At 34.5% G+C, this 121896-nt stretch overlaps 4 protein-coding genes across 5 annotated transcripts; 2 read left to right on the plus strand and 2 right to left on the minus strand.

Moving 5' to 3' along the window:
- The first annotated feature begins 36466 nt into the window (after positions 1 to 36466).
- Positions 36467 to 58133, plus strand: LOC128983236 (translocator protein-like). Of its 2 annotated transcripts, none has more exons than XM_054402465.1 (5): positions 36467 to 36583; positions 50515 to 50632; positions 53689 to 53809; positions 54567 to 54661; positions 57052 to 58133. In XM_054402465.1, exons 2-5 carry the CDS (start codon positions 50522 to 50524, stop codon positions 57223 to 57225), a joined length of 501 nt encoding a protein of 166 aa, XP_054258440.1. In that variant the 5' UTR covers positions 36467 to 36583; positions 50515 to 50521; the 3' UTR covers positions 57226 to 58133. The 2 variants fall into 2 exon arrangements, with proteins under 2 accessions (XP_054258440.1, XP_054258439.1); XM_054402464.1 differs by lacking the exon at positions 36467 to 36583 and adding an exon at positions 36645 to 36783.
- Positions 58134 to 58531: 398 nt separating this feature from the next.
- Positions 58532 to 60893, minus strand: LOC128983238 (alpha-protein kinase 1-like). Its single transcript, XM_054402466.1, has 2 exons — positions 60750 to 60893; positions 58532 to 59857 (listed from the first exon to the last, which is right to left on the minus strand). The coding sequence occupies exons 1-2, from the start codon at positions 60867 to 60869 to the stop codon at positions 58865 to 58867; spliced, it is 1113 nt and encodes a 370-aa protein (XP_054258441.1). The 5' UTR covers positions 60870 to 60893; the 3' UTR covers positions 58532 to 58864.
- Positions 60894 to 63962: 3069 nt separating this feature from the next.
- LOC129002754 (uncharacterized) lies at positions 63963 to 69484 on the minus strand. The gene is made up of 3 exons (XM_054430794.1): positions 69443 to 69484; positions 64285 to 64791; positions 63963 to 64007 (listed from the first exon to the last, which is right to left on the minus strand). The coding sequence occupies exons 1-3, from the start codon at positions 69446 to 69448 to the stop codon at positions 63963 to 63965; spliced, it is 558 nt and encodes a 185-aa protein (XP_054286769.1). The 5' UTR covers positions 69449 to 69484.
- Positions 69485 to 105791: 36307 nt separating this feature from the next.
- On the plus strand, positions 105792 to 120703 carry LOC128990612 (EEF1A lysine methyltransferase 1). The gene is made up of 4 exons (XM_054413085.1): positions 105792 to 106141; positions 107628 to 107775; positions 111261 to 111470; positions 120543 to 120703. The coding sequence occupies exons 1-4, from the start codon at positions 105983 to 105985 to the stop codon at positions 120692 to 120694; spliced, it is 669 nt and encodes a 222-aa protein (XP_054269060.1). The 5' UTR covers positions 105792 to 105982; the 3' UTR covers positions 120695 to 120703.
- Positions 120704 to 121896: the final 1193 nt, after the last annotated feature.

The raw sequence follows: 121896 nt of genomic DNA on the forward strand, positions 1-121896 counted from the left end.
GACTTAAGCGTACAGTGACACTAACGTCTTGAAACAAACATAAAAAATCGTTTTACAATAGGATGAAAAGTCTATAAGCTAATCGGCACAATAAATTCGGACACCTAGACTAAAATCTAAAACTACAAATGAAATTATTTGATCCAGAGGAATCATGGATCAGAGTTTCGGTAAAACTTTACAGTATAATGGAACAAATTAGATATTATTCTAGTTAGTTGTTTTTATATCTTTATGTTTTCCAACATGTTTTGCTTACGTTTATAGTTTAAGGTTGTGTAAATAGATTATTTTCATACACGATATGTTTATAAAGTAAATAAAATAGCTTATTTAAATTTTTATCTTTTTGAAAAGGCAGTTTCATTTTGTTTCCCTTTCGTTAAGGTTACCTCTCCTCAGATTATACCTCAGATTTCTCCACAGATAATTGACTTGATTACCTCAATCATATTCATAAATATTATATACTACGATTTATTTTACAATTGGAATAGCTCAAAGTTGTTGTGATGTGCATAGAAAAAATATAATGCATTCTTATTTGTTGCAAGTTCCTATCAACCAAATACATTTTGCCATATAACTTGGTAATTTAGGGGACTGCCTCAATCACACTCATACTGATTATTCTACACATTGTATATTAACATTAGAATACCTCAAAGTTGATGTGATGGACTTAGGAAAAAGATTGTGCACTTTTCCCGATGCGAGTTCCTATCAACTATATACATTTTGCCATATAACTTCGTAATTTACAGGACTGCCGCAATCATACTCATACTGATTATTCTACACATTGTATATTACCATTATAATACCTCAAAGTTAATGTGATGGGCTCAGGAAAAAGATTGTGCACTTTTCCTGATGCGAGTTCCTATCAACCATATACATTTTGCCATATAACTTGGTAATTAAGGGGACTGCCTCAATCATATTTATACTGACTATTCTACACATTGTATATTACCATTAGATTACCACAAAATTGATGCGATAGGCTTAGGAAAAATATTGTGCACTTTTCCTGACGCAAATTCCTATCAACCATATACATTTTGCCATACAACTTGGTAATTTAGAGGACTGCCTCAATCATACTTATACAGATTATTCTACACATTGTATATTACCATTAGAATACCTCAAAGTTGATGTGATGGACTTAGGAAAAAGATTGTGCACTTTTTCCTGATGCGAGTTCCTATCAACCATATACATTTTGCCATATAACTTGGTAATTAAGGGGACTGCCTCAATCATATTTATACTGACTATTCTACACATTGTATATTACAATTAGATTACCACAAAATTGATGTGATAGGCTTAGGAAAAATATTGTGCACTTTTCCTGACGAAAATTCCTATAAACCATATAGATTTTGCCTTATAGCTTCGTAATTCACAGGACTGCCGCAATTATACTCATACTGATTATTCTATACATTGTATATTAGTATTAGAATACCTCAAAGTTGATGTGATGGGCTTAAGAAAAAGATTGTGCACTTTTCCTGACGCAAATTCCTATCAACCATATACATTTTGCCATATAACTTCGTAATTCACTGGACTGCCGCAATCATACTCATACTGATTATTCTAAACATTGTATATTACCATTAGAATACCTCAAAGTTGATGTGATGGGCTTAGGAAAAAGATTGTGCACTTTTCCTGACGCAAATTCCTATCAACCATATAGATTTTGCCTTATAGCTTCGTAATTCACAGGACTGCCGCAATCATACTCATACTGATTATCATAAACATTGTATATTACCATTAGAATACCTCAAAGTTGATGTGATGGGCTTAGGAAAAAGATTGTGCACTTTTCCTGACGCAAATTCCTATAAACCATACAGATTTTGCCTTATAGCTTCGTAATTCACAGGACTGCCGCAATTATACTCAAACTGATTATTCTATACATTGTATATTAGCATTAGAATACCTCAAAGTTGATGTGATGGGCTTAGGAAAAAGATTGTGCACTTTTCCTGACGCAAATTCCTATAAACCATATAGATTTTGCCTTATAGCTTCGTAATTCACAGGACTGCCGCAATTATACTCATACTGATTATTCTATACATTGTATATTAGCATTAGAATACCTCAAAGTTAATGTGATTGGTTTAGGAAAAAGATTGTGCACTTTTCCTGATGCGAGTTCCTATCAACCATATACATTTTGCCATATAACTTGGTAATTAAGGGGACTGCCTCAATCATATTTATACTGACTATTCTACACATTGTATATTACAATTAGATTACCACAAAATTGATGTGATAGGCTTAGGAAAAATATTGTGCACTTTTCCTGACGAAAATTCCTATAAACCATATAGATTTTGCCTTATAGCTTCGTAATTCACAGGACTGCCGCAATTATACTCATACTGATTATTCTATACATTGTATATTAGTATTAGAATACCTCAAAGTTGATGTGATGGGCTTAAGAAAAAGATTGTGCACTTTTCCTGACGCAAATTCCTATCAACTATATACATTTTGCCATATAACTTCGTAATTCACTGGACTGCCGCAATCATACTCATACTGATTATTCTAAACATTGTATATTACCATTAGAATACCTCAAAGTTGATGTGATGGGCTTAGGAAAAAGATTGTGCACTTTTCCTGACGCAAATTCCTATCAACCATATAGATTTTGCCTTATAGCTTCGTAATTCACTGGACTGCCGCAATCATACTCATACTGATTATTCTATACATTGTATATTAGCATTAGAATACCTCAAAGTTGATGTGATGGGCTTGGGAAAAAGATTGTGCACTTTTCCTGATGCGAGTTCCTATCAACCATATAGATTTTGCCATATAACTTCGTAATTCACTGGACTGCCGCAATCATACTCATACTGATTATTCTAAACATTGTATATTACCATTAGAATACCTCAAAGTTGATGTGATGGGCTTAGGAAAAAGATTGTGCACTTTTCCTGACGCAAATTCTTATCAACCATATAGATTTTGCCTTATAGCTTCGTAATTCACTGGAGTGCCTCAATCATATTTATACTGAGTATTCTACATATTGTATATTACCAATAGAATACATCAAAGTTGATGTGATGGGCTTAGGAAAATGATTGTGCACTTTTCCTGATGCGAGTTCCTATCAACCATATACATTTTGCCATATAGCTTCGTAATTCACTGGACTGCCTCAATCATATGTATACTGAGTATTCTACACATTGTATATTACCATTAGAATACATCAAAGTTGATGTGATGGGCTTAGGAAAAAGATTGTGCACTTTTTCCTTATGCGAGTTCCTATCAACCATATAGATTTTGCCTTATAGCTTCGTATTTCACTGGACTGCCTCAATCATATTTATACTGAGTATTCTACACATTGTGTATTACCATTAGAATAGCTCAAAGTTGATGTGATGGGCTTGGGAAAAAAGATTATGCACTTTTTATGTTCGGAGTTTTAATTGTTCGCGTTATGTTAAGCCTTAGCTACGTATAATGTACAGTACGGTCTCAAATATGCCTTTTAAAATACGTCAATTAATTAGTTTTAACTTGTATACACGTTTTATCAATGTATTATTGACATTATATAAATATAAAAACATCATTTCGCATCGTATTGTCATTGATTTGTGTTTCCGACATCCCTGCAAAACACGTTTGTGGCGTCCGCAGGCGTACCAACCCACATCTATTACAAACCGAAAAAGCGCCGATGAAAAGAGCCGCTAACTTCACGACGGTGGCTTACCGTTTAGACCAGGAAGCCTCGATGTACACCGAGTTGTGGTTGCTTTTTGCTTCCAATTCATCCTGCAATTAAGGTTATTTTTGTTAGTTTACAAAGATTTTTTATTAAACATAAATGTGCACAGTCAATGTTTCATGTTGATATTGTTCTAGTTTGTGTTAATGTACCTAATTATGTATTAAAGATAGGATAATCTAAAGGTTCAAGGGATTCTTTAGGATGGCAGAGATAGGTGATCTTCTTTGCCAGGGGCCCATCAGGCACACCTTCAACTACCCAGAATAGGGGAGGAGGGCCACGGATTAAGAAACCCAAGACTGGACAACATAAATGTGATTCTAATTGTGTTTGTTTCTTTGTTCTTCTAAATTTGTTTTCCTATTTCCTTCAAATAATTGTTTATTTCCTTGTTAATATGATCATTTCCAGATTTCAGGGCTTCTTGTAGGTTGTTTCTATACTTTCTATACCTATGTTTCTTTTCCTTTAAGATGTTTTTCTCTGAAATAATTATAATTTGGGCAGTACCAAAATAGATGCTGCAATGATTCATCTTCTCCTTGAGTGCATTTCAAGCAAAGTGGGGTAAAGATAAAGAACATGTTCTTATAGAATGGAGATGACTTATTCATTCTGGCATGGCCTAATCTAAGTTTGCATTTATTCGTTATTTCCATCCTGTTGAGTTTGTAATTACATCATTGTAGAATTCTCTATTTGTTGTAGTCTGAGAAGGGGATGTGTACAGTATGTCTACAACTTCTCCATCACTAATATAGCTTCTCTTGCTAATCTGTCAGCTATTTCATTGATAGCAATGTCTGAATAATGTCCTGGAACCCAATGAAGTGCATAGAACTTCGAGCTTTTGTCTAATTCAGATAATATTTTGTCGACAACTTCATTTGAATGCTTAAACTTTGACAGATTTTATTGCAGATTGTGAATTTGAAAAAATAACAATGATTTCTTTATTTTTGAGAGAATTTTCACAAAATGTGATGCCTTTGTATATAGTGTATATATATATGTTTGTGTGGTATATGTTTATAGTTCTGCGCTATATGCTTAGTCATACTCTGTCAACTTATTTTATGGGAATAGCACCAGTTCCATGGGTAGTTTTTGAGCCATCTGTAAAAATTTGGATGTACTGTAGTTCTTATAGGCAATTGTTTTAAATGTTGGTGTTTCGACATATTAATGTTGATGTTTTTCGTTTGCTCTTCAATTTCTCCATTTTCAATGTAGCATAACTAATGGCTTGCTTAGGCTATTGATGTCTATATGTTATCAGAGATATAGAAGAGGTTGGGTATCATATGTTTATTATTAAGTCAGTAGTTTATACATATTATAGTGTTTTTTGCGCACCAAACATCGTAGATTAACAACCATAGTGTGCAAATACATAATGTGCTGAAACGCTAGATGGTCGTATAACCAGTCAGTATTTTGTATGTTAATCTTTCTGTTATCATTTTCCTTCTAATGCTTGGAGGAATTGATGCGGTATCAGAGTTAAGGGCTAAGAGGGCTATGATTGGAGTACAGTAGTTTCGTATGCTTTAATTGCGATCCTCAGTAGTGATTGGTTTTGGATTAAGTCAAGCTTATTTAATGTATTTGTAGCTACATGTGTCCAAATAGAAAGTTTGCATATTCAAGCTGAGGTCTAAGACCTTCATATATTTGTAAAATAAGGGATGGGTGAGCTCCTTTATACCCACGGGACAATTTTTTCAATATATTTAAGTACTTGAAACACTGTGCTATACATTAGTTTTGTGTCAAGTAATTCCCGATGTGATTCGCTCTTCAAGAGGGATAGCATGGCCTTGAAGAAAAAGGGTGATTTCATCCCACCCTAGTAGCAAAAAAATATTTACACTATTTTGAAACAATTTTGTCCAATATTGAAACAATTCTGTCCAATATTTACAACAATGTTGATTTCTTCAATATTAAAACAATATTGTTTAAATATGTTTCCAATATTGTTCAATATTGTAAAACAAAATTGTTAAGGTAATATTCAAACAATATTGTTTTAATTCCTTTCCAATATTGAACAATATCTATAGAAAAATGTTGTTATCAACTTTAGTTTAAATATTGATGAAATATTCAATAAATATCGGCAACACAATATCATGTTAGTAGTTAACAAACTAATTTTGCACCATTGGCATAAACAAACCTACTATTGTAACATTTTACTGTGCACTTTAGGAGATTTTTTATCAGCTATCATCATTGTAGAAATTGTTGTCATATGCCACTGTCAATTGTTACAATACAGGGTGTCGGGTGTCTGGGGTGTAAAGTCCGTCACTAAACTTCATAATGGTTTATTGGGTTAAAATAAGCAAAACGGTTCCTCTAGGGGTATGTACTTAAATGCATACTCAAGTAGCACACATTGTTGGCCAAACTTAGGGAAATGGTCGGCACGGTTGGGAAATGGTTGCACGGCTGGGAAACGGTTGGAGGAAATTTTAACTCCTTGCCAACGTTGGCCCAACGGAAACTTGTATTTGTTGGTCCTACAAAGGAAATAATCGTTGGGCCTTTGTTTGATTTGTTTGCCATTTTTTTGCTATAGCCTTTGGCTTTATTTCTTACTTAATCAAACCAAAAATCTGAAACCCCTGATCAAAACTCTCTATGTTGTATGTTGTTTTTCTGAATCACTGAGATATAATATATATGAGGTTACATTACCTTAATCGCCAAGTGATCCATGTAGTCCAAATCTAGGATTACGTACGTTTCGACGTCAATGCGGGGACAGCTCACTTACTCTACAGATCATAGACTATACGAGCTTTTTAAATAATATTGAAGGTTCACTTGCACTACAGGCTCGTATACTATACGAGCCTATCGAAAATAAAAAGTAAATGAAGAGGGTTCACTTACTCTACAAATCATTGTGCCTATGAGCCTCGTGTATTATATTTAAAAATACAGTAGGAAGGTTCGCTTACTCTACAGATCATAGTGACTATGAGCCAAGCTTACGAATTATTTGATAATTCAGGAATCGGCTCGTATAGTATACGAGCCAAAATAATGAATAATATAAATTATAGGAATAGGCTCGTATACTATACGAGCCTGCAGAAAAATATTAGATGGCTCACTTACACTACAGATCATTGGCACAATGATCCGTAGAGTAAGTGAACCCTCTTCAAAATATTAGATGGCTCACTTACTCTACGGCTCATTTAGCTACTCGTTGCGCGGTTTGCGTTCGTGAAACTCTAGGCGCTATGCCCGGCTTCGACTGCTGCGACTGCCTACATAAGTGTATTGCATCACCTCAATTATTTATTAAAACGAAATAAATATGTATGCACAAGTAAATTTATTACATTTTTGGATTGAATACTTTAAAAATGGAGGGAGCATGACTTTTATGTTTAATTAAATTAAACGTTATAGAATAAAACATATTTTGACTAATATCAGGTTATGTAATACACACTTGTATGATCCAGATACAGAGCTACAGACAAAACCTGTGGTCCGATTTAGATTAAATTTTGTATCTGGATTTATCCACGAGTCACTAATTTTTTAAGCACGGGTTGAGAAATAATGGCAAAAATTTATAAAAACAGTTCACCAGTTTAGAATATTTCTCAGTTACTGTGAGTTGCAAAAAAAGTGTATACAGAAGCATTTGTGTACACAGAAAATATAGAGGACTAGATGTATACAGAAGATATATTAAAGTACAATACGCACACAACTATCAACGTTTACATATGTAAAATTAATGAATTTGTTGTATTGAGTATTTTTAACATTATGACGAAGCCTTAAAAAAACATATTTTTTTAAGGAGTTCTAGGGTGTTAAACTATATTGTATTTATCTTTTGTGGAAGATTCTGTCCACGATTTATGATTGCTAACAATTTAATACAAAGATTTAAGTCTCTGTACGTGAAGACTAAAAACACGAAACAAACTTTAAAGTGATAGAAAAGATTTGATCAGGAGCTGGCGTTTGATACCTTTTGGGAATAAATATAGCCTCTACTTCAAAGGTAAGGTATACATGGTGAGGTAGCCTCTGGATCACTAAATTTAAGCTAAATGGTTTAAGTTACCTGGCTTCGTCAAGTGATCCTTCTTCAGTATTACACTACTATAGTTTCGGACTTGAAAATAAGTCCATCTTCAGGTTAACAAAAACGTCAATAGGTCATCTAACCAATTTGACGTTTTCTGAAGATGGACTTATTTTCAAGTCCGAAACTATAGTAGTGTAATACTGAAGAAGGATCACTTGACGAAGCCAGGTAACTTAAACCATTTAGCTTAAAGGTATACAAGTTGGTTTCACATCAACATTTCATGCACATATGAAATCTATGTAATTAATACGCGAACACGAAGTTTGTCGGTTGAATCCTCCACCATTTCTTAACCGATTTTATCCACTGACGTCTCATTGGAAAGAGCGTGTTGCGTAGATTTGCAAACTGGCCTAAAATTTTTGAAAAAGTCCCTTGGCCTCTGCCACAGTGGCTTTTTAAGTTCACATGTTATCCTTACGAAGAACATAATATTGTTTAAATCAGCTGTTTAATTTAATTGTGTTCTTTGTTTTTCAATTCAACGAAACGCATTGGTTACATTAACTGATTTTGTGGAAATTAAATCTCTATCTATATATTAATTACGAAAGCCGGTTCTTTTCGTCAAAATTGTGGGCGACTGGGTAGTCGTAGAACGACGGGAGATGGTTCAAATTAAAGGTCTCGATCCCGTGACGGCGGGAAAAATAGTGAAATTCCCCAAATTTTAACACAAAATTAGATATAACCTTTGACTTAGTCAATAATATAACGTAAAATGTTCTCCACTAGTGTACATGTTGCTCGAATTCGAGCAATTCTAAAGCATTACAGGAGTTATTTCAAAAAGAATAACAGTCATATTTACAATGAGTTTAAAAGAATCAACTCAAAGATCACCGGTGTGTGACTCAAACTATGTTTATCTTCGTTATTGATAAACCTAAAGCATTCCGGCCGGTTTTCTCCTTCTCAAAATGCCTCGCTGTACAGGCAACACAGGTCATTGATAGAGGGCCAATTGAGAACGAAAAGTCGTTTTGGGGTAGTATTAGGGCCGGCGCATTTTTAACCTAATAGTTGAGATTGTCCAGGGTCAGGTGCTGACTTTAAGCCTATTACGCGCCACCGTTCTGTAGCTGCGGTCGTTATCACGATTGCGCCTCCTGTCTATGTTTCGTTGTCGTCACGTCGGAGGCATTTAAAAGAAAAAAAAAACAACAAATAAACAAATTATAGCTACACAAAACAACGATAAATGGACAAATTTAAGTAACAATCATGCTAACACGATCCGTCATAGCGATACAAAACAACGATAAATACACAAATATATGATACAACCATACTAACACGATCCGTCTTGGGGGTTATGTTTATACAAACTCAAATAGTAAATAAATGTACTCAATGCGTTTCATAGGATTGAAAAATAAATAACAGCAATTAAATTATACAGCTGATCAAAATGTAAACAATTATGTTCTTCATAAGGATAACATGGGAACTTTAACAGCCACTGGGGCAAAGCCCAAGGGACTTTTTCAAAAAAGTAAGGCCAGTTTGCAAATCTACGCGACACGCTCTTTCCAATGAGACGTCAATGGATAAAATCGGTTAAGAAATGGCGGAGGAGTTCAACCGACAAAGTTTCATGTAGCGTATTAATTATATAGATAAGAATAGCATTAGAAGCCATTTGTCTGTTGATTTTTGTTTACCTCAATACAGCTGATCGTGATTTATCATTAAGCCAGTAAGCATTATTACATTTGGATTTAACTCATTTGCCAGTAAATTCTGCAATTTACTGTATACTATATAAAACCAGGGATGACGTTATACCTACAATTGAGACTTTTTTCGTTATGTCTTAGAATGTTGAAATTAATTTTACTGTGCAATTTGCAAATTTGTGTATTTGTATGTAAATTAGCCAAGCGCATGAAATTTAGTAGAATCGTGGGAGATGGTTAAAATCAAAGTAAATGGAAGTAGAATGGCTGAAACATTTAAGCTTTGTTTTTTTTTTAACATGTTCACGAAGTTTACAAAATTATTTTACTTTGATTACATTTCTTCACATTTGTAGGTTATTGTTGTGCTGAAGGAATGTTTAACATGAAATAGCCCCATTGACTAAATAATCAACGATGCAAGATTAGTTAGAAAACTTCTGTTTTGTTTTTATTTAAAAACATATGTTGAAAATTTATTCAAAACTTTTGTTTTAAATTTCATAACATTTAATTCGACACGTAATTGTAGTGTTTCTGCTTTTTATCATCAAATCAGGATCCTATTCTGGCATCATCAAACCTTCAGGCTGCATTAGACGATTTGTCTCAGTGGCTACAGAATTGAAAAATTAAAGTAAATGAAACAAAATCCGTTCAAGTTACATTTACTATGTCTACAAGAACTTGTCCCCCAGTAACATTGAATAATGTCATGCTTCCACAATCCAACGAAGTTAAGTACCTTGGTATATACGCCTTGCCTTGGTATGCATCTCGACAGACGGCTTACATGGCATTCACACATTTGGAACAAACGACTTCATTTAAATTTAAAAACAAACAAACTAAATTGGCTCATTGATCGAAATTCAAAATTATCTGTTGAAAATAAATTACTTTTATACAAAATTATATTGAAACCTATTTGGACATACGGTATCCAACTCTGGGGAACCACTTCCAATTCAAACATAGAAATAGTTCAAAGGTTTCAATCGAAAACACTGAGAAAAATTTTACAAGCACCTTGGTTTGTCACAAATAAAGTAATTCATCAAGATACAAAATTACCCTATGTTAAAGAAGAAATAAAGAAACGAAGTGAAAAATACCAAAGAAAATTAGAAACCCATCCAAATTTCCTGGCTGTTAACCTCCTCGACAATAGTGAAGCTACATATAGGCTCAAAAGAGTTAATCCAATAGACCTTCCAAATCTTTTTTAGTTAAACTTTTTAAAGTTTTTGTATGTTAGTGCACTTGATGGAGTGTAACTAACCCATGTTAAAATGGTTATTAAATTTACTTATTATTCTAGTATAGAATAGATTGTAAATAAATACTTGTTAAAAAAAAAATTGTAGTGTGTTGTTGTGTGTGAAAAAAATCTATACTTTGTATCGAGTGGAATAACCTTAACAGTTACTCTAGAGAATAACCTGGGAATAAAATTTGAAATAGGTTTGTACAGGCAATACATATATTCCTTTCATTAATTACTATAACAAATTCCAATGGGTGGAAAAATAAAATTGTTTGGAGTAGATTTTAACCAGGTATCTACTGTCTGTTGCTCCAAGGAAAAAAGGTTAAAATAATATAGCCCAACATGCATTGTATATATATATATATACAATCTATATCTATATATAAAGCCAAAAGTACCCATGAACTTTTGAGAAAACTACAAGTCACACCCCCATAAACCATATACTTAAAATGTTCGTCATGACGAGAAACCTTGCGCAAAATTATCCATTATTTCATAAACTGCCCTTAAAGGTCGTAATTGCTTTCCAAGGAAACATAGGAAAGTCATAGAACGCCACCAAGTAGCAGAAATCGAGATTTTTTAAAAATATTATCGTTATCATCCTATATAAAAGAAGAACACCTACAATATGAAGATTCCCACAAACAATGAACAAGGATGTTATCGGAAGTGCTACTAATTTGTAGGAAACACGGACTTAACTTTATGATGATTTGCAAAGGAAACCCCTCTAAGGCCGAATTAAACTGGTACGGCAAGGACATTATATATGTTTTCATAAAAGTCAAGTGAATTTAAAATAATATGACTACATCCAAGAAACCTTAATAAAACTTGCATTGAAGGATTCGCATTATTCACATTCAAGGGAAACAAAAACCCATCTGAACAACATTAGGCCTTACAATTCTGCATATGTTCAGGTAAATATAACTTACGTTATGACAGTAACTAGCCAAATTAATGCCAATTGAGGCAAATAAAATTGTGACAGAGAGGTTATGCAGAAAATCAGGCAGTTCTTAAGTACCTATTGTAAACAAAATTGTATCTCTATAAAAAAATTACTGAAATTTGTAAACGTACTGGTGACAATGGGTAGTACTATGCTGACTACGTTATCATTGACGAAGATCAACATGGACTACCTAATGTGGCTATAAGTGGGAAATATTTATAGAATACACTAGAAACCAGATCAGCTTTTGAAAAATGGTAAAATATTTACAAGAAATGTTTAGGCTATTATATGGAAATGTTAGGTACGTTCCATCTATGAGTTTAGTCTTTTAAACTCATCGGAAATTATTACTTTTATTAGTTTTTAAATAAGTTAATAATTGTTTTTAAATAACTACTTTACTTGTTTGCAATTGCTCGATTTAGAGCAACATGTACACTAGTCGTTAATTATACTAGCACATTTTTGACGTGAGATAATAGCACGTTTGAAAAACAATGCTAATGACGTCAATACACACAGTAGGAATTTATTCGATAAGAAAACTCCTTAAACGATCTATTTTTAGCCTTTAAATACTATCCTGTGTACGCCACTATCTGCCCTGTATTTTGATCATTTTCTTTAAGCTGCCCCTACCCTAATCACTAATTCAACTGAACAAAGTAAAAATATGGGTGTTATAACATTTTGGATCTATGGTATTGCGTTTTAAGCCATAATAAAAGCTAAAATACAATTTAAGAGTGTTACTGAGAGAAAGTCACGCGACCCTGTAATTTTTCTACCTTTTTTCTATCCCACCAACACATCTTACGCTAGTTCTAGCCCGTAACAGTTGAACACAATATTTCAGGCAAGTCCTAGATCGTACTAAGAAATAATGTACAGACAAAACTCTAATTTTATTTATATAGAAGATGTCTCGTGTTCACATAATCTCTCAGTGAACTGATAATTTGTTACTTAGTAATGCTATCATACTTCATTTAAATATTGATATCAGTAAACCAAACTATGAACATCGGTTTTTATATGTAATTGTTTTGGCAGAGCTTTGCTAATGCTAAAAAAAAGAAGTTTCCCTACTTCTATTTATTTCAAACTAATTAATAAAACAAATAATAAATAAACATGCCTTTATTTATCAAGCCGTTCTCTCAAATTAGTTGAGACAAAGTTTGACATTAAACATTTCGAATCCTCCATGTTAAACTTGGTGTGTAATAATATCAAATGTTAACAAAAATATCTTATGGTACTCCTTATATATAATACGTGAAGGTGATTTCTACGAAACACTACTCCTCCGTTAGTAATGGATGGATTTTTAACTAGGTGGCGTTCGCAGAGGCATCCACAAAATTGAGCGCAGTCATCAAGGGTTTATATTATACAAGCTGTGCCCGCGGGCTTTGCCCCGTTTTACTTCTAAGTGAGCTCGTTCGCATGGCTCAATCACGTCCTGGTTGATGTTCGTTCGCTACGCTAACTCGCCTCCAGGTTGAAGTTCGTTCGCTACGCTCACTCAGCTGTACCCGCGGGCTTTGCCCCGTTTTACTTCAAAAGCGAGCTCGTTCGCATGGCTCAATCACGTCCTGGTTGAAGTTCGTTCGCTACGCACACTCACATTTAGGTTGGAGCTCGTTCGCTGCGCTCACTTGCCTTCAGGTTAGCTCGTTCGCTTCGCTAACTCGCCTCCAGGTTGATGTTCATTCGCTACGCTCACTCACCTAAATGATAGGATAGTGCTGCACCCTGTTGGTAATCGTTGTGTAAGTTTGTAATGCTTTTGCATATCATAGAACCAAATTTTTAGTTGAAACAGCTGACTAATTTCTTTAACTCCCTTTTAATATGAATACTCATAAGGTTAACATGGGGAACCATAGAGCCACTGGGGCGGAGCCCGAAAGGATTTTTGAGATAAGAATATGCCTATATGTTAATCGGAAATGTGAGCTATCATCAAGCCAAATTTCAGCATAATCCGTCCAGTGGTTAATGCGTTCACTTGTCACAAACATACATCCATACATCCAAACTTTCTCATTTATAATATTAGTAGGATTGTTTTGGTCATACTGCAGTAATACCAGTCGTTTTAATGCATGTGTTGCGGGTCTAAAGTAGCATTTTTACTCTTTAGGAAGTAAAAATAGTTTTTATCCTCTATGGAGTAAAAATCAGCTGTTGTCAACTCAGTTGTAAAATAGAAAAATACTATTATAAACGATTGCATGTATCGAAATATGTATCGATTCGTGCTTCGTAATCATTTTAACCTACAGTCTACAGTCTCTTCCCATAGTGTTTTAGCATTGCATTAATCCATTCCCACACTCAACACGCTCACCTTTACTACTTCCTTCATCACCCCCTACGTCGTGGACCTATTTCCCTCTCTTCCCATTGCATTTTAGGATTGCAGATACTGAGATACATTAATGTAATTGCCAAAGACAGTTCCCACACTCTGCACTGCAAGCCTTACTACTTCCTTCACCATTTCCTACGTCATAGACTTGTTTCCTTCCTTTCTCATAGCATTTTTGGATTAAAGATACATCAATCTAACAGCCATAGACTCCCTCATTTTTGGACCGATTTTGATGATTAAAGTGTAAAAAAAATTTTTGTCCTGATCTGTAGTTTTGCAAAGTGTTTTTAAATTTTTGAAATCTTTATTAGTTTGGGCAGGATTATCCATCAAAGTTAGGTTTTCTCCCATAAGATTAACATGGGGGAATCTAAATATTTAATTGGAAACTTTGTGTCCACTAATTCGAGAGAACGGCTGGGCGTAGAAACTTGGTAGAGGTGTCCAAATAAAGGTCTTGGTCTGTAGACGAGTTATCAAAAGAAAAACTAAGTAAATTCCCTTAGGGCTCTGCCCCAGAAGCCTTTAAAGATCCCTCCACAGATTTGTTTACATTTTGGTCATGTAGATAATACTTTTTAATGAAACAGCTGTTAATTTTTAAATTGTATTTTAAACAACACACATTTATTAGGAGTTACTGAACTGTCCAAAAGAAGTATTTGCAATGTTATTTTCTGTTTTAATAGCTATTTCTATTTACTTTACAAGTGTAGTAAGAGCGTTTTTACATCACGCAGGTAAAGGTTGTGCAACGAGCGGAAGCGAGTTGCATAATTTACCTAAGTGATGTATAAACACGCTCTTGCGTAACGTGTAACGTACAAGATTTTACCTGACCCGACAATATACGAACAATACAACAATAGGTTACGAACAATATTAATCATTATCCATTTCACTCATCTTCTAACAGTAACGTTCATTTACAAACAAAAGCTAGGTTAGGAAAATTCTTCAAAACATAACAATAAAATTCAAGAGCACAGCTGATTTCTAGCGTTGAACGTCGTTGGCTCCATAGAGGTATATTTTTTAAGTTAATCACTCAATGTTATTTAAATGGGTTTCATTACATCAACGAGTGAGTTTTTGATACTTTACATCACTCGAGAAGTAAGGAAGTTGTATACATCTCGCTTGGGATAGGGAAGTTTGACATGGCGGGTTAGGTAAAATTAATTTTCTTCTGTATCATGTCATGTTTTTCAATGTAACGTTTCATTACGAAATCAGTTAAAAACTAGTGGAACCCCGTCGAAATCGACGGTTAATCTTGAAGTTTTATGTAAATTCAGCTAACTGCGATAGATAGAGTGAAGTAATTAAAATCTTAGTTAAATGAAGAGAGGATAAGCGTAATAATAAGTATGACGATTGTGTACCCTAATCACTAATATTAATGGTACAGTTTAAGCACATAACATTATAATCACATACTAAACATAATGAACACACTTAATTACAAATGCAAATTGTTAACAACAACATTTAATCAAATAAAAATTAATCTATACTTATTTTATACGCAAGCAGGTTTTTTGTGACAATTACTCCTCCGAAACTACTGTACCGATTGACATGTTTATGGTGTCATTGGAAAGAGCGTAACGTGAAGTTGTACAGGAAACTTTCTTTTTAGGGAAATAATTAGAGAGTGAGGTCCTGGGGCCCTTTAAAGTTTCGTATTTCTCCATAAGGATAACATGGGAGATAATTTTTATTTACAGAAACATGTGTTTGTTACTTGAAAATAGTCAAAGTCTACTACATAATAATTGCTGTGTATTATGACTGTTAATGTATACTACATTTCAATCAATGATTAAGTACCTTAAAGTTTACTCATAATGGATCTGACTACTTTATTTTTAATGCTGGGAATAGTAAAATTCAGTTGAGACTAAGTTACCATGATTTAGAAAACTTTACTATAATAATTTATGTATGTAAAATCACAAATCTTTGACATTCTTAATTCATTAGAAACGAAACAGCTTATCGAGAAATCAAACAAATCATCTACTTCATGTGAATAATGTTTTTACACAAACATTGTTTTTTACCAATAACTTGATTCTATTTTACTTGTGGGTGTATTTTGAGTTTGCAGTTATGAAAGCGCCAAGCCAAGTAACTTTTATCTAATTTTTATTTATAAACTAATAGTGGTAATGAATTACTACATGAACTTGACAAGTCAGGTAATTAATTGTCAGTATACCAAGGGGAAGAAGAGCGGGTCCTCGAAAACAGTCGAAGGCGGAGACACCCATCTAAAAAATCGAACTGAGTTTTTAAATATAGAGGTCAGTGGATTGCCAAGACACAGATTATACTAATAAAAGGGGGCAGTGGTTTTATTGATATTAAAACATCAAAAAGGGCCTCATTAATGGCACAAGGCTTCATGTGATCAGAACGGTTAACAACAATGTTAAGTAGAATGTAAAGTCCTAACTGGAACAAATGGGTAGGGACATATTTTGATCTCGAGGATACAAATTTGCCCGTCTGAAACAAACTTACCTTTTAAAATGGATAGATGCAAATTTCTGTTATCTTTGGCATTTGCAGCACAAGCACTTTAATTAAAGAGCAGCACTCTTCTTAGCCAGACCAATTTCAGTCATGAACAACTGTTGTTTTAAGTAAGGCTACATCTTTTAATAGAATACGCATATTCATTACGGAAAATTCTGACCAGGGTAATATTCCTGAAGGTAGCTTTAAGACTAAAATCGTAGTATTCATGGAAATGCTTTGTGATAAAGATATATTGTTTAGTGTTTATTTTTAAAAGAGTTTTCTTCAAGCAGCATTTTATGACCCTCAAAATATGCTACATAGGCCTATTGGTTTGATATGATCAAATGTTTTGTTAAATGTGTTTTTTATCTAAAAAAATTACTACCCTATAACATACTTGAACACTTATTAATTTACTAAATATAATATGCATAACGCTAGAAAATGGCTGGACTGCTTCCCTTCTAAGGTTTTATTATTACTGTATTTAATTTTCGACGTCGAGTCAATGCATATCAAGATAATTGTTATATAAATTTATATGTTTTTGCGGGGCATTGAGCCGCACAGGTTCACTAGTTAGATAACAATAAGCTGTTGAATTATTAACACATGTTTCGTATGATTAGATTATACATACTGGTAAACCAATTATTACCATCTATAAAAATAATTGGTTTTTCTTTTCCGAGTCGGGTTAGCTCTTCTACCCGACCGATTTTCATAATTTTGGCCAACTAAGGACGTACCGCAGATTTATTTGAGCTATTGTTTATTGAGATCGGACTACCTAAAGCACACTGCTGAATCACGAATCAACGATAATTACCTATCTGCAATCAATGATACGTAACTCTATTTTTATTTAAGTTATTTTATATGTCTTGGTCTTAAAATACTTCAAAAGCTTTCACTTGAGATATTGATAGTTTTAATCAGTTAAGTTCAAGATACTGTATCGCTCAATCATAAAGTAAATTGTATTATATCTTGGATATGGATTTTTGGTTTAAATATATTTACTTAATTCTAACTACGTTATTCTAATTGTTTTGACCTAAGAACCTTCATTGAAATACCACTCCCATTTCATTAAAGCACACAGCTAAATCACGACCAACACAAATTGTCAAAAAATTGAGTTCTTTATCATCGATTTATATCCAAACGATCTTGCTTGCAACCTCAACAGTACTTTCATAATTATTTGCAAATACAGTGTATTCACAAATTAGGCTATCCAATGACCTATTAATTAATAAAATCGGTTCAGTAGAACTGTAGATTTAATTGTACAAAGCTTAAGAACAACATCTTTAATTCAGTATTTTCTCACTACTATACATTTGGAGGTTGCTTAACGTTTTTGCAAATAACTTTGAAATGGCGAGGAAATCGACCAAAGTGGAGCGTGATATTCTGAAAGAGAATAAAATTTCCTACAAATTACCATTATGTATTTCTTGAAATTACAAGAAATACATACTGTTTCATTAAAAAGTAGTGTAAAACTATATATATTGTCATATTTGATAGATAGATTGGCATTAATTTGGCTAGTTACGTATACAGACAAATTAATATTTACGTAACAGACAATTTACAGTATTTATTTTGCTTTTTGGAAATGCCACATTGCTATTTTATTTGCATCATTTGTTGCAAAAGAAGCCACATGACCATATAAACGAGTAAGCCCCTAACATTACGTAGAGAGATTAATTGACAACTTTATGTAGCCTATGTATAAGGCTGAAACAACTGACATCTCCCATGTCAATGAATTTTAGCTTTAACAGTAACCCACAACCAATTTCTCAAAACTATGATAGAGGGTTATTCATTGGCACAGAAGTACATATGTACGATATGAACTGACGCGACAAGACGAAGGAAAAATCAAAAACTGATATACATCCCTTTGAAGTTAGAACGTGCCTTCTCAACAAACAGATATTTTTTCTTATATAAAATCATAGATTAATCTGCTTTACACTGGTAAAATAGCGGACATATAGAAATCACTACTAAAAAATTATAAAAATTTAGCATTTTTTTAAAACCAGAGCAGGTAAAGTGTTTAACTGCAAACGATCCACCAATACGATTTCAATAAACCCTGCTATAGCAGTGTGCTGCTCCTAGTATATCGAGCTCTAAATATTTGCGTTACCAACGGAAGCGCAAACAATGGCATTGTTTCCTATTGTACAAGCCTTCGAGTGCCCGGTTGGCGGTTTTTTGCTGTGTCTACTCACTGCTTGATTTCATCGGGCACATCCGACTTGCGCATATTCCCGGGTCACCAGCAGGGGGTCGACAAATTACAACCCACCCCAACGTCCGACTTGCGCATCGTCCAGTCAGGCAGACTAATTGGGTAATCAAGCGTTATTAACAGGGGTTGTATAAATGGTTACCTAGGCTGCAGGTCTGTTGCACGGGAGGTTTTGACAATATGAGAATCAAGAAACCATCAAAACACTTGTGTTTGACAAATATCCCTGCTCCTCACACGACATTCTTCAATTGGGAGTTTGGTTTTTAACAGAGTTGGCTTTAATTCTTACTAATATTATTGAAATTGTACATTAAAAACCTTTTAAAGGCTGTAAGATTTTATTTTAAAAACAGTAGTTAGTTATAAAGATTATAGCCCACTTAAAGAAAAAATTGAAAATCTTACGTATGTCCAGTAATAAAATATAACGTATTCACATATATGCATACATATTCATTTTATCGAACTGTGTTTTTAGCCTATGGGGACTTTGAAACGAAAAGTTATAATGGCCATACGCCATCATGGTAACGACGTTATCCTTATAGGAAATCTGTTTAAACCCTGGTCAAATTGATAAATCTCTTATTAAAATTCTGAATATTTGTGTGCCATTACAAATAAATATGAGTAATTTGCTGTAAGTTCCATTATTGTAAATAAATTTGTGTTTTTGTATTTTCTAATTTAACCCAGTAATCAATATTTTGTGTGTGTATGTGTATTTAAAAGAGCCTTAAACTGCTAATACTCTTTAGTACATTATTATAGCGATAGTCAGAATTAGGAATTTTCCATAGTCCCTTCCAAAGAGGTCTTCTCGCTGCTTGCTGTTCGTAAGAGACTATGTGAACAGTGGCCCTAGTCGTCTTCTGGAAGTTCACTATGTGCCTTGCAAATGTTTGAGGATGAACAAGATCCCTGACACAGCCAAAGTAGCGAAAAGTATATTTCTGCCTAATTATTGTTGATTTTTTTTAGGGATTTCTTTAACTAAATTTCGTTTGTACTTTGTTCTTTAAACATTTGTTTGTATATATTTTGTGTATGTATTGTGATTAATATTACCGATATTATTTTCGAAAAAAAAAGTCGGGACCATGAAAGTTTGCAGTTGGCGGCAGCCAATCACAAGACAAGGCTAGTGCGATGTTGCCATATCGCCCGTTGACGACATTAATTAAAATAATAAATAATATTTTCAAATCAGCTGGTATTATTATATTTTGCAACACCGCACTATCCTCATTGGCCTCTTCAAAGTCACATGGTAAATAGGCTCCTCCCTCAACTGCAAACTTACGTGGTCCCGACTTTAGGTTGGTGCAGTACTTTTTGCAATTATTTCCTATTTAAAAAAAATGTTTATTTAGGCCTACTTTAAGTGAAAATGTATCTTTTTCAAGGGGAATTTTAACTATTTTTTTATATATGTGTGTGTGTACTGATTTATATTTGATTAATACTTTTTGATTTAGTTTAGGCTAAGTTTTTATTTTACATGAAGTAGGCCTTCCTAAAACAAAAATATATTAAAATTTGCTTTGACTAATGTTTGTTTTATTTGTTCTAAAACCATTGCTAACATAATAGTCCATATAATATTAGGTAAAAGGGAATTAGTTGTTATTTAATTGTATTACACACCACATCATATTACGTGCCAAACTGTGATAAACTGTGTTTATCAATTTTCACTATACTAGCAATAGCGTGTTATGTATCATTTTCTTTAACGCTTCACTGATTTTGTCGATGAATAGCCAGCGCAAGTCGGATGTGCCCCTAGAGGGCCGATATAAGTGCCAGCGCAAGTCGGATGTGCCCCTAGAGGGCCGATATAAGTGCCAGCGCAAGTCGGATGTGCCCCTAGAGGGCCGATATAAGTGCCAGCGCAAGTCGGATGTTTAAAAAGGCCGTGGCAGGTAGTTCTGCGCAAGTCGGATACTCCCATTTCATCGGGAAACGGACTTTCGGCCTGCGCTGCCCCTGACTCGGCCTGGGCTGCCCCTATTATGTGGTGTAAAGGGTAGGTTTCTCGGGAGTAGGTACCTGACCTGAGCTTGCGCTTTACCCACTAAATCCCTGGAATCTCCTGGAAATACCTGTGGGGTGGTGGACAGGGTCGTCGACACAGGAAACTGGGCAAATAGCATTGGAGCCAACCTTCTAGGAAATACATTACTATTGTATTAGGATACTGCTGTAATCTTTGGCATTAACGACTCAGGAAGTGATGGTGTCTACGGGTGGTGGATATCCGCCCCAAATAAACCTATTTTTGTTTCAAAATGTTAGATTAAAAAATACGCAAATTCTTACTACATATAATAAATTTTTTATGCTTCTTTTAATACTGTATATGATAGTGGTTTTTAGTACTGTATTATGACAAATTTAAATGTAAAATACTTGCAGTTATTTGAGCTTGAATTCATTATTTCTTAGGCCGCGAACGCTAAATATGTAACTGATGTTCGTGTACAGTAGTTAAACAATAAATAGTGCATTTCATCACTAGAGGGTACCTATTTAACAGTACTGTATTACGAAACATTTATATGTAAAATACTTGTAGTAATTTGAACTTGAATTCTTTATTTCGTTGGCCGCGAACACTAAATATAAAAGTAACAGATGTTTGTGTAAGGTAGTAAAACAATACAAAATAGTGCATTTCATCACTAGAAGGTGTCTATTTAACTTTACTGTATTACGAAACCTTTAAATGCAAAATACTTGTAGTAATTTTAACTTGAATTCTTTATTTCGTTGGCTGCGTACGCTAAATTTTGGCCGTAAAAGTTTAATTTTGATACTTACTTGTTCTGTGTTATTTCACCTAATAAAAACAGTACATTTAATTCCATCCAACATAATTTTTGTTGGAAATGCACAATGTTGAATTGTGTGTTCCAATTATTAAATTGCAAATTACATTAATTAATTGTTGAATGAAATGCATAGGGGCATTTAATTCCATCCAACTGAATTTTCTGATTTTGTATATAACAAACTGTAAATTTCTTTTATTGATTGTAAATATCTACATCACTAGAAGCCTTTTTGTAGTAATTGATCATTTAAACACTGCAGTTACAAGTTTAATTTTAATATTTTGTTGTACCAATACACCAGACTGTTAATTAATATTTAGGATTATATTTTAAACGCATTTTTATACTGTAACATACTTGTCTCTTGTTACATTGGTTTAGTTTTTAATTTCGTATTTTATACTTAGTGTTTATCTGATTTTTACATAACAAATTGTTATTTACTTTCACTTTGTATTTGCTTGTAAATAGGACACTACCAGAAGTTTTTTTAGGTAAACATTATTACTGCAGTTTTTTGTTTACCTTACACCAGCCTGTAATTTAATTAAAGTAAGCCTATCATTATTTTTATACTACGTCTCTTGTTTAAATTATCTGAATGAATGTACTACGAATGTACATTCAGCTGTTAAACTACAATTCACACTTTAAACTGAAACAAGAGGTTCTACCCGCGAATTCACGGGTGAACAGAAACCACCATTAAATTAATTTAATCAACTTTGACTTTATGTTACATTTAAAGGGCCCAAGTTCGAGAAATTTTCATGTGAAAGGATGTTAAAGGCAGTGGAACCTTCATACCTTACGTCCTAAGATTGGCCGAGGTTGTACCTGAACACGCAGCTCTCTTTCACGACATCTTTAATGCTTTAATACTGTTCGAACACCTTTAGTTACTCACTTGTAACAAACAGCTATAAATAGCTTCACTGTCCATTCACCGCGACTCTTTTAAGAACGTAAAAGTAAATAATAAAATAATAACATATGCATCTCCTATCTAGGGATTAGCTATATCAAAAAACAAACTCTTCAAAATTCAAGTAATTCAAAACAAAATTCTAAGAATAGCGGTAAATGCTCCCTGGTTTGTTAGAAACAGGCATATACATGAAGAACTAGGAGTGCAGTCTATCTCGGCCTTTATTGAAAAAACCACCTCAAAATTTCTAAAATCTTTAAACGATGTTCCTGGTGCATTAACTTTTCATCTTGGTGAAGCAACTGAGAACAGGAGGCTACGTCGAAGGCTCCCTCAAGATCTATTGGATGAATGAAGCCTAAAGACGATTAAATTATTCTCTAAATTAATTATGTTACAGGGTGTACCAGGTTTGGGCGAACCCACGATGTTATTATAGTTAATTTCTTTTTAATTTTGTTAACACTTCTGTGTATAATGTCTACATTGAACTAGAAATAAATGCTGTAAAAAAAAAGTAAACAAAAATGTAAACAAACAAACTATATTGTCGATTGCATTGGCCAGCTGTTGTTCACTAAATTAATCAAATAATAACTTCCAAAACATGCAAGGCGTAGCCTTTTGAAAATCAGCCTGTGGGGCAGAGCTCTTAGGGAGTTCGTCCATATCAATACTTTTCGGCAAAATCTACACACTCTAAGCTTCATTTTGATATGCCATATGCCTATATTTTTATTTGGTAAATGGCCTTAACCGTTTACATAAAATTTGATTGTATCACTGTAATAATATAATATACTGCTGTATGGATAATATTTTTGTACTATTGAGTGGATGGATTCTTGTAAACAAGCCTTGAAATCATATTAAGTGAGACTAATTCGTCAACGTTTGTGATTTATGAAAGCTATAGTGACAATAGGCGGATGGTGGCCCCACCTTCTGCAGTAGCCTATCTATAAAAGCTATAATGTATATACAAAACTATAATATCTATAACTAATATTATGATGGTCAATTTATACATATCCACTGTTTTTGTATCTTGAACTGAGGTTACACATATGTCGTCAAATCGTCGTTAAAATTGGTTAAAACTGTTTAAATATACAACTTTTAGCACGGTGTTTGTAACTAAACTAGCCCAAACGTAGATTTAAATCCATCTAATACCTGCTCTTGCTCTGGAGTGCTCTGGGGCTCAGGTCCTTCTTGGAAGTACCGTACCTAATCCTATTCATAGTTTTTGGCCAGCTTGCTGTGTCAAACACCCCATATCACCCCTTCCCTACTTCCCTCTTACCCACAAAATCTTTTCAATTTACCTATAGGGAATCTTTTGGGGACAGCAGACTCAGAGCTACCCACGTTCCCTATTGTTTGTTGCGGAGGGTAAGTTTCTCATAATCAACCCAGGCCGAAAGTCCTACACTCCATTTCATCGCAGAGGCGTAGTGTGCGTGTTGTTAAGCGTCACAAAAATGCAAATACCCCATTTATATTATTGAGCGAAGCACTTATAATTTTGTGCTTATTTTTGAGCCTATATGTATTTTAATTTATAACTATATGCATTTTAATTTATAAAGGCATTCTGCACATCCACAGGAAACTATCTTTCTAACAGTATGCGTAGATTTTCCCTGCGATGCACATAAGCTGAGAAAAAAGGTTTTAAAGCATACTAGCTGTTACCCACGGGCTTCACCCCGTTTTAACCCATAAGTAAGAAAATTATTGATTGGTTAAGTTAAACTTGAATAAACAAAACAGAATACAGAAATACAAACAAATAATTACACCTGATTTTAATAAGGAAATACATTGAAAGAATAACATACAAATAAGGACAGCTGAGGTTTTTTTAAACATTATGTATAAGGAAAGTTCCCTTTGGAAAGCAATTACGACCTTAAAGGGTGATTTATGAAATAATGGATAGTTTTGCGCAAGGTTTTTCTCGTCATGACGAACATTTTAAGTTTATGGTTTATAGGGGTATGACTTGTAGTTTTCTCAAAAGTTCATGGGTACTTTTGGCTTTATATATAGATTTCTGCTTGCCTATTAATATATACTAGGTGAAACCCGTCGAAATCGACGATTACTTCCAAGGCTTACGCTAATTCATCTAACTGCGATAAATTGAGTGAACAGCATTGTTTAAAGAGTAATAAATGTAAAAACAATAATGATATTAATTGATTTAGTTACAAAAATGGTTGATCATTCAATAATTAAAATATTTCCCTTGCCGTACGTCATCGGAGTTATTATTAGTATGTTAACTGGTATCTCTTCTTTTGGAAGAACCTTTAAATAGTATTAAAATCATATTGGTGGATCTTTTGTAGTTAAACACTTCCGCGATTTCATCAGTGTAATGCAGATTAATCTATGATTTTATTTGAGAAAAATATCTGCTTGTTGAGAAGACACGTTCTAACTTCAAAGGGAGTTTTCCTTCGTCACAACGCGTCAGTTCTTATCGTACTTCTGTTAAACAAATAACCCTCCAGCATAGTTTTGAAAAATTGGTTGTGGGGTTACTGTTAAAGCTGGAATTGCGTGACATGGGGGATGGCAGTTAGCTGTCTCAGCCTTATCATTTTCATAAAGTTGTCAATATAATCTCTCGACGGAATGTTAGGTGTAGTGGAATGTACTTGAAGTGAAGTTGGCTTTTATTCTAGAACTTTTAGGGACCTCCTTGTTTAAATGGTCGCGCAGCTTCATTGGCAACAAATAATGCAAATAACATAGCAATTTAACATTTCCAAAAATAAAAATAAATACTGTAAATTGGCTGTTACTTCAATATCGACGTTTACATGCATTGTTAATCAACGTATCTTATAAAGGATGATGTGATCTAAATTAAAAGGAATATGACCTTTACGTCACGACAGTAGCTGCTTAAATAGTACTTACTCTTTATGCTATTGTTTACAGCCAAAATGTCGTGTTATTTTCAATTTTGTTACCAACCCAGTGGGCCACGGTCCGTAATATAGGCCACTGCAAATAATTCAAGATAGGTATACCATTTTAGGCAAGGTTTCTGTGTTGAATGAATACATCAAAGTAACCTCTCTGAAAAGTCTGCAGTAAATTGAAGTTTTCCAGCTTAATGACTTTCTAAATCATACACATATTTCTACATAAATATTGTAAAATGTTTTATCCAGTTGCTCTAAACTATTATTAATTTGACAAAATATGGACACGGCTCATATGGGCAACGTGTCCTTTTGCACTTGTATTATTGTGTATTATATTACACAATCGAAGATTTTTCCAACGTTTGAAAACATGTATGACAATAATTTCATGAACCTATGATGATCTGTCTAGAATAATATCATTGATAGTCAAAGATAATATGATAAAATATAGACAAAAGTGGTGAAAAAGGCAGACAGCCACCCCAACAGCAGTCCCATGCCATGTTATTCTTATGGAGGAAAACGAGGTTTTTGTATCAGCTAATTAGAGAGAACGGCTGGGTGTAGAAACTTGGTAGGGGTGTCTAAAGAATTGAATTGGTCTGTAGGCAAGCCCTAAAAAAAGAAACGAGGTAAATTTCTTTGGGGCTCTGCCCCAGAGGCCTTTAAAGTTCACTGAGCAATTTTGTTTACATTACGACCATGTGTATAATTTTACACTACTTTTAATGAACCAGCTGTTAATATTAAAATTGTATTCAAAGGTCTACTGAATTGTCAAAATTAAATCTTTACATTATTATTTATGATTGTAAATTGATTCTCCACTTCATGGCAAGTTTTTTTATAATTTCAACAAAATGATGAATTTATGATACGTTTTAAATGTTTTGTTCAAAAATCTATGCTTTGTTGCTCTTAGAAAATTTTAAATTATGAAATAAGTGTGACATATCAATTTCAAATGAACATATAATTATTCCTTATCGTGTTAGCTTATATATATTGTAAGGTTCGCACTTGCCTTTTTTTGCCTACTTTCAATCACCATTTATTTTTTTTTATTTAAGAAAGAACACAAGAAATCCATTTATTGGTATAAAAGTTTTCGATAATCGGGTTGAAAATTGTGTCATAGATAAGTACGTTGAAGATGAAAGCTGTGTTCAAGTTTTGGAATAGACTAACTACGGAGTATGTTTCATCTATGGTTTTGGTGAAGTAGGTGAACTAATGTCAATTCAGGTATTAAAAAAATGTGTACAGGGTTTTTACTTTGATGTACACATGTAGCTAGGTCGAACAACGCATCTAAACCTCACTACGTACAAAACATTCGGAAACACAATAGTGTCATCACATCTCATCGCATTTGCATAATTTGTTACCAAGGCTGGACGCAAATGTTCAAGATTTGTGATCAAATTTCAGACAATTATGGTTCATTCCATCCGCGAAATACATGCACAGCTTTATGTGATCGATATGGCCAAGGCAAAACTACCCCATAAGTTAATGAATTATCAAGTAAGAACAGGATGATTAAATACAAGGATCGATGTGGCAAGAGAAGGAAATAAAATTGATAAGATCGAAGTAAGAATGTTGCTTTCTGGAGAATCAGATATTTTATCAAATAAAAAAAAAACTGATTTAATATGCTGCTAAAATTTTGTATTTTTATGACCAAAGATGAAGATTTACTTATAAATCCGTATACAATATGATTGATTTTCCTAAAGCAGATGTTCAACGACGTTCAACGCTAGAAATCAGCTGTGCTCTTGAATTTTATTGTTATGTTTTGAAGAATTTTCCTAACCTAGCTTTTGTTTGTAAATGAACGTTACTGTTAGAAGATGAGTGAAATGGATAATGATTAATATTGTTCGTAACCTATTGTTGTATTGTTCGTATATTGTCGGGTCAGGTAAAATCTTGTACGTTACACGTTACGCAAGAGCGTGTTTATACATCACTTAGGTAAATTATGCAACTCCCTTCCGCTCGTTGCACAACCTTTACCTGCGTGATGTAAAAACGCTCTTACTACACTTGTAAAGTAAATAGAAATAGCTATTAAAAACAGAAAATAACATTGCAAATACTTCTTTTGGACAGTTCAGTAACTCCTAATAAATGTGTGTTGTTTAAAATACAATTTAAAAATTAACAGCTGTTTCATTAAAAAGTATTATCCACATGACCAAAATGTAAACAAATCTGTGGAGGGCTCTTTAAAGGCTTCTGGGGCAGAGCCCTAAGGGAATTTACTTAGTTTTTCTTTTGATAACTCATCTACAGACCAAGACCTTTATTTGGACACCTCTACCGAATTTTTACGCCCAGCCGTTCTCTCGAATTAGTGGACACAAAGTTTCCAATTAAATATTTAGATTCCTCCATGTTAATCTTATGGGAGAAAACCTAACTTTGATGGATAATCCTGTCCAAACTAATAAAGATTTCAAAAATTTAAAAACCCTTTGCAAAACTACAGATCAGGAAAATTTTCTTTACACTTTAATCATCAAAATCGGTCCAAAAATGAGGGAGGAGTTCTGTTTACAAAAATCGGCTTAGCGTATTATATATATACTAGACGCTTTAAAAAAATCCAAAGCAGAGCCAGAGTTGATACCAGGAGTTGATGCAGCAACGGTTATAGAATCTTTTTTTTATAATCATTGATATAGTTTTAGAATAAATAATCCATGATAAAAGGTTAGATTAAAATAAACCCACCTTATAGTTATGGAAAATATTATATTTAATTTATTTTTTGTATCAGCTGTCTGAAATTGTGAAATATGCAGTTTAGCAGTTCTTCTTGTTTACATTTAAATGTCAAAGCAAATGTAAACAAACATTGTTAGTGTTCTCATCGCAGCCATTGAGACCAATCAATATTTACTTTTAAAATCTTCAACTCATAACTTTTAAAACCAAAGGTGCAAAGCCTACGGTCAGTATGGAAATGCGAATAGTCCTATGATGGTCCTTGGTATGGTAACTATATTTTTGCAAAATTTTAGCCCAGTTGGTTCAGTAGTTTTTGCACCTATTAGTAACACACATACAGACACCATTAGATTTTTATATAATAGTATAGATATAGATATAGATATAGATGATGATGATGATGTTTTGTTCTGCATCATCTGATGTTTTGCAATATAACGATCAATTACGAAATCTTTGGAAAATCTTGTGACGGTGCAATTTTGTTCTGGGACAAAATTGTACTGTCGGCCTCGGATAGCTAATCTAATTGAGTTAGTCCAGGGTTAGTGGTAATAATAATAGTATTTAGTTTTTAAAATATGGGCTCAGATATGGTCGTTAAAGCATCAGCTTTCAGTAAATGACACATTCATCACTGCCCGGGTTAGGCCCTAATTTAAACAAATTACTAATTAGGCGTTAATTCCGTGAGTGAAACACTGGTCGTAATTAACTAAAATATTAACTTCGAAAATAAAAAATAAAACCTTTACTTAATGGATATACCGTGTTTCACTTTTGGAATTAAAACCAATTATACTTACAATAAATAAACCGATTCGATTGTCGCGGGTCCACGAGCTATTTCGCCCTGGCCTAACACCTACTATTCGACGACACCAGAGTTATTTCACCACTGGCTAATTACCGGGCTATTCCGCCCTCGACCTACGGTTTCGCGATGTATATGCGCGGATCTGAGAGCTATTCCGCCCTCGGCCTAACACCTAGTATTCGACGCTACCAGGGTTATTTCACCACTACTGGCTTATTTACCGGGCTATTCCGCCCTCGCCCTACCAGGGAGATGTTGCTAGCGTGGCCGCTCGGAGAACTAATGACTCTGCGCGGGCCATTTGAATTCGTACGAACGCTTGTTTTCTGATCTCGGTAAATTTTTACCGTTACAATCTGAATACTACAATAACTCTTAAAATGATTTCTTATCGAATTATCTTATATCTATTGTACGTGTTGGTACAATAGATATAATTGTACTGAGATATAATTACCAGAATTACTTTATATTTAGCTAAGTAAATTCCCTCACCTCATCACATCAGTAAGCCTCTCTATGAGTGATTTTGATCTTTTTAAACCATGGATCTTTCATATAACGTAACACACTAAAGAAATTTACACAGTTAGTTCTTGAGGGTGTAAAACTCTCTAGCCTCTACTCCTCTGTAGAGGTAAAAGAAACTTACGAAAACCTTGACCAAACAAAATTTACTTCAAAGGGGGGGAATGTAACTAGGGTAGAGTACTCACTAGGTGGAGGACCTCTTGGATCGTGGAATAAGTGAACACCAGTCCCAGTATAATAATTATGATTTAATAAAAATAACTAAATGTGCACACATAAAATAAGTACATAAAATGAAGATAATTGTTATACAGTGATATTATAATGATTCAGAATAGAAAAATTACAAATAAAATTGAAATAATATAAATGACTATTTACACCCTATTTTGTTTTTATACTCTGTTTCTTATACAAGGATATTTAAAGAAAATTTCCCTTAACACTTAAATTGTATTTAAAATTTCTTTATACAAATGATAAGAAATAAAATATTTCCCTTGACACTTAAATGTTATTAGTTATATGAATCGTAAACACTTAAAACATTCTAAGCTAAATTAAAACCAATATTTACATACAAGTTAGTTCATCCCTCTGATAATATATATTAACTAAACATACATTTAAAATACGTGCTTACGTGGTTAACACCCTAATTTTAAATTATTTACTCATATTTGAAATTGTCTCTATTATTATATACACGTCTATATTAATAGTCTAACTAACAGGTTTATTTATTTGGATTCGTTTTGAATCCTGTTTTATTAAAACTTCAAAATTGCTCTTGTTTAGGTTGACCCCTTTTAGTTTAATTGAGGGTTGATGTTTATATGAATTTTAAAGTAACTCTACTTCGTCTGCCCTATTTTTATATATTTATTTTATCTTTCTTATAGTTTATTTATTTCATTTATATATAGATTTTGTTATATCTTATGGAGTTTCTCCCTAACATTTAAGTTGTGCACGCTACCAATTGAGTGAAGATATTTGGACATACCACAAGACGAGGCAGTTGGGCAACGATTGGAAGGTTCCCCGGGGCGTTCCTTTGGTGCGGGCGTAGACTCCGGGGTTGTTCGCTCGAGACTCAAGGGTTGATCCAAGCGTGGTCCTTCCTCTCGTCGTCGGTCGCTCGTCCTATGGGCCGTCCTCTTCGGGTTGCTTTGGTCCTTGGTAGCGTGATAGTGTAGTGGTGCCTTTGGTCTTAAAGAATAGCCGTGGTGTCCTCGTGATCTTGAGTCTGGTCGGGATCTTAATAGGTGCTTCAAACTACCCTGTTAAGTCACTGTCCCTACTCGATCCGGGACTCCCGACGGTTTCTTCTTTGAAGTGCCACTTCTTGAGACCTCTCCAAGACTGATTAAAACTTTTATTCCCCAAGACCTCCTTTCCCCTCCTGGATTATCGGTTCTTCCCCCCGTTGTCTTCGGGAAACGCCTACCCTCCAATCATCGGTGGAATATCTTCGATCATCGTCCTCATTGGCTTCTCCCCTCATGTCCAGCCTCCAGAGGGCGTGGTGCTGACCGTAAGTAAAATTATTTCTTTATGCATGTAAAATTTCCCGGAATCGGTGGGAACAATATTGTTTCTCGTCGATTGTTCCCATCGGTTACAATTTCTTCTACGATGCATTCCAGATCGAAATTCAATCTATGCCTGGCTTGTTCTCAGCCAGGTCTTTGCCCATGAGAACGTGACTTGAACCTGAGATCTTGCGATCATCTTTACTTTTCATTCCTATGAGGGGTCAGCGAACGTTTTGTATTGTTCATGAGTTTGTAAAGAAAATGATTTAATAATTTAAATTTTTAATTTCCATATGTTTATAAGGGCATTTAACAACCGCGCAATTAATAAGTACTGTAAACCATATTACCGTAAAAGGCCGGTCTTTATAAATAATATAGTTCTAAAAGAGATTTCTATTTGACCTCTTTGTCACAAAAAACATACTTCTTTGTTTAAGGATTGTTATGTAAATGCAGTTGTCATCGTAATTTACAATTATTGATCTGTATGTCTAAGTGTTATTTTTTCAATAAATGTAAATATCTTGTTTGGTAAACAAAGGATGTAATTGAATCTGTAAGTTAAGACAAGTATGCGAAAACTACAGTTTTCCATTAGCTCAAGCCTAAATTATATTGTATGTAATGTAGCTTGTTATATTTCGTTATTTTTGTCACGTAAAACATTTAAATTCTGCATGATGTATAAATATAAAAAAATTTTACAACAAATCCATTTGAAAGTAAAGTTTAGACATTGGTACGGTCGACATTGGTACATTATCATTGGCGAAAATGCACATGCACATTAACAATAATGCGGCTATGTTCAGTTCAGTTCAGTTCAGTTCAAAAATCCGTATTCACATAAAAAACATTTTTTTATACAAATATTCAACCATGTGTTGTAAAACACGCGCGGTTGAAAAACTTAAAACTATACTTATATTCTATAAACACTGTCTTGAGTAGGTTCATTTTATTTTAACTGTTTTTTTTCTGTTTAACTGTAAATTCACTGTCACTGATACCTAATATCTAATTTGATTTTTCTCAAACACTTATGGTTCATCCCTTCACTGGCTATTCACTCTTACATACTAGTTTATATTTACAAATCGTTTAACGGTATAGGCTACATTCGATAATTAATTATTTCACTTTGTTTGTTTGATTGAGTTATTTTTTTATCAATTCCATTAATTTATTTTTATATAATTCAATTTTCAAATCCTGCATATTTTTGAGTACTCTAAAATTAAAGTTAAAACATTTTACTACTTTATGGTAACACTGTAACCTGCTTGTGTCTTTCATAACAGGTGGTATCATAAGTACACCCTCAGTATAGTTTCTCGTATTCCTATTAATAACAACTGTTTGAAATAAACTAGTAAACTTTTTATAATAACATAAAATTGAATATAAATATATCTTTTCTAGCTGCATTACGTCTAAGTACTGAAACAGTGGTGCAGCTGAGTCAAATTTCTTTACACCACAAATAGTTTTTAATGTAAGTTTTTGCATTATTACAATTGGTTTAAGTATTGTTGAAAACGTCCCTCCCCAATGAATTAAACCATACTTAAGAGTAGATTCAAACCAGGATAAATATAGCGTTCTAAGAAGTTTAGGAGTAATAAACTGTCTCAAATGAAAGAAATTATAGTTCATTTTTCTACGTTTTTTTACATAGTTGATTAACATGTGTATGCCATTTTAAATCTGAATCTATATGAAGGCCAAGATACTTGACCGAATCAACCAAATTAATTTTTGTACAGCAACAATCACGAAAACAAGTAACTAAATGACAACGTAGATCGATCTCTTCTTTCAACGACTCTGTCAAATGAGGTTTGTAAGTAAATATCATTGCATTAGATTTAGAAGTATTGACGATTAATTTGTTTCTTATCACCCAATTTGATATTACGTCCAAATCATTATTAATTTTCATCCTCAGTAAATCATAATTGTTAGCACTGCATACTAAAGATGTATCATCAGCAAAAGCATATATCTTCGATTTTAAATCCATTGATAACATGTCATTAATATAAATTGTGAATAAAATTGGGCCAAGCACTCCCCCTTGAGGGACGCCAAGCCTTTGAGAACATACATCTGAGTAAACGTTTTTTATTTTAACCATCTGTTTTCTTTCATTTAAAAAAGTCTCAAACCACTTAAAACTATTGCCCTTAATTCCATATAACTTTAGTTTATATTTACTTCACAACAATATTACTTCACAACAATATTATTTCACTTTTATTTATATGTCTTGATTAACTAAGTCAAATGCCTTAGTAAAGTCAAGATAAACTCCTATTGTTGGTTTACGCTCATCAACATGATTAACTATCTCGCTTGTCTTTCAACTGCTAGGTCAGTATTTTTACCTTTCATGAACCCAAATTGATGATTTGAAAATAAATTGTTATCTGAAAAATATTTAACTAATTGGCTTTTCACACAAGTTTCTAACAGCTTAGCAAAGGTATTTAAAAGTGAAATCGGTCGGTAATTATTTATTTGCAATGGATCAGCTGCCTTATATACTGGAACAATGAGTGCTGTTTTTAGACTAGAAGGAAAGTAACCCAGCTTTATAGATAAATTAAAAATGTGACGTAATATTGGGACAAAAATCTTAACATTTTCTTTTATAGTATTTATGGAAATACCATCAAAGCCAACAGACTGTTTATTTGGTTTGCTTAAGATTAAACTTTCTAATTCTACCTCAGTAATTTCAGATAAACGTAACCTTGAGCTGCACGCTAGACCGATATCCGGCATGGCGGGGAATCCCGGCCCATACAATTCTCTAATCAGCTTATCCGGTATACCAGTAAAATAGTTATTGAATGAGTCAGCAACTATTTTTTCATTACCCTCAACCTGTACAATTTTATCATCTATATTAATCGATGTTTGTTCATTTTTTGACTTTCTCATAATCGATTTGCATATATTCCAATAAGACTTTGAGTCACCCTTTACTGCTTCAATTTTAATGAGAAATAATTAATTTTTTCCCGTCTTTTCAAATTAGAACATTCTCTAGAGAGTTCTTTATATCTATTAAACAAATGTATGTCATAGTGCTTTTTCAATCGAGAGTGAAGTCTGTTTTTTTCATTGATCTTTTTAATTAGTGTGTCCGATATCCATGGATTTCGATGCCTATTTTTACTGTTAATAGGCCTTAAAAAACTTGATTGCTCAATACATTTATTATAAATATCGTAAAAAACTGTTAGAGATTTATCAACATCCTCACAATCAAACACTGGCATCCAGCTCACTTCAGCCAACCTTCTTTTTAAAATTGAATGATCTACAGCCTTGACAAACTCCTCTTTCAAAGCACTATCACAACTTGTTACGCAATTTACATTAACTCCAGCATGATCAGTAAAGTCATAGTTTTCTAAATTACTATGAAAAATTAAATTAGTCTTACTTCTGATGAATACATGGTCTAAACACTTCACCCAATTTTCTCTCCCCCAAGTTGGCTCATTTATAAACGACTCAAAACCAAATGAGTTCATTATACTTAAATAATCAATGACACTGTTATTTTGTTCTAAATTCATACATTTATATCTCCTAACATAATAGCTGTGTTTTTACAATTACTCAAAATACGTTGCAAATCATTGCGGAAAAAATAAAAATCATATTTATAGTTTCTATACAAAGCTATTAAGTCAATTTCAAAAGGTTTATCATTTATGGTAAAAACTAATGTCAGTTTAATTAATTCAACTTCACGTGACTGAAAGCGTTCATAATTAAAAGTTAAATGATTAGAAATATAAATTACCACTCCACCAGTCTATGTGTATAAGTTGAGACACGTTTGTAGAAAACACTAAAAAGGCAATCTTCTAAACAATTTTAAAATATTTACAACTTTAATTATATAGAAATGTTCATAACACAGTAAGTAATTCCATTAGTTGCATAAGCTTTTACGTGAGTCTTTTTAATTAATTGAAAATTAAGTCTGTAATAATTCCTAAAATAGCTCCTGTAATACCGGTACTTGATAATTGCTTGATTTCTAGCAACGAGTACACAAGTTAAAAATTCAACAATGCATTAACATAACAAGCTCTCTTTCACGCTGCAAGACTAGTAAACGGCAGAAGTAAGGCAGAACGGCAGAACTGCGGTATTGGTTTACCATACACGCCTGCAACGATGCGCTGCAAACCGCGCGACGAGTAGCTAAATGAACCGTAGAGTAAGTGAGCCTTCTAATATTTGTAGAGGGTTCACTTACTCTACAGATCATTGTGCCAATGAACTGTAGAGTAAGTGAGCCGTCTTCTATTTGTGTAATAGTTATCATGAAATAGGCTCGTATAGTATACGAGCCTACTCCTGTAATTTATTTAAATTCAGTATTTTGGCTCGTATACTATACGAGCTTATTCCTGAATTATTCAAGAATTCATACGCTTGGCTCATAGGCACTATGATCTGTAGAGTAAGTGAACCCTCTTCATTTATTTGATATTTTTGATCGGCTCGTATAGTATACGAGCCTGTAGTGCAAGTGAACCTTCAATATTATTTACGAAGCTCGTATAGACTATGATTTGTAGAGTAAGTGAGCCATGTGTTTTAAGAATTACATATTTGGAGGCTCATTGTGTCAATGATTCGTAGAGTAAGTGAACCCTAACCGTCAATGCGTTGTCCGTTATTGTTTCGTTTGTGTGTGTCGGAAAGACTATGACGTGACCCTTATGGTTTAAAAAAGTTTTGAAGCATTGACGTCGAAACGTACGTAATCCTAGATTTGGACTACATGGATCACTTGGCTATTAAGGTAATGTAACCTCATATATATTAAAACTCTCTAATTTTTAAAGCGGATCTAGAAGGAAATTCAAAATAGAATTACAGTAGGCCTAGGTATATGCATAGATAAAACATACTCCCTTAGGTATATGTTATTACAGTGGTGGAGCCTAATAATCAATGATCACAGTCTAATATTTGCGACTGTCGTCTGTCCACTTCTTCTTCTTCATCTTATCAGTGAAGGAAGAAGTCAGTTGTTTTGTTTAAGTGTGTTGTTGTTGTGGTTGTGTTGTGTTTTGTGTTACTTTGAGGTGTTGGTAGAGTCAACTGTGTAGCCTAGTTCATAAACTACTCTCGTCAAAGTTATCAAAATAATAAAGCAAGAAGGTAAGCAAGCAAGCGCACCTCCACCTGCACTTTTAGTTTACTAGTTTGGCGATTCTGTCATTAATTCCTTGCGGGAGCCGGGAGTTGCTAATTTTTTTTATTTTGGGACTTAGTTACGCAACTCTTCATTCACTTACATGGCAATTGCAATACCTCGAGAACTGATTAATTCTTTTTAGATCTAGCTGTTATACAACTTTGTAAGTACTGTGTTCTAGGAATACTTTTGTGTTTTGTATTAATTTGGCAACCTTACCTATGCAATCCCATTTGAATAAAACAAATGAGCCTAGTGAAATAAGACTAACTGTGAACGTGAACACCATCCACCTGAAGGGCATTTAAGGATTGAATTTTACTCCAAGTCAGGGCCCAGTTGGCCCTATAGGCTATACTAGTATCATAATTTAGAACAAGTTGTATAAAGATGTAACATTTTTTTAGCTAGTTAGCATATCAATGTAAGTTATACATTTTAAAACTTAAAAAAAAAATAGGATTCCAGGTGAGGGAAGTTTTACCTTTGTAGTTTTTGGATTTTCCGCATACCTCTCATAAAAGCATGATGTAGGTAAGTGAGGCTATTAATTGTAAGAAATGAAAATAAAAACAATTCCAAATGAGGCCTACACCACGATCAGAGGTTGATGTGAACCTGGCAATAACTCCAGCAATAAGTAATGTGCGCGCCCGATAAAATCTATTGCTGGCCGTTTTGCGGAAAACTACGGCCGCGTAGGTTATTACCGAGTGTCAGCTGATAGAGGACATATTAACAGACACGACAGTATTGATATCAAGTACCTGAGGGGTATGTTAGGGGGGGGGGGGTAAAGTCAGCAATAAGTCAATAAAATCTATTGCTGGCCGTTTAGCGGAAAAATACGGCCTCGTAGGTTATTACCAAGAGTGTCAACAGATAGAGGACACATTAACGGACATGACAGTATCAATATCATGTACCTGGGGGGTTAATGTCAGCAATAAGTCGATAAAATCTTTTGCTGGCCATTTTACGGAAAAATACAGCCGCGTAGGTTATTACCGAGAGTGTCACGAGATAGAGGACACCTTTACGGACACGACAGTAGCCTATCAATATTCGTACCTCGGGGGTAAGTTGGGGGGGGGGGGGTACAAAGTTGGCAAAAAGTAGTGCTCCACTCAAAAAAATCCATTGCTGGATTTTTTTTCATAAGGATTTTTTTTTTATTTTTTAAGCAGCCTCGGTAAAATTTTTTCTACAGATTTATTGCCTATTGGAAATTTATGTAGCCTACATTTTGTAGACAATCTAATTCCCTACATAGAAATGTATAGGCGTAACATGTTAGGAAAATATTTTGTCTTTATAAGTTTTTGGGGCGAAATATAGGCTAATATCAAACGGAGAACCGAAAATATTGAAAACTCTACAGTGTTGGTTTGTGTTGTAAAAAGTTATATGCAGTGTTGGGAAGTAGTGCGCTACAGTAGCGCGCTACATTTTTTAGCTACGCTAAGTTACTTTTAAGATTTTGTAGCTGTAGCTAGCTACATTTTTAAAGTAGTTGTAGCGGAATTCTAGCTATTTTTCTCGCCACATTAACATTAATTGAGATAGTGATTTTTATCACAACCTTACGTGGAACAACCTCTTTCAAACTGAGATTTTAAAGAAAATTAGGCCCACTTTCTTGGCTTCATACAATTGGTCGCAGTCTATTACAACGTTGCGTGGTCATAGAGGCCATTATCTGAGTGTTATTCCCATTTTTGGCTCTCATTTCCTTCATTTGCTACTCTATGATTACTGTCAGATAAAATAAAATCGCTAGATGCAGACGATGTTTAAACTTTAACCGGTGACAAGAGAAGCTATTGAATGCTTGCAAGTGATTGACAGGGAAATTATATAGTTTTCAATTTAGTTTCTTTATTAATCGATAGTTTCAACTTGGGTTTTAATGGAAACCATCACTAAACCTTAAAATAATGAGAAAGCTCTATCAACCTTTGCTTCAGCTGTTGATTGTGGTTCATGATCACAAGCCCTTCCTTGGTTGCATTACGGAGATTTTTCAAAGGTTTACTAAGTTAACTAAGAGGAAATTAGCTGATGATATTTAAGAAATACCTAGACTACATAACAATTGTAACGAAAAAATCTCCATATAGCCTAACATGAAACTTACATTGTACCATGTAAAAAATACCATAGATTGCTCCTGCTAACAGCTCTTGTCAAGAATTCCTAGGCTATTCTATTGGATTAATATGAATAACAAGTTCAATTAATAGGAATATATCTGTTTAGTCCTTGTAAGAACAAGCCTACTATAGCTAACTCGTTAAAAAGCAGTGTAGGCCTAGATGTTATTTTTACTTTAAAATTTTTCAACGTGTTTAAATTAAAAAGAAGATTTCAGGATAGGTTGCTGAATACTGTTTTCTACACCAACGTTTGTTGAAGCACAATTTGACCTATGCATAATGACAAAGGACGATTTCTTGACATTGAAAAGTGTTATTCATAGAACAAGAGTAACATAACACTATGGTTAAAAGGTAAAGCAATGTCTTTTTAACCGACTTCCCCACTACCAAAAAAGGAGGAGGTTCTCAATTTGTTTGTGGCGATGTTTTTTTTTTCTATGTATGTTCACCAATTTCTCTGTGATTCTTTTACCGATCAGTGTGGTTCCACCACCAAAATAACCAGGAGAGTTTCTATTTGGTACCTTATATATTATGTTTAAGTATAATATTTGTTACGGTGAATTCTGAAAACCTTAAATATTCACTATTTATTTTGTTTACATTTTTGCAGATTGTTTACATTTGTGCAGAGAAGGCAATAAATAATGATAACATTCCTACAGCTGTTAGTTGAAACCATTTAAATGAAGCTAGAGACAGTTCTTCATGAAACAGTTGCTTCATATTGATCAATAAACTATTTCTTGCCATGCATTTTGTTTTGGTTACTATAAAAAATGTATTTTAACGTTTAAATCTGATTTGTGTATACAGTAAATTCTGTTTTTAGTATTGAATATTCTGACTTAAAAAAACATATATGTTTCAGTGAATAGCTGTATGATATTGACAAATAAAGGTGTATTGTGAAAACCAAAGCATTCGTAAAACAGGTCTAAATATAAATTAAATGCAATTATTCCTTACACGACCTAAGAAGTGTGACAGTGCATAATCGTCAATTGTAAAAAAGTGTTAAATATTTTAATTACTAAACATGCAATTTCCAGATGTGGAATGTTTATTGATATTCTCTACCCAGTTACTATATCATATCAATACTATTATGCCTGCTTCGGAAAGTCCTAGAGGAAGATGATTTGCAATTTCGACTAGGATATATCTTGATCAGACAAAACCACCTACATGGCTTGCACCACTTTTAGCTGAACCAATCTTTCATATACATATTTCATTTGCAGATGTGGAATGTTTATTAATATTCTCTACCCAGTTACTATAACATATCAATACTATTATGCCTGCTTCGGAAAGTCCTAGAGGAAGGTGATTTGCAATTTCGACTAGTCTATATCTTGAGCAAACAAACCCCCTACATGACTTACACCACTTTTAGCTGAACCAATCTTTCATATAATATTTTCCAAAGGTACTATACGTGTTATCGACCAATTTTCTACTTTTGAGAGATTTTCTAGTGCATATTGTTCCAAAAGGCTTGAGACGTTGCTGTATTTCTTTTTATAATGTAGAAGTACACTGATTGCAGGAAACGATGATGTCTGACATTTCAATGTATCAAGAAAAGACAATTATTTTTTCATTAGGCCTAATGTAATGGACAACTCTTTCTTTCTTAAGGAATATCTAAAAATGTTTATTTTCATACCCTTTGATTATGTAACCTGAACAGGTGACTCAGGCAGTTTTAAAATAATGATTGTTCTGTGGAACTTTTGATTGTTTCAACCATTTTTGCTTATCAAAAAACCTCAAGTAATTAATATATAAAAAATTGTACAGTCACTAAAAATCATGAAATAATTTATTTTTGTAAAAAAATACAACCGACTTCAAACGCTCTAAAAAGAATGAAATAATTTCAATAAAGTAAACTTTTGTATTAGGCAAGCTCACGTATTTCAAGTCGGCGCGTGTGGTTCAAGTGACAGTGCATAATCGTCAATTGTAAAAAAGTGTTAAATATTTTAATTACTAAACATGCAATTGCAGATGTGGAATGTTTATTGATATTCTCTACCCAGTTACTATATCATATCAATACTATTATGCCTGCTTTGGAAAGTCCTAGAGGAAGATGATTTGCAATTTCGACTAGGCTATATCTTGATCAGACAAAACCACCTACATGGCTTGCACCACTTTTAGCTGAACCAATCTTTCATATACATATTTCATTTGCAGATGTGGAATGTTTATTAATATTCTCTACCCAGTTACTATAACATATCAATACTATTATGCCTGCTTCGGAAAGTCCTAGAGGAAGGTGATTTGCAATTTCGACTAGGCTATATCTTGAGCAAACAAAACCCCCTACATGACTTACACCACTTTAAGCTGAACCAATCTTTCATATAATATTTTCCAAAGGTACTATACGTGTTATCGACCAATTTTCTACTTTTGAGAGATTTTCTAGTGCATATTGTTCCAAAAGGCTTGAGACGTTACTGTATTTCTTTTTATAATGTAGAAGTACACTGATTGCAGGAAACGATGATGTCTGACATTTCAATGTATCAAGAAAAGACAATTATTTTTTCATTCAAAAACATACTGAACTGTTTTGTTTATATATTAAAGGAAATATTTTCTTGTATTTTATGTTTACTTCAGAATAAATGCATTATGAAAATAACACACACAAATGTTCTATATGAATAGGAAAATAATTTAGTTTGGTATTATGATAGGGAAAAGAAGCTAGTTTGGTATTAAAACGTTACTTTTCCATGTTAGAAACATTTAAATGCGTTATAATCTTTTTAAAGATGCTCGTTAATACCACTATAATGCCGATCTCTGATTACGGTAATAAAATAACACTTAACGCATAACTATGAAAAAGACAAGCAGATTAACAACTTTAGTTATAGATAGTCACCTGCAATATGGACACCCTCTTTCAATTTTGTATCAAAAATCATCATAGAGCCGCGCCGACTTAAAATACGTGAGCTTGCCTAATACAAAAGTTTACTTTATTGAAATTATTTCATTCTTTTTAGAGCGTTTGAAGTCGGTTGTATTTTTTTACAAAAATAAATTATTTACCTTTAAAAATAAAGAACAGCAATGAACTCCAATTTCAGTAGGATAGGCTCTGTAGCACAAAAAACTATTTTTAAATAATCGTTTTACAGTTTTATTGTTTTTAATAGTTGATAAAAAGACATCTATATATTAATTTGTTTCATAACTGTAATAAAAAAACAGTTTCAAATTAATATATAGATATTAATTTGAAACTGTTTTTCTTTGTGACAGCTAATTTGAGAGAACGGCTGGGCGTAGAAACTTGGTAGGGGTCTCCAAAGAAAGGTCTTGGTCTGTATATGAGCCATCAAAAGAGAAACGTGGTAAATTCCCTTGGGGCTCTGCCCCAGTGGCCTTTAAATTCCCATCCCATGTTATTCTTATGGAGGAAAAACAGGTTTTTCTCACAGCTAATTTCAGAGAACGGCTGGGCATAGAAACTTGGTAGGGGTCTCTATAGTCCGTACGCTCTGCCGTGGCACCTGACGGATTAGGACACCCCATGGAAACCCTTGGGGCCTCCTAATCCCTCAGGTGCCACGGCTGTGTGAACGCACTTTAAAGAAAGGTCTTGGTCTGTAGATGAGCCATCAAAAGAGGAACGAGGTAAATTCCCTTCCAGGGGGTCTGCCCTAGAGGCCTTTAAAGTCCCCTCAGCAGATTTGTTTATAATATGACCATATGCATAATTTGGACGCGTTGCAGAAATCGTTTCGTTAACCAGATATCCACCATTTTGTATTTTTTACATACAAATATTTATCTTTTCCCTTTTCCAACTGATGTTTATGAAACTTGGTATGTATGTTAAGGTAGGAGAGACCCATGTTATAAAAAAAGATTCATCTCGATTCACCCTAAAATTTCAAAATTTAACACTTAACTACAATATAATATACTTTACTACACCACAATATTTACGTATCACCATAAATCTTTAACAAAATACAACGTTAACATTTTTAAAATCCAAAGTAAATCAATATAATCTTTCTTTTTTGAAAAATATATTTAAAAAAAAGGCGATGGTAAAATAACGACAGGCGAGTTTCGATCTGGGTGTTTCAGGTTTGAATCTAGGAGGATTTAACATTAATTAGGTAACATAACCTTTGGAACTGATTGAGAGGAATACATGAAACCGAAGGGGGAAGGTAGCAACAAGTGCACTAGTATTTACTAGTGTCCAATTACAATTTGATGGATTTAACCAAAACCTTTTTCTATTTCACTTATTTTCAGCTGTTAAATTTCAAACGATAATTTTTAGCGACATCATTAACGTTATTATCATCATCATTGTTTGAGTTTGGGTTTGCGGCAATGTATTTTTATGAATAAAACCTTTAATTTGATACCAAACTTGACCTCTGCTGCTATTTATTGACTGTATGCACTATTAATTAACAGCTGTGTCTAAGGATTATGTCGGCCTTAGTCACAAACAGGACAACAAGATCGCTCCACTCATCCCACACTCATCTCCATTCATACTTGGCTTAAAATGCATACATTTGTATGGTCGCCATTTCAAAGCAACATGGCTACATTATCAATGACAAACGTGGAAAACCGTATACGAGTGTGAGTAAGTCCGAAAACAGAGCAAGTCCGAAAACAACTCTAAAAAACAATAAGCAATAAATTGCAAGAACCGTTGCTTATATCATTGGGTATACACGTATGTACTGGCGTGTATACTCAATGCTTATATCGAACGAATGTACATCGTGAGAATTTCCATTAGTTGTTCCATTTAGTTGTGTGTCCATTAGTATAATAGTTTAGTTGACTCTTTTAAAGTCAGCGGAAATTGTGACTGTTATTACCCTTGAAATAATGTTTGTGTAGTACTTTTCAATCCTACCAATGCTTATAGAATCATACGATTACAATTTTGTGGTTAGAATATGTCGCGTAGACTGGTGACTACTGTATCTTTTTGGTTTGCTTGTAAAAGAGGATCAACGGAGATTTTCCATCGACTTAAACAATACGATACTCTAAAATTGTTCATTGCTATAACAAACTATCACACAGTTTGATGAATATTTGTGTGTAAACCACATACAGTACACCTGTATTCTATCTATTTTTCCTTATTTCCTTATTTTTCCAAGACTTTATAGAAAATCACGCATTACGTGATCAGTGAAGAAAGGCTGTATCCCATGTGTTTTATAGGTAAAGAAGTAAAGAAGAACACTGCTTCAGTTCAGAGCATTCAGTTATCATCAGCAATTGTAATTCCCGAATCAGTAACTGAATCAATAGTCAATTATGTAAGGGTTTGTTGATTATTTATAATGCACTTTACATGCTCCATTTGATAGTTTATAATAATTTACTCGGAATCTATAAGACACCTTTGGCTTGTATTAAATATTGGGTTGGGCTGTTTAATATTTTGAATACAATAGGGGTACTCGTCAAACAGTTAAATATTATTATTTCTATGAATTTAATGGGTAACTTTAAAGATTAGGTGGAATTTCTAACAATACTTCACCGTAATCAGCAGCAAACATATATAAGGAATTCCAGTTATTGCAACAGACGCTCTGACAGCCCGTCAACATAAGACCTGCAGACGGGTCAACGAATATGCTGAAAAAATAACGAGATAAAGTGAGTGTAAAGTGACTATTTATATCCGGTCGTCATACGCCACGAGACATTCCGTCAGTGAATGGGAGGCCCACACAAGGGTGAAGATCGATAACGTGCTGCATTTGGAATGGAATAATTTGCACAGGTCCTCGAGTCCCGAAAAAGTCAAGTGCCCAGAATGTATTATACACATACGGAAATTCAAGTCCTCAAAATATTGTAATAGTGTATTTTCGTATAAATTCTTGAGGCCCGAAAAAGTCAAGTCCCCAAAATGTCTTATACACTTACATATATATGAATTTGAACGGATGGTGTTTTTGGCCTCTAGGGACTCAAAACGAACAATTACATCGGTCCCGGGTCCAGGTGTTGCCATGAGTACTACGGTAATAGCTTATTCCCTATATGCGAAATTCGCTAAAAACCTAATAATTCTATAGAATAACTAGCTGTACCCGCTGGCTTTGCCCCGTTTAACTAATTAATTTTCAAGATGAGCTCGTTCGCATGGCTCAATCACGTCCTGGTTGAAGTTCGTTCGCTACACTCACTCACCTTTAGGTTGGAGCTCGTTCGCTGAGCTCACTTGCCATGGGGTTAACTCGCCTCCAGGTTGAAGTTTGTTCGAAACGCTCACTCAGCTTTTGGTTGCAAATTAGCTGTTGTCATAAATTGTTTAATTGACACAGCTGTTAATATTCATTAATTCCTTTAAATTTGAAAAATCATAAGGTTAACATGGGAAACTCCAGAGCCACTGGGGCGAAGCTCGAATGCCCTATCATAATAAAAATTACTCAGTTTTCCTATTTAATGCCCAAAGAATCGGTGTATCAAATTTCAGCCTCCTAGGTAAATGGGAAGTGGGAGAATCAGTGATGATGAGTGAGTGAGAGTGAGTGTGTCAGTGAGGGCTTTGCCTTTTATAAGTATACATAGCACATTCAACCAGCTGTTAGTTAAAACAAATTATATTGGACTAAAACAAATCGATGATTACAAAGAATACTTTAAAAAATAATTTGAACATCCTACTACTGTATTTTACTATGCATATTTAATTAATCTGCCATCATCGTACCGAAGAATTAAATGTATCAATGGTCAGCATTACACATAGTATAAATAAGCCAACCATAAGTATGTATTTGAATTTTCTTCCAAATGCTGAATTTGTGTCACAAATGCTGAATGTTACAGCTGTTATGTTAAGCAAATTATATTGTACTAAAAGCTAGCTAGAAGCATTGACTTATTGGAGAAGGTTAGCATCGGCTGCTAGACTTTTTAAAAACTAAAACTGGGACACTAATTTTAAATTATAGCTTTGAAATTCCCTAGTTCTCAAAATTGTCTTTCTTTCAACACAAAACTAATGAAAACCCATCGTCTGGTTGATTCAGAATCGTGAAAAACCCCCATTTACGTTTTAATAATATATATGATAGTTTGGACAGGTTTCAACCCTTCCGAGGCGTAATACATTGATACAGTTTATACAGTGTGTAAATTAAGTCTGGCACACATTTTTTATCTTTTTTTCTATAGTAGATAGAAGAAATCAATTTGCGGGACTGATTAATAACAAATGTTAGGCACTTTTTACAAATTTTGAAAATAAAAATTCCCTTAAGGGCAAGGGGGAGTGGGGGGTAACTAAAAATTTTCAAACGACAACCCCCATCTTGTGACCCCTAATTTTAAAGGTCATTGGAAGACAAATCCAAAGATGTGTCTGAAAAAATTTTTTTGCACCCTATCCAAGATGTACTTAAAAATGTACTTAGGGTTGAACGGGTAAATTAGGTATGGCACACATTTCTTATCTTTTTTACTCTTTGTAGATTAGAAGGAATTAATTTTCGGGACTAAGTAAGAACAAAGGTTTGGCACTTTTTGAAATAATTTTGAAAAAAATTCCCCTTAAAGAGAAGGAGGGGGTGGGTGGTAACTAAAATTTTTCAAATGACAACCCCCATCTTGTGACCCCTCATTTTAAAGGTATTTGGAAGACAAATTTAACGTGTGTCTTAAAAAAAATTTAATGTGTTTCAGACTTAATTCACCCGTTCAACCCTAAGTACACTTTAGGCCGCCATATTAGACAGGATGCAAAAAAAAATTTCAGACACATAGTTAAATTTGTCTTCCAAATACCTTTAAAATAAGGGGTCAAAAGATGGGGGTTGTCATTTGAAAATTTTTAGTTACCCCCCACCCCCACCTTTTCCTTAAGGGGAATTTTTTTCAAAATTATGAAAAAGTGCCAAACATTTGTTCTTACTCAGTCCCGCAAATTAATTCCTTCTATCTACAAAGAGTAAAAAATATAAGAAATGTGTGCCATACCTAATTTACCCGTTCAACCCTAAGTACATTTTAAACCACCATCTTGGATAGGGTGCAAAAAAAATTTTTTCAGACACATCTTTGGATTTTTCTTCCAATGACCTTTAAAATGAGGGGTCACAAGATGAGGGTTGTCATTTGAAAATTTTTAGTTACCCCCCACCATCCCTTGCCCTTAAGGGAATTTTTATTTTCAAAATTTGTAAAAAGTGCCTAATATTTGTTATTAATCAGTCCCGAAAATTGATTTCTTCTATCTACTATAGAAAAAAAGATAAAAAATGTGTGCCAGACTTAATTTACACACTGTATGTAGACTACATTATAACTCATAAAATAGTTCTACAATTAAATGGATCTCCTTTTACAAACGTATATGATAACCAGAAATTTTCAGATCGTCCTTGCGGGTATTTTATGCCACAAATTTTGACGAAAGGCTATACCTATTTACAGTGTTGACCAAACAGTTGGCAAGAAGCATTAATAGATAAGCTATGTACCAAATATGATAATTTTAGCTCTATTCTAATTATGACAAAACACGAAGTAACTAAAAGCGAGTTTTGTTAGTGTAGTAAGCGTTGCAGGAGGTCTACTTTACACTGAATCGATGTTCACTTTTATTGCTTTTGATCTTCCGGCACTGTTGACTCAGCGAAACTGAACTTGTATTTTACCGTATTTCGTTATATTAAAACTGCTGCTGCATTAGGTCAAATTCCCAATAAGTCAATTGCTTTGACATAGACCACGTTTTTAGCTCGGACTGTATTATTTGACTTACTGGGACTTTTGATCTACAGACACTGCAAACATTGTAGTTTTTGACCTAGCGGCACAGGTATAAATTATTTGATCTTCCGGGACTGTTGTCTTCCAGCAACATTCCCCATAATTTTACACTACTTTTAATGAACCAGCTGTTAATTTTAAAATTGTATTTCAAAGGTCAAGTGTTATGAGCATTTACTGAAACTGTCAAAATTAAACGTTTACATTAATATTTATGATTTTAAAATTTATTCTTCACTGCATCGCAAGCTTTTTATAGTTTGAACAAAATTATGAATTTATGATATGTTTTTTTAATTTTTTGTTCAAAAATCTATGCTTGCACTAAGCACTTAAAAAAATTTATATTATAGAATCAGTTGGATTTATCAATGTCAAAGAAACAGATTTAACCCTTAGAGTGCCAGGCGAGAAATAAAAGTAACGCTCAAAAAATGCCGATGATTTTTCCCGAAGGTCGCGCTAAAAATGCCGAGCGCGATCTGGCGATTTTTAGGTTAAAATTTCGTAAAAATCGAATTTTCAATATTTCGACCAACGAAAATCGATGTATCGCATCTAGTAACTTTCGACTCAATGTTAATATATGGATTAAAAGAATCCGAGTATCCATTCGATTGTTATGACAACTGTTCGATCATTACGAAACGTCCGGTCAGCCGGACGTTGGCACTTTTGGCTCGTTCTTAAAACGTCCGGTCGGCCGGACGTCGGCACTTTTGGCTCGTTTTAAAAACGTCCGGTTCCCCGGACGTTGGCACTCAAAGGGTTAACAATTCCTCTTTGTGTTAGCTTATATTTATTGTAGAGGTTTTTTGCACTTGCTTTTTTGGTCTACTTTCAATAATCATTTGTAGATGATGAGCACGATGAGGATGTGAGCTGTGTTCCAGGTTTTGGAATAGATTATGCATGGAGAAGGTTTAATCTATGGTTTGGTGCAGTAGGTGAATTAATGGCAGTTCATGTATTAAAAAGGGGGGAAGGGTTTTTACTTTGATGTAGATATCTAGCTAGGTCGAACAATGCATTTAAACCTCACTACATACAAATATTCGGAAATACAACAGTGCCTTTACATCTCATCTCATTTGCATAATTTGTTGCCAACCAAGCCGGACTAGGTTATGGATGTGGTTCATTCGCATTTTCGCATTTCGTTTTGTCATAAGAGCAAGCTCCCTGACTGCAAGCCCGGTACCTGTAATTAAACATACCCGGGCCCCATGATGTAGGCTGAAGCTAATGCACCAACCTTTGGCACATCATGGGAGGATGACTTAAGGTCATCAGGCTCACCGGCTGCCGAAGCAACCCATCGGAGAGAGGGTTTCCCCTCAATCCTAACCAGGGATACCGGCTACTTGTCTATAAATGAATGTGCATTAAATAAATAAAATGGGCTTTTAAAATATATTTTGGTTGTATGTCCTTTGAACTTAATGAAATATACATAAAGATGCTGAAAAATAGGTTCTAAATATGATGGAACACCGAACTAACTTATTTTTAGGTTTATGTAGTTTTATTTTTAGTTTTATGTAGATTTACCTAATGTGTATGGAATAAAAGTAACATCTTTTGGAAAAGTAGCTAAAACTGTAGCTATAGCTACATTTCATTGTAGCTGTAGCTGTTTGTAGTTAACTACTTTTTCGGAACTGTAGCTGTAGCTAAGCTACTTTTTTTGGAAATGTAGCTGTAGCTAAGCTACTTTTTTGGAAATGTAGCAGTAGTTGTAGCTAGCTACATTTTAAAAGTACTGTAGCTTCCCCAACACTGGTTATATGATGTATTTGTATACTAATAATGATATAGGTAAACTTAATACATTATTGTAAAGCTAATGAAGTAAGGAATCCTAAAAAGTTGTAAAGTTTAGGCCTATGGTAAAAATAATTTTTATTTGTAAATAAAATAATGTTTTTATATTTTAGTGATTTAGTGATGAAAAGATTCATAGTATTTAGGCTAGTACAAAACTTTTGCACCAAATGTTTTTACTTCAAACCGACATAATCATCTTGTAGTGTATTCAATTACCTACATAAAAATGTATAACATGTTGGGTAACAATTTTTGTTTGTATGTGTTAGGGGCATAATAATAAGTTATAATAAACGAAAACCGCAAAATTCAACCTCAAGAAAAATACAACCTTTTATAAACACAATTTCACACTATTCAGTAAATATTCATGCATAATAAAATGCATGAAGATTACTGTTATATGACACACACACATTTCTCTGACAATAAGAAATAATAACGAATTTAGTAATAAATCGCGGATAAAACGAGAGCGAAAACAAACTCACTGGCAACAACATGCAATGGCAACAAATGGCGAATACAAGGCACTTTGTGTATGAGACCTTGACAGTAGTGACGCACTTTCGTCGTCTTACTGAGAGAAAACGAAAATAATCCTGAGCGCAGGGCTGCCACTATCACAAGCTACATTTCGTCCTCTTCAAAGTGACATATTATATGACTAGTAATAATAACTTACACTGTATGTAATTCGTATTTTCCGTACTAGCGTTTTACGCTGGTTGGCCATTTGTTACAAATTTCAAAAACAGCTGTTTTCATAAAATTGTACCCGTTGTGCAATCAATATTTCGTTCTAAATATCAATACCACAAAGAAGATAAAATCAATGGCTATCCAGTGGTACCACCCGCAACATCCCAAGACGAAAATTACCCGAGCAGGGTAATGCCAAACAAGTCATGTTTTGACAGTTCCCAAGTGTCAGCTGTTAAAGTCGTGCCTGAAAATACAGTAAAATAAAATAAAAAATGAAACTAGGCCTATTTATACCTACAATTGTGAATGTTCATGTGCCCCCCATGATCATGATAATAACCAAATTAAATAGACTACTAACTATTCTTTAATTCTTGTTTCAGCGGCATAATGTCCTCATCACCAATCTCATGGCCTGCAGTTGGAGCGGTGGCTCTGCCCCTCGTTGGAGGACATCTCAGTGGGTACCTTGGCAGAGAGAACTATGGAGCGTGGTATGACGTAAGTATTTAACCACCTAGCATGTTTTGGTAGGCTAAGTTAATTCACTTTCATAGAAGGAACTTTAAAAAAATGATGGTGAATAAAAAATAAGCTTAGGCCTAACCATTGACTATAGGCTACACCAAGTAGACCTTCCTTCGATCCAATGTAAAAATATGAAGCCAAGAAAATAGATTTTTAGGACCATCTATCAGAGGGTATTAGTGTATTGGGTTAAAATATGAATTGAAATCAATGCAGTATCATAGCAAACAGCTGATTGATTTTTCCTTTGACACAGAATATTGTCAATAGTTGGTAGACTATTTCAACAGATTACACCATCCCAACCATCATTTTTGAGCGCTTTTTGTGCTCAAATTTTTACATTGGGTGGGAAGTCTATTCTGTGTAGGCCTATAGGCAATGACTTTACTCACTAGGCCTATTAGAATTCACTACTGTTAAATCATTTCCTCAAGAACACATGCAACATAAAAGATTCCAGTAGGGTACTACTAATATTGTATACTACTAATAATCAGTGTTGGGGAAGCTACTTTTAAAATGTAGCTAGCTACAACTACTGCTACATTTCCAAAAAAGTAGCTTAGCTACAGCTACAGCTACAGCTCCTAAAAAGTAGCTAGCTACAACTACAGCTACAATGAAATGTAGCTACAGCTACAATTTTAGCTACTTTTCCAAAGTCGTTACTTTTTATTCCACGCACATTAGGTGAATGTAAAATTAATTGCAACTACATTTTTTATTGAACAAACATTTAAACAAAAATGTCAGTACGGTATTGTATCTAACAGTACTTGGAAAACAAATTATTCATAGATTGTATTTAATTTGTTGGAATTATAAACCTAACATTACAACAACAGAACTAAATAGTTGGGTGTCCCATATCATATTTAGTACTTATTTTAAATATTGCATTATTTTTAAGCATCTCATTTGTAAATTTCATTAAGTTCAAAGGACATACAACCAAACGATATTTTAAAAGCTCATTCATTTTATTATTTCTTTAATATAGATTCATTTACAGATGTCTTATATCAACAATTAAGACCAATAAAGTGTAAAACGAAACGATTATTTAAAAATACTTTTTTGTGTTACAGAGCCTAGCCTACTGAAATTGGAGTTTATTGCCTTTCTTTACTTTTAATGTGAAAAACGACATTGCTATAACTTTTAACCATAGTGATAAGTTACTTGTTCTATGAATAACACTTTTCAATGTCAAGTCAAGAAATCGTCCTTTATTGTCATTATGCATAGGGCAAATTGTGCTTCAACCTAGTTGGTACAGAAAACAGCATTCAGCAACTTATCCTGAAATCGGCTTTTAATTTAAACATGTTGAAATTTGTAAAGTAAAAATAACATGTAGGCCTTGGCTATGTAACAAGATCGCGCCACTCATCTTACACTCATCTCCATTCATACTTGGCTTAAAATACCTACATTGTATGGTCGCCATTTCATAAGAAAGTATAAAGTAAGTATAAAGTATAGTAGGCTTGTTCTTGCAAGGACTAAACAGATATATTCCTAATAATTGAACTTGGAACTTGGTATTCGTCTTAAACCATAGTATAGCCTAGGAATAGTCCTATACAAGAGCTGTTTTTTCAATGCAAGTTTCATGTTATATGGAGATTTTTTCAGTAAAATTATCATGTAGTCTAGGCATATCTTAAATCTCATCAGGTAATTTCCTCTTTGTTAATTTAGTAAACCTTTGAAAAATCTTTGTAATCTAACCAAGGAAGGGCTTGTGATGGTGAACCACAATCAACAGCTGAAGCAAAGGTTGATAGACCAGCTTTACATTATTTTAAGGTTTAGGGTTGGTTTCCATTAAAACCCAAGTTGAAACACTAACGATATAATAAAGAAACTAAATTTATTACTAATTTCCCTGTCTATCACTTGCAAGCATTCTAATAGCTTCTCTTGTCACCGGTAACGTTTAAACGTCGTCTGCAATCTGCATCTAGCGATTTTATTTATCTGACACTAATCATAGAGTAGAAAATTAAGGAAATGAGAGCCAAAAATGTGTATAACACTCATTTAATGGCCTCCATGTCCACACAACGTTGTAATAGGGAATGAAACGGCTGCAACCAGCTGTGTGAAGCCAAGAAAGTAGGCCTAATTTTTTTTGAAAATCTCAGTTTGAGAAAGAGGTTGTTTCACGTAAGGTTGAGGTTATGATAAAAATCACTATCTCAAACAATGTTAATGTAGCGAGAAAAGTAGCTAAAATTCCGCTACAACTACTTTAAAAATGTAGCTAGCTACAGCTAAAGCTACAAAATCTTAAAAGTAGCGTAGCTACAGCTAACGCTACAAAAAAAGTAGCGCGCTACTGTAGCGTCGCTACTTGTAGCGCGCTACTTCCCAACACTGCTAATAATAGGCTAGTACATTTGACTATTTTATCAAATAGTCACTGCTAGTACCTTGCGATAAGCTATATTTTTTTTATTTGGCATTGTTAAATCTGGAATTTAATCCTTTGTCCCAAGTGAGACAAGTTTATTTGCATTTAAGTAAGTTACAAATTATGTTCTTAGAGTGCAGTTACAGTCTTACGTGCTGTAAATTGCAGTTGAACAAAAGAAATGTAACTTAGAATAGGTTGTAATCTTATGCGCAGGCAATCTTGTTGTCTTGAGAAACTTAAAATCTAGAATTGGAATCTTAGAATCTCGTTGTCTACCTTATGCATAGGCAAGAGGCACATGGTTGCACTGACAAAAGATTTGTCTCTCATCCAAAATTTTGTTTGTTAACAACATTTGACACCATAAAGCTGGAGACTAGTATTTAAGTTGAGAAGAATTAAAAGCCTTATAAATTATGGTAAAATTGTGTCAGTGTTTGATAATAATTTGATTAAGATAAAATCATTCCATTGAATTTCAAGTTGATGTTCTAATATTTAGGCTATAAGTGTCTATATTTGTCTATTAAGCAATTCAACCCTCAATTATGCCTCAACAGGATAGTTTTAAAGGTTCGTACTATAACCTAATTTGTTCTTGCAGTCTCTGAAAAAGCCTGACTGGAAGCCCCCAAGGCTAGCCTTCCCTATCGTCTGGACATCTCTCTACGCTGGAATGGGATACGCTTCTTACTTGGTCTGGAAAGAAGGCGGTGGATTTAGTGGTGGGTCGTCTAAACTAAGAACTACAAAATATAATTCAGGCTTTTTAATTACAAATTCCAAATTTTGCTGCACTGTGCATTTTGTGGTGGACATAGCCCAGTAACAACAACCATGTACAGCAGTAGGAGTAGGCCTACTATCACGTTTCATTAAATTTAAGGCCTCACTTGGGGTTTCATTAGAGTAATATATTTGGGCTTAAACCAAACAATTAATCACCCTTCTTTTAACCTATTGATCCTTAAAAATGAATAATTCAGAAAAGAGCAAAAGGCCATTATAGCAATTTAAATACCTGATGCTGTTATCCATAGGTTACTCTTAGCTACTTGTTTTGACACAAAATGTTTATATGTTCCAAGTGTACCAAGTAACCAAGTGTAATCTGTAAATTACCAAAAGTAGGTAGCCGATTTATATACAATTTTCAATATTTACCTATCAGTCATCATTAGGCTATGCTACCATAAAAAAAGTTTTAATACATCTGGTTACAAAATGGTTGACAAGCAGAGAAACAAATTACCTATGTAAATCAGGCATGTGAAAGCAATAATATGATGTCTAGCCCAGGGCCACTTTAATAAACGGGCCCTGGGGTGCAATAGGTTTTGTTTGGGGGGCAAGGAGGAGACAAATTCCCCCACAAGGTTAGGTGAAGAGGGGCGCAGTTTTCTCTACGAACTACAGTGCATCACTTGCAAAGCGGGCCTGGATTAGCCTTATCAAATTCTAATACTCATTTTTATACTGCAGGATCAAACCAGTTGACACTAGCAGCTTATGGTACGCAGCTGGCTTTGAACTTCGCCTGGTCACCGATATTTTTTGGTCAGAAATCCATCAAAGGGGTAAGTACTTGTGATTGTAGATTAAAACTGAATAGTTGTTTGGATACGTACGTAAATTTGACACCAGCTTGTAGAATCTAGCTTGTTTGGACCTTTGTCAGTGAAAGATTTTAGATTCGTTAGTCGGTAGCGTCGCGGGCTTCGGGCCCAAGGCAGCCATGTTGTGGGTTCAGATTGTGTTCACCGCCACAAACATTTTATCAGTACAGTTCATCTTCGTACTGTACCGGCTCACCCCTTGCTTTGCTGGATACGTTCCACGCACGGGCAATTAGTCGATGTGGACAAGCAAATAACGTTAAAAGAGGCAGCCAACTTTTTTTTTTTTTTTAAAGAAAGAACGAATGGTACTAAAAAACAAAACAATAAATAGGGAATAACTCGCTAACAATTGGAAAAATTCTTGACTTTTATTTTATTTTGACCCATAAGACCATTTCCCAGAGTGTGACTGTTTACTTACAGGACATCCCGTATAAATATGCTATCACAAACACATTACAGTACAGTTTGACTAAAGCTTAAAACCTTACATTAAATGCAATAAAAAAGTCTCACTGAATTGATTAAACAAACATTCATTGAAAAGAAAAAAGTGTTTAAAAAACGATGTTTTTTAGTAAAGACCAATTTATTTTTAGAGGATAAAAATTACAGACTTAAAACGGTTTTTAATTAACAAAGTGTAGTTTTTAAAAAATGTATTGAAAACTAACAATGAGGGTGTTTGATTGGTTTAAAACATAACCAATGCACCTCAACAAAATAAAGAATTGGGGGATAACAAAAGATTGATCTAACTTATGTGATCCACAATTATTAAGTTGTAAAGATTTATTATCTGATGATTTATCATCTGTAGGCTACTCATTTACTTTGATACCTTGATAACTGCATTAGGGTGCCTTAATTTAAGTAATAAATTACATTTTTATGATATTTTGCCATTTTTCCCCAATCACCGTTACAAACAATTTTAGAAAATACCAAATAGTAAATTGTAATCTTATCGTGTTGTCTATTGTTGCCTGTTTTGCGGTGATATGATAAGTTATCATTTAGTCAATGACAGATTTTCAGGCCACTTCAAAATTAACCGTGTTACATTTACAGTTCAATCTCATGAAATCAATCTACAAAAATCATTTCAAAATTATTTCCTTAACATATGCTATAATTATATCCCTAGGGATTTTTAAAATTTAATGTCTTCAATATTCCTGCAGTTAATTTTGAATATGTTGATAATTTTAACAAGTAAATAGTTAATTCTTAAAATACACATACATTCAACTTTTCAAAATTCTTGTGAATTACATTTATAATAAACCGTCTTAGTTAATTAAAACTTCAATATGTATATTAAGTTAGTCTGGAACTTAAATTGCCATTAAATAGTATGGTTATTGCAGTAGCAAAACATGTTTGTTTACTCATTGTTCTTATGCTACATAACAACCCTATGATGTATATAATTGATTTCCATTTTCCATTGATTATCATGAATCTGTACTCTTTATAACAGATTGGTGGCTATTGGATGCATTGCACGGCGTCCAAAGACAAGTCAGTGACACATCGTCCGAAATATAACTTTTGAGCTGTTGTACGGCGTCCAAATCTCACCATGTCCAAAAGTACAGTAACCACTATAAACATAGTATTTCTACAAGCTTTGGATATCGATTGGTGGTCAAGAAACAGGGCCATTATACACTCTTAAAATAGTAGCAGTTGCAACACGTCCAATAACTGTAAGCGCTGTCCTACGACGTCCAGAGCGCCTGCACACTCTGAGGATTGTTTCAACGTCTGTAGTGCATACTAACCCCTAACCTAACTTAAGCTAAACTAATCTAACCTTGTTCCATATGCAGGAGCTCTGGACGTTCTGCAACAGCACTGAGCTATTGGATGTTGTGCAACTGGCAGCGGCTTTCGAGGGTGTGGTGCCAAAAAAAATACAATAATACTCATTATTGAACCAACTTCAAAAATGATGTTGTTTAGCTTCTTGTTAAGGTTTTAAGAGTATTAAGTATGCTGTTGACCGACGACCAATGCCATGACGTCCAAAGCTTGTAGAAACAGAAAGATTATGTTTTTTCAGTTACTGTAGGCCTACTCTTGGACATGATGAGATTTTGACTACGTGTAACAGTCGAATAGTTTATATTGGACGTTGTAAGCAAGGTAAAAATTATATTTTGTACGCCGTGACATTGACTTATATCATTGGACGTTGCGACATTTAGACTTCGCTCAACACTCCCTGGCCTCACATAGGATCGCTGCTGTGATTCCATTTGATCTTGTCTTGTCAAATCCATGCGTTCTGTTTGCTTCTCTCCACAACATGTTTTGGTAACTGGTTAAAACTTTTGTTATAGGGTCTGATTGACATCACACTGCTGGATATTGCTGCTGTAGGAACAACCATCCTCTTCTACAAGGTCCACCCCACTGCCGGCTACATCATGCTACCTTACCTCGCTTGGCTGGGTCTCGCCACCGCCCTCAACCTGAGGATTTACAAGGACAACCCAGAAGTCAAGGACAAGTAGATCCTTAAATCCTGGGATCCTTCCGCACACAGTATACAGTAGGAATATTTTTGTACTTCCACATATGTGTCACTGCAGCTAGCATCAAAGATGTATTTTTATAACCTTTTCTTAGTTTTTACCTGGTTTTACAATAAACAAAGGTATGCAATCAAAATATCAATGTCACTTAAATGCTAGATCTACCTCATCGATAATGGTTTTTTGTTTAACTTTACATTTAATATTTAATCGGAACTTTTTATTTTACATGGAAAGACTTGTGTACGCATTTATATATGAATGCAAGATGAGTGTGGAATAGAGAAAGATGATCGGTACTGCTTTGTTGCTGGCTTAGATCAGCTGTTTCATTAATAATTAATGGCCGTGACTAATAAAACAGCTGATCTAATTATTAAAAGCCCTATGATTAAGGACAAGCTTCTGTTATAAACTATGGTATTTTGTTCTTCCTCCTCTTATTTTTAATTTTTGTGGAGTTATAGTTTGTGAAAACCTTGTTTCCTTTTTCTATAATATAGCTGTTACAAAGTTGATTGCATTTAAAAAACATTTTGTTCTTGTTAGTAAAATCCAGTATGAGTAATTTTGATTCAAATTTCTTGTTTTATTCCATTTTAAGGATGTTTTAAGTGTTTAAATTAGTTAGGCTTGTGGTTGTCTTAATTGGTGGCAGAATCAAATGTTATATCCTATTGTATGTATTCGTTTAGACTGTAATGTTGTGAGGTTATGTAATGTTAATGTCTGAAAATTATATAACACATGATACTCTCACAGATGTTTTCTGTTGAAGGTGCTTCAGTTATGTGTAGTCATTGTTAGTGAAACTGTGCCTTCTGCGTTCGAAGTGCACATATGTACTGGCCATTTCAGTGTTAATAAAGTTTATAATTATTAGGATAGCTGGATGTGTGATTTCATTGAATCCTGTTATTTCATTGACATCCCAATTAGACTTGTCTCATTTGGATTTCTGGGAAGGCCCCGAATGAAAACACTTTCTTTTTCTTATCTTCTGTATAAACCATAAGTGGTTTGAACCTGATTTGGCTTATGGGACTTACCTATCTTGGAAGGCCAGGAAAGGAACCTGGAACCGCTTGTACACATTTTGTGTAATAGTATTTAAATTAGTGAAGAAATTAAAATGTAATACCCTTTTGCCTAACTTACAAACCCTACTAAGTATCTGCACTTAGCAAGGGACGTTTTGTGGTAAATGATGGTCAGTTGGTTTAAAATTTTGTTGAGTTTAAATTCATTTTTAGAAGATTCTTATCCAAGGAAACAAGACTCTCCATTTAAAATAGTTATAAAAAATAATTTATTTTATCACTACAGTATACAAAAATATTATATCCACAACACACAATCTGCGTAAAGTTTTATTTTATGTTTGGTGTGCTGTGGAGTGTAATAAATAGCATTGTAAAAATTTACATTATTAATTAATGTAGGCCTACATAAAATATCTGGGGAACTCCAATCTTATTCATGATTACTTAATTACAATATGTACAGTAGAAATATCCCTCTTTCAGAACAGGACAACACTTTTCGATTCATCACACACACGTAGCTAAAAAATAAATAAATAAAATGCTAGGTACTGTACAAAACTCATAAAATATTTCTAAACTCGTTTTGGTCTTAATTTGGCACCGAACGGAAGTTGGTTTTGATGAGAGTTGTAGTTGACAGTTTTTTCAGTTGGTGGAGGTTGAGTCATTTTGTTTGCGTTGTTAATCTCTTTAACCTCTTCTTGTGAATAGTCAGCATCAGAATCCTCGTAACTTTGCTCTTCCGTTTGTGATTCTTTGTCAGCTCCCTCTCTATAGGATCCATCAAACGGTCTCATAGAAATTATTGGCATGTGACTGTTGGTATTTCTTTGGTCTTTATCTGAAGTTTCCATTATTTCCTCCTCACTGTAATCAGAACCTGTGAAGACTTGTTGGTTTTCTTTACCGCTCTTTTGTGGTTCCCTTTCATCTTGATTTCTAAAATTTTGCTTGTCGCTTGTATCTTTGAAAACCTGTCTATTTTGTTGCTCTTGCATTTCTTGATTTCTGCTTTGTTCTCTCTGCTCCTCGTAATACCTGATTTCATTCGCTCTCTCTTTTTCTTCATGTCTGATTATCTGCCGTTTCCTTTCTTCTTCAGCTCTCAACTCTTCTTCCCTCATCTTCTGTTTCCTCATTTCTTCTTCTCTCGCTTGGATGTTGCCTGGACCTATTGACATCTGATGGTTGATGCTACCGGCAGCTGCTAGAGTTGCTAGAGCGTCTGCTGTTTGTTTGTTTGGTAGAGACGTGTAATAAACATTTCTCAAGTTTGGGAAAGTTTCCTTCTCGATGGTCTCTGTACTGTCTTCGTCTTCATAGTCCACCTGGTTGCTGATGACTCCCACTTCATTAGACTCTACTTGTGTCTTGTCCAGATAGTCTTTGATGCTGTTGGCGCTGTTTCCCGAACCAGTGTCCTTGTTGACTGCTCGCTTTACACCAACATTGATTGAGGAGGCGGATGGAAAACTGTCGGAGCCGTGGGCGCTCTCTTGCGTTTGCTCGTTGTAGTTGAAGTTCTCAAACTGTGGATGGAAGTTTTGTGGAGAGAAGTGAGTCACCTGTAATAGTAATTGTAAAATATTATTTCTTGATTATATTAAAGAATCACAGAAATTTAGTGTTAATAGTTTTACCTACGACCGTTTTTAAAGCAGCCGTTTTAGTTCAGTTCTTAGAATTGAAAAGTTTCACATAACAGCATTGTTTTGTTTACTTTCATAACAGCATAGTTTTACTCATAACAACACGGGTAACTTTCAATGAGGTTCAAAGATAGAATAAGTAAAATTGTAATGATTCAAACTTCAACTTATCAGCTGCTCAGGCCAATTTAATTGTTGAGTGGTGCGATTAGTGTTTAGCACTCGCCAAGGCTCGTACTTTAAATTTTCTACTCCTGTCGTGCAATTGTTGCGTAAACTACTATTAAGATGCTGGTGGAGTCAGTTCAATATTAAAAAAAAAAACAATCAAATAAGTGACAAGACATAGATTTACTAGTTGAACTTAGAATTTACTCATGGAATATGCATTTTTTATTGTTTGAAAACAATAATAATTTTGTTACAGTTTTTTTTTATTACTATCAAACAATTCTCTGTGTGGGTTTTCTATAGTGATTTTCCAATATTGGCTAGGTAAGTGTTGTAATGTAGTTATGTTTTAGTTACTTTCCAACCAGTGGCATAGTCGTAAAATATCCAGTGTGACATGGCTCACTATTGTTGACGAAAAACATGGGTTGTCTATCAATGTATTTGTTCTTGAAGAATGGTAAAAATCTGATAATAGATAATAGGAAGACTGAACACCAATGAACTAAAAAAGCTGCAAAGCATCATTTCAGATGAAGAAAGAAAAACATTGATCAGACACATAAATACAAATATTTTAGGTTAATAAATTTAAAACTAAATCATTTGTATTGACCCTTGATGGCCATAGCATTACCTGTTGTTGATAATGTGGGTAAAGTAGTCCAGTTTGAAACACCTGCTGAAAGACTTCACTGGTTGCTGGCTGGTGTGCTGAGGCAGCTTGTAGATACTGCTGGTACAACTGAGGTGTCATCTGTTGTTGTTGTTGTTGTTGTTGTTGTTGCTGTTGGTGTTGTTGAGCATTATGTAGCAGCTGATACAGGTCGTGAGGACTCAGCGTGCTGCCACTTACAGATCCTGAACAGACAGTTGGAGCAGCATTACTGATAGCGTTTGCGATTTCACTGGCGTAAAGAATTGAAATATATATATAGGCTACTTACAGTCTTCTCAGTCCTGATTAGCTATAGCACTACGGCCGTTTCGGAGATATTAACTCCATTGTCAAGTGCTTAGTCGTACACTAAACTAAATCACTATCTACATTTTTTATGGGATTTTTACAAATTCATTGCGTCAAAGTTTAATAAATAATACAGCACAAAACATGACAGAAAAACATTAAAAGCACGTGCACAGCTAAAAAACTGACGACTGATTGCCAGTTTTTTATAACTTTTTCAAATATTGATATCAAGTTAAAGTTCAGAAGATAAATACAGAGTTAGACAACTGAAAATCAAGTTGCACCTTCAAAACAGCTGAGTCCTGAGTGCAAGAGCACTCTCTCCTTCCATTGGACACTTACCTTTTTAAAATCTTTGTTACAAATTTAAATTTGATCACAGTCTGTTTATTTGCCTCAAATGACCAAAGATATATTCTTTTAGATGAAAACTAATCTCTAGGCAAAATTCCATAACAAAGAGTGAAACCGGATGCATGAGAAACTATTTAAAATTTGTTAAAAGTATTTAAACAAATTGGTGGTTGTTTATGTTAGTAATGTAAAATAAATAAATTGTCAAAACGAATCAAAGCAAGTATGGTTATTTTCATTCAGGTCAAGATTTAAATTCATCAATAAAATCATGCTCACAAGTTTGAAAAGGCAACTAGAATATATCAGGGGCATATTTTAATATTTGTAATAAGGCAGAAATCAACTCATCATGGCATAGAATGATTTCCAAAATGTCACAGTAAGTGGATGGACAGCTTTGTAATGCATAGCATGAAGAACAAACCTATATAAATACATACTACATTATACAATTTACTTCATAAACGTAGATAGCAATATTACAGTAATTCCAACATTCTCAACATGCCCTTGAAACTAAGTATCACTGTTCAAGGACATAGCCAAGATTACTACCTATAATTTAGTGAAAGTGGTCTGAATAAAATGTGGGCTGGAGTCTCAGCGAAAGTTCTAAATGTCAGGAGCAGGTTGTTTTGACCATCACTGTCTCCCATCAGGCTGCATGTCACCCAACAAAACTTTCTGGAGGGAAAACTACCGTTTTGTCAGGCTTGTTCTAAAGGTCAGGGTCGTAAAGTGTACACTTTACGTGATATGTTTTTAAGTTTTAAGATACCTAGTTGCCTGTAACTATGGATAAAAATACTATTTGGTGCCTAAGGATATGATCAGAAACACCGTAAAATTAATATTGATAAAAATATTATTAGTTGTATTTTTTCCTCATTCTACCACAAGTAACTGAACAATTAAACCAAATATTTTCCAAGTAAGAAATCAGAAATTTAAAATTGTTTAAAAATACAGTTACTGTATCTCGATAAGAAGACCCTAGATAACAAGTCACCTTTGAAAACAAGTATCATTTTCAAATCACCTAGAATTCTTCTTCTCTTCTCCATCAAATTTATTTTACCCCGTATTGTGTTTATTGTAGGAGGGGCAGACCTACAGCCCAAGGGGTTTCAGCATGTTTTTCACCCCTAATCACAATGTTATTGCAAACCTCGATAAGAAGTCAACGTTGACAACAAGTCTTAACTCATATGAGTCTTGTTATCATGGTTCTACTATATGTGGAATTAACATGACTTGAGTTTTACAAAATTGAAACCTTTTTCAAAGTTAGAAATTTCTGATAAACCTTTTAATACTCCAAGTAGAGCAAATAGAAAGTCAGACCTCTCAACTCACTTATAAATGTTCCTCTTCTATCGCTGACTTTTGGATTCTGAATTAGAGATCTCGATCTCATGCTCATCTATGGACCAGCTCTAGCCATTTTTTTTTTCAATTACAAAATAGTTAAAAGAACACTCACTAAATGCGCTACTGTCAAAATTAAATTCTTTCCTAATATTTTTATTTTCAATGCTGTAGGAGACAAAAAGTGTTGTTTTCTGTAGAAGATGCTATAGTTCATAATAAGTTATTGTCACTTCAGTTTAGTTTGCTTTGATTTGAAAGACAGAAGTTAGTACTTGACATCAGTGCACTCTGTAGGTACATCTCACACCATTCTACACTCATCCTTCACTCATATTTAGGTTAAAATACGCACCTAAGTGGCGTACCCATCTTAATGATTGATAATTGATAATTGATAATACACTCTACACTCAATTCAACAACGTACGTTAATTAATCTAAAACTGTTTACGACTTGAACGTAGACCTAGGAACGCGATGTCTATTTCTATCAATGACCATACTCACCATCAGTATATTGTTGCCCCTGCTGATCTGCTACCTGTTGTTGGTACAGGTCCAAGGGTGTGACTCCATTGCTGGGTACAGAGTAAGGGTCCTTGGTCTGAGGCACCTCTATGGTAGGCAGACTGGGGTCAGGGTCGGGGGCGAAGTAGCTGGAGGTTCCAGAGAACGGCTTGTAGACACTTGGATCCTCAGTTACCTAAAGAAATTTAATACGTGTTGTAAAATAAATAGCAAGAAACAACATTACTTGAGGTTATAGGTACTAAAAAATATAGAAAAGCTTTTCGGTTAGAATGTTAAGTACAGTTCAATTAACTGTACTTAACCCTTAGTGTAACTTAGTGTTGAACTGTACTTAAGAGATGAAAAATTATCTTAAGATATCTCTTATCACTATTACTTTTGAGGTATCATCACAATCAAGGGGTGTATTTTAATCTGCTTAGGGATGCAAGATCAATGTAGAATGAATGAACTAGCTTTGTTACTAACCACGATCAGCTGTTTTCTACGCCCATCCATTGAATTATTAAGCACAATTATCAAGGTTAGCTTGACCCAGTTTGTGAACCACCAAAAAGCTATAGACCTTTACTTAGGATCAAACTGGCTACCTGTTGATTGTTAGGTGAGCACTATAACCACTCAGCGACCCAGCTGACTTACTACCATCACCACAGCCACCTGGCCCTGCTCCCATGCTAGAGTAAAATAGATATAAGCACTTTAAAGAGATATAATCTGCCTTAATTAATGTCCTTTTGTCAAAATTGAAATTTCTTTTCAAATAACAAAATAACATCAAAATATTGGATGACACAATGTCATCCAAATCAGAGATCCAAATCCAAATCTCCAAAAAAAAAAAGATAAAGATATTATTATAAAGATAATTATTGTAAAAAGATAAAGATCCAAATCTTTATTGTAATACGTATTACAAATAAATTTGATCAAACAACCATACCTGGTATGTGGTAGGTTTGGCTCTGACTGCTTCAGCCGCATGCTTGAGCACAGCATTCAGTGCTGGGTTGTGCTGCTCTTGGTCAAAGTTAGGTGGCTTGTCTGCCGGGCTCAGGTTGGGTGCCGGAATGGTGTGGATGGGTCCTTTATCATCATCCTGAAGGAAATGCTGTGTGACCTCGGGCGTGAAAGATAGAGGAGAAGAAAGGAACTGCTCCTTTACCACTGGGGCCCGGAAGTTGTTGTGAGACTTCCAAGAGACTGGCGGAAAGGGTGGAGGCGAAGGTGGAGTCGGCTTGTGTATGTAAGGACGAGGAGGAGGTCTGATGGGGTTGCGAGGGGCGTGGATGGGTGCGGGACGATAGGAGTGAAAGTTTGGTTTGTTGTAAAGATGGTGAGGTGGTTTGGGAAGGTAGTGCAACTTGCTGGGAGGAGGAGGGCGCTTGTAGTACCCAGCGTCTGTTGAGGCCAAAAGGACTGTTCCAAACACGACAATGCAAAGACAGGCCTGCAAAGTAAGAATAATTAATGTACAATATTGTCTACGATTAGTGTTAGACTCGTCAGGCACTTGTAGATTGCTTTGGGAAAGGCAGCAGAGGTGACCAAAGACCCTAAACAAACTTTTTTTTTTTTCAATCATTGTGAATTAAAATCTTTCTTGATAAATATTTTGATCACAAGATCCAAAAAAGTGCATCCTATATTTTAGTTTATCAGATAGTTAAATACATAAGATTAATCTGACTCACCCCCCCCCCCCCCTACAAAAAATATCCTGACGATGCCCTTGACAGACTGTTAATTCATCAATTGTAAAGACAATCTGTCTACCCAATGATGATTGTTATTAACGAGTTCCACTGACGACTGTAGTTTCACTTCCTAGCACGACCCGAGACTCGAGACTCGAGACAAGTTTGTCACGTGACTGTCGTCTTGAGGTCAACAACGGTGATAGATGGAGAAAAAACAGGACGTCTTTGTCTATCCGTGTCAGCTGGAATCGTAGAATCGGAACGTCGGGCGACAGAAGGAACGATGGAATGGACCGGTTCCTCAAGTCGACCGGCGAAAGTGCGAGTGTCGTGCGGAATAAAGCGGCTACCAGAACAAGTTAAATCTTATTGACATCTCACGGGCAGGGCATATACATGGTGGAAGACTTACTTCCACCATGGGGCATGTAAACTATAAAGCGCGGCCTATAGAGCGCGGGACTTCTGTTCGCCCAGGGTTCAAATCTCGTAAACCTCAGTGTGCGAGTTCTTTGATAATGTCTTTATCAAAACGAAATGTGATATCAAGACACTTCACTTACGATGATTAAATACCCAAAACATAATCAACACGAATAATATTTTTTATCAGGTTTGGTTAATTATTGCCGTGATCCGACGTTTTGTGTAGCACACCTTCAACGCATACGTCCACAGCTTTGAGGACTTTTCTTGGAGAAAAATCCCTCTTCTAAAGGCATTGTAATAATGTACTGTAAAAACCTCTTACAAAATGGTTTTGAAATATTGACGTTTGTTTACTTAGTCTTCACGTGAACTGCGTAGGGGTAGGCTACGCGTGAGGAGTACGAAAGAAATTTCATTTCATTTCAGTAGGGATAATAAAATTTTCTTTAGGAAATAATTTTACTATATACTATTCACCCAAGTAATATTTGTCAATTAGAAATCAATATATATAATTTTCTTTTCATTTATCAATTTTACTACCCGTTTCCTTTACGAAATCCTTTACGAAATAAAACCCGTATAGGTAATGTCCAATCTAAAATTAATGGAGAGTTTGAAGTACATCTTTTTAGGCTAAAATTCCATTGATAGCGTAGGTTTACTTTTAGACCCATTCATTTTTTTGATGAACAGTTGATTTATTTATTGGTTACACTTCCAACTCTTCGTCGGTGGAAGAGTATGTTTTATCTATGGTGGAAGTAAGTGGTAAGTGGTGGTAAGTGTGCCAGTGTCTACTACAAATACAAACTACAACACTGCCATCTCCAACCAAATCACGTCGCCGTTTCTCCTCCTTCCTAATAAGTGTGGCTGTGGCGTTTGCTCGATTGCTGCGACATTGGATGTTCAAGGACAATTTGACGCTAATCCAGTAGTATCAAGTCTTCAATTACCACTTGATACTTGATTTATTTTCTTAATTATGGTGCTTTGTGAATACATTTGACATTAAATACTTAGTGTCACGTCAATAGAAAGCCAAATGGGTTATTTGACTTAAGTTAAAGCATAGACTAACCCAAGATGTGTGGAGTATAAGCCCAACGTTTAATCTATATCTATAGTTTAAAGCTTGAGAGGGACAAATTTATATTTTAGAAATTTAAAACAACACAAATAGTTATGTATCTAGTTTTATGCACGTTTACCCTCTGCTAATATCACAATATGGTATTACTTGTGTTAATAAAATTATTGATAATAGAAAATAACTTCAGTACTACAATCAATCGTAAGTAAAGATTTATTTACTAACGATTTAATCCTTATCCATGGTAAACTAGCTTTTAAAGACCAACTAACCAATTAATTTATTGTGTCATTAAACATGGGTAACGTAACGTTACTAGGCTGCGAAAAGATACTGACAGAAATAGGAAAATTTTTTTGAAATGGTTTCACTTACTCCATTAGTAATATTATAAATCTAGCTGCAGTCATAATAATAAAGCACAGAAAAAAATCGATTATATCGGATGAACAGAATGGTTAAAGTTCTGTGAAAACAATAAAATAATATCTGTACATTTTGTTAACAGTAAACCTTTTGAAAATGACGAAACTGTACCAAAGTATACCAGACGTACCTGCCAGCAGCAGTACGGTATTCATAAAAACGTTTTTTTTAACAAAACTCAATGTTTTAATGTTTTATAAAAATAATTTTTAACCTATTTTATGTACATAACTTTTATTACCTCTGAACGGAACCTGAAATATGTAATGCAGTAGCATACCGACTCAATTACAAAGTTCTTTTAAAAAGTATTTCCAAGAATAATAAGTTTAAAACTAATTGTTTCTATAAGTAATACATTGAAAATAAACTGTTTATCTATAGTCTACAGAGAGGGACAGTCGAGAGTCAATAAAAATCTCTTTCTATATACAACTGTATTGCGAACACTTTGTACAGTAGAAACTTGATAACGAGACTCTCATGGGGATTGTAAAATAAGACTTGTCATCAAGTTGACTTCTTATCGAGGTTTTTAATAACATGCGATTAGGGGTAAAATAATTTTAAGGGGATTTGAAAATGACACTTGTTATCAAGGGCCACTTGTTATCGAGGGTCTTCTTATCAAGGTTCCACTACTAATATTGCGGGAGGCCAGTTGAAGGCACGGTCAACAATGTTGATGAACTGGCAAGTCAACAAGTGATTTAAAATGTCGAGTCGAGTATAATAACCATCGATGTATAATAACTCTACATCGGGAGTTATTATACATCGATGATCATTACTAACAAAACCATGAAATATAGTTAAAGAAACTGATTTTTAATAGTAATTTCTAATAGTAGCTTTACCAAAGCTTTGCAAAAGGGCATGGACGACTGAGTATAATAAAAAGTCCGTTACAACAACTTTTAGTTAAAAATAATAGTTTTGGTATAACTTTTCGATGGTAGAACTACAATAATTAACCGGTAGTTTCCGGGATAAAACACGTACTACTCATACAAAATACATAATTTGAAGTTGTAATCAAAATTGCTGTCAAAGTATTTTTTAATTATGCGTGTCGTACCTTGTAATTTGGTTTTACCATTCAATAAAATAAAATAATTTTCGTAAGCTTATGGGTTATTTAGCCATGGGATCGAGACAGGAATAAGTCATGAATTGAATCCATATTGAATCCATCTATATCTATCTATATTTGAATCTCTTATTGAATCTATATTGAATCTATTGAAAGTGCGTATACATATTGTCCCAAAAGTAAATTGCTAAACTACGTAGTAATATTTTCAATTTAAGACTAGAATTTTAGAGCATCTAGTAAAATATAAATCTTCAAACTTTCAAAAGGATTTTGCTACAAAGGTGTTTTTATGTTCATTGTGGTGTGAGTAGCCTCCGGATTGCGAATAATAAATAGTGATAGTGGTTTAAATACCTTATTCTTGCAATCCGATTGTTAGAGTAAAGTATTTAAGTATTTAAACCACTATCACTAATGTTTTTTATGCTTGCAAAAAGTGTTTTACTGTTCAACCTGTCTCAAGGGATGATACAAAAAAACTTTCTAAGGTTAAGTAAAAGAGGTTTCTTTTTAAGTAGGATATATTTAAAAAAATTGTATGCATTTACAATCAAAGGTCTTTGTTATCAAGTTGAAAACCCCTTGATTGATTATTAATTTTGCATGGTGATTGGTGGTGAATGTTGTTGTCAGGTTCAATGCCTCACTACTACAAAGACTCTTGCTATCAAGGTTTTAGATAATGCTCATTAGTAAAACTAAAAGATTTATAAATTTACATTCAAGGTACTTGTTATCGAGGTTTGCACCTTACCTGCATGGTGATGGATAGTTAAGGTTGTTGTCAGTACCAATGTCTCACTATTACAAAAAACACTCTTGCTTTAAAGGTTTTTTTAAACTATGCTTTGTAGTAAAACTAAAATATCTATACATTTGCAATAAAGGTACTTGTTATAAAGGTTCACACCCAACCAGCTTGGTGATGGAACAACCGTAAGGCCTCACTACTAGAAGAAAAATCTTACTATCAAGGTTTTTAGATGATCCTTAATAATTATACTAAATTAAAAATTTTCTTTAATGGTACTACTTGTTATCAAGGTTTGCACCTTACCTGCATGGTGGTGTACAGTGAGGGTTGTTGACAGATTCAAGGTCTCACTATTAAAAAAACTCCTTGTTATCAAGGTTTGTAGGTGATCCATAGTTATAGTGATACTAAATTATAAATTTTACAATCAAGGTACTTGTTATCAAGGTTCACACCTTACCTGCATGGTGATGGATAGTGACGGTTGTTGTCAGGTTCAAGGTCTCACTTTTTCCATCAAGGTTTTAGATGATCCTCGATAGTTATACTAAATTATAAATTTACAATAAAAGGTACTTGTTATCAAGGTTCACACCTTACCTGCATGGTGATGGGTAGTGACGGTTGTTGTCAGGTTCAAGGTCTCACTCTCGCCATCAAGGTTTTTACATGATCCTCGATAGTTATACTAAATTATGAGTTTACAATCAAGGTACTTGTTATCAAGGTTCACACCTTACCTGCATGGTGATGGATAGTGACGGTTGTTGTCAGGTTCAAGGTCTCACTCTCGCCATCAAGGTTTTAGATGATCGTAGATAGTTATACTAAATTATAAATTTACAATCAAGGTACTTGTTATCAAGGTTCACACCTTACCTGCATGGTGATGGGTAGTGACGGTTGTTGTCAGGTTCAAGGCCTCACTCTCGCCATCAAGGTTTTTAGATGATCCTCGATAGTTATACTAAATTATAAGTTTACAATCAAGGTACTTGTTATCAAGGTTCACACCTTACCTGCATGGTGATGGGTAGTGACGGTTGTTGTCAGGTTCAAGGTCTCACTACTAAAAGGCAAGTAGGTCATCAGCGTCTCTTATACTCCCCTTTCTCCAGACGTTCCCTCTCTTTCACTCCATGCCGCTTCTTCAGTAACTAAATGTTTATTTTGAGTTTATATTTTTATTATTTTTTTTAGCTAACTTTCCTATAGGGAATAAGCTATCATCGTAGTTTTTATGGTTAGGTGTTTGAAGACTGTATTTTCTCGTTGTATGGTCCACAAGAGCGATGTGGTGTTTTAAAATGTGTATGTGTAACAATGTGTTATATACGTTGTTGTATATTTTATTTATACATGTGAGTTCGTAAATCTTCCCAAAAATTTCTCACCCAATCATGGATAGACGATTTTAAAAATATCTTTTTGAATTAGGCTCTTTAACTTCAGCTTACCATTTTAAAATGGTTTGAAAAACGTTTGTTCACTATTGAAATTATTTAAAAAAGACGGTTAATTTAGTACTTTACATTTGTATTCCACATAGTTGGTTAGCAATATTTACTAAAGAAACTCTATGGTTGCCACACAATCCATACGAAGCTTAAATGAATCCTTGTTTGTTTATTGTTGTACGGTATTATTCATACATTTTCGCAAATATTTTTGTATAATTTAATGTTTTCAAAATTTTGTTAAAATTTTCATTCTGTGTTCCTTGTAGCATCAAATATAAGTATCCTATACGTCAAGTAAATGTTATTTTTATTAAGTAGGTACTGATCTCAATGAAAATTCCCTTTTGTTTTGAAAATATGTTTACACGATTTTACAAATATATGCAACCGGATTGCTGCCATAGACGTTTTAGTTTTTGGGCTGTAGTATATTTATTTTGTTTTTACATGCGTACTATTAAAATGTGTATAAAGATTAAACAAAATGTTAGCTACTTAAAACTAATGATATAGCAATTTTAATTTACAGTTAAAACCTATGTGTTATGTATATCGTTTTCACTTACCATACACAAAAAAGGCTTGGTAAATTTCCAAGAATACAGATCAGACACCCCGACCATAGACAAATAGAATTTGTCTACGCCCTGGCCCAAAGGTGAGTTTAACATTTTACATACAAATCTTGTGTGTGATTTTACCTATTAAATATCATAGTACTCTCATCGCTTACCCATGATAAAGGTTGTTACCACCCTAATGGGAGAAAGTATGTGTCAGATTGCCGATACCATTTATTTATTTAATAGTTTTTTATTTAATAATTTACATACCGTACATTGAGACGAAATGCGGTTAAAAAACGAGTAAGTTGATAGTAAATGCAAACCAATGTGGCAGGAACTTAAAAAAATAATGAATTTTACTGAACTATTATACCAATAAAATTCCCAAATTGGCAAAATACAAAAACCCAATACAAGGCCGGGGCGAGACAAAAGTGGCAACGTTGCAGTCCCGGCCTAGCAAAACAGCTGTTGCACTACGTAATTCACAATGTAGCATATGCGCAATGTTTATGTTTACACGTTTGTTAATTAATTACTAAATTACTGTTATATTACCATGACAATAGCACGGCTGTTGTCACGCACCAACACCGCGGCCTTATTAGAGGAGGTTTTTGTTTATGGGTAGCATATCACTTTTAAACTTACACACTTAATGATTATCTGGGGTTTACACCCTATTTTAAAAAAAAATATGCTCATATAGCCTACGGTGAAACCGCCACAAATCAAAATAATCTTTCAACTGTACCTCACTCGCTCCCAGGACTAAAGACGGATACATAAATCTAGAGTAACTAGGCTAGTTTGTGGGAACATCATTACTGTATTGGGGATAAAGACAAGTCTCATCTTCAGTCTAAACAACTAGTTCAATGTACGATGTTCAAGGAGAAAACTGTTATCCGCAAATAGTTCCCTCATTTTTTATTCCGTTAGAGGAGGCTATGCATACTCAACACTCAGCACAACAACACTTAATTGTTTTTAATAGTGGAATTCATTCCATATTCTCCTGCCAGTTTTCATGCTTTTCAACATATTTTAGAAAAACATTAGATATTATCAATAGAGATCAAAACAGGTTATCTAAAATCAATTTAATTACTTTAATTTTAATCAATTGCACGTTTCAGCACCCAGCTGAGTGGATTTAACGCTCGTTTGGTTGTAGGAGCAGGTTTCCAGTTTGATCCCATAAGCCTTTGGTTTAAAAATGAACCCAGCAGTCCTTGAACATTTGGGCTATTGAAATTATCCAGGCTAAGAAACAGCTGATATTAGTCAGTAACAAAGGTGTCATTGCATCCATTCACCCATTACACAACATTGATGTGGTAAAGTCGTAAAAATGATCTACTACATCTTCATCTCCATCTCTATAACCTTACGTATAATTGGAACGCCAGCTTCTTTCCAGCAAGGATTTTATGAGCTACGAGACGCGCTATGAGAGGTGTCTTGGTTATATCTAAATTTAAGATTTATCTGAGGGAACAATAAGTCTATAGTGTGTGTTAGTATGTTTCTCTTTTTTGGGACTCAAAAAGGGAATATCCGAAGATTTCTATTACTCCTTGAAGAGTAAAAAGAATTGTAACAACAGCAAGTGGGCAGTGTGTTGGTCTAGTCAGCGGATAAACTTTTCTAGAAATACTATCAATTCCTGTCGATCCCAGCCAGCCAACACAGAATTTTGTGTTTGCTGAATTCGGCTTTCTCAGTTATCGCAACTAAATCACTGAAGTGGCATTTCAAGAAAAAGTAAAAGTAACTTGGTAGAAAGTCTATGCCGCTCATATTTTTATTTCACTTGTCATATTTACATTCTTCTGCCGTAAGACGAATGACGGACTCATGACTTAACTATTCACTGAGCTAGTAGTTTTACCCCCTCCAAGGCTTATCGTGACGTGATATAAGAGTGTACAAGCCAACGAAAGTATGCAGATGTGTGGATTACAGAGAGCTCAAACTAGTTCAGAGCCGCAGATGAGACAAACTGGTTCAAATCTGCTGAACGTCCAGTCTCAACCAGTGAAAGCAGCTATCAATAATGGTGTCACTTGTTCAAACGATGCCGCGCCTGCCTTAACTTACCAACATGTGAGCCTGCCTTACTCGCGTACTACGTGAGCCTGGTTATATACTACTACTACTGTACTCACAAAGTTTATGCTTCTATCGGTACTGTGCGTGAGTTTTCCCTCTCATCTGAAGAAGTCCGCGAGGACAGATGAACTCTGTCTTTTATAGCAAGGAGGATACTGTGGTGTACCCTCCAGCTTTCATATCACAGTATTTATCGCTGTACCTCTCTACAACTCTTGGTTATAGACTTTCTGGCTATTTTGTGCACTTTCCTTACTCTATAATAAAGGTTACTGTTTGAAATCTACTACTATCTTTCGCATCAAATTTGATGGAGAGTTAGTTTCAAGGTCTCCTAACATTAGAAATTCATTGTTGAAAGTGCTTCCCACCTAATTGTTGTTGCCGTTGTAGGTAATCAAATTCCTGTAAACACGAATTCATTAAAGTTTGCCTACCTCCAAGCACGTCCAAGCTAAGACTATAGGTTTTTAGACCAAGGGTCAAAAGGACTAAACACATAATGGACATCTTCGAACCTCTTTTGAAAACTTCAATGCCTAATAATTTAACTTGATGTTGGATAGGATTCTTATTTGTTTGAAATCCGAAGTTTTATGAACGCCACCCTCTCAATCTGGCTGAAAAGATTGTCTATATTGAGCTCAGGAGTTAATAATCCGTTTCCTGGTCCTTCCTTAAAATTAGAAATGTCTAATTATTAACGCCTCCCCTATTATTTAGACATTTAGACGATTGGCGATATGGAAATGACAACGAAAGCTCTTGTTGGCTTCTTGTATAGGACAGGCCTCTCAATCATAACGTCAACTCTTGCATTTCAAATGTAGATATGTCCTGTTATATTGTTCCTTCTTCAAACTATTCATCCATCCAGAATCTTGTATCGTATTGCTTTCATTGTTGACGCACTGTCATATATCATTCTGAGTTCTAATCAGTGGTTCTATGTTCTTTCTAATTCCTCGAACTCTCTCCTCATTCCTCTTACTGTATTTTTCTCAACTCGTTTTTAAATAACACGTGTCGTTTTTGTTTTCTCTTTCGAGCAGGCCTACATCGTGTGTTCACTACGTTTGTCTCTCAACTAAAAAAAGAATATTTAATTTTATCTGTTGTAAAGTTGATTGTCGATTATTTTGCAATACTAAAAATTGATAGGTATGTTTTACGATTTCGGAGATTCTACAGGATGGACTTAGATAAAAGTAGAAACTTGTCTTCCTTACAGGCTGTAGATACGTAATACGTTTTTACTGGGATATTCATATTAACGCACACGAATCGGCAAGGACCTGCACACCCAAAGATAAAAAAAAAAAAAATAAAAAAACTGCTTGGCTTATTTCAATTTTAACTAGCGAATTATCCATGTAGGAAATAAGTTTTTATGTTATTTTAATGCTGTATAATATTTTTATACTTAAAAAATGAACCAATGAACTTTACAGGCGAAGGCATATACTTGCACTATAATTATTTGATCGATTATTTTCAAATATACATCGGAATTATGTACTTGTCAGAATATTGAAAATGAAGAGGTTATTTTGTATATCCAAAAATTTGTTGAGCGATTGTTATGTTATTACTTCTAGGCTAAAATTACCTATCGGATGCAAGCGTATGAATATTTAAATTTTATATGTTCAATATTCTTTCTAGATTAGCTTTTATCAAGTGTAAACCACCTTTGACAACAACAATAGTCGCTATTGAAGTGCCTAATTAGAGATCCGTCTGACTAGTTGTCGCAATTGAACTAAACCCATGTGTGACGTAATTGTACAACCCCTATTGCTTGTTTATGGGTAAATTTCGATAAAATTTGGCAAATCTATTTATTTTATACTGAGCTACCGTATCAACATTTCACTAAAACACTTTATTTTATTTTCTGTCACAGTATAAGTACTCGTTAAATCTATTGTTATTTAAATATGAAATATATAAATATTTAAGGAAAAACTAAAGTGACAATCCAATCTGGCAAATGGAAATTCGGTTGGACTGCATGTGTGCTGTGGCAGGGGTGTTATTAGTTTTTATTGTGGGATAAGTATTACAGTATATAAAGGTTCATCCAGGAAAGAAACGTGCCAAGCGAATGGTAATCGTAAATAAATGTCACAGGAAGCAGAAAGGATGGAAAGCCGTTTTACACGTCGCTGGATTTCTCCAAACCGCCTCAGGAGGTCTTTCTTTCTTGCATGAAGAGAAATATCAGAGCTATTGGCTTAACTGGTAAAAAGTGAGACTTGTAATTCTAATAACCTTTTCTTAGAATTCCCGAGCCTCAGCAAAAAAACAGAATCTAAAGCTAAGTTAATCTTTGTGTTTAATGTGTTTCCTTGATTGTATAAATTCGATGTCGGAAAATGTATAGGCCTACAATTTGAATTTACTGTTTTATCGTATTTGTGTTTTATAAATGAAAATCACTTTAAAAACCTATAGATATATTTACACGTGCTGTCCATAGTTACTATACGGAAATGACGATTTACCTGTCGATTTTGTAGACTATGTTGGCAAAATTAATGCCAGTTTTCTTTACCAGTCCAAGCTAAAAGGGGACCCTGTGTCAAAAAATCTTATAAGAACAATTTTTATTATCAAAAATTAATAATTCACCACGATCCTCCTGTGAGTTCCTGTGATCTCGAGAGATGTTCACAATCGTGACAAGTCCGAGGTACAATGACGAGGGTCTTCTGGGTTAGTTTGGCCTTGGGCCAAGGGCGGTCCCAGGGGGGGGGGTCAGGGAGGTCATGACCCCCCCAAAATATTTGTTATATATAAACTATTATACCAGGGGAACTTTAATAATTTTTATTGCAAATCGTTCTGCCAAATTGAAATTCATTGTAGTCTTTAACTCTTTACACTTGTGGCGAATGAGAGAACTAATTACAAACTCTAACCTAAAACTCATCATTCGTTGTAATGTTGCGGTATTCCTTTGATATTAAAACCCCAAGTCTCAATAATGCAAAAACATGACATTATACAAGTTTATTTTTAGACATTTCTTTGACCTTTAAATAAACTGGGAAGCTTGAACACATTAAACTAGGCCCTCAAAATAGCTTCAAAACCACTCGTTTTAGCACGTTATTTCCAAATTTTCCCCCATGGAATACCCCCCAGGCAAGTGACCCCCCCAAAATATATGTCTAGGACCGCCCTTGCCTTGGGCCACAATTACCCTAAACTGTACTGGTATTTTAGATAACTGGGTAAAACAACAAGAAATAAAGTAGACATAAACGCACTCTAGGTGAAATTGGAGAAAATATATTGTGTTTATTAATTTAACATATAATTGGTCAACTGGCTCGTCGAGCAAGTTACATAACGGTCAAATAGTAGTCCAACATTAGCATGCTGTAAACAACCTGATCCTTATTTGATTTATTGTGATGACATGTAAGCGAGTATGTTATATCTTTTAAATATTACTTGTCAGTGGGTGATATAGAAGGATCGGCCAGCAGGTGTACATCAGAGTGGAAGATGTGAGGTCGTGTCGCAGGAACAGGAAGAGAGAGAGCGTCCTTGAACGTCCTTGACCCATGTCGGTCATTGGTCTTGGACTTGAGACGGGTTAAATAGAATCCACGATTATATGCGGATCTATTATGTTTGTTTGGCGATCTTGATCGGAACTCCTAGTTTAATTTATGTAAACAGTCTGGTTATATGATGCTAGAGCTAAAGGGGGCGTTTCTACTAAAATATTGTGAAAGTTAGGGGGGGGAGGAGAGAAGGGCGGTTAGTTTTTTATTCATCTAGGTTTAAGCCTGGGAATTGTGTTCCACAATACTTCAGGACTTCAGGCTAAATCCAGAGGGTGCTGCAGCATTTTCACTGAGATAAAATAGATTAATTGGTGAATGGTGGGATTAGATCCCGGAACCTTGGAGACCGAAGTCCCGAGCTCTACCACTATAGACTAGGGACGCTCCCCCAGGAGGGCGTGTATATTAATGTATATGTATATAAGGTAAGTCAAGAGCTACAGTAATTATTGAAATTGTAAAGTAAATAAACTCGTGACAGTATACATCAGATAAAGATTTTACAATGGCATTTGGAGAGTAATATATATAATGGCAATCCAAGAGCAGATAAAGTGTCGAATATTCAGCAGCAACAAATTATTGACAGATTTTCAAATACCACTGGATGTTATGGCACTCATGCTATGGCTATAGTCATGGCAAAATATTGCTAAAGCCTCTATAAAATCATTAAGCTAGTTTTCACAAACCAAAGTAAAACAGAATGATAGTTGTTTTACTAATGCAATGTTCGAGGTTTAGTACTTTCATGTCTAGGTGCTAGACATAGAACTCGAAAGTGCTTCTTTGCCGCGAAAGTAGTGACATCACAGTACCTGTTCGACATGGGACCATTGCTATACCATGCATAATAACTGCAATGCATCACTATCACTATCACTTCAGTTATTTTGTCACGCTACGGAGCGGCGCACCGCCACTATATACGTGACTTGCTATCTTTCTGTTGTGATTAAGTGGAGGGAGTGAAAATATCTTACTCCCTATGAATTTCTTTTGTGGATTAGAATAGAATAATAGAATGTATCTTGTATCCAAGGTGGCTAAGAATGCCTAATTTTTCCCCTTCCGAAATTTCGATGATGATTTTCGTAACTATATAAAAAAGTTGTAGTCATAGTTTGGTTCAGTCATAAGGAAACATATAACTTGTTTATGAATGTAAAAACTAATCTCCCTTTTTAATATTAAAACTTATATAAAGCTTATATCAACTAATTGCATAACAAAAACCCCATTACTGCTGAATAAAAGACCCAGTAAATAAATCTAATTTTATTTTTCATATCCCTTATTTAGTTGTTGTAAAAAATTAACTTATTTTTATGATAATTTAATATGTATAAACTATATCTACAACTTATGTATTACAGGTTTTAAAATATTAGTACAGTCTATCATTGAGCTTGAATTCCTCTTTTATTTTATGTGCTCAACAAAAAAATCTTAATAAAATTACGGGGTTGAATTCATGACAAAACGCATCACACTATCATAAATCAACCTAACACAATAAATCTATTATTTAATACAAGGAATGTATAAATACCCCCGCCGCAGCAAACCTACAAACTAAGCGAATTTCAACTTGTCTGATTACATATTTACTAAAATACTTCCATAAATAAGACATATTTATTCCCAATTTTTAAATAACATTAGATTTAACGAGTGCTTAGGTTTGCTGCTACGGGGAAGGTAAACAGTGTTTTTTGACCAAATGTCAATAGTATAGGATGAAATAAAGAAGTTTGCCAAATTTAATCAACATATCCATAATCAAGTAAACTACAACAGTTTTCATTTTCTCCATAAGAATAACATGGCATTTTAAATTTGCATTTTTTTGAATTTTCTCCGAAAGTATTAGCATTTACCATTGTATTAATAGGCAAAGGTATTAGGCATACAACAATGCTTCAATATACTAAATTATTTATTTTTTTAAGCTCTACAAAATGGTTGGGAAAGAAATTCCAAAATTTTATGTTTTTAGGGTCAAAAATTGGAAAAACCCATATTTACCCCATAAAATTCCACATAAACCCCCGTTCCCATGGTCCGATCATGCAGGTTCGCGAACTCGTTCGAATAAATGTAGGTTTACACATTTATACCAAATTTCATCAAAATCGGATAATTTTTGTTCGAGTTATCATGCTAACGGAATTATATATATATGAATTTGAACGAATGGTGTTTTTGGCCTCTGGGGACCTCAAAACGAAAAAGTAAATCGGTCCTGGGTCCAAGTCTTACCATGAGACCTACAGTAGTAGTATATTCCCTATAATGAAATGGAAATTTGCTAAAATAATTGTTATACAAACGCTATTTGTGTAATACTTGGCGAGTGTCCACAAAAGGAAAAGAACTATTTTTATACCCAAGTCGTAAAAAAATACTCAAATTGGTGGGGACAGCTCACTTACTCTACAGATCATAGACTATACGAGCTTTTTAAATAATATTGAAGGTTCACTTGCACTACAGGCTCGTATACTATACGAGCCTATCGAAAATAAAAAGTAAATGAAGAGGGTTCACTTACTCTACAAATCATTGTGCCTATGAGCCTCGTGTATTATATTTAAAAATACAGTAGGAAGGTTCGCTTACTCTACAGATCATAGTGACTATGAGCCAAGCTTACGAATTATTTGATAATTCAGGAATCGGCTCGTATAGTATACGAGCCAAAATAATGAATAATATAAATTATAGGAATAGGCTCGTATACTATACGAGCCTGCAGAAAAATATTAGATGGCTCACTTACACTACAGATCATTGGCACAATGATCCGTAGAGTAAGTGAACCCTCTTCAAAATATTAGATGGCTCACTTACTCTACGGCTCATTTAGCTACTCGTTGCGCGGTTTGCGTTCGTGAAACTCTAGGCGCTATGCCCGGCTTCGACTGCTGCGACTGCCTACATAAGTGTATTGCATCACCTCAATTATTTATTAAAACAAAATAAATATGTATGCACAAGTAAATTTATTACATTTTTGGACTGAATACTTTAAAAATGGAGGGAGCATGACTTTTATGTTTAATTAAATTAAAAGTTATAGAATAAAACATATTTTGACTATGTGATTTGATCATGTTATATAATACACACTTGTATGATCCAGATACAGAGCTACAGACAAAACCTGTGGTCCGATTTAGATTAAATTTTGTATCTGGATTCATCCACGAGTCACTAATTTTTTAAGCACGGGTTGAGAAATAATGGCAAAAATTTATAAAAACAGTTCACCAGTTTAGAATATTTCTCAGTTACTGTGAGTTGCAAAAAAGTGTATACAGAAGCATTTGTGTTCACAGAAAATATAGAGGACTAGATGTATACAGAAGATATATTAAAATACAATACGCATACAACTATCAACGTTTACATATGTAAAATTAATGAATTTGTTGTGGTATTGAGTATTTTTAACATTATGACGAAGCCTTAACAAAATATATTTTTTTAAGGAGTTCTAGGGTGTTAAACTATATTGTATTTATCTTTTGTGGAAGATTCTGTCCACGATTTATGATTGCTAACAATTTAATACAAAGATTTTTATATTGTCTGTGATTTAAGTCTCTGTACGTGAAGACTAAAAACACGAAACAAACTTTAAAGGGATAGAAAAGATTTGATCAGGAGCTGGCGTTTGATACCTTTAGGGAATAAATATAGCCTCTACTTCAAAGGTATACATGGTGAGGTAGCCTCTGGAAGTCCATCTTCAGGTTAACAAAAACGTCAATAGGTCATCTAACCAATTTGGTTAGATGACCTATTGACGTTTTCTGAAGATGGACTTATTTTCAAGTCCGAAACTATAGTAGTGTAATACTGAAGAAGGATCACTTGACTAAGCCAGGTAACTTAAACCATTTAGCTTAAAGTTATACAAGTTGGTTTCACACCAACATTTCATGCACATATGAAATTTATATAATTAATACGCGAACACGAAGTTTGTCGGTTGAATCCTCCACCATTTCTAAACCGATTTTATCCACTGACGTTTCATTGGAAAGAGCGTGTTGCGTAGATTTGCAAACTGGCCTAAAATTTTTGAAAAAGTCCCTTGGCCTCTGCCACAGTGGCTTTTTATTAAGTTCCCATGTTATCCTTACGATGAACATAATATTGTTTACATCAGCTGTTTAATTTAATTGTGTTCTTTGTTTTTCAATTCAACGAAACGCATTGGTTACATTAACTGATTTTGTGGAAATTAAATATCTATCTATATATTAATTACGAAAGCCGATTCTTTGCGTCAAAATTGTGGGCGACTGGGTAGTCGTAGAACGACGGGAGAGGGTTCAAATTAAAGGTCTCGATCCCGGAGAAATAGTGAAATTCCCCAAATTTTAACACAAAATTAGACATAACCTTTGACTTAGTCAATGATATAACGTAAAATGTTCTCCATAAGAATAGCATTAGAAGCCATTTGTCTGTTGATTTTTGTTTACCTCAATACAGCTGATCGTGATTTATCATTAAGCCAGTAAGCAATATTACATTTGAATTTAACTAGTTTGCCAGTAAATTCTGCAATGTACTGTATACTATATAAAACCAGGGATGACGTTACATACAATTGAGACTTTTGTCGTTATGTCTTAGAATGTTGAAATTAATTTTACTGTGCAATTTGCAAATTTGTGTATTTGTATGTAAATTAGCCAAGCGCATGAAATTTAGTAGAATCGTGGGAGATGGTTAAAATCAAAGTAAATGGAAGTAGAATGGCTGAAATATTTAAGCTTTGGTTTTTTTAAACATATGTTCACGAAGTTTACAAAATTATTTTACTTTGATTACATTTCTTCACATTAGTAGGTTATTGTTGTGCTGAAGAAATGTTTAACATGAAATAGCCCCATTGACTAAATAATCAACGATGCAAGATTAGTTAGAAAACTTCTGTTTTGTTTTTATTTCAAAACATATATTGAAAATTTATTCAAAACTTTTGTTTTAAATTTCATAACATTTAATTTGACACGTAATTGTAGTGTTTAATCTATACTTTGTATCGAGTGGAATAACCTTAACAGTTACTCTAGAGAATAACCTGGGAATAAAATTTGAAATAGGTTTGTACAGGCAATACATATATTCCTTTCATTAATTACTATAACAAATTCCAATGGGCGGAAAAATAAAATTGTTTGGAGTAGATTTTAATTTTAACCAGGTATCTACTGTCTGTTGCTCCAAGGAAAAAAGGTTAAAATAATATAGCCCAACATGCATTGTATATATATATACAATCTATATAGATAGTGAAGAGAGAATCTATAACAGTAAACCCTGGAGGTAGTTTTCGATTCTTCATGTTTCACTAACCAAAAATATGTACCTATATTAATTGCTGATGAATTTGTTTTCTTGATTGGTTTCATTAACATGATAATGGAACCCTAACCAATGGCAAAAGAGTTAGTAATCAGTCGATGATTAGCTTTTTTAACTGTAGGCTAAATAAATAATATAAACGGTAAAATGTTTTCAAACAAAATTTACATCCATTGAATGAAAAATAATATACTATTAACATGACTATAGCTGATATGGCTTAGCTGTCGGCTATCTGTACATTGCGTCATAACAGCAGACAGCGCTATGTTATTAACTTAAAAATTATAACGGATTAGCAAATAAATACTTTACTATGGTCTTAACAAACTATGAACCCACTGAACGTTTAAATTGGCAAATTTTAAAGAGAGTATAAAGTCAACCACAGCTTTAGGAGGAATCCCACCACATAAGCTGACACAGAGAGTAGTTTATATTTTATGTTGATCAGAAACGAAACTAGGGCAGCCTTTACACTAATTCAGTTGTGTCTTTACAAAAGGAGTAGAGCTATAATATTAGAAATAATAACTGGGCCAGGGTACTAATATGAGTACATGTATTATTGTAGCACTGTATCGATTCTGACACATAGATAATTGTATTCTTAGTTTGTTTAAATATTACAATAGTTTGTTTTACATTTGAGCTTTTTAGGGACTTATGTCCCTACAAGCCACTAGTTGATCAATATAAAGCCCAAAGTACACATGAACTTTTGTGAAAACTATGCCATACATAGTCATACATAGCATACAACTATGCCATACAAAACAAGTCATACCCCCATAAACCATATACTTAAAATGTTCGTCATGACGAGAAAACTAGCGCAAAACTATCCATTATTTCATAAACTGCCCTTAAAGGTCGTAATTGCTTTCCAAGGAAACATAGGAAAGTCATAGAACGCCACCAAGTAGCAGAAATCGAGATTTTTTAAAAATATTATCGTTATCATCCTATATAAAAGAAGAACACCTACAATATGAAGATTCCCACAAACAATGAACAAGGATGTTATCGAAAGTGCTACTATTTTGTAGGAAAAACGGACTTAACTTTAGGATGATTTGCAAAGGAAACCCCTCTAATGCAGAATTAAACCGGTACGGCAAGGACATTATATATGTTTTCATAAAAGTCAAGTGATATTAAAATAACATGACTACATCCAAGAAACCTTAACAAAACTTGCATTGAAGGATTCGCATTATTCACATTCAAGGGAAACAAAAACCCATCTGAACAACATTAGGGCCTTACAATTCTGCATATTTTCAGGTAAATATAACTTACGTTATAACAGTAACTAGCCAAATTAATGCCAATATATCTATCAAATATTACAATATGTATAATTTTACACTAATTTTTAATGAAACAGTATGTATTTCTTGTAATTTCAAGCAATACATAATGGTAATTTGTAGGAAATTTTATTCTCTTTCAGAATATCACGCTCCACTTTGGTCGATTTCCTCGCCATTTCAAAGTTATTTGCAAAAACGTTAAGCAACCTCCAAATGTATAGTAGTGAGAAAATACTGAATTAAAGATGTTGTTTATAAGCTTTGTACAATTAAATCTACAGTTCTACTGAACCGATTTTATTAATTAAAAGGTCATTGGATAGCATAATTTGTGAATACTGTATTTGCAAATAATTATGAAAGTACTGTTGAGGTTGCAAGCAAGATCGTTTGGATATAAATCGATGATAAAGAACTCAATTTTTTTAACAATTTGTGTTGGTCGTGATTTAGCTGTGTGCTTTAATGAAATGGGAGTGGTATTTCAATGAAGGTTCTTAGGTCAAAACAAATAGAATAACGTAGTTAGAATTAAGTAAATATATTTAAAACTAAATTCCATATCCAAGATATAATACAAGTTTATACTTTATGATTGAGCGATACAGTATCTTGAACTTAACTGATGAAAACTATCAATATCTCAAGTTAAAGCTTTTGAAGTATTTAAGACCAAGACATATAAAATAACTTAAATAAATATAGAGTTACGTATCATTGATTGCAGATAGGTAATTATCGTTGATTCGTGATTCAGCAGTGTGCTTTATCTTGAACTTAACTGATGAAAACTATCAATATCTCAAGTTAAAGCTTTTGAAGTATTTTAAGACCAAGACATATAAAATAACTTAAATAAATATAGAGTTACGTATCATTGATTGCAGATAGGTAATTATCGTTGATTCGTGATTCAGCAGTGTGCTTTTTAGGTAGTCCGATCTCAATAAACAATAGCTCAAATAAATCTGCGGTACGTCCTTAGTTGGCCAAAATTATGAAAATCGGTCGGGTAGAAGAGCTAACCAGACTCGGAAAAGAAAAACCAACTATTTTTATAGATGGTAATAATTGGATTACCAGTATGTATAATCTAATCATACGAAACATCTTACTAATATTATAAATGTGAAAGTTTGTGTGTTTGTTTGTTTGTTTGAAGTTCGATCATGCTTAAACCACTGGACGGATTGGGCTGAAATTTGGCATGATGATAGCTTACATTCCCGATTAACATATAGGCATATTCTTATCTCAAAATTCTTTCGGGCTCCGCCCCAGTGGCTCTGTGATTCGCCATGTTTACCTTATGAGTATTCATATTTAAAGGGAATTAAAGAATTTAGTCAGCTGTTTCAATTAAAAAAGTTGGTTCTATGATACGGAAAAGCATTAAAAAGTTATAAGATTTACCAACAGGGTGCAGCACTATATTTTTCTTTGCATTTATGTAAACAGCTAATTTTAACTAAGCAGCAAAAAAACTGTGATTCGCAATGATAACTGTCAAAGTAGGATCGTTTACAGTTATGTTTATGTTTTTCATTTCATGAATAATTTGTGATATTTTGCGAATTGTTGATAATTTATTTTTCTCTATTGTTTAGGTGAAGTGGTAGAACATTATGGCTATGGTAGATGTGTAATACTATAGAATACTGTAAATTTAAAATACCCCCGCCGCAGCAAACCTGCAGACTAAGCGAATTTCAATTTCCCTAAATGGATTTACACTAAAATGTCTCCTTAAAAATATCACATTTATTCCCTATTTAAATAGAATCAGTTTAAAACATACTTAGGTTTGCTGCAACAGGGAGGGTAAAAGTGTTTTTTTATGTAAAATGTTAATAGTTAGTAATAAATAAAAACATTTTCCAAATTTGGGCAAAATATGTTTATAAACAAGCAAACTACAACAGTTTACTTATTCTCCATAAGAATAACATGGGAATTTTAAATTTACAATTTTTTGGAATTTTCTCCGTAACCATTAGGCGCATTATAACGCTTCAATATACTAAATTATTTGTTTTTTTAAGCTCTACAAAATAGTTTCGAAAGAAATTGCAAAATTTTATGTTTTTTGGGTCAAAAATGGGAAAAACCCATTTCTACCCCATAAAAGCCCCCATAAACCCCCGTTCCCATGGTCCGATCATGCTGGTTCGCGAACTCGTTCGAATAAACGTAGGTTTACACGTTTGTACCAAATTTCATCAAAATCGGATCATTTTTGCTCGAGTTATCGCGCTAACGGATACATATATATATATATATATATAAATATATATATATATATATATAAATATATATATATATATATGAATTTGAACGGATGGTGTTTTTGACCTCTAGGGACCTCAAAACGAAAAAAAAAATCGGTCCCGGGTCCAGGTCTTACCGTGAGTACTACGGTAATAGCTTATTCCCTATATGGGAAATTCGCTAAAAGCAAATTTTATCAAACTGTGTCCTCCCTTATTGCAAACGCAAAGCTTGAGTATAACTGCAATAAGCATTTTATACTTATATTCCAACCCCGTACGAAGGACGGGTACTCTGCTAGTGTGTTAATAATTCAACAGCTTATTGTTATCTAATTAATTTTTCTTTATAAATGTTGTTGTTAACAATTTGCATTTGTAATTAAAGTGTGTTCATTAGGTTTAGTATGTGATTCTAATGTTATGTGCTTAAACTGTACCATTAATATTAGTGAGTAAAGTGGTGTATGGATTTCATAACCATTATTTTACTAGAGACCGTTGTGTTTAACCACAACGGGTAATGTTGCTAGTTAGTATATAAATGAGTTCTTTACTCTTTATTTGTAATATAAATTACATCATTATATTATGTAATGACATTTTTAAGAGGGTTGACCCAATTCCAACTGTAAATTGTATGTGTTGTTTATAATAACTGGGGTTCTGTCATTAACTTGTACAAAACTACAGGGTCTATATTTAAACAACTTAATAATCACTTCTACATCACAAACACAACACACAACATTGGATTGAGAACAGACTGTTGCTAGTAGATCTATAAAGCAATTCCTTTGCTTCCTTCATTAGATATAAAATATGGACTAACAAGATTGGGCAACATTTAATTGCGAAGCATTCGTTTTGGCTTGAAACTGTCAGATATTGTATTTGCGAAGGTTATTATGTATTCCTATACAGTAATAGTTTTTCCAGTATATCTGGAAAAGTGCACACTAAATATGGAAACCAACTCCTGTTCTGAATTTAAGAAATTTCTACTTACTCACAAGATTCCCGTACGTAGAACGGGCACCAGCTAGTAGTTAAATATACTTACTTTAATAAAACCACTCGGTCATTATAGAATATCTACTGTGAAATAGGGATGTGATTCCTAATTCCAAATCAACTAATTATTATTTATTATTTAATTATCGTCTTCAAATTAAGTGATGGTTGCTTTTAAAATAATAAATTTAACATAAGCAAATCCATATCTATCTGCAGCAAACCTTCAGACTAAGCGAATTTCCATTTACCTGGCTTAATTAATACAAAGATTAAATATTCCCTTAAAATGGTCATTTTTCCTATTAAAATAACATTAAGTTAATTTTAATATGAGTACTTAGGTTTGCTGCTACAGGGAAGATAGGTGTGTTTTTGTTGAAATGTTGATAGCTAAGTATGATTGTTATTGGTCTGCCAATCCTGTAATACTTTACAACTAGAGAACCCGTGCGGCTCAATGAGCCGCATAGTATGAAACCACGACGCCGAGGAAAACGATATGCTTAAATTCGAGGAATTCTAGTTTGTTACAGCTTAGAGTTGTTTAAACACATGTTAGAAACTAATTTTAAATATCTCTATTTGTGTCGTCAAGATTCACCTACATTATTTCTGCTCTCAGTTTTAACTGATAACTTCTGATGAATGATAATCGATCTGCTTCAATTCGAGCAAACATGTTGCAACAAAGTTTTTCCAGCGTTGAGAATTGAAGAAAACTGTTGCCTAGCCTAGGCATCCCCCTAATCAAACTAATTTTCTCCGTAGAGAATCCTGAAAAGTGGAGTTATCAGCCATTTAATGTGCTCAATTTTTTACCCACAAACTCTGGGTTATCAACTGGAAAGCCATAATCTGCTTTGAATAGGCTAAAGCAGCAACACCATTGATAGTTTGTTAACGTGTTGTGTGTTAGTCACAGTATATGCCCCGCATCAGAACGTTTTCACGTTGTTCAGTGGGGTTTCTATTAATACCTGTCCCAAAGTTTTGAAAGTATGGATTCATTTTTCGAAATAGGTTGGATAACTCTTGTAGCTATAAGATTTGGATAGCAATTTTCATTTTCTCTTTTTGAACAGCGTATATTATTTGCCTCTTCTGAATCATAAAAATAAACTTGACTGTAACTACTCGATCGTTGAATACATGAACACTAATTCCTTCACTATGTCTAATAATGCCACTAAATTCAGTAAAAAAACTTTGTATAAGTTTTTCCGAGGAACTGGCAACATCACCTAGAAGTAAACAATCCATTTGTGTTTTTCCTCAATTAAAGTAGAGCGAGTAATACAAAAGTTTACAATAAAAACATAAGGTCCGCCAAGATGTGGTATAATCTTACTACTTGAACTTATCAACTCAAGGCATTATTATGGTTTCTACTAAATGTTTTGAAATATCTCAATCTGTCAGTGTCATAAGTAAAAATTTCTTGCATACATTCATTTGATCTGACATTAGGCAAGTTTATTTTACCACCGTGACAACACTATGTGCTTCGTATACCTATTTTTTTACTTCCAAAGTAAGTTGCATAGCAGAACTGGCAAATATTATTCATCTCACCAAGTGAATGTGTATCTGTTAGACCAGGCCTCCCTTTCTCTACTCTCCTTGTACGCACAAGATACCTTATTATCTCCTCCCCCCGTTTTCAAAATTTCTTCTTTGAACCTCAGACATTTTCCGTTCTTCCAACAAAACTGATTAAACTGTTTAACTTGGAAAACCTACTGAATACTAAAACATTAATATTTACTCCCAAAAAACTAATGAGTTTCTTTTTATAAACAGCTGTTTTTTGTTTTTAAATTTGTTCTGTGTATTTCTTATGGGGATAACCCGACCTTTGAGAGGGTCTCACGCCCTTAAGAGTAAGAATTTTTAAATTCTAAATTCTTATTGCACAACTACATATTGAGACGAATATTTTGAGACCTTAAACGTTGAAATTGGTCTACAAATAAGGGAGGAGTTGCGTTAACAAAATACGGCTTCACGTATTATATATATAGATAGATTGCTCGAATTCGAGCAACATGTACACTAGTACTTATTTAATACGCAAGCAGGATTTTTGTGACGATTACTCCTCCGAAACTACTGAATCGATTGACATGTTTTTGGTCTCATTGGAAAGAGCGTAACGTGAAGTTGTGCAGGAGACTCATTTTAGGGAAATAATTAGAGAGTGAGGCCCTGGGGCCCTTTAAAGTTTCGTATTTCTCCATAGATTAACATGGGAAACAAAAATTGTTATGAGCCTCCAGCTGTGCTGTTGTCAGAAATTAAAAGTGAGAAGAAGAACATAATGTTAATTGTAAACAGTCGAATAATAAATTTTATCGACACACCTCATACTAGAATTACAGCGACATCAAAAAACTCAATAGACGGATGCGCCTCAAATCTCAATACTTCCCAAATAAATGCAAAAACCAGCCAAAACAACCTTTCAGACCACGAATCTATTGTATGTAACATAAAAAACTTTAAAACTCTCTTAACAAAACCATTAAAAAAAATCATTAGGCCTATCTCGCCTCAAAATTTAGAAGAAATAAAAAGGAGACTTGGTAAAGAAACCTGGAGAGAAGTGTATGAGAGTCAGTCTGTGGAACAAAAATACAATAATTTTATCAACATTATAAGAAGAGATATGGATGAAATTATGCCAAGAACTCAAAAAATATTTAAGCCTAAAAATAAATCATACTTCTGGGACGAAAACCTACAAAAACTGAAAGCTGTCTTAACAACATCACAAAACAAATACAATACCACCGGACGAGAAGAAGACAAGCAGACCCTCACCATCCTAAAACGTACATACGACCTGGAAATCAAAAAGAAAAAATCACAACACACCCTAAGCAAAATTTCTAACTCAACAAATCAAAGCAAGGAGATATGGACAACCATAAATAAGGAAAGAAAGCCTAAAGAGCACACACGTAAAAATCTAACCATCGAAATCGATAATCAGCTCATCGACAATCCCAAAATTATAAGTAATGCCTTAAATTCATACTTTGTAGATCAAGGAACACCCGATGATAAAAACCCAAGCACCACTCCTACATCACTCCAACAAGAACCCAAAAGCTATACCCATAACCTAACAACTTTCAAACCGATAAACGAACAAGACCTGGCAAAAATCTTTAAAAAACTACCTCCGAAAAATTCCTCTGGATACGACGAAATACCAAATAAAATTATTAAATACTGTCAACAAGAGCTACTGTCACCCCTCGTCAACATCATAAATGCATCAATTCATCAAGCAATAGTACCGACAAAAATGAAAATAGCAACAGTATACCCAAAACATAAAAAAAATGAAACTACAAAAATATCAAATTACAGACCGATATCCATCCTTCCCACCCTATCAAAATACCTCGAAAAAGTAATCTACGAACAAATCATGGAACACCTAATTAATATTGATTTTCTTTCGCCTAATCAACACGGCTTCCGCAAAAATAAGTCCATAAATACAGCCTTAAATCAACTCTGTGAAACCATCACCTCTTACTGGGAGAAAAAACAAAATGTATCTGGAATTTTTCTTGATATCCAAAAAGCTTTTGATAGCCTAAATCAAACCATCCTCATCAACAAGCTTAATGAAATGAATATAAAGGGGAATGCCCTAAATTGGGTAAAAAGCTACTTTACAAACCGTTTCCAGCAGGTAGAAATAAACTACTACAACAATAACACAGAATTAAAAGCCAAATCAACACTACAACGTACAACTCGAGGTATTCCCCAAGGGTCGGTACTGGGACCTCTGTTCTTCATAATTTACATAAATAACCTACCAGACCTTCTACCAATGGACAAGACCAGCATTATCTTCGCCGACGACACAACCATCCTCTTTCCCACAAAAATTGGCCAGGAATCATCAGACATAAAAGAAACAATTGAGCAAGCAATAGAAATTTGTAAAACCCTGGACCTAAAAATTAATAAATCCAAAACTTTAAATGTTAACTTCGCCACCACAAGTAAACAACCTGAACTATCAACCGAAGAAGCATTGATAACAACAGCAACTCATACAACTTTCCTGGGCATAACCATTGATCAACACCTAACCTGGAATAACCACCTGGAAAAACTTGGGAAAAAATTATCATCCTCACTTTTTGCCATACGAAGAATACGCTCTATAACTGATAAAAATACTTCAAAAATAGCCTACTACGCACTCTTCGAATCTCACTTACGCTTCGGAATAGTAGCCTGGGGGACAGCGGCGGATTGTTACATCTACATAATCCAAATTCTTCAAAAAATGGCATTAAGAATCATTGAGAACCTACAACCACAAGAGCATTGTAAACCATACTTCGTTAAAAACAAAATCCTTACCGTTCCAAACCTATACATCCTTGAAGTTGTAAACCTCCTAAAACAAAACCCCCCAAAGCTTAGGGAAAACTGCCACAAATATAGCTTGAGAAACACAAAAACAAACTTCGATATCCAACAACACAGATTGTCAAAAACCAGCAAAATACCTCAAATCATGGGGTCAAAAATCTTTAATGCTCTCCCAGAACATATAAAACAAATCAAATCTCCAAAACCTTTTTTTAAATCACTCAAAGAATATTTAGTCCAGAAACCATTCTACAAATTAGATGAGTTCTTTGAAGAGCACACTGCTCACCACAAAGATAGGCTTTAAAATAAACCCACTTTACACCATACACACACACATTAACACGTTCGCTACTGATCGTCGCATATATGCGACGCCGCGGTCATTGCCACAGACTGAGGTATACATTTTAATCTTACACATAGACCGGCTGTCACTTGGTTAACAGTACACACAGACCACGGGTGAAAACCTGTAAAACAGTGATCATTTACACTGTAATGTGCTACAATCGTGTTTGTAAATAATTTATTCTTGTTTTTTTGTATTTTTTATAACCTTTAGTAATGTCGCATATTTGCGACACCCGGTCTACAGCAAAGACAATAGTGAAAATTATCATAGTTTTCTTGAAATAGACCAAACGTCGCATATATGCGACAGTTAATTTTTGTTGTGTTTTGAGGTAAAAGTAAGTAAAAAAAAAAACAGATTATTCAAGAACAGATTATAACTGAACAAATATAAAAGCTACAGAGGCTAATGCAGCATAAATACTGCATACATACATACAGTGATGCAGAAAAGTAAAGACCAGTTTCTCCAACTATCATATGACGTCACTAATCATCATATCCACAGACCAAGCGACGCAGTTGTGCGTCAGACATCACTGTAGACCACTGCAGGGAATTCAGTGCCTTCAAATAGACCGTTACAAAGATATAAGCATTTTAATAACATTAGAACCCCGACGCAAATATGCGTCGTCAGTCTATTTTAATGTGACTAACCGTCGCATATATGCGACGGCAGTCTATGGGTGGAAACCGGCCGTCGCATATGTGCGTCGCTGGTCCATGTGAATGAAAAATTTCGTACTATTGCAGTAGCGAACGTGTTAACACTACAATAACACAACAAAAAAAGAAGATGACGATTCCCTAGTCTCTACGACTACGGAGAAGAGGACCAAGGTAAAAGGTAAAAGGTAAAAGTCAATAAGTTTGCTAATTTAACAGTTTGTTACAAACATTTACTGACTTGGTTGAAATGAAATGTTTACTATTTGAATTTGGGTTGGCGTCAATATTACAATAGAAAAAAGCGAGAGAGCCTGGATAAATTGATGTCTTCAAAAGAAAACTGAATTAACACTGTGCTGCATTTCTTAGTAAGCATTGAAAGAGCTGATTTAAACTATGGAAATATAGGAAAGTCATTTATAACACCACCAAGGAGAAAAAATAGAATTTTTTTAGGATTTATAATTGTTATTATGGCAATCTAATGAGGCTATGAGTAAGGCTATTTGTAGAAAACACTAAAAAAAGATTAGCTTTTGACAAATGATAAGATATTTACAGAGATTATATCGATATGTTATGTAGCTACATCATGAGTATTTCCAAAATCTTTGAGTCGAATCTTTTTTACATTCGTCAGAAATTATGACTGTTATTCGTTTTAAAATAACGCCTTTAATACTTAGCATTTGCTCGAATTCGAGCAACAGGGGCACTAGTTTAAAATATTGAGTCTTCTTGCAAAATTAATGTCGACATTATCTAGGGGTTGTTCGGCAAAAACTTTATTTTTAATGATCCCCCAAACAGAAAAATATAACGGTGTAAGATCGCAGGACCTTGAGGGCCAATCAATTTGCAAGAGAATTTGAAGTTTGAAACAACAATTAAAATCTATGCAAATATATAGTTACAATTGTAAAAAACCGCTTTGAAAAATGCATTGAAGTTAGTAAAATAGCATATTTTGAACAATTCCTTTAAGTTTACAACCTATGTGTAGTGTAAATTCAGTTTCAATATAATTATTATATAAGAGTCATCTGCAAAAATCGTCCCACTAGCATTAAAAGGCATCATGCGTGGGAACGCATATAGCTTCCGTTTCCCAGGAAATTTGAGCACTAACTTCTGTCACAGTATTATTCTTATTTCCTATCCAAAATATAAAATTTGTTTAGTCGAATTTGACGCTTTGGTAAACTAGTCAGTCTACCACTTGAGTTTGACCGTGTAAGTTGGTGTCTACACCCTAGTAAAGCTAACGACGTAATTGTCAATGTTTATTATCCATACCGTTATCAGTTCTAGCCTTGATAATTAACCACCCTCATTGAATAAATGTCCATCGTAATTTCCCATATTATAGTTAATTTAAACTACAATATATTCATAGTTGAAATAAAAGTGATATTTTCACGTTTGGGGGCGCTGATGTAGGCACCCCCAAACGAAACGTAACCACAACTGAACACGATTTCATAAAAGGATGGTTTGTCTAATTGCAGTATCCTTGGTCAATGTTGACGTTGTGTTCAATCTATGTCATCCATCTGTTTATCTTTGTATAAAACCCGGCTGAGGTAGTGGTGGTAATTTAAAATCGTGATTCCTGATTAATCTTGATCTTCTTTTTATGACATCAATATTTTCGGGCCTAATCCAAACAAAGTTAAAGCAGACAAACATTAATTGTAAACAAAAAGCTACCATGAAGAATGAAAACATGTAAACTTTGTTATTTTTCTATTCTTTCCTTGAAAAGTGGAGCAGTAAAATAATTTGCATTTTATCCTTTTTTATTAAGACTCGTGTACCGATCCTCGATTTGTACTGTGGTTTAATTAATTTTGTTCTAAACTATTTTAAACTGTGGTCTAATTATCTCTACTAATCTTACTTATCCTTATATATAACTAGCTGTACCCGCGGGCTTCGCCCCGTTTAACTTCATAAGTATTCGCATGGCTCATTCACGTCCTGGTTGAAGTTCGTTCGCTACGCTCACTCACCTTTAGGTTGGAGCTCGTTCACTACGCTAACTCGCCTCCAGGTTGAAGTTCGTTCGCTACGCTCACTCACCTTTTGGTTGGAAATTAGCTGTTGTCATAAATTAAAAAAAAATTAATAGTGCTGCACCCTGTTGGTAATCCTTGTAACTTTTATGCTATTGAACATCATAGAACAGAACCAACTTGTTTAATTGAAACAGCTGTTAAGATTCATTAATTCCTTTTAAATATGAAAAATCGTAAGATTAACATGGGGAACTACAGAGCCACTGGGGCGGAGCCCGAAAGGGTTTTTGAGATAAGAATATGCTTTAATGTTAATCGGGAATGTGAGCTATCATCATGCCAAATTTCAGCCCAATCCATCCAGTAGTTTATGCGTGATTGAGCAACAAACACACACACAAACACACACACAAACATACACACAAACATACACACAAACTCACAAACTTTCAGATTTATAATATTAGTAAGATACGTGAAGGCGATTTTTAGAAAATACTACTCCTCCGTTAATAATGGACGGATTTTTACAAACGACGTGTCAAAATAAAGTATTATTTGTGTAGACACCCCTTTCACCAATTCATGTAGTAAAAATCCTCGGGCTTTGCCCCACAGGCCATCAAAGTTGGAGTTTCTCCCATAAGATTAACATGGGGGAATCTAAATATTTGATTGGAAACTTTGTCCCCACTAATTTGAGAGAACGGTTGGGCGTAGAAACTTGGTAGAGGTGTCCAAAGAAAGGTCTTGGTCTGTAGATGAGTTATCAAAAGAAAAACTAAGCAAAATCCCTTAGGACTCTGTCCCAGAAGCCTTAAAAGATCCCTCCACAGAGTTGTTTACATTTTGGCCATGAGAATAATACTTTTTAATGAAACAGCTGTTCATTTTTAAATTGTATTTCAAACAACACATATTTATTGGGAGTTGAATTCTACCAAATAAGTATTTGCAATGTTATTTTCTGATTTTAAAATTGATTTCTTCTTTATCATGCCATGTTTTGCAATATAACGTTCCATTACGAAATCAGTGGAAAATCCTTCAATATATACGTAACAGCCATTTTACAGTATTTTTGCTTTTTGGAAATGTTCCATTGCTGCTATGTCATTTGCATTATTTATCGCCAATGAAGCCGCCAAGATCATAATATGAACTAGGAGGTCCCTAACAGTTCAAGAATAAAAGCCAACTTTACTTCATGTATTCCACTACACCTAACATTCCGTAGAGAGATTATATTGACAACTTTATGTTATTGATAAGGCCGAGACAACTGACATCCCCCATGTCAAGGAATTCCAGCTTTTTCAGTAACCCCATAGTCAATTTCTCAAAACTATGCTAGAGGGTTCATTCATTGGCACAGAAGTACGATATGAGCTGACGCGACGTGACGAAGGAAAATCAAACTTACACTGTAACGGATATAACTCCCTTTGAAGTTAGAACGTGTCTTCTCAACAAACATATATTTTTTCTCAAACACTGATGAAGTCGCCGAAGTGTTTAACTATAAGATCCACCAATACGATTTAAATACTATTAAAAGGTTCTACCAAAGGAAGAGATACCATATAACATACTAATAATAACTCCGATGACGTACAGGATAGGAAATATTTTAATCATTGAATGAACAACCAAATTTGGCAACTAACGCAATATTGTTATTTTTTTACACTTATTACTCTTTGAACAATGTTAAATGTTTAAAATATGTATATTTCACCCAATTCATCGCAGTTAGATGAATTAACGTAAGCCTTGAAAGTAACCGTCGATTTCGACGGGTTTCCCCTAGTTTCCTATAATCAATGACAAAATAAGAGTAAATAAAATAACTTCATAGTTCCATAGTTTATATTTTACCAGCTGTTAGTTAAAACAAATTATATTGCTCCAAAACAAATCGAAGACTACAAAGATTGCTTTAAAAAATAATTTGAACATCCTAGTATTTTACTATGTGTAATTTAATTAATCTGTCATCCTCTTACAGAAGAATTGAACGTTTCAATGATTAGCATTACACATAGTATAAATATGTCAACCCTAAGTATGTCTTTATATTTTTATCCAAATGCTGAATTTGTGACACAAAAGCTGAATGTTTACAGCTGTTATGTTAAGAAAATTATTTTATGCCAAAAGCTAGTTTAGAATCTTAGCGTCGGCTGCTAGACTTTTTAAAAATTAAAACTTAATTTCTAAAAAACTGGGATCCTAAACTAAAATTATGGCTTCGACATTCCCTAGTTCTCAAAATAATATTTCTTTCAACACAAAAATCATGAAAATCCGTAGAGTGGTTGATTCAGAATCGTAAAAAAAACACTGTTTCGTTTTAATATTATAGATAGATGAAGTACACTTTTTCACGTAGGTTAGGCCAATAATACAGTAAAATAACAATTAAAGTGATAACATAAATTAATACAAATCAAGATGAAAATGATTACGGGATGGAAATGCAATTTGCAAATGATTGCTGTACTGCAGATTAGAAGATATCCGATTAAATATCAAGGCAATAAGGATTGATAGTATTAATGAAGTAAAAAAAGTTAGTTTACACTAGATTGGTCGAAAACTTAGATATGTGAGACATGTCAAATGCCTGAAACTTCAAAGGGAGTTTTCCTTCGTCACAACTCGTCAGTTCTTATCGTACTTCTGTTCAACAAATAACCCTCCAGCATAGTTTTGAAAAATTGGTTGTGGGGTTACTGTTAAAGCTGGAATTGCGTGACATGGGGGATGGCAGTTAGCTGTCTCAGCCTTATCATTTTCATAAAGTTGTCAATATAATCTCTCTACAGAATGTTAGGTGTAGTGGAATGTACTTGAAGTGGAGTTGGCTTTTATTCTTGAACTTTTAGGGACCTCCTTGTTTAAAAGGTTGCGCAGCTTCATTGGCAAGAAATAATGCAAATAACATAGCAATTTAACATTTCCAAAAATAAAAATAAGTACTGTAAATTGGCTGTTACGTTAATATCGACGTTTACATGCATTGTTAATCAACGTATCTTATAAAGGATGATGTGATCTAAATTAAAAGGAATATGACCTTTACGTCACGACAGTAGCTGCTTAAATAGTACTTACTCTTTATGCTATTGTTTACAGCCAAAATGTCGTGTTATGTTCAATTTTGTTACCAACCCAGTGGGCCACGGTCCGTAATATAGGCCACTGCAAATAATTCAAGATAGGTATACCATTTTAGGCAAGGTTTCTGTGTTGAATGAATAAATCAAAGTAACCTCTCTGAAAAGTCTGCAGTAAATTGAAGTTTTCCAGCTTAATGACTTTCTAAATCATACACATATTTCTACATAAATATTGTCAAATGTTTTATCCAGTTGCTCTAAACTATTATTAATTTAACAAAATATGGACACGGCTCATATGGGCAACGTGTCCTTTTGCACTTGTATTATTGTGTATTGTATAACACAATCGAAGATTTGTCCAACGTTTGAAAACATGTATGACAATAATTTCATGAACCTATGATGATCTGTCTAGAATAATATCATTGATAGTCAAAGATAATATGATAAAATATAGACAAAAGTGGTGAAAAAGGCAGACAGCAACCCGTACAATAGATATAAGATAGTTCAATAAGAAATGATTGAAAGAGTTACTGTGATAAAAGGATTTTTAACTGATTTCGTAATGAAACGTTATATTGAAAAACATGACATGATACAGAAGAAAATTAATTTTACCTAACCCGCCATGTTAAACTTCCCTATCCCAAGCGTGATGTATACAACTTCCTTACTTCTCGAGTGATGTAAAGTATCAAAAACTCACTCGGTGATGTAATGAAACCCATTTAAATAACATTTAGCGATTAACTTAAAAAATATACATCTATGGAGCCAACGACGTTCAACGCTAGAAATCAGCTGTGCTCTTGAATTTTATTGTTATGTTTTGAAGAATTTTCCTAACCTAGCTTTTGTTTGTAAATGAACGTTACTGTGTAAATGAACGTTACTGTTAGAAGATGAGTGAAATGGATAATGATTAATATTGTTCGTAACCTCCTGTATATTGTCGGGTCAGGTAAAATCTTGTACGTTAGCGTGTTTATACATCACTTAGGTAAATTATGCAACTCGCTTCCGCTCGTTGCACAACCTTCACCTGCGTGATGTAAAAACGCTCTTACTACACTTGTAAAGTAAATAGCTACAAGCTGCTATACCCGTGCTTTGCAACGGGAAGAAAATGTGACCTAGAGAGCTATTAAAGTGGTGCTGATGTGTGTTTTAAAATACAGCAACTCTATGATTTAGTTTGAAAATATAAACTGATTTAAAAGCGCAAACAGCGTAAACCTACTTACTTTCAAACCCCTACTTTTGATGTTAATAGATCCCTAAGAATATGGCAACATACCTTAGCATACTTTAGCAATACCCTTCATGAATAACATGTTTAACCATAATCCTTCAATTTTAGTCAAGCCTCTTGACATGTAGCTTACTCTTAAATTAAAAAATGAAACTTTTAGCAATACTTTACAAAACGTATACAACCTCACTAACCATCCTCAATCTACATTCACAACACCAACGTCTTTTTCGAGTAAATAAACAAACACCAGTTCATTGTACAGACCAGCTGTTTCATTAACTAAATTAAATTAAATCATTTAAACATTGAAAGCATGCCAGGCGTAGCCCTTCGGAAATCAGCCTGTGGGGCAGCGCCCTCAGGGAATTCGTCCATTTCAATACTTTTCGGCAAATCTACACACTCTAAGCTTCATTTTGATGTGCCATATGCCTATATTTTCATTTGGTAAATGACCTTAACCGTTTACATAAAATTTTATTGTATCACTTTAATAATATAATAGATTACAAACAGAAAATAACATTGCAAATACTTCTTTTGGACAGTTCAGTAACTCCTAATAATGTGTGTTGTTTAAAATACAGTTTAAAAATTAACAGCTGTTTCATTAAAAAGTATTATCCACATGACCAAAATGTAAACAAATCTGTGGAGGGATCTTTAAAGGCTTCTGGGGCAGAGCCCTAAGGGAATTTACTTAGTTTTTCTTTTGATAACTTATCTACAGACCAAAACCTTTATTTGGACACCTCTACCAAGTTTCTACGCCCAGCCGTTCTCTCGAATTAGTGGACACAAAGTTTCCAATTAAATATTTAGATTCCTCCATGTTAATCTTATGGGAGAAAACCTAACTTTTATGAATAATCCTGCCCAAACTAATAAAGATTTCAAAAATTTAAAAACACTTTGCAAAACTACAGATCAGGCCATTTTTTTACACTTTATTCATTAAAATCGAAATTCAATCTATGCCTGGCTTGTTCTCAGCCAGGTCTTTGCCCATGAGAACGTGACTTGAACTTGAGATCTTGCGATCATCTTTACTTTTCATTTCTATGAGGGGTCAGCGAACGTTTTGTATTGTTCATGAGTTTGTAAAGAAAATGATTTAATAATTTAAATTTTTAATTTTCATATGTTTATAAGGGCATTTAACAACTGCGCAATTAATAAGTACTGTAAACCATAATACTGTAAAAGGCCGGTCTTTATCTATATAAATAAAATTAGAGTTTTGTCTGTACATTGCTTAGAATAATGAACTTTTTGGTTATTTTTACATTTCATAGGTCAGAGAAACCGAATCAAACCTTATCTCAATTTCTGTCTGTCTGTCTGTCTGTCTGTCTGTCTGTCTATCTGTCATTCTCTTGGTAACGCTAAAATACGCACTTTATTACAACTACTCCTCAATAGCTATAGCACTGTCCCGCCTGAAACTTATTTTCCAAATACTATACATATATGAGATGGTTTTAGACGTATTTCATCGAATATGAGACAGTTAGATATTTAACAGTAAACCCTTGAAAATCAAGTTTTTGTCGATTTTTGACGTGGAATTTCTGGAAGCCCATGTTAACCTTATGAGAAATGAAATTATTGAATCTTAACAGCTGTTTCAATTAAACAAGTTGGTTCTGTTCTGTGATGTTCAATAGCATTAAAGTTACAAGGATTACCAACAGGGTGCAGCACTAGCACTATTATTTCTTTTACATTTATGACAACAGCTAATTTGCAACCTGGAGGCGAGTGAGCGTAGCGAACGAGCTAACCTGAAGGCAAGTGAGCGTAGCGAACGAGCTAACCTGAAGGAAAGTGAGCGCAGCGAACGAGCTCCAACATACAGGTGAGTGAGCGTAGCGAACGAACTTCAACCAGGACGTGATTGAGCCATGCAAACGAGATCAGATAGTAAAAATAAAAGTAAGCCTACCGTTATAGGATCGACCGGCAGACACAGAGGTAATTTAACCTTTTATTGATTGTCATACCGATCCGGAACAACAAAAAACAACATAAAATGAAGCTATGTATAATAGTTTGGCCAGCATATCTTAAAATATGCAAACCAACTGCTGTTCGTTATATAAGAAGGTTTCAACTGAATATTATAAGATCCCCGTGCGTAGAACGGGTACACAGCTAGTAAATTATATAGTTCTAAAAGAAATTTCTATTTGACCTCTTTGTCACAAAAACATACTTCTTTGTATAATGATTGTTATGTAAATGCAGTTGTCATCGTAATTTACAATTATTGATCTGTCTAAGTGTTATTTTTTCAATAAATGTACGATTCTATCACTGGGAAAATGTTAAAAGAACTGCCAAGGAAAGGAATGATTTTTATTGCATTTCTCTTTAATTCTATATTGAGACTAGACCACATACCAACTCAATTTAAGAAAGCCCAATTAATTGTTATACCAAAACCAGGAAAACCTCCTCATGAAATCACTTCCTACAGACCTATAAGTCTCTTGCCTATAGTGTCCAAATTGTTTGAGAAATTGTTCCTCAAAAGACTACAAGCTCTTTTTGAAGAAGACGACGTCATTCCAGGACACCAATTCGGGTTTAGACGGAGACATGGCACCGTGGAGCAGGTCCATAGGGTTGTTCATACAATTCGAAACTGTTTGGAAAACAAACAATTTTGTTCTGCTGCTTTCCTTGATGTCAGTCAGGCATTTGACAAAGTATGGCACTCTGGTTTACTATTCAAAATTAAGAAGTTACTACCCCATTCAGTTTTTCCTATTTTAAAATCATATCTTATCAACAGAACTTTCCAAATTAAACATCAAAATTACTTAACTGACCTTTACCCTATAGAATCAGGAATCCCCCAAGGAAGCGTGCTTGGACCATACTTGTATATTCTCTATATATCGGACCTACCAGAAAGTGTAAACACTATGGTTGCTACATTTGCGGATGACACGGCGATTTTATCTGTCCACGACAATCCAGCTCAAGCTACAGCAAATTTACAGCTAAACTTGGATGAAATTTCTCATTGGTTTAAAACATGGAGGTTCAAAATTAATGAAAATAAATCAGCACATATTACTTTTACCTTAAATCAGGCTACATGTCCTCCAGTATCCATGAACAATATTCACCTCCCTCAAGTAACGGAAATAAAATACTTGGGCATGCACTTAGATGCAAAGCTTAATTGGAAGGCACATATCTGGACTAAAAGGCAACATCTAAATTTAAAAACAACTAAACTTAATTGGCTTCTTGGATCTAAATCAAAACTCAGTACACAAAATAAATTGTTACTGTACAAAACAGTTTTAAAACCAATTTGGACTTATGGTATTCAGCTTTGGGGATCAGCAAGTACCTCAAACATTGAAATTATTCAACGTTACCAATCAAAATTATTACGTAAAATTGTCAACGCTCCTTGGTTTGTTACCAACAGAACACTTCACAATGATCTTCAAATTCGAACAGTAAAAGAAGAAATTACAAAATATAGTGAAAAATACATTATAAAATTGGAAAATCATTCAAATCATCTTGCACTTAATTTATTGGACAATCACAACACCATCTACAGACTGAAGCGACATACGATATTGGACCTACCATTCAGATTCGGCTAAGTGTTATGAAAATTCTCTTTGTTTGCTAGTGTTGACGGTGGTCAATCACTAGCTCATGTTCTTCAAGTTATTTTTGTATTACTATTTATATCATTTGCTTATTGTTCAACTTGAACAGATTGTAAATTAAATAAAGTTAAAAAAAAAAATAAAAAAAAATGTAAATATCTTGTTTGGTAAACAAAGGATGTAATTGAATCTGTAAGTTAAGACAAGTATGCGAAAACTACAGTTTTCCATTAGCTCAAGCCTAAATTATATTGTATGTAATCTAGCTTGTTATATTTCGTTATTTTGTCACGTAAAAACATTTAAATTATGTATGATGTATAAATATAAAAAAATTTAACAACAAATCCATTTGAAAGTAAAGTTTAGACATTGGTACGGTCGACATTGGTACATTATCATTGGCGAAAATGCTCATGCACATTAACATTATTGCGGCTATGTGTTTAAGTTGTAACATGGTTTAGTTTCATATAGAAATTTGAGAAAATAATTTTTATTTTATTTTTTGTTGTAATGATTTGAAATTAAAGTTTTACATTTACAATAGTCAAGAGTAGCCTGCAGTAGCAAGACTTCTTGATAAGAAAGCTCTGGAAGCTTCCTTATCACCTGGTCCAGTGCATGTGCTGGCCAGAGTAGGGGTAGAAGGTTCCAGAACTGAGATATCTTATATAAGGGAGCTGCTTCCATGTGGGGTTGTTAGTTCAAGAGTGTAGATGTACAGTGTCCAGACCTGGGGTGAATTTTCTGCAGCCTACTCAATGAGTCGTAAGTTTATTTTATTTTTTTATGTTATTTTAATTCATTTACTTTTATCCCTCCCTCTCTGCTAATTATTGTAATAACAAGAAAGACCATAGATGTTTTCTTATTAGATATTTAACTTTTCTTTCAATTAGTAAAAGATGTAAATATAAAATGCACCTTTTTTATTCTTTTAGAATTTACTAGCTGTGTACCCGTTCTACGCACGGGGATCTTATAATATTCAGTTGAAACCTTCTTATATAACGAACAGCAGTTGGTTTGCATATTTTAAGATATGCTGGCCAAACTATTATACATAGCTTCATTTTATGTTGTTTTTTGTTGTTCCGGATCGGTATGACAATCAATAAAAGGTTAAATTACCTCTGTGTCTGCCGGTCGATCCTATAACGGTAGGCTTACTTTTATTTTTACTATCTGATCTCGTTTGCATGGCTCAATCACGTCCTGGTTGAAGTTCGTTCGCTACGCTCACTCACCTGTATGTTGGAGCTCGTTCGCTGCGCTCACTTTCCTTCAGGTTAGCTCGTTCGCTACGCTCACTTGCCTTCAGGTTAGCTCGTTCGCTACGCTCACTCGCCTCCAGGTTGCAAATTAGCTGTTGTCATAAATGTAAAAGAAATAATAGTGCTAGTGCTGCACCCTGTTGGTAATCCTTGTAACTTTAATGCTATTGAACATCACAGAACAGAACCAACTTGTTTAATTGAAACAGCTGTTAAGATTCAATAATTTCATTTCTCATAAGGTTAACATGGGCTTCCAGAAATTCCACGTCAAAAATCGACAAAAACTTGATTTTCAAGGGTTTACTGTTAAATATCTAACTGTCTCATATTCGATGAAATACGTCTAAAACCATCTCATATATGTATAGTATTTGGAAAATAAGTTTCAGGCGGGACAGTGCTATAGTTATTGAGGAGTAGTTGTAATAAAGTGCGTATTTTAGCGTTACCAAGAGAATGACAGATAGACAGACAGACAGACAGACAGACAGACAGACAGAAATTGAGATAAGGTTTGATTCGGTTTCTCTGACCTATGAAATGTAAAAATAACCAAAAAGTTCATTATTCTAAGCAATGTACAGACAAAACTCTAATTTTATTTATATAGATTAATATAGTTAAATTTGGATCTAAAAATAATAAATGCTAATTAAAGTAAAGTTTTTAAAGTTTCTAGAAACGTTTAGCAATTGTAAATTTTATTTCATTCAGGAAGAAATTAATGTAACCTAATTTAATTTCGAAGGATTTTAATTCAATTGTTTAGCTTTTCAATTTAAAGAAGTTTGAAACATTAAAGAAATATGTATTTGTATTGTAGACAGATAAGCTAGGAACGGGTTTGTTTGTTCACAGGGCTCAAGTGTGTACCAGTGATTAATGGTTTTAAAATGTCCCATAAAAAAATATTAGCCGAATGTTTTAAATTTGTTGATTTTTATATTTAAAGAAAACTAATGGAAGTAAATAAATTTCAGTTTGATTTTGGGTTTGGTTTTGAAAGTGTTTAGAAGAAACTGTTTTATTTTAAATAAACCATGACTTTTGTAACAATGATGAATTTTTATTTTGGGTCTCCTCTTAAGGCCAATTCCACTAAATAGAAGATAATTGATCTTGGAAATAACGTTACAAAGTTGAGACACGTTTGTAGAAAACACTAAAAAGGCAATCTTCTAAACAATTTTAAAATATTTACAACTTTAATTATATAGAAATGTTCATAACACAGTAAGTAATTCCATTAGTTGCATAAGCTTTTACGTGAGTCTTTTTAATTAATGGAAAATTAAGTCTGTAATAACTCCTAAAATAGCTCCTGTAATACCGGTACTTGATAATTGCTTGATTTCTAGCAACGAGTACACAAGTTAAAAATTCAACAATGCATTAACATAACAAGCTCTCTTTCACGCTGAAAGACTAGTAAACGGCAGAAGTAAGGCAGAACGGCAGAACTGCGGTATTGGTTTACCATACACGCCTGCAACGATGCGCTGCAAACCGCGCGACGAGTAGCTAAATGAACCGTAGAGTAAGTGAGCCTTTTAATATTTGTAGAGGGTTCACTTACTCTACAGATCATTGTGCCAATGAACTGTAGAGTAAGTGAGCCGTCTTCTATTTGTGTAATAGTTATCATGAAATAGGCTCGTATAGTATACGAGCCTACTCCTGTAATTTATTTAAATTCAGTATTTTGGCTCGTATACTATACGAGCTTATTCCTGAATTATTCAAGAATTCATACGCTTGGCTCATAGGCACTATGATCTGTAGAGTAAGTGAACCCTCTTCATTTATTTAATATTTTTGATCGGCTCGTATAGTATACGAGCCTGTAGTGCAAGTGAACCTTCAATATTATTTACGAAGCTCGTATAGACTATGATTTGTAGAGTAAGTGAGCCATGTGTTTTAAGAATTACATATTTGGAGGCTCATTGTGTCAATGATTCGTAGAGTAAGTGAACCCTAACCAAATTGGTCTTATGGTGAAGAAGGGGGAAAGTAATGTTGGGTATGTGTAATCATTATAATACCATTTATGAAACATGCTCCAACATGCATTTAGCTTCATCATTAGCCATAAGGATGATTCCGTTTACGTCGAAGTAGTTTTGTCTTAAAAACGGTTTTAGGACATTAAAGTTAAGTAAACCGTATCAACATAATGAAAATAATTCATCAAAATACCTCAATTTAAAAATAAAAAAGGAGATAAACATTCTGCAGACATCAGCGTATCAAGTTTGTTAATATAATAAAACCATCTCATAAAAAAGGTTTCAGATTGTTTAGAGTTATTATGTCAACTTGTAACATTCATTTTAAAGAGGGTGTTATATATATATGAAGAACTATGTATTTGACCATGTACAAATAAGCAGCCAACATCTTAGCGCAGCAGTATGTTCCATCAACTCTCGCCTACTAAAAAAGTACGAAAATAAAATAAAATGTAAACAAACAACATAACCTAAAAAATAAGTTCACTTTCACACAACAACCTTTGTAGGTTGAAACATAACACAAAACACAACTCTTTTTAATATTACATACAACCATTAACCTTTCCAACATTACAACCTACAAAGTGTTTTGCCTTCTAAAATAATTAAGGAATCGTGAAATTATAAAGTACCAGTTTAATCCACTATCGGATTTTAGGTGAAATAATGGCAGAGGAAGAGGACGAAGTTCAACTGTCTGCTGAAACAATGAAAGCACTTCAAGAATTTTTACAGGAACAAAGTGATAGAGAAATTAAAATTAAAGAGATAACAGAACAACGGGATAAAAATAATGTATCTTCATTGACATTTGGTGAAGACTGGGTAAGCTTTAAGCTTTATTAGTGGGTAATGTACCTTATAAGGCATGTTATTTTTTCTAGCTACAAGTTTACTCAGCACTCTGGTTCTGGTTGTTAGCCAAATTATAAATAAGGGCCTAGGTCTTGCTAAAACGGTTGCAAGCTGAGTTACTACTGTAGTTGTTCTTTATCGCTTGAAAATATAGGCAGGTTTGGTTACTTTGGTATTATACGGAGGCCATATAGATTCATCACTACGGTACCTATCTAGCTTTGTGTTTGAAATGAGTATTGACAAACGTTCGATCGAAGCGGTTTAGGAGTATCCCTTTCTTTATACGGTGGGTAATAAAAGCTGGGTTAGTTCGAGCTACTACTTCTACCCGGTCGCGTCACCTGTCTCGTGTCTCCGAGTACTCGGTATTTCTAATATTAAATGTTCGTCTATCAATGTGCGTTTTTTTGTGTGTGTTCGTGTTTTATGTAGGTCTACCATTTATTAAATGACGACCTTCATATACGAAGGTGAATAACGACGCCTTGTAAGTACGGCCTGAAGATGATTCCATGTGAATTGGAACTACAGTTGCCACAAGCAACATTTTGGATTACTGAATGCAGGTACATAAACCATTATAAATATTCAACCGTAATCCGGAGGCTAACAACTCTTGAAAATGAAATAAAAGCTGCCTGAACATATTCTGATGCTTTCAATGATGCAAGTTCCATGGATTTGAGTGGTTCTTAAATGGTGGACCAACTATTATAGAACACGATTATGCGAACAAAGAACCATTGGATGGACAAATAATCACCTCTTTTACTAGGCTACTCTAGCAGTCGAAAAAGTCTGAAATATCTAATTTCTCGTCGGTTACTGACGGAGCCCAGCGTACCAACGGGTTATTGCCTTAAAAATTGCAGAAGGTGTCTGAAGGTGTCGGAGACTTGTCTGAAGGTGTTTTGTTGGAGAGCGTCAAACTAGTGGGTTTCCTGCTATCGTTTACACACTATTTTCCAAACCCACAAACAGAAATTCATTATTTACATTTAATAGGCTAGGGTACCTAGGCTATAATGATTGAAAAATTTGATCAAAAGCGTTTAGAAGTGGCGTGTGGTAAATAATAACCCAATAAGTGAGGCCTAGTTTTATATTGAACTAAAACTTAATATTTCATTTGACAAAAGGCCTAGGCCTATATCGATGGTTGTCTGTGCAAATATCTCTAGGCCTACCCCTGATCTCTAATAGCGGCAGGTGACCAATCATAGTGTTCATCTGCTTCTTGTCATAAAATCAATAAAATAATTATGGCCCTATCATTAAAACAATTAAATAGGTAAGTTAACTTAAAATCAGCTACAGCCTGCACCTGTAATGTTTTGGAATTTAAACATTTCCTCTAAATTGTCTATTAGTTCTCCAGTGTTTGTTCACAGTTTTTCATTATTATTTAGTAAAACTTAAATTATCGTGTGTAACTTTTTCAAATATGTTCCAGCAACTGAGTCAGTTTTGGTACAGTGATGAAACGGCTATTTCTTTAGCCAAAGTTGCTATATCAGTAGCCACAAGTTCAGGAAGAATCGCTCTCATATCCTGCCCAACTCTTTACAGGCACATCAAGTCTTTAGCGCCAGAAATAAAAGGTAATAATAATAATAAAAATCTTTATTTGTCATAAGGATACATTAGATCATCGACAAAGTCAAAATCATGATTATACATCAATCGTCAAACAAAACAAAATCAAAACACTTTCAATATTTTGAAAAAAAAACAATAGGGCTTAATAACTAAAATATGTACAAATGACTAAACAAACAACAATATAAGGACCTGATAAAGCAACAGGTTAGCAGCAGGGTTATACAATCGAAGATTTATTTGGCCAGATTTGAACAAATCGTCCAAGCTATAAGAAGGGTTGTCTAATAGCCAATTATAAAACAAGGACTTAAATTTTTCTTGCGGATAAGCATCAATATTGTGTTTTGAAAGGTTATATACTTTAGTTGATAACACTATGTGGCTCTTGCTAGTCTTACTCAGACGATGTGATTCTAACAAGGCACTATTTTTAAATCTGGTATTGTGATTATGATTATTGAATTTTAGGTGATGGGGTTTTTTTTAAGATAGCCTATAAAGGGCAAGATCATAAATAAACAAATTTATTACAGTTTGAATCTTAAAATCCTGAAATAGTTATTTGTGTAACTAGTGGTGAAAGTGGCACTTTGCTGCACACGAGAGCAATGTTTACGCACGAGCCGCAGGCGAGTGCGGAATGATCTCGAGTGCAGCAAAGGCCTTTTTCACTTGTGTTACACATTATATTTTTCCTACAGTCACTATAAAGCATATAAATAATTAGTCTTTCAAACACTATACAACACGTTTTTAGGTTCAGCTGGCAACACAAATGGTGCCCTAGAGAAAGTAGTACCCGCGGTCCGTATCACTCCGCTATTTTTCCTCGGCAAGAAATGTGCTCCACGTTTTGAGAATATAGTTCCGTATGTTTTTGTAATTTGAAGTGGTTTCCGCGCCTAAAAAAATGCTTTAAAGGTATTTTCTTGTTTATTAAGATCGTAGGAACGTTTTAAAAACGTTTAAAAGAAAAGTCCAGAAAGTTCAGAAATACCGAAACTATAAACACGAAATGACAGGTTAAATCGTAGTTATAATAGTCAATCAGCTGCTCATAGTATTATTATCTTTAAGTGTTGCCAACCTATTTCCAAGCTTACACGGATTACGTGCATAATAGAACCACGCTGTTTTGTGTTGTTTCGTTGGAATCCTGATGTGCGGCAAAGTATAAACCGTACGGCAAAGTATAAACCGTACGGCAAAGTATAAATATGCAGCAATTAGCAGCTTTCTGTACTATAAACAGTACAAGGAAGCCAACTTTGTCGGGTGACTGTAGGAAAAAGAGGCTTGCAGTGCTCGTCTGGCTCTGATCCATTCATAGCTCTGATAGCCCCCTTCTGTAGGATTAAAATTTCATTAATTCTTCCACACCCACCCCAGAATATCAATCCATATCTCATTACAGACTGAAAATATGCAAAATAAGCCGATCTCAAATAGTTCTTTGGAATTACATCTTTGAGACGACCAAGAAGAAAAATTACTCGAGATAGTCTAGTAGACAAATAATTTATATGCTCATTCCAGGATAGTTTATTATCAATATGAAGACCCAAAAATTTTGTAGTGACAGCACTATTTTCATTATTTAAGGCAGAATCGTGTTTCAATGTAAATTTTATTTCTTGAGTTTTACAGTCATTCAATAGAAAGCCATTGGCATGAAACCATTTGGATGCGTTTAATTTTGTGACTTGGACTAAATTTTGAAGTACAAGTTGGTTATTGTTTTCATGAAAAAAAGTTGTATATCATCCGCGTACAGAATAGTTTTAGTATTTATTGCCATTGGAAGGTCATTAATGTAAATTAAAAACAGAAGTAGGCCAAGGATTGATCCCTGTGGAACGCCCCAAGTTACTTCCCTTTCTTGTGACTTTTTCCCATTAGAATTTACTAGTTGTTTCCGGTTTTTTAAATAAGATGAAAGAAAATTTAGAGAAGATCCGTTAAACCCATACAGTTCTAACTTTTTAATAAGGTATGTAAATAAACTAAATTTTATGACAGATTTTTTTGTAGGAGGTAATATTTTTTAAACTTAATGGTCTCAGACACAATCATTTATGCTGTTTCCTTGCTTCTCAATAGTTCAAAGTTTTGCTGATTGCTGAGTCTGTGCTATTTAAATGTTTCTAAATTTGCCAACTGCAGTAGGTTCCGATGAATAACAAAACTACGTTATGATCAAGTTTGACACAGAACTTAACCATCATGTAGGCTATTATTTTTAGTTCTTGAATGTTCTAATAAGTTTGAGGAGTTATTAGAAATGATATCACCATTAAGAAAGATGAAGGAAAATATACCCAGTAGGCTAGTGATTCCATGCCAAACCAAACTGGAATACTGGAAACATATCTTTGAGGTATGGCAAGTGGAGGCTCCCTAAATTCACTCCAATACATTTAGAGTGTTGACATATACAATTTCTGTACGAATCACATGACTCTCAAGGCTGGCTACTAAATATTTTCTAGCCTGCCAGTGCTAGTTGCCGCTACTTTCTGTTTTCACATAGCGATTTGTAGCCGCTACTTTAGTCGCAGTGAGTAGAATCGCCATGTGTGAACTAGCCTTTACACACTAGCTGTTTTTAGCGAATTTCCCATATAGGGAATATTTATGTAGGTCTACCATTTATTAAATGACGACCTTCATATACGAAGGTGAATAACGACGCCTTGTAAGTACGGCGTCTTGTATACGGAATAAGCTATTACCGTAGTACTCATGATAAGACCTGGACCCGGGACCGATTTTTTTTTTCGTTTTGAGGTCCCTAGAGGCCAAAAATAGCATCCATTCAAATGCATATATATATATATATATGTCCGTTAGCGTGATAACTCGAGCAAAAATGATCCGATTTTGATGAAATTTGGTACAAAGGTGTAAACCTACGTTTATTCAAACGAGTTCGCGAACCAGCATGATCGGACCATGGGAGTGGGGGTTTATGGGGGCTTTTATGGGGTAAAAATGGATTTTTCCCATTTTTGACCCAAAAAACTTAAATTTTTGCAATTTCTTTCCAAACTATTTTGTAGAGCTTAAAAAAACAAATAATTTAGTATATTGAAGCGTTATAATGCGCCTAATGGTTACGGAGAAAATTCAAAAAAGTTGTAAATTTAAAATTCCTATGTTATTCTTATAGAGGATAAGTAAACTGTTGTAGTTTGCTTTATTAACATATTTTGCCCAAATTTGGAAAATGTTTTTATTTCTTACTAACTATTAACATTTTACAAAAAAAAAAAAAAACAGTTTTACCCTCCCTGATGCAGCAAACCTAAGTATGTGTTAAACTGATTTGATTTAAATAGGGAATAAATGTGATATTTTTAAGGAGACAGTTTAGTGTAAATCCAATTAGGCAAATGGAAATTCGCTTAGTCTGCAGGTTTGCTGCGGCGGGGGTATTTATTTCTGTTTCATTATGTTAGTATAATATGATTTTTGTTTGTTTCAGTATCCCTATTTGAGTTTGACCAGCGTTTTTCCGTTTTCGGAGAAGACTTCTTCCTGTATGATTACCGTTCCCCGCTGGACATTCCGAGAGACTTTGCGTCTCAGTTTGACATTGTTGTTATGGATCCACCTTTCCTGTCAGAGGAGTGTCTTACAAAAACTGCAGTTACTGCAAAGTTCCTCGCAAAAGATAAAATTATTTTATGTACCGGTAAGGATTTTTTTCTTTCTTCATAGGCTTAGCTGTATCCACCAGTAGTTCAATACAATAATTTGTTTATCTAGTTTTGATTTGGTTTTCATATAGTCTGTAATAGTTTTTAGGTTAGAGACACACACAATCCTGTAACATAGCATAGTGTACCTAATGTTCTTGTTAAAAAAATTTAATCAATTATTGTGATGCTATTGAGAGTTTTGGAATGCAGATAATGTTTTGCTCCCCTGAAACTGCTTAATGTTTTTTTGAGAGAGATGGATCCATTGCTTAACCCATTGGCGCTAATTTACTAGCGTTACTCGTACGGCCGCTAAAGGCCTGGCGACTGACTTACGAGTGCCGCTCGTGTCACCACTACGCAGCTTTTGCACTAGTTGTAATAAATAATCTATGTCTAATCTATGCCTGCCTTATTTCATATACAGTTTAACTAACATATGTTTATTGATTATTATGATTTTTGTAAACAGTCAAATAAATACACATCTTTTGTGAAGTCCTAATAGTCTTTTATCTTGTCTGTCTATAATATTTTAACATTGGTGCCGAAACCCGACTTATAAATCATGTCAAAAAATATGTCAATCCGAAAGTCAGGGAGAGAGAAACACCCTCCAAATAGATATTCCCCAGAAAATGCAAATGACAAGAATGATGAACCCAAAGAAGGAGATAGTCAATCTCTAAAACCACCTTCTAAGTCAAAAACCAAATCTTCAACTTCCAGCAAGCGCCGGTTAGTTCAACTGCAACTAGAAGAAATAGAAGAAATAAACAGGCTTGAGAAAATACACGAAGAAAGGGAGTTGCAACGGCTGAAAGAATTTGAAGAAAAGGAGATGGAGCGACAGAGACAAGAGATGGAGCAACAAAGGCAAAGAGAGGAGAGGGCAATGGAACGACAACGTCAAGCTGAAGCAAGAGAACTAGAACGACAGAAGCGTCTGCTGAGAGTAAGGACCGAACTTGAGTCTGCTTCGGTCTTGGGAAGTAGTCAGTCCGCCTCAGTCTTGGGCAGTCGTCATTTGGAATTGGAAGATAATGAAGACCCTGACAAGGTAAGCTTCAATATTGCTACTGTTGAGGAGGACTCTAATGTCAAAGTCAATAGGTGGCTGAATGAGGAACCGTCAGTTCCTTTGACATCATCAGCCATCGTGTCCACGGCTATTGATAAACTAGCAGACTCCTTTTCAAAAGCTATCAATTTATCTAACCCCAACCAACCTGTCTCTTGCCGACAGCGTCTTCCATCCTTCAGCGGGAAACCAGACGAGTGGCCCATGTTCTATTCCTGTTACAATAAGACTAAACACCTTTTTAATGACGATGAAAACCTTGACAGAATAAGAAATTGTCTGGAGGGAGATGCCTTTAAAATGGTAAAACCTCTATTTATATCAGGTAAAAATTTGAGTACAGTAATGAAAACTTTACAAATGCGTTTTGGACGTCCAGAGTTTATAGTCGAGTCAATGTTGAAGAAGGCGCGCATGCTCCAACCAGTCAAGGAGGATGACGCTGTCAGCCTTATTGAGTTTTCAACAACTCTTTTAAACCTGACCTCTACCGCAGAGTCGTTGGATTTGGAAATGTACCTAATAAATCCTCTCTTGTTGAATGAACTTTTAAGTAAGCTCCCCTATACCCTGAAGTACAGGTGGGCTGAACATGTAAATAGCATGCATTTAGAAAAACCTACTGACCTGAAAGTATTCTGTAACTGGCTTGAAAATCAGTGTTCCATTATGAGTATTTATTTTCGTCCACCCGAGGAGACAACGCGGAAGAGAAGTGACCCTAAACCAGTTTTTACTAATTCGCCCAATGAAAACGTTTGCATGTTTTGTTCGGAGAGTCACGAAACCGATAAATGTAAGCTTTTCAGAAAAGCAGAAGTCGCGCAGCGGTGGAAGATGATAATTGAGAAAAAACTGTGTTTCTTTTGCTTCCGTCGTCACCACATCAAATTTTGTAAGTTAAAGAAACCTTGTGGAATCAATGGGTGCAAATTATCCCACCATCGCCTTCTGCATACTGACAGTGCCTCTAAAAATTCCCAAGAAATCAGCCGGGACAGAGCACAGAACACTTTCAGACAGGAAGGTCAATCGAAAGAAGAAATTATAAGCAATCACTCGGTAAATAACCGTGTTTTACTAAGAACATGTCCAGTAACGTTATATGGTCCAAGCTGTCAGATCGACACATATGCACTTTTAGATGACGGTTCAACCATATCTCTGCTAGATTCGACTACTGCCGATAAATTAGGCATCAGTGGTAGCATTGAACCCCTTACCACTTGTTGGTCAAATGCAACTAAACATTTTGACCCAACGTCCAGACGAGTTGAACTTAAAATAAAAGGGTTCTATGAAGATGAAATTTTCACATTAAGTAATGTAAGAACTCAATCACCTCTAGATTTACCCCAACAGTCGATTGACTCAGTAAAGCTTCGTGAGAGATGGCCTCATTTAAAGTCAATCGATCAACCTTTACCAACATCTCATGTTAAACCTACCATTTTGATAGGTCAAGATAACTGTGACTTGTTATTGACCAGAAAAGTTATCGAAGGTCCGCCAAATGCTCCCGTCCTGTCATGGAGCTACCTAGGGTGGTCAATGCATGGCAAGTGTCCAGAATTTGCTGGACGTGTTGACGATTTCACCTTATTGTCCTTTGATCACGACAGATTACATGATTTGGTGAAAAGTTCCTTTGAAATTGTCAACTACGGTGCATCTCCAGTAGAAAACAAATCAATAAAATCGGTAGAAGACGAACGTGCAATGTCAATCTTGGAAAAAACAACGAGGAAAATCGGAGAACGTTATGAATCTGGCTTGTTGTGGAAATCAGATGATTTTAAATATCCCTCGAGTTACGATAAAGCTCTTAAAAGACTAAAACACATTGAAGGGAAGATGGCAAAGGATCCTTCCTTTAAAGACGAATACACAAGGAAGATTGCCGACTACAAGGAAAAAGGGTATATTCGAAAACTAAGTGAAGATGAGGCAAGTATTTTAAATGATCATACTTATTATCTACCTCATTTCGGAGTTGTGAACCCCAATAAGCCCAACAAATTAAGATTGGTCTTTGATGCAGCTGCAAAGTCGAACGGTGTATCATTTAATGACGCTCTTCTTAGTGGACCTGACCTTTTGAATCCATTACCAGCTGTTCTCGTAAAATTTCGTCTGGGAAAATTTGCTGTCGCTGGTGATATTAAGGAAATGTTCCATCAGGTTCGCATAAGGAAAGAAGATGTAGATTCACAGAGATTTTTGTGGAGGCAAAACACGAATGATCCTCCAGATACGTATGTAATGGAGGTGATGACATTTGGGTCGACCTGTTCTCCAAGCACTGCTTTATATGTAGTGAACGAAAATGCCAAACGTTTCTCATCCATCTACCCTGAAGCTTCTAAATCAATTCTCACTAAGGAATACATGGATGATTTATTAGACTCTGTCAATTCTGAGGAAGAAGCAAAGACTCGAGTGAAAGAAATAATGGAAATTCACAAATCAGGTGGATTTCAAATGTGCAATTGGTTATCAAACTCCAAAGATGTTTTATCTGGAATTCCTGAAGAACTGAAATCAAATTCAACTAAGCAATTAAAGCATGATAGCAATCTTCCCACTGAACGAGTTCTCGGAATGTGGTGGGATTCAGAAAGCGACAATTTCGTATTTCATCGCAATGCAGAAAAATTGCAAAAAATGGAATCAAGTTATCCAACTAAACGTGAGGTTTTGAAGGCTGCGATGTCTATCTTTGATCCTTTGGGACTAGTCACCCCTACTACAATCAAAGGTCGAATATTAGTGCAAGAGATTTGGAGAACAAAAACAACATGGGATGAAGTACTAACAACAGTACTTACTAAGAAATGGCAAGAATGGTTGGAAGAAGTTAAACAACTACAATATTTTACCATTCCGAGATGCTATTTCAAAACCCTTATGATAAATGATGTTGAGCTTCATGTCTTTGTCGATGCAAGTGAAGAAGCGTACTCCGCTGTTGGATATCTAAGACATAAGAATACTAACGAGAATACTGGATACAACACTATGTTGGTTATGTCGAGAGCAAAGGTGGCTCCTCTAAAACCAACTACCATACCAAGACTGGAACTACAAGCTGCTGTCCTTGGATGTAGGCTTGTTAAAACAATTATACACGACCTAGACATCAACATCGTCCGAAAAATATTTTGGTCAGATTCTGTTACGGTGTTACATTGGATAAAATCTGATCCGAGAAGCTTTAAACAATTTGTTTCTAACCGACTTGTGGAAATACTTGAAGTTTCACAAGCTGATGAATGGAAGTGGGTACCATCAAAAAATAACCCTGCTGATGTCGCTACGAGAAGCAACCAGAAATTCACTACAAGTAATCATGAATTTTGGACTTATGGCCCCGAGTTTCTAAAATACGACTCAAGTCATTGGCCACAGCAACCAACAACCTTGCAAACAAAAAACAGCGAAGAGGTGAAACAAAAGTTTGTTGGACTACTCAACGAAGACAAAGAATATGTTATCAATATTGAGAGATTTTCTTCCTGGAATAAGGTAACACGAGTAACTGCATGGGTTCTGAGATACATTGGTATATTGCAATCCAGGATCAAACGAAATGACAAAGCCAGACTGAAGAAGAACTCTAACCCCAGATTGATACTGGAACTTCAACCAGATGAAATTCTTAAGGCTGAACATATCTTAGTGTTGAATTCCCAAGACAAAACTTTTAAAGAAGAAAAGACCTTATTAAGAAATAGCAAGTCACTACCGAAGTCAAGTAAAATATCCACATTGGATCCTTTCGTTGACGAGAAAGACCTCATCAGGATGTCTACAAGAATACGAAATTCTCCTGAGATCAGTACTGAACGAAGATATCCAATTATTTTAGATGGAAAATGTCAAGTAGCAAGACTAATTGTGAAGAACTTCCATGAAAAATGCTTCCACCAAGGAATAGAAACCGTAATGAACATGACAAGAGAACGGTTTTGGATACTTAATCTTCGCACAACAGTGAAGAAAGTGCAAAGAAGCTGTATGCGTTGTAGGATTGACAACGCCAAACCAAGTCCACCTCAAATGGCACCCCTGCCAATGTCACGAGTAGTCAAGGTCGCAGTTCTTGGGGGGGAGAGAATGTAATAAATAATCTATGTCTAATCTATGCCTGCCTTATTTCATATACAGTTTAACTAACATATGTTTATTGATTATTATGATTTTTGTAAACAGTCAAATAAATACACATCTTTTGTGAAGTCCTAATAGTCTTTTATCTTGTCTGTCTATAATATTTTAACACTAGTTATTTAATTATAATTATTTTCCCCCTTTTGTTTTTTCTTCCTTTTATGATGTTCATAAATATCTTGCTTCTTGTTTTGATTAACCCTTGCCGACCGACCGCCACCGCCCACCTGGTCCACCTCTGCTCGAGCGAACACCATTACCGCAACGATACGTCGAACAGCCGGAGGTCTCGGTGGTGTAGTGGATAGCGCACCGGGCTGTTAAACAGAGATTGCAGGTTCGAAACCTACTGGAGGCATTAACTTTTTGACTCGACTTTTTCATTATCAGCAAGTTTGGTTGGTTTGGTTAGGTTATGATAATTTTATTTTAAAATTAAAATATTGTAAAATTGATTTTGAGACATTTATTACTTTATTTAATGAACAGAACTATTTTTGTTATTAAACCTTCATTTGAAATTTTCATTATCAGCAAGTTTGGTTAGGTTATGGCAGTTAAATTTATTTAAATTTAACCTACAAATGAAAAGTTTTGACAGCGACAGAGATAACAATTTCCCACGAACAGTTCGGCCACAGTCTATCAATAAATACGTTATTTATATTAGACTGTGGTTCGGCTATGCACGGTATGAAGCGTTCTGTACGGCGCGGTGGTGGGCGGTGATGGTCTGACGGCAAGGTCTCGTTTGTTTTGCATATTTACTCATTTATTTTTGCGAACAACAAACAAGGTTGTGTTACCATGGAAACCAGATATCCCCAAAATCAGCTGTGGTAAGGTAAAACAAACATTTTTTCTATGTTATTACTTACAAAAGTAAACAACTTGTGATTTTTCTACGTAGGGAATCAATTAAACTTTATAACAGTAGTGTCATTTTTGGTGTGTGGATTAATCTTGGAATTTGTAAATTGAGTTTACTTTTAACAAATTGCTTTAATTTTTTTTAAATTTTATAATCTTTTTTATTTAATTTTTATTTTACACTTAGACTATCCAATTACCACTTTTTTGTAGAAAATTTTACTGTAATGAAAATGACGAAAGAATTAGGCCTATTAATTTATTACCTAAGGGTTTCTGTCTATAACAATTAGAGGTAAAGTCTACAAATTTGGTAAAATTAATTGCCGACAGAGGGCACTGCAGATGCATTAATTCCTCCTCCAATGGGTTAGGCCTTGGGTACGATACGAGCGGCAAGCGGTAACCAGAGCTGCACGTAAGCGGCGGTGGTGGCAACGATACAAGCGGCACATATATAACGCTCATCAAATTTCCCAAGTTTTATGAGTAAGTTTAGTCGAAAATGGTAAACTATGCTTACCTGCAAGACGTATTGCAACTATTGTTGCTATCTGACAATTGTTTGCCTGTAAAAAAACTTAGTTTTTAGAAAAGCCTTAAAACCCTAACTTGGTCCTATACTTTTCTGGTGACTGAAATGTTTTAAAACTTCCGTGCTGGTCATTCCACAAATATTCCCTGGACTGCACCTCACTTATCGACCCGTATCGCATTTTTGCTGCTGTTTCCCTGTCATTTTAGGCTGAACCGTAGCATGACTCACCTGAGCGGCGAGTAGAGTTTTTGCAAAAATCGGTTTTGACTTGTGCCGCTTGCCGCTCAGACGTATGGTGGCCACCCTCAACAAAGTTTTCACGCAACTAAATGAGACCCGATGTCAGAGCGCGCCGCTCGCCGCTCGTATCATACCCGGGGCCTTAACACGTTGACTGCGCGTGCCGACTTTAGTCGGCGTCGCCAGCGCTCCCAGGTGGCGCGCGCCGACTACAGTCGGCACCAGACCAACAGTAATATATTGAGTCAGTGTGAGCTTAGCCTCAGACGGAGACGTTATAATCGTTGCCAGCCTGCCAGCTTAGAATGCGAGCTTTACTTTGGTGTAGGTTGGTACTAAAATTTCCCGTAAAATCCCGTCTGGCAATGCTTTTGTCCCGGTTTCGGGGATTTTTTCTCTTCAACCCACATTACAAAGACACTGGATACGGATCCATGCAGTGCTGCTACCTTTGGGTGTTTCAGTGAACTACATCCACTCTCGGGGTAACGCAGCACAGTCACCACTGCTCTTTTGTGATTCGTCAGACTGAAATATTTGAATGCCAATTGCGTTCGCTGATTCGGTTGCGCGCCGGGGCTTCGCCCGCCACTGGGGAGCGCCTGTAAAGTCGGCGCGCGCAGTCAACGTGTTAAAGAGACCTTGGAGCCTAGCTGAGCTAACTCATAAAACAATTACAACACTAAAAAGAGAATTTCTAATATCATGGTGCCCTAGATATTTAAATTACAATCACTTATCTGAACAAATATTTTCAGATGGTAAATATTAAATAACCCTTCATCGGCTGTTTTATATTATCAATGCCTTTTTCTGTTGTACAGAATACCTAGGCCTATTCAGATAAAAATAGATAAACATTAGACTCAGCAGGAAGTGACATTATCAAATTATGTGATGCTGGTCACCTATAAGCACCGAGGAAGTTTCCGCCATGAGTGTCACCGGTGTTCCACGAGCAAAGTTAAATTCGTTCACTTCACCCACTAATCACTCTAAAACTTTATTTTACCATTGTATGCCAAAACCACTTTTAAATTTACTATTATAGTACAAGAAAAAAACATGCACTTCTTTTCCTACCGAGTGTGAAAATAAGCTGGCAGACGACAAATCCCGTTAGTGTCCAACATATTGTACAATGCAAAATACAGTAGACTCCCTCTTATGCGGACACCTTTTAACCAGACATCGGGTTAATGGACTACACTCGGCGGAAATGGCATCTCTTTAACCGGACAATTTTTATCAGTACATTGGTTTAACCGGACTAGATCGGCAGGAAGTGGGCGGTACTGAAACGACTGTTCTCGTGGGAAAGATTTGAGACCAGTGATCACGTGTCTTAATACAATGCTCTCCTAAATTTAAGTTGAATACCACAGTAAACGGTCCGTTTTAACGAGTTTTTGGGGACGTTGGTTTAACCGGAAAAACCGTTATCCGGACTGGCCTGGGTCCCGAGGAGTCCAGATAAGAGGGAGTCTACTGTAAAGAGTTGTTATTCTCTCACAAAATATTGCTTTGTTTTTTCAGTTTTTCACCCAAGGCAAGGGTGAGTTATAGAGAAAACAATAACAGTTGCTAATATGTTTGTTATTAGCTCAATCATAAAAATATACAACCGAAAGTAACAACTGACAATGTTATTTACGAGTAGCTTAGTCTTTCTAATTCTCGTCTTGCAATCAGAAAATCTCTGGTTTTATACTGAGTCAAAACCATTATGTCTCCATGTGTCTCATCATGTCTCCATGTGTCTCATCCATTATGCCTCCATTCATCTAAAATCAAGCTTTTTACTTGTTCAATACTAATTCAGCAGAATTTGATCAATTTGACGATTATTTTATGATCCTGACTAAGAAACCAGTTGTTTGAAACAAAGCTATACTCTTATACATTTAACTTTCAACCTTCACGTACCTAAACTATAAACTACGTACGCTCGTCCGTCAAGGCAATCGTCAATCAGCTATTAAACAATAAGACTTTTCCCTGAGCGTGGGATAACAATACCAAAGAATTAATAGGGAACTATTTTTAAAGCACTGTGGTTTATTTTGTAATCTTAATTTAGTCATATTATAGGACCAACAAATCAATTTTAAAGCATATATTTACTATTCTTTTCCTGAAATACCGGTATCTATGTGATGATTTCAGGCAGTGTCATGGAAGATTTAGCCAGAAGACTGTTGGACATGAAGAAGTGCCTGTTCGAACCTAAGCATCAGAACAATTTAGCAAATGAATTTTGTTGTTATTCAAATTTCAACTTTGACGATGTACTATCCACTGTTAATAAAAACTCGTAACACTTTTTATATTGTTGTCAAAAACATTTATACAACTAATTTGAAAACCTACTTTTCCCACAACACTCCTAATTCCAAAAAAGAATATCTGTATTTGCCATAAACTTTCATAAAGAATAGTATTAATTTTAATTCAATTACTAGCATGCAGTAATCTTCATTCCTAATTGCTCTGTAACTGATGCATCTGTGTGGCTCAAATGAATGCAGATGTACAATAGAAAACCTAGTATTTTAAATGTGTATTGTGTTAGTATTTTAATGTAATGAAAGTCTACTAGGTCAATCAAATTAAATCGAATTGAAGAAAAAATATTCAATTGCTATACACTGTCTGTAATTAAGAGCCAAATCAAAAAACTAAATATGGCTAAATTAGAAAATAATTTTTGTCTACAATTGTCGTACAAAGTGTTAAAGTTCACCCTCCAAACCAGATACCGGTTCCACGACGGAAGGTTAACTTTGCCCAAAAAAATCCTGGCACCCTCTCTTGTAAAAAAAATCTTCATCAAAATCTTCTGTGGCTAAAACATGGTACTGGTCTGATCACTGTTTATTAAAATGTGTGAACTCTACATGTTGCCGTGTCATACCTTTCTGACCAAGAAACATTACAATTCTATCACCACTGTCATCCTCTCTAAATTCCACAGTTATTCTGCAGAGCATCTCCTCCAGACCTTCCTCAGACTCCCCCTAGACAACTTTACCTCATCAAGGCTCCTCCAAAGGACCTATGAGAACATCCATGGTCCTCCCCCTTGGCCCATGACTCCTGCAGGACTTTGGTAGATTGGTATGGAACGTGTGAGCTCCTTTGTATGGAACTTCATGGACGTCACGAGACTCAGCAGGTGTGTAAGAAGGCCGATTCCGACTTCCACAGCAATCCCTGCAACATTTGGCATTCAGTCAAAAACTGTAACACTCCCTACACCCTTATAAAACTCCCCTCAGAGTCAACAACGCCTTTGTGTTGAAAAGCAAACAAATGAAACAAATGTTGAAACTTAAGAGGTACAGCAGCCTTTACACCACCCACATATACTTCCCAAGAACCGTGACTGATTGGCTAAGAAGAAGGGATTGGGAAGAAGGGCCCCGACTCCTTCACTGCTTGGATTCTTGTATTATAGAAAATGAGTAAAGTGCCCACCTTAAAAGTATTCCCTTGACAACCTAGAATAGAAAACATATTT

Source organism: Macrosteles quadrilineatus, unplaced genomic scaffold, assembly GCF_028750875.1.
Source record: "Macrosteles quadrilineatus isolate MER2022 unplaced genomic scaffold, UCM_ALF_1.0 Scaffold_1__1_contigs__length_201487025, whole genome shotgun sequence".
Classification (NCBI taxonomy): domain Eukaryota; kingdom Metazoa; phylum Arthropoda; class Insecta; order Hemiptera; family Cicadellidae; genus Macrosteles; species Macrosteles quadrilineatus.

Bases quoted from the DNA above. Each gene is read 5' to 3' on its own strand.
- LOC128983236 (XM_054402465.1), top strand. From the start codon at position 50,522: ATGTCCTCATCACCAATCTCATGGCCTGCAGTTGGAGCGGTGGCTCTG. The intron at 53,810-54,566 runs GTGGGTCGTCTA...TTTATACTGCAG, and splicing joins AGAAGGCGGTGGATTTAGTG to GATCAAACCAGTTGACACTA. The intron at 54,662-57,051 runs GTAAGTACTTGT...CTTTTGTTATAG, and splicing joins GTCAGAAATCCATCAAAGGG to GGTCTGATTGACATCACACT.
- LOC128990612 (XM_054413085.1), top strand. From the start codon at position 105,983: ATGGCAGAGGAAGAGGACGAAGTTCAACTGTCTGCTGAAACAATGAAA. The intron at 107,776-111,260 runs GTAATAATAATA...TGTTTGTTTCAG, and splicing joins TTTAGCGCCAGAAATAAAAG to TATCCCTATTTGAGTTTGAC. The intron at 111,471-120,542 runs GTAAGGATTTTT...TGATGATTTCAG, and splicing joins TAAAATTATTTTATGTACCG to GCAGTGTCATGGAAGATTTA.
- LOC128983238 (XM_054402466.1), bottom strand. From the start codon at position 60,869: ATGACACCTCAGTTGTACCAGCAGTATCTACAAGCTGCCTCAGCACAC. The intron at 59,858-60,749 runs GTAATGCTATGG...TTACTATTACAG, and splicing joins ACCCACATTATCAACAACAG to GTGACTCACTTCTCTCCACA.
- LOC129002754 (XM_054430794.1), bottom strand. The intron at 64,008-64,284 runs GTATGGTTGTTT...GCATGGGAGCAG, and splicing joins CCAAACCTACCACATACCAG to GGCCAGGTGGCTGTGGTGAT.